The sequence below is a fragment of the Pleurodeles waltl genome, chromosome 8, assembly GCF_031143425.1.
Source record: "Pleurodeles waltl isolate 20211129_DDA chromosome 8, aPleWal1.hap1.20221129, whole genome shotgun sequence".
NCBI classification, from domain to species: Eukaryota; Metazoa; Chordata; class Amphibia; order Caudata; family Salamandridae; genus Pleurodeles; species Pleurodeles waltl.
In genome coordinates this window covers 749,240,276-749,384,454 of record NC_090447.1, presented here as the reverse complement: position 1 = coordinate 749,384,454, position 144,179 = coordinate 749,240,276, and the positions used below count along the sequence as shown (strand labels likewise).

Here is a 144,179-nt window from a genome sequence, read left to right as displayed (position 1 = left end):
TGGAACGACCTACGGGAGAAGGTGCGTTCAGTGGTATCCAGGCACAACATTGCGGTTCAGTGGACTGGCGGCGGACCCCCACCTCCTCCCCCACAACTAACAACATGGGAGGAGCAAGTCTTGACCATCATGCATCCCGAGGGCCTCGGAGGAGTCGGTGGAGGAATGGACACTGGCAAGTCAAATCTTAACTATCATATCCCCCACCCTACCTGCATGCCATCACACACCTCCACCCTCACCCCCTCCCCTATCACTCCAACTCCTCACTAATGTACTAATAACACAAACCACCCATCCCAACACCAAGCCCTGCATGACACAACTAAGCATGGTCACCCAGCACTAAAGCATGCTCACTGCACATACCCATAACACCCCCCAACCATCATCAAACTAACCCACACACAGGAATGCTTGCACTGGGGTACACACACACCCACCCATTGCACACCATTACACCCACACATGCAATAATCATGATCTTATGTCCCTGCAGGACCACTAAGGAACGTCACCACACCGGAGGGTCCAGACAACTCCACTCCACCCACAGAAGAGGCCCACAGTGACGATAGCAGCACTGCCCTACTGGATCCTGATGACCAGCCTGGACCATCGTGGGCCTCGGGACAGTCAGTTCCCCTTGCACAGGCACAGCCCAACACTGACCTTCCACCCTCTGGTAACACCAGCACAGCACCCACCCAGCGGGCCCATACCGCCGTACCCAGGACACGTCAATCAGCGGTGTGTCCACCACTACAGGGAACCCAGGATAACCCACCACCCTAAGAAAATCAGGGACCTGGGGGCGGTGGTAGTGGGCACACGGTCCAGGGGACGGAGGCACAGGAACACAGGGGAACTGGGAGGGCTGCTGTGCGACAGGGGGCGGACAGGCCAAGGGAACCCACTCTCCACAAGGCCCTATCCTCCATCATGGGAGCATACCACCACTCCCAGGAGACGATGGTGACTGTACTGGCCAAGTTTAAGGAGACCCAGTGCCTGCAGGAAGAGCAGTATTTGGGGTTCAGGGAGGAACTCAGGACCATCAGCTCCGCCCTGGGCACCATCGTAGGGGTGCTGAAGGACATATAGCATACCATGAGGGACACCGTGGCACTCCAAGGGGCCCCTGACACTAGCATGGATGATGAACTGCCCACCACCTCCGTCGGCGCTAGTGGACAGGACGCCCTGCCACAGGACCACCACACCAGCACCCCACCCCCTGCAGACGGAGAACCACCCCGCAAGCGGTCCCTGAGATCCAGGAACAGGACAGAGCAAGATGGCAAGACCCCCGCCAGGAAATGAGACTACCCTGATTGTCCTCCCACTGTCCCACTTTGTTACCCTGTCCATACTTAAACTGCCCCAGCTCCACTTCCTATGCCCATATGGGCAGTGCACCTGTGTGACCAATGGACTGGACTCTGCCATGGACATTCCTCCACCGTCCCCCATCACCATATTACAACCCCCCTCCATTTTGGAGCACTTCAATAAACACCCTTGAACCACAAAAAAATTCTGGAGTCAGTCTGTGATTTTGAAAATATGTATTATCAATGACGTGTCATAATGCGTTTCCAATTGTAAAGCCAACATACCAATGTCACACATCACAAGTCCTTGAAGGATGCAAGCAGATGACACACGTTGGTAACCACACCTGTGAAACCGTAATAGAAAGGTACAACTCAGTGACCAAATACTGCTATTAAATGACAGACAGGATAGAGGTAGACGTGTGAAAGTTAATGTAATGGTTAAAATGAATATGTTCTCACCTGTGTGTCACTGGAAATATTGCTGTATGACTGACTCCCTGTTGTCGATGTCTTCTTCCTCAGCTTCTTCCTCATCACTGTCCACAGGCTCCACAGCTGCCACAACACCGCCATCTGGACCATCCTCCTGCAGAAAAGGCACCTGGCGTCGCAAAGCAAGATTGTGAAGCATCGAGTAGGCGATGATGATCTGGCACACTTTCTTCGGTGAGGAGAATAGGTAACCACCTGTCATATGGAGGCACCTGAACCTGGCCTTCAGGAGGCCGAAGGTGCGTTCGATCACCCTCCTAGTCCGCCCATGGGCCTCATTGTAGCATTCCTCTGCCCTGGTCCTGGGATTCCTCACTGGGGTCAGTAGCCAGGACAGGTTGGGGTAACCAGAGTCCCCTAATAGCCACACCTGGTGCCTCTGGAGTTGACCCATCATATAAGGGATGCTGCTATTCCGCAGGATGTAGGCGTCATGCACTGAGCCAGGGGACATGGCATTTACCTGCGAGATGTACTGGTCTGCCAAACATACCATCTGTACATTCATAGAATGATAACTCTTCCGGTTCCTGTACACCCGTTCACTCCTGTGGGGGGGGACCAGAGCTACATGGGTCTCATCAATGGCACCTATGATGTTAGGGATATGTCCAAGGGCATAGAAGTCACCTTTCACTGTAGCCAAATCCTCCACCTCAGGGAAAACGATGTATCTCCTTACGTGTTTCAGTAGGGCAGCCAACACTCTGGACAACACGTTGGAAAACATAGGCCGGGACATCCCTGATGCCATGGCCACTATTGTCTGAAAAGACCCACTAGCAAGGAAATGGAGCACTGACAGCACCTCCACGTCAGGGGGGATTCCAGTGGGATGGCGGATTGGTGACATCAGGTCTGGCTCCAACTGGGTACATAGTTTCTGGATAGTGGCACGGTCAAACCTGTAGGTGACGATTAAATGTCGCTCCTCCATTGTCAACAGGTCCACCAGCGGTCTGTACACCGGAGGATTCCACCATCTTCTCAAATGTCCCAGCTGACGGTGCCTAGGAAGGACAACAGCGACCACAGAGTCAACAAATTCCCAGGTATGTACCCACAGATACACAGAACTGAACACAAAACACTTCCTGTATGTGTGTTGAGTGTAGGCCTAGCTATGTGTGACGCAGTAGTAAATGAAGCCATGTGGGCCCCTGAAATGGCGGCTGCCTGACCTCTAAACTGGGACAATGGGAATGTGAGGTAACTGCGCTGGCGTTGTACACCGTCGCGGTAGGCGGTCGTAGACCGCGGCGCAATGCTGCATTGGTTAACATTGGACCCTATGGGTCCCAGGAGCCAATGACGAAGTGCGCCGGCGGTGATGATACGCACCGCCGCGGACGTCACCGCCGTGGACGTGACCGCCATTTTCTATCTGTTCAATCACTCGATACCTGATCTTCGACAGGAGAGGACCTACACTGCAAGTGCTGCTGTGACCTCGGTCTGGAAGAGACAATGGCTGCTGCATCTGGGGAAAGGGCCCCTGCCTTCACTGCTCAGGAGTTGGAGAAGCTAGTAGACGGGGTCCTCCCACAGTACACGCTACTCTACGGTCCTCCAGACCAACAGGTAAGTACACAGGGAGCACGTTGTATGGGCTATGCCTAGGTGGAGAGGGCTGGTTGTAAGAGGGAAGGGGGCAGAGTTCAGGGAACATGAAGGACTGTGAATGCATGTGCCACATGGCAAGGGTAGGGATGGGGGCCACTCTCATGGGCGGTGCAGTTGGTAATGACTTCTCTTCTTCCCTTGTGCATGTCATGTAGGTCAGCGCCCACCAGAAGAAGGACATTTGGCGTGCCATCGCCAAGGACGTCCGGACCCTGGGGGTCCACCAGAGACGGGGCACCCACTGCCGGAAAAGATCGGAGGACATTCTCCGCTGGAGGAAGAAGACGGCGGAGGCTCAGCTGGGGCTGGCCTCCCAACGTGGGAGGGGTGCCCGTCGCCCCATGACCCCCCTGAAGTTCCGGATCCTGGCGGTGACCTACCCGGAGTTGGATGGGCGCTTGAGGGCATCACAGCAGACACAAGGGGGTGAGTACACTATCATTCTGGGGATTTGGCGCGCAGTTGAGGGGTCTGGGTGGGGGAGGATGGCTGTGGGTATACCTAGGCAAGGCAGAAATACGTAGGCTAGGCCCCTCGGTAATGCAGGCCATGTGGCACTCCACCCCACCTCAGTAGTGGGCAAAGTACAGGGATAGGTGCCCCTGTGGCATCCATGTGTGCAGATGTCCACCATAGCCATGTAGGCCATATCCCAGCAATTGCATCAGTAGAGGCCAAGAGCACGGCGTAGTGCAGGGGACTGCTGTGTCTGTATTGTCCGCCAACGGTAGCAGTAAGCCATGCACTAAACCTGTCTTTCTTCTGTCGTCCAGTCCCCCTTTTTCTGCTCTCCCTGTTCTTTTGTGCATCAGCATCATCAGGCGGAGGTACAGTGGCACCGGGGCACGAGGGAGCTGCATCCCACATGGCCATGGAGGGCCACACCACGGACTCAGAATGCACCAGTGGGACGGAGGTCGAGGGGAGCTACATGTCGGTCACCGGATCACCAACCAGCGACACAGACTCGTCCGCCGATGGGAGCTCCCTCGTGGTGGCGGCACCATCTGTGCCCCCCACTTCTACAGGTACAGCCGCCACCTCCCCTACCAGCACCGCCCTCCCAGCAGCCCCTCAGCGTTCGCCCCGTGCCCGCTCACCCAGGAGGGTGGGCATTACCTTCGCCCCAGGCACCTCAGCCCCTGCCCCTGTCACCCCTGCTGCCCTCAGTGAGGAGGCCATTGACCTCCTCAGGTCACTCACTGTTGGGCAGTCTACCATTGTGAATGCCATCCAGGGTGTAGAAAGGCAGTTGCAACACACTAATGCATTCCTGGAGGGCATTCATTCTGGTCAGGCTGCCCATCATCGAACTCTGCAATCTCTGGCCTCAGCACTGATGGCAGCCATTGTCCCTGTCTCTAGCCTCCCCCTTCCAACTTCCTCCACCCAGACCCAATCCCCTGTAACCCAGCCTGTCCCAAGCACCCCATCAAACAAGCATGCATACACCTCAACACCCAAAAGTAGCTCAGGCAAACATAGGCACCACACAACCCACAGGCACTCACACAAGCATCACCCACATGCAGACACAACAACATCCACTGCCTCCACTGTGTCCCCCTCCTCGTGGTCTCCCTCCTCCCTCCCAGTATCGTCTACACTCTCACCTGCATGTACTACATCTACAGGCACTAGGACTCGCACCAGAACACCCAGCACCACACCCGCTCACCTGCACTCACCACCCCCACTCCCATTTACACGTCCCCTGTGTCCTCTCCCAGTGTGTCTGTTACGCCCCCTCCCAAAGTACACAAACGCGTGCACCCACACACCCAACATCCATCCACCTCACGACAGCCTCCAGTACCTGCACCTGCACCCAAAACACCTAAAGTGACACCTCCTACAACCACCACCTCTTCCTCCACTCCCAGACCCCCTCCAGCTACCCATCCCAGTGTTCATCAGAAACTCTCCCTCAGCAACGTTGACCTCTTTAAACCCACCCCCACCCCTCCAAGTCATCAGTCCTGTCGTAGCGCCTCAGCCAAAAAGACTCCAGTACCAGTGGTGCATGTTACAGGTGTGTGGAGTGCACCGGCCACCAGGGCAGGCAGTGTGACACGGAGCCAAGGAACTGCCAGTCCACCCCCTGTAAAGCATCTCAAGTTGGAAAGTGGCCGACGGGACCGGGTGAAGACTCCTGGAGGAAAAACTACTCACAAGGGTCCCAGGGGGATTGCAGAGTCAGCTGTGACTCCTCCAAAGGTCGGGAAGGGCCAGAAGAAGTCTGCACAGCCTGGTGTGAGCAGCACGGCGGAGAAGGGCAGCATCCTTCCCGGCGGGCAGGTCTCCACTGCCGGCACCCTCGTCAGGAAACCACCGCCAACGCCGGAGTCATTGCCCAGGAGGGCACAAGTATCGTCACTGGTCAGGAGACCACCGCCACCGCCGGAGTCAGTGCCCAGGAGGGCCCAAGTATCATCACTGGTCAGGAGAACACCGCCGGAGTCAGTGCCCAAGAGGGCCCAAGTATCGTCACTGGTCAGGAGACTACCGCCACCACCGGAGTCATTGCCCAGGAAGGCACAAGTATCGTCACTGGTCAGGAGACCACCGCCGGAGTCAGTGCCCAGGAGGGCCCAAGTATCGTCACTGGTCAGGAGACCACCGCCGGAGTCAGTGCCCAGGAGGGCCCAAGTATCGTCACTGGTCAGGAGACCACCGCCGGAGTCATTGCCCAGGAGGGCCCAAGTATTGTCACTGGTCAGGAGACCACCGCCGGAGTCAGTGCCCAGGGGAGAGTGATGCACTCTGGGCACCAGTCCCCCTCCAGAACCAGTGGAGAAAGGCATCCACTCAGTCTGTCCTGCACAGGATGAAGCACTCTGGTCACCAGTCCCCCTCCAGAACCAGTGGAGACTGTTCTCAACTTGAGAGACTGTGGCTTTGCACTCCCCAGGATGTAACAGTGGGCAACCAACCCACTGTATAGACTTGAGAGACTGTGGCTTTGCACTCCCCAGGATGGTAAAGTGGGCAACCCACCCACTGTATAGACTTGAGAGACTGTGGCTTTGCACTCCCCAGGATGTAACAGTGGGCAACCCACCCACTGTATAGACTTGAGAGACTGTGGCTTTGCACTCCCCAGGATGTAACAGTGGGCAACCCACCCACTGTATAGACTTGAGAGACTGTGGCTTTGCACTCCCCAGGATGTAACAGCGGGCAACTGACCCACTGTATAGACTTGAGAGACTGTGGCTTTGCACTCCCCAGGATGTAACAGCGGGCAACTGACCCACTGTATAGACTTGAGAGACTGTGGCTTTGCACTCCCCAGGATGGTAAAGTGGGCAACCCACCCACTGTATAGACTTGAGAGACTGTGGCTTTGCACTCCCCAGGATGTAACAGTGGGCAACCCACCCACTGTATAGACTTGAGAGACTGTGGCTTTGCACTCCCCAGGATGGTAAAGTGGGCAACCCACCCACTGTATAGACTTGAGAGACTGTGGCTTTGCACTCCCCAGGATACATCAGTTGGCATGGAGCCCCGTCGTGGATTTGGCGTGGTGCTGTAATCTGGCTGAGGTGCCCCCCCTTCCCTTCCCCCTGAGGTGCCTTTTGTATTTCGATCTGATGCCCCGGCAGTGTTCGCTCTTGTGTGGGCCTCGCCCATGCATTTTTGGACCAGTGGTGCACGGACATTGAGATGTGCATATCTGCACTACTTCTCGTAATGTCTATACTTTTGGATATATCTGTAGATATTTGAAACATGTATTTTGATACATTACAATGTTTGGACTGATTTCCTTTTGTGTTTGCATTCTTCCGGGGGGGTTGTGGGTTGTTACTGTGATGTTTGGAAATGCCTTGGTGTGTGTGTTGTAATGTGCGAGGGTGGGGGTGTTGCATGTGTGTACCCCTGACTTTTGCTTCCCCCCTCCCCTATGTCGTAGGTGCAGTACTCACTGTTGTCTTCGCCGCCGCAGGCGCTGGTGTTCGTAGATGAGTAGGAAGACAAGGGCAGGTAGGATTTGTACATCCGGCTCCATGGTGGCCTCCTTCCTCGTGGGATGTGTTAAGGTGAGCGTTTTCCCATTGAAATGTCTGTTTCTGCCGTGTTTTTATCCACAATGAATCTGCCCCGGAAAAGGTGGCGGATTGGTGGGTTGTGATACTGTGGGTGGTACATTGTCCTCCGTCTGTCTGTTGGCGGTGACCGCGGCGCTGCTTGTCTGTACCGCCGTGGCGGTCGGAGTGTTAAAGTAGCTGTCTTTGTTGGCGGTTTCCGCCACAGTCATAATTCCCTTTTTTTGTCCGCCGGCCTGTTTGCGGTATTACGGCACCTTTAACACAGTCCGCCAGGGTTGTAATGACCCCCTTAATTTGTTGGCAAGCGAAGCCAATCGATGAGGTGTTGCAGTTTGCGAAATACTGTAGTGATGAGATTAAATTGAAAGAAAAAAAACTGAATGAGAAAGCGATGTTGATGCAAATCAAGGCAGCTCAGACAGGAGTGCAAGGAGCTTTAGTGCAACAGATGCCGCAGCAGCAGGGAACTGTCATGTTCCAACCTCAGAGGAGAGGTACGAGTCGTGGAGTCAACATGAATGGTGGTCCAGATTTGAGTGCTGTAGTGGTTCAAAATGATGTGCAAGGGGTGAAAAAGATGTTACCATGTCATCTATGCGGAAACGTGGGACACTGGAAGCGGGAGTGTCAGATTATGGTGCTAGATGGTGTTGTTCAGCAAGGTGGTGATGTCAATACATTTCATACTGTGAAAGTCCCTAAAATGAGAGGACTAAATCCGAACGTTCGGAATCAATTTAGCCCAGGATAGAATTATGACGCCTTAAAATAGGCTTGCTTTAGACATTCTTTTAGCAAAAGATGGCGGAGTCTGTAAGATGATAAGGCTAGGCATTGTTGTTCCTATATTCCTAATAATGATAAGGAGATAAGAGACTTAGGCGGTCATTACAACATTGGTGGTAAAAGGCGCTTACTGCCGTGCAGAAGACCGCCAACACACTGCCGCGGCCGCGGAATCCCGCCACAGCTATTATGACCCACATCTCGAAATCCGACAAAATTCAGACACCCACACAAGTCCGCCACACCAAAGGTCAGTGATAAACTGGCGAAAACAAAACCTCCACCGTCACGCCAACAGAAATACGCCCACACTATCACGACCCACGAATCCACGCGGCGGTCTTTCAACCGCGGTATTCCATTGGCGATACACACCGCCACACTCAAAATACACACATATCTCCAAAACACCACCACATTGGACAATTCCAAATACACACACCTGACACACATACACACACCACTCCCACACACCCATTACAATATAAAACACACACCCACATTACCCACAAACCCCTACGACAAAAAATTCCGAAAGAAGGCCAGAGAGAGACACCACCATCCACAAACTGGCATCCACAGGCACTCAACACCATCACCCACACAACTTCCACGCACAAAACACCACACACCACTACATATCACCACACTTATCACCACACACACCACCCCACACATCACCTACACCACCCCATGGCATGGCAAAGACACCCCAGGTTTTCGGAGGAGGAGCTCAGGGTCATGGTGGAGGAAATCGTCCGGGTAGAGCCACAGCTATTTGGAGCACAGGTGCAGCACACCTCAATTGCAAGGAAGATGGAGCTATGGCGAAGAATAGTCGACAGGGTCAACGCAGTGGGACAACACCCAAGAAATCGGGATGACATCAGGAAGAGGTGGAACAACCTACGGGGGAAGGTGCGTTCCGTGGTCTCAAGACGCCACCAGGCGGTTCAGCGGACTGGCGGCGGACCCCCACCTCCTCACCCACAACTAACAACATGGGAGGAGCAGGTCTTGGCGATTCTGCCTCCTGAGAGCCTCGCAGGAGTCGGTGGAGGAATGGACTCCGGTAAGTCAAAACTTTAACTACCATATCCCCCACCCTACCTGCATGCTATCACATACCCCCACCCTCGCCCCCTCGCCTATCACTCCAACTCCTCACAAATGTACCAATATCACAAACCACACATCCCAACACCAAGCCCTGCATGCAACACCAACGCATGCACACCCATCACTAAAGCATGCCCACTGCACATACCCATACACCCCCCTAAACCATCATCACACAAGCCCCCACACAGGAATGCAGGCACTGGGGTACACGCTCACCCACCCATTGCACACCATGACACACATAGATGCAATAATCATGCTTTTCCACCCCTGCAGGACCACTACCCAACGTCATTAGACAGGAGGGTCCACACATCTCCACCCCACCCACAGAAGAGGCCCACAGTGATGACAGCAGCTCTGTCCAACTGGATCTAGATGACCAGCCCGGACCATCGGGGGCCTCAGGACAGTCGGTTCCCCTCACACAGGCACAGGCCACCACAGACCTTCCACCCTCTGGTAACACCAGCACAGCACCCACCCAGCGGGCCCATACCTCCGTCCCCAGGATATGTCAATCAGTTGTGTGTCCACCCCTACAGGGAACCCAGGATAACCCACCACTCCAACAACAACAGGGACCTGGGGGCAGTGGTAGTGGGCACACGGTCCAGGGGACGGAAGCCCAGGAACACAGGGGAACTGGGAGGGCTGCTGTGCGACAGGGAGTGGACAGGCCAAGGGAACCCACTGTCCACGAGGCCCTCTCTTCAATCATGGGAGTATATCACCACTCCCAGGAGAAGATGGCAACGGTCCTGGCCAAGTTTCAGGAGACCCAGCGCATGCAGGAGGAACAGTATTTGGGGTTCAGGGAGGAACTCAGAACTATAAGCTCCGCCCTGGGCTCCATCGTAGGGGTGCTGATGGAAATACTCAACACCAGGAGGGACACTGTGGCACTCCAAGGGGCCCCTGACACTAGCATGGACGATGAACTGCCCACCACCTCCGCCGGCGCTAGTGGACAGGAGGCACCGCCACAGGACCACCACACCAGCACCCCACCCCCTGCAGATGGAGAACCACCCCGCAAGCGGTCCCTGAGATCCAGGAACAAGACAGAGCACGATGCCAAGACCCCTGCCAAGAAATGAGACCAGCCTGATTGTCAACCCACTGTCCCACTTTGTCACCCTGTCCATATTGAAACTGCCCCAGCTCCACTTCCTATGCCCATATGGGCAATGCAACTATGAGACAAATAGACTGGACTCTGCCATGGACACTCCTCCCCCATCACCTCTCACCATTTAACTTCCCCCTCCAATATTTTGTATGTAAATAAACACACCTAAAGCACCAAAAGATCTGGAGTCTGTCTGTGATTTTGAAATAATGTATTTGCAATTACAGTGACAAAATTTCCAGGAAATAGTAATGTCAACATACCTATGTCACACAGCTCTAGTCCCTGAGGAATCTAAGCAGATGACACACATTGGGACCCACACCTGTGAAACCGTAAGGGAAAGTGACAACTCAGTGACCATACACTGGGTGAAATCGACAGACATGATAGAGGTAGAAGTGTAAAAGTACTTGTAGTAGGCAGGAATGTATTCTCATCAAAAACTAAGGGGATTCGGAGGATTTAAAGGTCCAGTGTATACCCTCCAATAACAGTTACTAATAATGTAATACACTGTTCCTAAAGAGCAGGAGGAAGACAGGGTGAGTACTAGGGGGTCCTATTTAGTAGGAGCAAGAGTCCTCACACACCCAAATGGGTGTCATGCTTCATCATCGGACCAGCTCCTCGTCAGACTGGCGCTGCAATGTCTGACGGGCACCACCCTTTCGGGGGGCTCTTTGCCGGAGTTCTTTTTGATGATGCCACCCTTTCCCGCAGGTAAGTAGGGAGAGAGGGAGAAAGGAGAGAGCAAAAAGAAATAGAGAGATAAAATTGGCTCAGCGACCCTTGCTAAGAGCTATCTTTATTAAAGCGGGGTCCAGGCCAAGATTAAAACTGTAACCAGGAGAGTGGGATCGAAGTAATGTTCGACCACTCTTAAACTGTATTGCACGTAGCAAGGTGGTCAAGAAACTACAAGACCCACCTCAAAAATGGGTCGACATGTTTCGCGTCTATATGGTCCAAAAGGATCCAACGACGCTTCTTCAGGACCTAATGAAATAGCGCTTCTCCAAATACAAACTTAAATGGCTCTTGTCTATACCAACTGACAATCAACAGAAAGGGAGTTTAGTGTCGTCAGTCACTTACATGAGTCCTTTATGACCCAGTATGTCGTTCCTATTCGTCGCCCTGGAAATGTATGAAAATAACAACATTGGTTAATGCTCTAGTCAATGTATCTTGAATTGTATTTAAATGAATGTGCATTCAATATGTGTGGCACACGGTGATCGTGATAAAGGTAACACACCCATGCCAGTATAACAAACAAAATGTGCTTACCCTCCCACTTTGAGATAGGGCTTCATGGGATCACGCGGACTATAGACCTGGTCCCCATAACACACTAATTGTCATATGAGAAAACACAAAATAACAGAATAAACATGAGAGTCATCATAACACACTTCAACACCCTAAAGTTGGTGCAGATAAGTCAGGTTCCCAGCATATATAGGTAAACAATCAAACAAAGAGAGTTGCTCCACATTTTTGAGTACTCTCTCATCATTCTGTAGTGAGTGTCTCAATTGAAATGGATGATAACAGACTAAGGGGCAATAGTCATAAGCATAACTGATGTCGGTCTATTACTAGTAGTTTACGTCCCTAATAGTCAAGTAAAACATCCACCTTATTAGAGGAGACAAAAAGAAAAAAGAAAGAAAGAGAACTGTCTGGTTGGTGAATTAATTGGCTTATACAATCCCAGTGGCTACCCTAAGTTGCCTCGTAATTAGCCAAAGGTCAAAGTTATTGTGCGGTAGTCCAAATAATGCCCATTCAGCCAAGTAAGAAAAACAGCCTCGCAGTGCGGCTGATACTCGAAAATCTATTCCCCTGTCAAACAATGGTAAAAACAGGCATTCAGAGCACTTACATAATCAGGACCGGCAGACGGTACTTCCACCTACCCAGGGTCGCGCTCCCGTAATGACAAGGGAGACGCGGTCGCGGGAAAATAAATGGAGTCAGACCCGGAAGTCGGCTCATATGCGCGTTGCTATGCATCGGGTGCGCGTCTCGGGAAGTGAGCTCATCGTCAATTATACATGAGCGGCGGGCTCTATTGGTAACGTTGGTCAGTAACACGGCGGCCATGATGAAACATCTACATTTGTGTTATGGCTAATGGGGGAAAGGACGCGTCCAGTAAAGTATCAATTCTCAAAAAATCTGACTTCATAGTATAATGAAGTGGAGCTGGCAGATCCAGTCATAAATCTTGGACATTCCAATGTTTAGGTTAATAGCTGTTCATCAACAGCATAAGTTGGTTTAAGTGCACTCCTTCTGTTGTCTAGTAAAGATCGGTTCAGGTCACCTAGGGGCCCAAGGTCGCGCTGGATATCAGGAAACAGCTATTAAATATCCAGTATATTTCTTTAGAGGGTGTGAGACCAAAAGATGGCATCTATACTCATATGAGTAAAACGGAATGTATTCTCACCTGTGTTTCACTGGAAATATTGCTGGATGACTGAGTCCCTGTTGTCAATGTCTTCTTCCTCTGCTTCCTCCTCATCACTGTCCACAGGCTCCACAGCTGCCACAACACCGCCATCTGGACCATCCTCCTGCAGAAAAGGCACCTGTCGTCGTAAAGCCAAAATATGAAGCATACAGCAGGCCACAATGATCTGGCACACCTTCTTTGGTGAGTAGAATAGGGATCCACCTGTCATATGGAGGCAGCGGAACCTGGCCTTCAGGAGGCTGAAGGTCCGCTCGATCACCCTCCTAGGACCCCCATGGGCCTCATTGTAGCGTTCCTCTGCCCTTGTCCTGGGATTCCTCACTGGGGTCAGTAGCCATGACAGGTTGGGGTAACCAGAGTCACCTAATAGCCACACACGGTGCCTCTGGAGTTGACCCATCACATAAGGGATGCTGCTATTCCGCAGGATGTAGGAGTCATGCACTGAGCCAGGGAACATGGCATTCACATGGGAGATGTACTGGTCTGCCAAACATACCATCTGTACATTCATGGAATGATAACTCTTCCGGTTCCTGTACACCTGTTCACTCCTGTGGGGGGGGACCAAAGCCACATGGGTCCCATCAATGGCACCTATGATGTTGGGGATATGTCCAAGGGCATAGAAGTCATCTTTCACTGTAGGCAAATCCTCCACCTGAGGGAAAACGATGTAGCTCCGCATGTGTTTCAGCAGGGCAGACAACACTCTGGACAATACGTTGCAAACATAGGCTGGGACATCCCTGATGCCATGGCCACAGTTGTTTGAAAAGACCCACTTGCAAGGAAATGGAGCACTGATAACACCTGCACTTGAGGGTGGATTCCTGTGGGATGGCGGATTGCTGACATCAGGTCTGGCTCCAACTGGGTACACAGTTCCTGGATTGTGGCACGATCAAACCTGTAGGTGATTATCAGATTTCTTTCCTCCATTGTCGACAGGTCCACCAGTGGTCGGTACACCATCTCCTCACATGTCCCATTGGACGGTGCCTATGAAGGACAACAGCAACCAGAGAGTCAAACAAGTCAGAGGTATGTACCCACAGTCTACACAGAACACAATTCATACACAAAATCTGGCCTGCATGTGTGTTGAGAGTAGGCCTAGGTATGTGTGACGCAGTTGGTAATTAGGCCATGTGGGCCCCTGAAATGGCGGCTGCCTGACTTCTAAAGTGGGACAATGGGATGTGAGGTAACTGCGCTGGCGTTGTACACCGTCGCGGTAGGCGGTTGGAGACTGCGGCGCGATGCTGCATTGGTTAACATTGGACCCTATGGGTCCCAGGAGCCAATGACGATGTACGCCTGCGGTGATGGTACGCACCGCTGCAGACATGACCGCCGCGGACGTGACCGCCATTTTCTAGCTGTTGAATCACTCGATACCTGATCTTCGACAGGAGAGGACCTACACTGCAAGTGCTGCTGTGACCTCGGTCTGGAAGAGACAAGGGCTCGTGCATCTGGGGAAAGGGCCCCTGCCTTCACATCGGAGGAGTTGGAGAAGCTTGTCGACGGGGTCCTCCCCCAGTACACACTACTCTACGGTCCTCCAGACCAACAAGTGAGTACACAGGGGGCATGTTGTATGGGCTATGCCTGTGTGGAGAGGGCTGGTTGTAAGAAGGAAGGGGGCAGAGTTCTGAGTGCATGAAAGACGGTGGGTGCATGTGCCACATGGCAAGGGTAGGGATGGGGGCCACTCACTTTGACGGCGCAGTTGGTAATGACTTCACTTCTTCCCCTGTACATTTCATGTAGGTCAGCACCCACCAGAAGAAGGATATTTGACGTGCCATCGCCAAGGACGTCCGGACCCTGGGGGTCCACCACAGACGGAGCACCCACTGCCGGAAGAGATGGGAGGACAATCGCTGCTGGAGCAAGAAGATGGCGGAGGCCCAGCTGGGGATGGCCTCCCAATGTGGGAGGGGTGCCCGTCGAACCATGACCCCCCTGGTGTTCCGGATCCTGGCAGTGGCCTACCCGGAGTTGGATGGGCGCTTGAGGGCATCACAGCAGACACAAGGGGGTGAGTACACTCTCATTCAGCTGACTTTGCGTGCAGTGGAGGGGTCTGGGTGGGGGAGGAGGGCTCTGGGTTTCCCTAGGCCAGGGCGAGTTCCGTAGGCTAGGCCCCTTCGTAAGGCATGGCCCTGTGGCCCCCCACCCCATCTCTGTAGAGTGCCAAGTACAGGTATTTATGCACCTGTGTCATCCATGTGTGCAGATGTCGTCCATAGCCTTATAGGCCATTTCCCTGGAATTGCACTGTAGAGCCCAACAGCGCGACGTAGTGCAGGGGGCTGCTGTGTCTGTCTTGTCTGCCAACGGTAGCGGTAAGCCATGCACTCAACCTGTCTTTCTTCTGTTCCCTCCCCCCTTTTTTGCGGTCTCCCTGTTCTTGTGTGCATTAGCATCATCAGGCGGAGGAGCAGTGGCACCGGAGCACGAGGGAGCTGCATCCCACATGGCCATGGAGGGCCACACTACGGACTCTGAATACACCAGTGGGACGGAGGGCGAGGGGAGCACCACGGCAGTGACAGGTGCTGAAACCAGCGACACGGACTCGTCCTCCGATGGGAGCTCCCTTGTGGTGGTGGCAACATCTGTGCCCCCCACTACTACAGGTACAGCCGCCACCCCCCCTACCAGCACCGCCCTCCCAGAAGCCCCTCAGCGTGTGCCCCGTGCCCGCTCACCCAGGACGGTGGGCATCACCTTCGCCCCAGGCACCTCAGCCCCTGCCCCTGTCACCTCTGCTGCCCTCAGTGAGGAGGCCATTGACCTCCTCAGGTCACTCACTGTTGGGCAGTCTACCATTTTGAATGCCATCCAGGGTGTAGAAAGGGAGTTGCAACAAACAAATGCATTCCTGGAGGGCATTCATTCTGGTCAGGCTGTCCTTCATCGAACCTTTCAAACTCTGGCCTCAGCACTGATGGCAGCCATTGTCCCTGTATCTAGCCTCCCCCTCCAACTTCCTCCACCCAGACCCAATCCCCTGTAACCCAGCCTATCCCAAGCACACCATCAGACCAGCATGCACACACGTCAACACACAAGGGAAGCTCAGGCAAACATAAGCACCACACATCCCACAGGCACTCACGCAAGCATCACACACATACACACACAGCAACATCCACTGCCTCCACTGTGTCCCCCTCCTCCTCGTCTCCCTCCTCCCTCGCAGTGTCGTCTACACTCTCACCTGCATGCACTACCACTACAGCCACTACGTCCCGCACCAGCACACCCACCACCACACCACGCTCACGTGCACTCACCACCCCAACTACCATTTACACGTCCCCTGTGTCCTCTCCCAGTGTGTATGTGATGCCCCCTCCCAAGATACACAAACGCAGGCACACACCCACCCAACAGCCATCCACCTCACGACAGCCTCCAGGGCATGCACCTTCATCCAAAGTCACCAAACGTACACCTCCCACAACCACTACCTCTTCCTCCACTCCCAAACCCCCTCCAGCTACCCATCCCAGTGTTCCTAAGAAACTTTTCCTGACCAAGCTTGACCTGTTTCCCACCCCTCCCTCCAAATCATAGGTCCCGTACTAGCACCTCAGCCAAAAAATCTCCGGGACCAGTGGTGCCTGTTGTTACAGGTATGTGGAGTGCACCGGCCACCAGGACAGCCAGTGTGACACGGAGCCACAGCACAGCCAGTCCCCCCCCTGTGAAGCACCAGCAGTTGGACAGTGCCCGGCGGGAGAGGGTGAAGACTCCAGGCAGCAAAGCCGCTCACAAGGGTCCCGGGGGGATTGTCGACTCAGCTGTGACTCCTCCCAAGGTGGGGAAGGGTCAGAAGAAATCTCCAAAGTCTGGGAGGAGCAGCACGGCGGAGAAGTCCGTCATCATCCCCGTTGCCCAGGAGGCCACCGCCAGCCCAATCGTCACTGGCCAGGAGGCCACCGCCAGAGTCAGTGCCCAGGAGGGCAGCCCGATCGTCACTGGCCAGGAGGCCACCGCCAGAGTCAGTGCCCAGGAGGGCAGCCCGATCGTCACTGGCCAGGAGGCCACCGGCAGAGTCTGTGCCCAGGAGGGCAGCCCGATCATCACTGGCCAGGAGGCCGCCGCCAGAGTAAGTGCCCAGGAGGCCACCGCCAGCCACAGCCCAGCTGCCCAGGAGGGCCCCAGCAGCCACAGCCCAGCTGCCCAATGAAGGACCGCCAGCCCCAGCCCAGATGCGCAATGAAGGACCGCCATGGCAAGCTCTGTTGAACAGGGCAAGCACCGCTGAACAGGTCAGAAACTGCAAACTCAAGCACCGCTGAACAGGGCAAGGACCGCTGAACAGGTCAGAAACTGCAAACTCAAGCACCGCTGAACAGGGCAAAGACTGCCATGGCAAGCACCGCTGAACAGGGCAAGCACCGCTGAACAGGTCAGAAACTGCAAACTCAAGTACCGCTGAACAGGGCAAAGACCGCCATGGCAAGCACCGCTGAACAGGGCAAGCACCACTGAACAGGGCAATGACCGCCATGGCAAGCACCGCTGAACAGGGCAAGCACCGCTGAACAGGGCAAGCACTGCCATGGAAAGCTCCGCTGAACAGGGCAAAGACCGCTGAACAGGTCAGAAACTGCAAACTCAAGCACCGCTGAACAGGGCAAAGACCGCCATGGCAAGCTCCGCTGAACAGGGCAAGCATCGCTGAACAGGTCAGAAACTGCAAACTCAAGCACCGCTGAACAGGGCAAAGACCACCATGGCAAGCACCGCAGAACAGGGCAAGCACCGCTGAACAGGGCAAAGACCGCCAACGCAAGCACCGCTAGCCCATGGGCGGCAGGGGCAGTGACGCAACTGGGACTGTCACGGGGTGAGCGATGCACTCTGGGCACCAGTCCCCCTCCAGAACCAATGGAGACATGCATTCACTCCATCTGTCCTTTACAGGATGAAGCACTCTGGGCACCAGTCCCCCACAATAACCAGTGGAGACATGCATCCACTCCGTCTGTCCTTAACAGGATGAAGCACTCTGGGCACCAGTCCCCCTCCAGAACCAGTGGAGACATGCATCCACTTGAGAGACTGTGGCTTTGCACTCCCCAGGATGGTACAGTGGGCAACCCACCCACTGTAGAGACCTGAGAGACTGTGGCTTTGCACTCCCCAGGATGGTACAGTGGGCAACCCACTCACTGTAGAGACTTGAGAGACTGTGGCTTTGCACTCCCCAGGATGGTACAGTGGGCAACCCACCCACTGTAGAGACTTGAGAGACTGTGGCTTTGCACTACCCAGGATGGTACAGTGGGCAAACCACCCACTGTAGAGACTTGAGAGACTGTGGCTTTGCACTCCGCAGGATGGTACAGTGGGCAACCCACCCACTGTAGAGACTTGAGAGACTGTGGCTTTGCACTCCCCAGGATACATCAATGGGCATGGAGCCCCCTTGTGGATCTGGCGTGGTGCACTCATCCGGCTGAGGTGTCCCCCCTTCCCTTCCCCCTGAGGTGCCTGTTGTATTTCTATCTGATGCCCCGGCAGTGTTCTCTCCGTTTTGATCAGGTATCTGGTGTGGGCCTCGCCCATGCATTTTGGGCCTAGTGGTCCACGGACAATGAATGGTGCATTACCTGCACTACTAATCGTGATGTATATTTTGTTTAATGTGTATATATATATCTGTATATATTTTGTTACTGTATTTTGATATATTACAATGGGTCCACTCATTTCCTTTTGTCTTTGCATTCTTCCGGGGGGTTGGGGGTTGTTACTGTAATGTTTGGATATGCATTGGTGTGTGTGTTGTAGTGGGTGAGGGTCGGGGTGGGGGTTGGGAAGTTGGTTGTGTGTGCCCCTGTCTTTTGCCTCCCCCTCTCCTATGTCGTAGGTGCAGTACTCACCGTTGTCTTCGCCGCCGGCGTTGATGATCGTCATATAGGAGCAGGAAGACTAGTGCAGGAAGAATATGGAGTTCCGGCTCCATGGTGCCCTAGTTCCTCGTGGAGTGTGTAGAGGTGAGTGTTTTCCCTTTGAAATGGCTGTTTCCGCCGTGTTTTTATCCGCTGTGAATCTGCCCCGGAAAAGGTGGCGGATTGGTAGGTTGTGATACTGTGGGCGGTACATTGTCTCCCGCCGGTCTGTTGGCGGTGACCGCCGCGCTGTTTGTCTGTACCCTCGTGGCGGTCGGAGTGTTAAAGTGGTTGTCTTTGTTGGCGGTTTCCGCCACGGTCATAATTCCCATTTTTTTACCGCCGGCCTGTTGGCGGTCTTACCGCCGCTTTAACACCGTCCGCCAGGGTTGTAATGACCACCTAAATTACAAGTTGAAGTTGATAAGATTGAGAAAAGTATTGAAAGCATGAACCTAAAAGATGCTATTAAAAAGAACTATGAGATCTTGGACAAAATAATGAAAGAACATCAATTATATCTGCGTGATAAGAAATTACGCAAAATCAAACGGGATGATATGGATTACAAAGAAAAGAGGATTTTTTACTTTTGAACGCAAATACGAGAATCTGAGAACTCCTTCTGTTAACAAAAGAACACGCATGGAAATTACTGATACTGACTCAGCTAGCTCAAGCTCCATGTGCTCCCTTGAGAGTGCAGTATCAAATGAAGCATCAACATCAGTGCCTGCAGCCCGGAACCCATCACCTTTTTTAGTGGAAATGGAAAGGTTGAGATTGGGGAACAAATTGGTGCGAAAAGAAAGATCAGAAGGGGGGGTAAAAGATGGAGGCAAAAACATAGGATCAGATCCCCAAGGGATACAAACACGTTCCAAGAAAAACTAGCAACATATGAACTGGTGAATGTCATTACATCTATAGCATCACCAGTCACTGACCTTACAATACAGCAAGAAAAATTGGTTATTGTTAATCTGTCTAACCGTTCGCTTAATAAAGATGAATGCAAAATTCTAAGTAAAGGATTGGGTTTCTGTTCCACACAAATGAATGATCCTATTGATGTTTTTGTTGATTTGTTTAAATTCACACACATAATTAAATTGAAGGATCATTTTAATTCCATACACACACCAGCTGTTCCGTCAGTTGAGTTGTCTCCTGCAGTGTCTCACTCTGTTTCCGATCTTTATGATCTGCAACTAGTCATGTCACTAACTGAGAATGACCATGTTGAAATTGATGATTTAAGAAAGGATCTTGCTATTGAGGAGAACACATATGTGAATAGTGGTCTAAGATCTGGTTCGAAATTTGTGCCACATGGAACACACCATAATATTGATCTTTTCTGCATGAGAGTCACTAATGACTTGTATAAATTCATGGAAAGGCTTTACATTTCCAAATTTAGAAATGATAATTTGACCAAAACAGAGAGAATCGCATTACAATCTTTGCAAACAGACCCTACGATAGTGATCAGGAAGGCAGATAAGGGTGGAAATGTAGTGGTTATGAACAAACCTGAATATATCCAGGAAATAGACAGGCAATTGTCAGACAGTGCCTGCTATGAACGTATTACGGAACATCCGATTAAACCCCTCAGTGAGTTCATTAATATGCGCCTAGTGGATTGGCGTGAAAGTGACCTCATATCGGATGGTGAATACACTTACTTAAGGGTTCATGATCCACACTTTCCGTGTATATATGTACTACCTAAAATACGTAAAGGGGCAAGTTTCCTCCAGGTAGACCAAACTTCTCAGGCAATTCCTCTCCTACTGAGAGGTTGTCGGAATATGTGGATGTGTTCCTACAACCCTTTGTACACAATTTACCTGCTTACATACAAGACAGTAAAGATATACTCAATAAATTTGATGATTTTGACTGGTCGGATGATCTCATGTTTGTGACCATGGATGTCACTAGTCTCTACTTGCATACATAAACAATTTGGGACCAGAGCAGTTGAATCATTCTTATGCACTAGAACTGCAGACCATTGGCAGCATAATAACGTGTTCATGGAGATGATTGATATTATTCTATCAAATAATTTCTTTTTGCATGATGGTCAGTGGTTTCATCAGATACAGGGGATTGCAATGGGTTCCAGGTTTGCTCCCTCGTATGCCTGCCTATTCATGGGCTGGTATGAGAGAGAACATGCCTGGGGAAGATATGCCTCCCAGTGGACTGACCTATTAGTCTTTTGGGGTAGGTATATAGATGATATTATTCTTCTGTGGAAAGGGTCTGCAGAGCAGCTATTGGCATACCATCATTTCCTCAATGATAATCCATACAATGTCAAACTGAGTTTACAATACAGTAAGGAACAGATAGATTTTCTCGATATAAAATTTTATGTTGAAAACAACAAGATACAAAGTACCCTGTTCAGCAAGCCTACATCATGTAATAGTGTTCTTCATGCTAGTAGCGCCCATCCGAAATAGGTGATTAACAACATTCCTTTTAGGGAAATGGTGCGCATAAGGTGCAACTGTAGCACTAGTAACACATTCACTGCCCACGTTGACAAAGCCAAACAGTGATTCAGAAATCGAGGATACAGTGAAGATGTTTTAACAAAAGCGGAAAAACAAATTGGTACAGTAATAAGAAGTACAACACTCATAACCAACAACAAGAAAAGAAAAGATAAGTCAAGCCATTTGGCGTTTGTCACTCAATTCTCTACAATTAGTAAGGACATCTATAAGATCCTCCGAAGGCCCTGGCACCTATTAGTGGAAGTACCTAGTATCAGCAGCTCTATTTCCAATAAGCCAAAGGTGACCTATCGCAGGGGCTGGACCCTTAGGGACCACTTATGTCCAAGTTATATTACCATGAACAAGACGCATATGTGGTTACCCACAGGTCCGAAGGGATTTTTGATATGCCATGAATGTAACATTTGCAGTCTGGGTGTGGATAAGATCAGGAGTTTCTGCTACAATACTGGCAAAAGCTATGAAATCAGGGACATTATCAACTGCAAAACAAGATATGCCGTCTATATTTTAGACTGCAGCTGTGATAAAATCTACGTTGGCAGTACAATAAGGCCCCTTAAACTCTGTATACAGGAACACATCCGTGCAATTAAAAACAAAGATATAAGGGGGGTCATTACAACCCTGATGGATGGTGTTAAAGCGGCGGTAAGACCGCCAACAGGCCGGCGGTAAAAAAATTGGAATTATGACCGTGGTGGAAACCGCCAACAAAGACAGCCACTTTAACACTCCGACCACCACGGCAGTACAGTCAAACAGCGCGGCGGTCACCGCCAACAGACAGGCGGAAGACAATGTACCGCCCACAGTATCACAACCTACCAATCTGCCACCTTTTCCGGGGCGGATTCACCGCGGATAAAAACACGGCGGAAACAGCCATTTCAAAGGGAAAACGCTCACCTCTACACACTACATGAGGAACGACGACACCATGGAGCCGGAACTCCATATTCTTCCTGCACTAGTTTTCCTGCTCCTATATGAGGATCATCAACGCCAGCGGCGAAGACAACGGTGAGTACTGCACCTACGACATAGGGGAGGGGGAGGCAAAATACAGGGACACACACAACCAACATCCCAACCTCCACCCCGACCCTCACCCACTACAACACACACACCAATGCATATCCAAACATTACAGTAACACCCCCCAACCCCCCCGGAAGAATGCAAAGACCAAAGGAAACAAGTGGAACCATTGTAATATATCAAAATACAGTAACCAAATAAATACATATATATATATATATACATATATATATATATATACACATTAAACAAAATATACACCACGATTAGTAGTGCAGGTAATGCACCATTCATTGTCCGTGGACCACTGGGCCCAAAATGCATGGGCGAGGCCCACACTAGATACCTGATCAAAACGGAGAGAACACTGCTGGGGCATCAGATCGAAATACAACAGGCACCTCAGGGGGAAGGGAAGGGGGGGCACCTCAGCCGGATGAGTGCACCATGCCAGATCCACGAGGGAGCTCCATGCCCATTGATGTATCCTGGGGAGTGCAAAGCCACAGTCTGTCAAGTCTCTACAGTGGGTGGTTTTCCCACTGTACCATCCTGGGGAGTGCAAAGCCACAGTCTCTCAACTCACTACAGTGGGTGGGTTGCCCACTGTACCATCCTGGGGAGTGCAAAGCCACAGTCTCTCAAGTCTCTACAGTGGGTGGTTTGCCCCCTGTACCATCCTGGGGAGTGCAAAGCCACAGTCTCTCAAGTCTCTACAGTGGGTGGCTTGCCCACTGTACCATCCTGGGGAGTGCAAAGCCACAGTCTCTCAAGTGGATGCATGTCTCCACTCTTTCTGGAGGGGGACTAGTGCCCAGAGTGCTTCATCCTGTTAAGGACAGACAGAGTGGATGCATGTCTCCACTGGTTCTGGAGGGGGACTTGTGCCCAGAGTGCTTCATCCTGTTAAGGACAGACGGAGTGGATGCATGTCTCCACTGGTTTTGGAGGGGGACTGGTGCCCAGAGTGATTCATCCTGTGAAGGACAGACGGAGTGGATGCATGTCTCCACTGGTTCTGGAGGGGGACTGGTTCCCAGAGTGCTTTATCCTGTTAAGAACAGACGGAGTGGATGCATGTCTCCACTGGTTCTGGAGGGGGACTGGTGCCCAGAGTGCATCACTCACCCCGTGACGGTCCCAGTTGCGTCAGTGCCCCTGCCGCTCATGGGCTGGCGGTGCTTGATTTGGCGGTGCCCTGTTCAGCGGTGCTTGATTTGGTGGTGCCCTGTTCAGCGGTGCTTGAGTTGGCGGTGCCCTGTTCAGCGGTGCGTAAGTTGGTGGTGCCCTGTTCAGCGGTGCTTGAGTTGGGGGTGCCCTGTTCAGCAGTGCTTGCCCTGTTCAGCGGTGCTTGCCCTGTTCAGCAGTGCTTGAGTTGGCGGTGCCCTGTTCAGCGGTGCTTGCCCTGTTCAGCGGTGCTTGAGTTGGCGGTGCCCTGTTAAGCGGTGCTTGCCCTGTTCATCGGTGCTTGAGTTGGCGGTGCCCTGTTCAGCGGTGCTTGCCCTGTTCAGCGGTGCTTGATTTGGCGGTGCCCTGTTCAGCGGTGCTTGATTTGGCGGTGCCCTGTTCAGCGGTGCTTGAGTTGGCGGTGCCCTGTTCAGCGGTGCTTGCCCTGTTCAGCGGTGCTTGAGTTGGTGGTGCCCTGTTCAGCGGTGCTTGCCTTGTTCAGAGGTGCTTGAGTTGGCGGTGCCCTGTTCAGCGGGCTTGTGCTGGCAGTCCTTCATGGCCCAGCGGGGCTTGTGCTGGCGGTCCTTCATGGCCCAACGGGGCTTGTGCTGGCGGTCCTTCATGGCCCAACGGGGCTTGTGCTGGCGGTCCTTCATGGCCCAACGGGGCCAGTGCTGGCGGTCCTTCATGGCCAAACGGGGCCTGTGCTGGCAGTCCTTCATGGCCCAATGGGGCTTGTGCTGGTGGTCCTTCATGGCCCAACGGAGCTTGTGCTGGCGGTTCTTCATGGCCCAACTGGGCTGGGGCTGGTGGTGGCCTCCTGGGCAGCTGGGCTGGGGCTGGCGGTGGCCTCCTGGGCAGCTGGGTTGGGGCTGGCGGTGGTCTCCTGGGCAGCTGGGCTGGGGCTGACAGTGTCCTCCTGGGCAGCTGGGCTGGGGCTGGCGGTGGCCTCCTGGGCAGCTGGGCTGGGGCTGGCGGTGGCCTCCTGGGCAGCTGGGCTGGGGCTGGCGGTGGCCTCCTGGGCAGCGGGGATGATGGCAGTCTTCTCCGCTGTGCTGCTCTTCCCAGACTTGGCGTGTTTCTTGTGGCCCTTCACCACCTTGGGAGTTGTCACAGCTGAGTCCACACTCCCACCGGGAGCCCTGGGAGCGGCTTTGGTGGCTGGAGCTTCCCTCTCTCCCGCCGGGCACTGGCCAACTTCTAATGCTTCACGGGGGAATGGTTGTGCTGTGGCTCCGTGCCACACTGGCTGTCCTGGTGCCCGTTGCACTCCACATACCTGTGACTACAGGCACCACTGGTCCCGGAGATGTTGTGGCTGAGGTGCTAGTTTGGGACCTATGAGATGGACGGGGTGGGGGAGGTGTGGGAAAAAGGTCAAGGCTGGACATGAAAAGTTTTTTGGACACACTGGGACGGGTAGCTGGAGGGGGTTTGGGAGTGGAGGAAGAGGTGGTGGTAGTAGGAGGTGTACGTTTGGTGACTTTGGGTGCAGGTGCATGCGCTGGAGGCTGTTGTGAGGTGGATGGCTGTTGGGTGGGTGTGTGGCTGCGTTTGTGTATCTTGGGAGGGCGCGTCACAGACACACTGGGAGAGGACACAGGGGACGTGTGAATGGTAGTGGGGGTGGTGAATGCACGTGAGCGGGGTGTGCTGGTGGGTGTGCTGGTGAGGGACGTAGTGGCTGAAGAGGTAGTGCATGCAGGTGTGTGTGTAGACGAGACTGGGAGGGAGGAGGGAGACGAGGAGTAGGGGTACACAGTGGAGGCAGTGGATGTTGGTGTGTCGGCATGTGAGTGATGCTTGCGTGAGTGCCTGTGGGATGTGTGGTGCATATGTTTGCCTGAGCTTCCCTTGTGTGGTGAGGTGTGTGCAGGCTGGTCTGATGGTGTGCTTGGGATAGGCAGAGGTACAGGGGATTGGGTCTGGGTGGAGGAAGTAGGAGGGGGGAGGCTAGACACAGGGACAATGGCTGCCATCAGTGCTGAGGCCAGAGTTAGAAAGGCTCAGTGAAGGGCCGCCTGACCAGAATGAATGCCCTCCAGGAATGCATTAGTTTGTTGCAACTGCCTTTCTACACCCTGGATGGCATTCAAAATGGTAGACTGCCCAACAGTGAGGGACCTGAGGAGGTCAATGGCCTCCTCACTGAGGGCAGCAGGGGTGACAGGGGCAGGGCCTGAGGTGCCTGGGGCGAAGGTGATGCCCACCCTCCTGGGTGAGCGGGCACAGGGCAAGGCTGAGGGGCTGCTGGGAGGGCGGTGCTGGTAGGGGGGGTGGTGGCTGTACCTGTAGATGCGGGGGGCACAGATGTTGCCGCCACCACAAGGGAGCTCCCATCAGAGGACGAGTCCGTGTCGCTGGTGTCAGCTCCTGTCCCCGCCGTGGAGCTCCCCTCGCCCTCCGTCCCACCGGTGAAATCAGAGTCCGTAGTGTGGCCCTCCATGGCCATGTGGGATGCAGCTCCCTTGTGCTCCGGTGCCACTGCTCCTCCGCCTGATGATACTAATGCACACAAAAACAGGGAAACCACAAAAAGGGGGGGGAACAGAATAAAGACATGTTGAGTGCATGGATTACCGCTACCGTTGGCGGACAAGACAGACACAGAAGCCCCCTGCACTACGCCGCGCACTTGGGCTCTACAGTGCAATTCCTGGGAATTGGCCTACAAGGCTATGGATGACATCTGCACACATAGATGACACAGGTGCATGAATAGCTGTACTTGGCACTCTACAGAGGTGGGGTGGGGGCCACAGGGCCATGCCTTACGGAGGGGCCTAGCCTACGGAACTCGCCCTGGCCTAGGGAAACCCACAGCCCTCCTCCCCCACCCAGACAACTCCACTGCGCGCAATGTCAGCTGAATGAGAGTGTACTCACCCCCTTGTGTCTGCTGTGATGCCCTCAAGCGCCCATCCAACTCCGGGTAGGTCACCGCCAGGATCCTGAACATCAGGGGGGTCATGGTTCGACGGGCACCCCTCCCCCGTTGGGAGGCCATCCCCAGCTGAGCCTCCGCCGTCTTCTTGCTCCAGCAGCGAATGTCCTCCCATCTTTTCCGGCAGTGGGTGCTCCGTCTGTGGTAGAACCCCAGGGTCCGGATGTCCTTGGCGATGGCATGCCAAATATCCTTCTTCTGGTGGGCGCTGACCTACATGAAATGTACAGGGGAAGAAGAGAAGTCATTACCAACTGCACCGTCAAAGTGAGTGGCCCCCATCCCTACCCTTGCCATGTGGCACATGCACTCACCGTCTTACATGCACGCAGCACTCAGCCCCTTCCTTCTAACATCCAGCCCTCTCCACACAGGCATAGCCCATACAACATGCTCCCTGTGTACTTACCTGTTGGTCTGGAGGACCGTAGAGTAGCGTGTACTGGGTGAGGACCCCATCAACGAGCTTCTCCAACTCCTCTGATGTGAAGGCAGGGGCCCTTTCCCCAGACGCACGAGCCATTGTCTCTTCCAGACTGAGGTCACAGCAGCACTTGCAGTGGAGGTCCTCTCCTGTCGAAGATCAGGTATCGAGTGATTGAAGTGATAGAAAATGGCGGTCACGTCCGCGGATGTCATGTCCACGGCGGTGCGTACCATCACCACCGGCGTACATCGTCATTGGCTCCTGGGACCCATAGGGTCCAATGTTAACCAATGCAGCATTACGCCGCGGTCTCCGACCGCCTACCGCGACGGTGTACAACGCCAGCGCAGTTACCTCACATCCCATTGTCCCACTTTAGAGGTCAGGCAGCCACCATTTCAGGGGCCCACATGGCCTCATTTTCAACTGCGTCACACATACCTAGGCCTAGTCTCAAAACACATACAGGCCACTTTTCGGATTATGATTCGTGTTCTGTGTAAGCTATGGGTACGTACCTCTGAGTTGTTTGACTCTGTGCATGCTGTTGTCCTTCATAGGCACCGTCCGCTGGGACATGTGAGGAGATGGCGGAATCCTCCGGTGTACAGACCGTTGGTGGACCTGTCGACAATGGAGGAAAGAAATTTGATAATCACCTACAGGTTTGACCGTGCCACAATCCAGGAACTGTGTACCCAGTTGGAGCCAGACCTGATGTCAGCAATCCTCCATCCCACAGGAATCCCCCCTCAAGTGCAGGTGCTATCAGTGCTCCATTTCCATGCAAGTGGGTCATTTCAAACAACTGTGGCCATGGCATCAGGGATGTCCCAGCCTATGTTTTCCAACGTATTGTCCAGAGTGTTGTCTGCCTTTCTGAAACACATGCGGAGCTACATCGTTTTCCCTCAGGTGGAGGATTTGCCTACAGTGAAAGGTGACTTCTATGCCCTTGGACATATCCCTAACATCATTGGTGCTATTGATGGGACCCATGTGGCTTTGGTCCCCCCCCACAGGAGTGAAGAGGTGTACAGAAACCGGAAGAGTTATCATTCCATGAATGTGCAGATGGTATGTTGGGCAGACCAGTACATCTCCCATGTGAATGCCATGTTCCCTGGCTCAGTGCATGATGCCTACATCCTGCGGAATAGCAGCATCCCTTATGTGATGGGTCAACTCCAGAGGCACCGGGTGTGGCTATTAGGTGAGCCACTGGAAGCAAGACAGTTGGAATGGTTGTCTGGGGTTATCCCTACAGGTTAGTGTGTGTCTAACAGTTGTCCCTCGCCATTTGCAGGTGACTCTGGTTACCCCAACCTGTCATGGCTACTGACCCCAGTGAGGAATCCCAGGACCAGGGCAGAGGAACGCTACAATGAGGCACATGGGCGAACTAGGAGGGTGATCGAGCGGACCTTCGGCCTCCTGAAGGCCAGGTTCAGGTGCCTGCATATGACAGGTCGATCCCTATTCTATCAGATCATCGTGGCCTGCTGTATGCTTCACAACTTGGCTTTGCGACGACAGGTGCCTTTTCTGCAGGAAGATGGTCCAGATGGCGGTGTTGTTGCAGCTGTGGAGCCTGTGGACAGTGATGAGGATGAAGCAGAGGAAGAAGACACGCAGAACAGGGACTCAGTGATCCAGCAATATTTCCAGTGAAACACAGGTGAGAATACATTCCTGCCTACTACATGTACTTTTACAATGCTACCTCTCTACTGTCTGTCGTTTTCACCCAGTGTATGGTCACTGAGTTGTCACTTTCCCTTACGGTTTCACAGATGTGGGTCCCAACGTGTGTCATCTGCTTAGATTCCTCATGGACTAGAGCTGTGTGACATAGGTATATTGACATTACTATTTCAAGAACATTTTGTCACTGTAATTGCAAATACACTATTTCGAAATCACAGACAGACTGCAGATTGTTTTGTGCTTTAAGTGTGTTTAACTAAGTGCTCAATATTGGAGGGGGAAGTTAAATAGTGAGGGGTGATGGCAGAGGAGTGTCCATGGCAGAGTCCAGTCTATTAGTCTCAGAGGTGCATTGCCCATATGGGCATAGGAAGTGGAGCTGGGGCAGTTTAATTATGGACAGGGTGACAAAGTGGGATGACAATCAGGGTGGTCTCATTTCTTGGCGGGGGTCTTGGCATCGTGCTCTGTCTTGTTCCTGGATCTCAGGGACCGTTTGCGGGGTGGTTCTCCCTCTGCAGGGGGTGGGGTGCTGGTGTGGTGGTCCTGTGGCGGGGAGTCCTGTCCACTAGCGCCGGCAGAGGTGGAGGGTAGTTAATCGTCCATGCTAGTGTCAGGGGCCCCTTGGAGTGCCACAGTGTCCCTCCTGGTGTTGAGTACTTCCTTCAGCACCCCTACGATGGTACCCAGGGTGGAGCTGATGGTTCTGAGTTCCTCCCTGAAGCCCATATACTGTTCCTCCTGCAGGCGCTGGGTCTCCTGAAACTTGGCCAGTACCGTTGCCATCGTCTCCTGGGAGTGGTGGTATGCTCCCAGGATGGAGGAGAGGGCCTCGTGGAGAGTGGGTTCCCTTGGCCTGTCCCACCCCCAGTCGCACAGCAGCCCTCCCAGTTCCCCTGTGTTCCTGGGCCTCCGTCCCCTGGACCGTGTTACCACTGCCACTGCCCCCAGGTCCCTGTTGTTGTTGGGGTGGTGGGTTATCCTGGGTTCCCTGTAGTGGTGGACACACTGCTGATTGATGTGTCCTGGGGACAGAGGTATGGGTCCGCTGGGTGGGTGCTGGTGTTTCCAGAGGGGGGAAGGTCTGTGGTGGCCTGTGCCTGTGTGAGGGGAATCGACTGTCCCGAGGCCCCCGATGGTCCGGGCTGGTCATCTAGATCCAGTTGGACAGAGGTGCTGTCATCACTGTGGGCCTCTTCTGTGGGTGGAGTGGGCATGTCTGGACCCTCCTGTCTGGTGACGTTGGGTAGTGTTCCTGCAGGGGTGGAAAGGCATGATTATTGCATCTGTGTGTGGCATGGTGTGCAATGGGTGGGTGACCGTGCACCCCACTGCTGGCATTCCTGTGTGGGAGCTTGTGTGATGATGGTTTAGGGGGGTGTATGGGTATGTGCAGTGGGCATGCTTTAGTGATGGGTGTCCATGCTTTGTTGTTGCATGCAGGGCTTGGTGTTGGTATGTGTGGTTTGTGATATTGGGACATTTGTGAGGAGTTGGAGTGATAGGGGTGAGGGCGAGGGTTGGGGTATGTGATAGCATGCAGGTAGGGTGGGTGATGTAATAGTTAAGATTTGACTTACCAGAGTCCATTCCTCCACTAACTCCTGTGAGGCCCTCAGGATGCAGAATCGCCAAGACCTGCTCCTCCCATGTTGTTAGTTGTGGGTGAGGAGGTGGGGGTCTGCCACCAGTCCGCTGAACCACCTGGTGGTGTCTTGAGACCACGGAACGCACCTTCCCCCGTAGGTCGTTCCACCTTTTCCTGATGTCGTCCCGATTTCTTGGGTGTTGTCCCACTGCGTTGACCCTGTCGACTATTCTTCACCATAGCTCCATCTTCCTTGCAATTGACGTGTGCTGCACCTGTGCTCCAAATAGCTGTGGTTCTACCCGGACTATTTCCTCCACCATGACCCTGAGCTCCTCCTCTGAGAACCTGGGCTGTCTTTGCCGTGCCATGGGGTGGTGTAGGTGATGTGTGGGGTGGTGTGTGTGGTGATAAGTGTGGTGATATGTAGTGTTGTGTTGTGTGAGGTGCATGGAAGTTGTGGGGGTGATGGTGTTATGTGCCTGTGGATGCTGTTGTACTTGCTGGTGGTGTCTCTCTCTGTGCTTTGTTCTTGATTTTTGGTAGTAGGGGTTTGTGTGTGATGTGGGTGTGTGTTTTATATTGTATTGGGTGTGTGGGAGTGGTGTGTGTATGTGTATCAGGTGTGTGTATTTGGAATTGTCCAATGTGGCTGTGTTTTGTAAGAGTGTGTGTATTTTGAGCGCGGCGGTGTGTACCGCCAATGGAATACCGCGGTTGAAAGACCGCCGTATGGATTCGTGTGTCGTGATAGTGTGGGCGTATTTCTTTGGCGTGACGGTGTCGGTTTTGTTTTCGCCAGTTTATCGCTGACCTTTGGTGTGGCGGACTTGTGTGGGTGTCTGAATTTTGGCGGGTTCCTAGATGTGGGTCATAATAGCTGTGGCGGAATTCCGCGGCTGTGGCGGTGTGTTGGCGGTCTTCTGCACGGCGGTAAGTGGCTTTTACCACCAATGTTGTAATGACCCCCTATATATTTGACATATTTCATTCATGAATTGTTTGTCAAGCACAAATATACCCTTTTAATATTACAAAATGGTCGCTTTGGCATGCTGGTTTAATCTATTTTTATACATGCCACACCGTTATGGTAATAACTCATAGCTTTCATGCTACCCCGAGCTGGAATGGTGATTATTCATATACTTTAACTTTTCCAGTTTCTTCCTTGACCTTCTAATTATTCATGTACAGTTATGGTAATTATTTATAGCTTTCATGCTACCCCAATCTGGAATGGGGATTATTCATATACTTTAACTTTTCCAGTTTCTTCCTTGACTTTCTAATTATTCACGTAAATTTTTTGAAAAACACTTCTTTCCTTTTCTTTTTCCTTTGGTCCAGCATTTAGGCCATACTAATAGAGGTTTAACTTCACCACTTCTTTCAAGTGGCTAGTTCTGCCTTTCTATTTTTCTCGTCATAACTTGTTGGAGTGTCATTGTCCCAGGCTACCTGCTCCAGGCTTATGCCTTATTACTATCACTCTAAGATGGCCGACACATTTACGGCACTTCAGATCGGCTTTTATGCTGATCTGTTGTCATAGAAACACGCATTTACCAGGGATTCCTGGGTAAATGGGGCTTTCGGTTCTGTTCATAAACGAGCACCGGGGTGTGCTCGGTTTAGACTGATCCTCCATAGTACGGGCAGCAATGCGGCAACAAGAGGCGCAATTGCCTCATGATAAAGAAGGTAAGCGGTTCTAATAACCTTCCACTCTGTTCATTTTGGTCCTCATTTTGTTAAACGGGCTTAATGGGATATTATTTTCTATGGTCTGGGCGCATTACACCCGGCAGGCTATGATGAAATTTGTCTTTCCTAGTGAACTACACTTGTCTTTCACATTAATGAACTATTTATAATTTTATGGCAAAGAGCCAATTATGTTCTGATCTTTAGGTAGCACATATTCCTCTTTTCTTCTCTTATTTTCTCAGTGCTATTCACCTCCAGTGTACTAGGTTTGGTTGCCATTAGAGTGCTATTAATATTTTTTATCCATGGGTATTAATCTTTTAAAGCGTAATTTCATTAGTGCTCTTAATGCAACATATATTTCTTGTCCTTCTTGTTTTTTAAACCTTCTCTTATAGGCCACATCTGTTACCATGTTGTAATACACTCTTACTTTGATAAAATGAGCTTATTTTTTGTCAGCAGTTAACGGGGTTTATAATGACATACCATCGCTTGATTTCATAGGGTTCCCTATTAACCATTTGCGTTTCTTTGCACAATTTTCCAACTTTGGATAATACTTGCCACTTACAATTTGGCACACCAGGTTTGATTTGGTGTCTTCTCTTTTTTTTATCAGTAGTGTGCTACTTTCAGATCACGTTCTGTGGGCATCGACAACCTGAATAGCCAGTATGAGAATTGACATTGAGCACTATGTTGCACATAAGGTATGAGTCTTTGATTCATTTAATCGGTTCAATCTTTTATCTTAAGGCAGGATCAATCAAATTAGTGGTCTTCAACTGTACGAGAATCTAATTACTTCCTTAATAAAAATCAACAGTTGACTTTTCAGTTTTGTATATATGTATTGTCCTTTAGTATATTGTCATTGTCAATGTTACATATGTATATATTGGTTGGTCATTTCTGGTTACCTTTGTTCGGCTCTCCCCTTTTTTTCTTTTTGGTTTTCTTCTGTTAACTTACCATTTTGCTTTATTGGTTGTTAATATATATTCTCTATGTGTATTTCTGTTCAAAATTCTAGTTTAATAATATGTCGTTTATACTTTTCATATACTTTTGTTTCTTTAAACTAAGCACATTGTTTTGATGGTTGTCCCTTGTCTGTATGCTTTGTAAATAGATCAAACTTATTTGTCATTGTTTTAGTACATGTTTCATGCATCCAATTAGTATTTATGTCATGTATGAGTCTGTTTAATATATTTAGGACACTTTTTCTATCATATTACAGCCCGAAGAAGTCCTTTGTTGAGGACAAAACGTGTTGGCTGATGTTTTTATGCTCAAGAAAAGCAAAATAAAATGAAGATGATAATGAGACGACATGGAGTAACTGGACTTTGCTGATTTACTTAAAGTGGTGCACTATCAAAATATCGATTATCTATTGCTCCCTTGGGATAGCACCTTGGTGGCAGGTGCTGTGATTAGTGCACTCATAGAGTCATAAATACTTTTTTCTTGTTTCTTTACAAGCTCATATATCTTTATAGGGGATAGGGGCAGGTGCATTCTCTTTCTAAACCTGCCGCCAATTCTTTTAGTAAAGAATTTATAGGGAAGATTTGAGGAGACAAAATACAGCTGAAACAGAACTATGAAATGATGGGGAAAGAAAGGTGTGATGACATATTTTGTCATCAGAGGAGGGACTGTTGACGCAGATATGCTAATTAGAAATGATTAATAAATGCATATATGTTATGATTTATAAGAGTTCCTAGGAAAATTAATCGTAGAGAAAACTAATGTGCATGTTTTGGAAAATGTGCCCACAGGGTATGTCAGCCACATATACGAACTTGTACTAAAAGAACAAAAAATGCGTGAAATAATGAAAATGTGTAATAATGATGTAGTAATATGCCATAATGAGATATATAACCTCTGTTTTGTATTATATTGTAGAAGCTAAATTAGCCGAAGCCGTGGTCTACTTGCCAGGCCTCATGCAGAAGTAGAATTAATAAATGTACGCTGTAGAAGTTGCTAGTGCCTGTGAACCGACCATGAACAGTGTGCTTAGCTAAAACTTTTGCAATGTACCGACGGACAGGAGATGATGAAGTCAATTTGATACAATTATGTGTGGAGTAGGCTGAATGTACTTTTGCAGGACTTGAACAATAGAGGCACTGACTTTAGAGGAACATGCAACATTTTCGATACGTGGAGAGCCCAATGATGAGGACATCGTACAGTGGACCAATCCATGAACTGCGAAAGACGAAATACTAGAACTCATAGACATGTAGAATAAAAAGTATTGGGTAGCGTCACCTATGGAGGATTGATTGACCAATTAGTAATTAGAGGGATGGACTGAAAAACTCTAATAAAAAGTCATGACAAGGGGCTAAAAGTTCAGAATTTAGGCCGATGCAATGGCAAATTCGAGATGCGAGGGGAGAATTGATGACATCAAGAGACGCGGTTCAAGATTCTGTCATTGGGCTCATGTTCCTGAGAGCCTGATGCATTGCTGTTCGATTGATGACCTGAGGACGAAGACTGACTTGTTGCTGATCCATTCCGTGGATAGGTAGTTATGCCAATGTGGCTGATTTTAAAATTATTCTCTTAGCTAGATCTTTTCTAAATTCATGTTTTCTAAATTGTTTTGCATGATGTCCCACATGCTAATGCCAGTCTGGGTTAGGTAAGGGTCCTTTGGGTGACTTGACAGTGACAAATGATTGACGGACTGATTCGCTGAACTCTGCTATTAATGCTGTTATATTCATCCTTGTTGGTTTATGCTGAAGGAATCGAGCATATGTTTTCTCAAGTTCTGATTAGATTATGTTATTGATGGTCATTAGTGAATTAATTCTGAGTTGATTAAATAAAGTTTGATCCAACCTGATGATCTAGTATTGTAACTAACAGGGACGTATAACTGAGATGTGGTTATTCATGAAATGTTGACTTATTGTCTCATGCTTAATGATTCTCTAGTGGTTGTTGATCGATTACATTGATAATTGATGTTCATCGATTACTACATAGCTAGGATACTTCATGCGATCCAAAAGGTTCATCGGCCTATATGCATCCCCTTGTAAGTTTACTTACTAAGGACCAGGTGTGCTTGCATCATCATAAAAACGGGTTAACATAAGAGTATGCCATGTCCATATCAGGAACATTATAGATCATATGACTTTTAAAAGTACCTGTGGTATGATGAGGCACCTCCAGTGCCATGAGAATGAAAAGGCACTGGACGGCGCTCCTCTGTGCCAAACGGGGGCCTTCTGATAGTTCTGGGGTTGAGGGGGGCAGCATGCACCCCTTCCTGCTTTATAACAGGCCCCTCTGGGGGCCTGTGATCACTGGGTGCCCCCGCCCGGGCCTCTACTGGCCCATCTACAAGGGGGGGGCACAACAATCCCCCAAAAGAACAGTAGGGGGTGTGGCGGCATGGGGAGCCTCCGATGAGGCCTCCACCCTGCCTGCTGCCTGCTGCCAAGGTATCTGTAATGGGCCCCTCCTGGGGCCTGTGATCGCTGGGGGCCCTGGACCTCGACCGACCCTCCAAAGGGCGGGGGCCAAAGTCAGCAATCTGGACGGGTAACCCACTCCTAACTCGGGAGCCGTCCCATTATCTTTAGTCCTGGACTGGGCGGGGGCCTCCGATGAGGCTCCCTCCCGTCTGGAGATGCACACACAGTGCGCGGTCCCTTGGCGTCCTCTGGAGATCGCATTTCGTTCCTGAAGGCTTGGGCCCCTGTGGACCTGGGCTTCCTGGTCCTAGGACCTGCCCCACTCCTCCGCCAGCTCTTAGGGGACACACTAGATGCACCCAACATGGTGCACGGTTACTCCGCTGTCCCGTGCTACGGCGGTGAGGTTTTTTCTCCTAGCAGTTCCTTCTTGTGCCCCGGGGGCACCACCAAAAGCTCTCCTGAACCCCGGAGCACCAATCCCAGCGCACTTTGGATGCACTTCACAAAACGCAATCTGCCCAGGTCCAACGTGATCTCAGGCATATCTCATAAAAGCAATCTGCCCGGGTTGCGGCAGTGATCTTCGGTGGCGCTCAGATGAAGCGCTTCCCAGAGGGCTCAAAAAGAGGAAACGAAAGCACTTTCAAGGCGTTTGGATATAACTACAACAGAGCGCTCCCCAAGTGCTATGCAATGAAGGTGAAGCACTCCTCCTGCACTTCGGCAGCTATTAGCAGGGGACTGGAGCCACAGCACCCAGCCTCTGGAGGACACACAGGATGGAGCACAGGGTTTCAGGGCCCAGCAGCAGGCCAGCACAAGGGATGGAGTCAGTGGCAGTTCCTCCTAGTGACCCAGCAGGTCACAGGTCATCACAGCAGCAGCAGTCCACGGCGGTTCCTGGGGACTCCCTCCAGCAGTCTGTGCCCAGTTCCAGGTAAGTTCCAAAATGTCACCCAATTGTGGGGAAATGTCCCCTGTACTTATCCTCATTTTTACAGTGTGTCCACAAAGGAGGGGAGAGGACAATCACCACGCCTCATTGATTGTGCCTGTTCGATATGCATGTTGTTTCATTCAGTTCATTCATCTCTGTCATTGGATGCAGGCTTGATTTCTGGTGGCAACAGTACTCAGGGGCTTGGCAGTGTTAAAGCTAGTAATGGCAGCATTGACATTAGCAAAGCAAGAGTGTAGCGAAGCTTCCAGGGAGGTGTGAAACAACAAACTCAGCTGCTTCACGGCACCAGCCCTATTCCCCTAGCCTGACTGCCCCAATGACCTGTTGCGCAGTGACTAGAATCCTGCAGGCCAGGAGACTAGGGAGCTTGAAAGCAGAGCCCAGCCTCAATGCTGCTTCTCTGGATGCTGCTGCAGGCAGGGTGAATGTGAGGCTGCAGAAGAAGAGCCACCGGGATGTGAGGTGCAGGGTGCAGTGTGCAGGCGGAGTACCTGCAAGTGGGTGGGTTAGGTAGGCTCGGGTACACGGGGCGAATGGCTGGGATGTTCGGTTGGCAGGTGGTCACAAGACTGTGATGCAATAGTTAGCCTATCTCCTACCTTCAGGAGTCGCACTTCAAGCTATGAGTCACCACCTCAGTCCTCTGCTCCTGTCGCTCCTGTTTTGTTACTCCAGTGCTCCTACTCCAGTGCTGTGGTGTTCCAGCTCTGCTTCCGCTCCTGCCTTATGTGCACTCTCTTGTCACCTCACCTTGTTCCCACGTACTTTGATGGGAAATGAATGAGTGCATAGATGAAAGCATCCATATATCTACCTGTTAACTCATTTTTTTTATCAATCCCTCACCCATTCACAAAGCAACACAGAACAATTTGTCAGTCAGTCATTGAAGAGGATCTGTCAGTTATGGCAACAAATATTGGCTTTTCAAGTGCTTGTTTGTTAACTATATTCATAGTGCGTGGAATGTTTGCGATGAAGACACTACATTGCTGCATTGTGTTTCAAGGTTCTCAGTGGCTATCCACCCTAGTATCAGAAAAAACAAGTTAGGTCTCTGAGACAAGGTCATAATCGGCGGCATTCCTCAACATTTTGAATAGCACCGAAGCTGGGATTGGGGTTGTGCATTCACAAATTTTTCAAAGAGGTTGCCAACTGTGTATCTGTCTAGATGTACTTATTTAAACTGTGGCTAAGCTGGTCCAAGCACAATGACCTATTTGGTTGGAGCTACTTCTCAATATATGGAAAACTAAAGACTCAACAGCAGGTATTTGTGTGATATCACATGACTTTCAGGATGCTGATGTAGAATATTGCCTAGATGAGAATGGTGCCTGAACTTGCATATGCATGGATTCATCCACATATTCCCATTGTGTTAAACATCCATTCTAGAGCTGTGTCTATAACCTAAGTGTCATTCATACTTTTACTGTACATTTTATGTGAGTGATCCTGGATCTGTCTACAAGGAACTGGAGAAAATACTTGCTGTTTTCTGTGAAGAAGCAAAGCATGCACTATTTCTGCCGAAGGTGTATCTGTTCTATGAAAAAATGGTGTTTCCATTTCTGTTGCCCCGTCTTCTGAAAACATCAAAGTATTGTGAGTGCCCGTAAATAACATGCCCTTGTGAACGAGGAACTGTTTCACAATATTTGACGTAAGACACTCATAGTCCTGAACCTGTCTTTGAGCACTGAAAAAGGTTGATAGAAAGGAGGAGAAGAAGGGGCCATTGTTTGACCCTCCTGTTTTTAATCTTGTGGCAGGGAGACATCAGTAACATTTTGAGCTCCTCTGTGCACAATTTTAATATAGGTCAGACAGTTAACAGGAGAACATAAATGTCAACATAAGGAACATAACCTCACCCAAATTACCAAACCCCTTACAAGGAGACTGTATAACCAGTGAACAGTGGTTCTTTAAGATGCTTCCCAGTGCTAGATGTGGACGACAATGAAGAATAATACTATGCTAGGTGGGTCAGGGTTCATCAACCTATATAAGTACATAATTGTATGGTAATTCAATAACATGTTTGGCTGTTTCTTAGAGGAGCTTCATACATATATGTTTATGCCTTTTTAGAGAGATCATACAACCGCCCTTCAATTCTCCCTTCTCCCTCGTAAGTTTGTTGGTTATCTGTATTATACCATCCAATATGTGTGAGAGAATCATGCAATGTTACCTTTGCTACTGTTATCACCCCTTTACTTATTCTTTGTGTCAGGAAAGGTCACACTGCTGTTGTCCATGTTGTGTCCATTATCATGTTGTGATGCTTGGTATAAACCTTTCCAATACCCAAAAGACAAAATATTTTGCAATGCTGGTTATAAAGTATGATGTCAAAGACTGAGCCTCACAGAGCATCGGAGCAGATGTTCTGTTTGTATGTGAAAAAAGCAGATTTTTAAACAGACAAGGTGACTTTGTAAAACTTTAAAACAAAGGTGATCAGTATCTTCAAGTCGAGCATGACACCTTTTGCTAATTCTTACATTTCCACTAAAAACACCTTGCATGCTGGGAATGTGAGCCCATAATGAAATTGTTAAAAGCAAAACTAAACTCCCTACAAAGCAACATGCTGTTGGCTGAAAAGCCAGAACAGCTATTGGTATCATATGTTTTAGTGACATTGGGAGACTTGTAAAAAGCAAAACAAAAACTTGTTTCTGACTTTCTGTCTTTTTTCTTGTAGGCAGTCACGAATTAAACAGCACAGTTGGTGAGGGGATAGAGGTAGTTATTAAGTTCTCCATCAGAATGACCAATTGAATAGGTGAGTTTATAAATATCTTTTTTAACTTAAATTCCTGCTTACACTGAAGGAAGCCTGACCAATAGTTCTCCGTCTTTCTTCAACCGCCATCCGTCTCTCCCTATAGAATCTTAGTGTCCTCAAGGAAAGCCATGACCACCCCAAGATTCCACATTCCACCTTGGATACCACACATTCCCCTTCCTTAACAAATGTATGCAAATGATAATTAATATCTTTAAATAAGAATCAAATTACATGAAACATTTTATATCTTGCATGTAAATATTTACACATATATATCACCAAATATTATTAAAAAACTGAATTTTGTTCCTAATGATAATGTTACATATTTACACACATGCAACCGTTATACACTAAATTTTTCCTATTTCATGTAATAATCTTTCTACCATTTTGGGTTACATCTTTTGCGTTGAGAAGGTCGATGTAAAACCTTCCGCCTAAACTGCTTTATCGTTGCATCATTTACTGACATCTTGTCTTCTTACTTGAAATCTTTTTATCAACAGAATTAACATCAATTTCTATTCTGTTGTTCCTCATTACCTGCTGATAGGATTTACCATTATCCATGTAATCTGCAATTGTTTGTGAAACTTTAACCATGTTACTCATATTCCAAACATTTCTATCTGATAATTCTACTACCTGATTGCCAATTCTCATGTTCTTCATAGTTTCTGAACACCTTGATTCTCCAGCTTCAACAATTCTACCTTTCTTTACTCGTACACTATCTCCAATTTTCAGCTAATTTATTCTTTGCATTCTTTTTCTTCTTGATGCTGATTTTTCTCATTTTCACAAAATCTTTTTATCAACAATCTCTCTATTCACTACACTTTGACTCATTGTTTTAGGTCCAACATCCAATATTGTCTTAAGTTGCATATAGGTGGTCTATTTCCATTTTTGTGATAAGGTGTTCTTTCCCCAGGTAGCCTGGGTGTAGTATGATAACTCAATAATAAATCATTAATGGTAGACAAATAACATTTCCCATTAGCTATGGCCAGTTGTACCCTTTCCCACAACACCTTACTCCATCTCTCTACAATACCATTGTTCAGTGGATGACAAACAGAAGTCCTGATATATTCTATACCATGTCTAAATAAAAATACTATCATTTTTCTAGAGGTAAGTTGAACACTGCTATCTATTACCAAACATTTGGGAAATCCTTCTCTTTCAAAAATGTCCTTTATAATATCAGTTACACACTTAGATGTTTTACAATCTTCACCTCAGACCACTGAGGCTTCGGATCTATTAACACAATGCAGTATACTGAACACTTGGTCAAACACATGAGACCCGCAATATCTAATGAAATCCTTTCTGAAATGCTATTAGGCCTAGTTACAAGTTTTTCTTTTACATAAGCAACTTTATTTTGTGTTTTTCACTTCTGAAACATTCTATGCAAGACCTCACCTTATCCTCAATACACCTATCCACACCCGGCCACCAATAATCAGTTCTGATTTTCCTCTTCATGCAAGTCATCCCCGGATGGCCTTCATGAGCCATATTTAAAACCTCCTATCTCAATCTCTGTGGTACCACCGTCTGTTCACCACAAAACAAAATACCTTTCTATTCCGATAATTCTTCAGCTACATTAAAATATAACATACTTCTAATTCCTTCCTACTAGGCCAAATAAATTATATGCACTCACAAATCTCTTGAATTTCTTAATCTTCCAAACACACATTCTACCATTGATCTTGACATGAAATTTCACAAATGGATATTACTTTCTCCAAATCATTATCTTTGATACTTGTTTCATTTGAATTACTCGAGAGTAAATGAGATAAACAATCTGCTAAAATATTTCTGGAACCTGGCACAATCTCAATATGGAGATGAAATTCTTGAAGTTTAGATTGCCAACCAGAACTCTAGGGGTAGCTCTTTTACATCCTTTGGTTGTAAATAAATCCACTAATGGATGATCTGACATAACTTTGAATGGTACACCATACACATATTTCCTAAAGTAATCTATTTCCGACCAACGCCAAGATTTCCTTTTCTAACGTAGAAGATTTTAATTCTGCAATTCTTAATGGTCTCGAAGCATATGCCACAACTGCTAACTTTCCATTATGTTCTGGTAAAAGAAGTGCTCCAATACCAATATTTTTTGCATCTGTCATAATAACAGAATTTAATTTCTTAACAAATGATGCAAGAGCAGGGATATTAGCAATAGTTTTTTCTTTAAACATTAAAATCTGTTTTGCAATTTTCTTCCTAAATCAATTTCTGATTATTTTTCATGAGTTCTCTCATATGCTTTGTCTTGTCAGAAAATAAAGGAATAACCTTTGCATAATATTTGGTAAATCCCCAAAATTATCTGAATTGATCATTGTCAATTGGATGGGGAGCATCCTCTATAGCTTTAACTAAACTTTGTTTAGGCGCTTTCCCATCTTTACTGATGTTATGACCCAAATAACCTACCAAATTTATTTCAAATTTAAACTTGTCTAATCCTAAAGTCAAACCATTCCTTTCCAGAATTGATAGAACTTTGTGTAATGTTTCAATATGTTATTTCTTTGTTTTTCCCAAAACTAAAACCTTTTTCTTCCTTAAACAGCTTATGAATTACTCTTTCAAACCTGCAGATGCCAAAATTAATCCAAATGGCATTGTTTTGTACCGATATGCACCCTCAGGGATTGTAAATGTTGTATAATGCCTGCTGTCATTATGCAAAGCTATTTGATTATAAGCATTTGATAAATCTAATGTGGAAAAGACTGTTACACCACTCAAAAAAGAGAACATTTCATTAATATTGGATAAGGGGTACACAATCATGAAAGTTCCTTAAATAGACACAAAGCCTTATTTTACCATTCACTTTGTGCACAACCACAACTGGTGATAACCAATCAGATTCTTAAATTTCTTCTATAATATCCAGATCAGACATCCTCATCAATTTCGTCTTCAACGCATTCAGCATTGATAATGGACATTACAAACTTTATGAACATTGTAATTATGTTTTCTTTTAAAATCATTTTAGGAACACAATTTTGTTTGTAATCCCAAATCAGAAGAAAAAACATTTGGAAATAATTCTGCTCAATTAAATGATTTTTGATAAATTACTTGTGACATAATATTATTATACCTCAATATCTGATTAGGGTGATTGGGGTCCAATGTTATCATTAAATCTCTCGTTTGTGGCCATCCCAAAGACAAGATCCTCCTTTAGATACATAAATCTTAGTCTCAACACATTTTTCCTTTGTTACTGAGCGTTGACTTAAAATATCCTAACACATTAATTGGTTTGTTGCCATAGTCCACTAAGCTTATATCTGGTGATCGTAAATAAATTTTATGAAATAATGGACGCAAATCATCAACAATCAATGTGTTCCTGGCACCTGAATCAGCCATTACCTTAATATTCTTGTCTCCAAACAATACTTCACAGAATGGAGCATCTTTGCGCACTTGGCCTATTTCATACACACCCAAAATAAATTCTTCTGAGTCATCATTATCACTTTCAGTTCTGATTTCACTAATTAGGTCATTATCTACTTTAATTGACGTATTATGATTTGTTACTACTCTTTTACACTCTCTGACAAAATGTCCTTTATATTTACAATTTCCACAAATTTGTCCTATAGCAGGACACATCTTGTCATTGGCAAAATGCCTGGACAATGCACACCTGAAACAAATATAATTCTTCGTATTTACTGTATATTGCCAAATGATACCTTGATTTTGTCTGTAGACCCCTACTTTTTTTTTCAATTTCTTTCTTTCTCACTACTTGTTCTACCTCTTAGATATTAAGGTTTAACTGTTTCATACCTCGCTTCAACTCATCATATTGATGAGCAATATCAATAGCTTTTTCTAAAGTTAAATCATCTATTAAAAGTAACTTTTCTTGTAATTTTGAGTCTAATGTCTGGTGTACCATCTGGTCCCAAATCATTTGATCCCTGAATGACCCATAGTTACATTTAGTAGATAAACTTCTTAGATCATTAATAAATGAATCAGTCGTCTCATTAGGTGATTGACTTCTACTTAAAAATGTATACTGTGCTACTACCTCGTTATTTTTTTTGTAAATTTGTTTTTTATAGTCTCTTCAGATACATCAATTTCGTCTTCTTCTTCTCCCTCAGTTATCAGTGGCAGGCAGTTTTTTAAAATGTGCCTACCTTCTGCACATAAACAGTGTTTTAAAATTGCAAACTTGCAAACTTTGTCCATATATTTAGCACCACCAATAGCATCAGTATAAGCTTCAAAACCATCCTTCCAAAGAAACCAGTCCAAAACCGATTCTCCACATTCCATTAAAAATGCAGGCGGCGTTGAAATACCATCCATCTTGATTTATCTTGAATAACATGCTTTGCCAAAATAACTACTAAATACTATGCATTTAAATATTATTATATAAATAATTGGTGTGCAAATCACTGTGTTACTACAGGGTGAGCAGATCATTGTTGTTATATTGAACTCTTGAATATGTTTGTGGTGCGCAAATCACTGAGATACTCTGCCCTGACTTAATTAAGTTGAGTGGATCAACATCACAGCAGTACTCAGAAAATAGTATTAGCTAGTATCGTCTTTGTCTTTTAATAATTAATGTTCAATAATGGGTGTGCGAATCACTGTGCTACTGAATCGAATGTTTTAAGATTTAAAAAATCGATGTGCGAATCACCAAGATGGTCTGCACGTATTAAGTTGAGCAGATCACCGATTCCGCAGTACTTACAAAATGGTCTCCAAAATTTCCACAGGCAGCTGAGTGTTAGCACACATGAATGAGCCAGCAGAAAGCTCCCAGTCAGCTGTTTGTTAGCTTACGCGATGAATCGTCCACAGGTGGGTATGAATATGTGTGCCTGGCCATCACTGCCGAACTCATCCTTTCCGGCCGTTTGAGGAAAAACTTGTGCATGGTAGGGACCATGGAGGGAGCAACAATCCCTCTGGCGGCAGCAACAAATCATCTGCCAAGGAAGATGGCAGATGACAGCTCCTGTGAATGGAGAGCCACTACAGCAGCATTGGGAAGAGCAGCTCTGGCAACTACAGTGGCTTGTCCTCTGCAGCTCCTGAGGCTAATGCACAGTCTGGGACAATTCAAACAAACAGTATTCAATTCTGTTTCACCTCACCTTCCAGTTCTTCTTTTCATTGGCACAGGCTTTGCTTCAGCACCATCCTTGTCACCAGTATTAAGTTCTCCTTCAAGGTAACCAATTAACACGAGTAGGTGAGTTTATAAATATCTTCTTTCATCTACTTTAATTCCTCCTTACACTGCAGCAAGACTGGCCAACCGTTCTCCATCTTGCTTCAACCGCCGTCTGTCTCTCCCTATGGAATCTCAGTGTCCTCATGGAAAGCCATGAGAACCCGAAGATTCCAAATTCCACCACGGATACCACATGCAGATATGAGCACCTCATTGCTACTGGGCTAATATTACCACTCCTTGGAAAACTGGCCTCCTAAAAAGCCATTATTATGCAGAACAATGTGAGCACCAGTGGTAACATGTATTTCAAGAGACATAGAGAATGGAAATACCCCTTTTTCTGATCCTCCACTTGCTCTAGAGGTTTGTGTGGAGAGCCTGCAACATCACTGTGGTATACCCTGTGTAACCCTGCGTTGAACAGGTGCAGGAGCAGCATGTGCTGCAGCTGTTGCCCTGCAAGGGCTTCCAGAGGATATTCTCATAGGAACCTTTACTGATGAAAACTCCTGTGTAACTTAAAAAGTAAAGCACAATATCTTTCTATTAGTGCTAACAAACCACTGCTTGTCAAGGCCACAAGAAGCTGTAACCACTATCTCTTTCCACCTTGTTGTGAAAATGCTGTGGTAGCTGTTTCATAACCAGAGTGTTCTTTGGAACCATGGGATTTATATCTGGATATTGAAAACAAGAATATCATTCTACAAAAATATTGTATCCAGGATATTCACTATCACTGCGTCTTGAAAATATGCATGTATCTGTTAGTACAGATTTACTGTTCTTAACTCCACAATACACATTAAAGACATATATCTTCAAGCTACACATATCTGGAAGACAATATTACAGACATTCTGATAGTACACCTAACCATGACCTCTCCTAGCCCCTTGGCTCCTGAAATAACAATTTCTGAAAAAAGAATGCAAGAAACTGAGTTCTGTAGTGTTTGTTTAATTAGGCAAGCCTTCCTAAGCAGACAAGTCAGTAGCCCTTTGGCAGGTGGACCACCAGTAAATGTTATCATACGACGGATCCGGCTGAAGCTCTACCATCAGATATCCAGCTGCTCCAACTTCTATAAATGAGGCAGTGGAACCTTGAGGGAGAACAGGACATTCCCAGCTTTTATGTGTGTCTTGCATCTGCCACATAAATAGCCCTTTAGGTTTAAAGAGGGCCTTAAAAGATCAGTCTAACTCAGGTCTATAACATCACTGTGCTTGCAAAGCACATTAGGTTACTCTCCACGATGATGCACAGGACTTTAGATCCCACAGCAGTTCACCTACATTCATCCCACCCAGGTGGATCAGAGAACAGGAGACGCTTTACATTCAAAAAGGACCTACAGTGACACCCCACCAGCCATCCCTTATCAGTTCCTCCACCACCCATCAGAAATTGAGAGTGCTGTACAGTCTCTGTGAGTATGGGGCAGTGGGGATGAAGTGTAGGCTATATTTCCGAAAAAGGCCACCATAAAATATTTCCTTCTCTACATCAAGATTCATGTCTCTCTAGGAAGCTACAGGATTAGAAAAGAAATACTCTGATCTCCCACTACTGATCCTCTGCTGATGAGCCGCTTCGCCTATCCTCCCACAATATGGCACAGAATATCAGAAAGGCTGGCCCTCATAAGGATCAATGAAAGTGGCTATACAGAGCTATGAATGGCCTAAAAGAAATTGCACTGCAGTTGGAGAACATGTGATAGAAGCTGGATGTGCAATCCCACAGAACCACAGGGGGTAGCAAGGGGAGTATGCCACATCTGAGCAAATGTTGGCCCAGGGTGGTATGTCCGCTGGGAGGCAAGGAATCAGGAGGCATAGGAAAGTGAGCCCACTTTTGCTGAAGGAAGGAGGTAGGGAATGGGGAAGCATTGAAGATCAAGCACATCACCAAGAGGAGCTTCACTGGCATTTGGTTGTAGGGAGCCACACTTGAAAATGGAACAGAACAATCACATGGTGAGCAGTTATGTGGCAGAGGTAGTGCACAATGATCCATCTGAAGGGGAAGTTGCTAGAGATTCAGACCACCACCAAAAAGACCAGATGGGCAGAAGATTGAGACTGTAGAGTAATCTGATTATGTGTTAAACCATAATACATGAACTGAATGGGTACAACTCTCATCATCACCTTCTCATAACACATTGGGAGCTGGAGAGAATAATAGAGACTGAATCCAATAGATGAGCGATGATCAGACAACAGAGACAATGGTAAAGTGAACAGAGATGCAAGAGTAGCAGGCCCTTACATAATAGATACACAAAAGAGACAATACATTAGAGAACTACTTTTCGTTCGTGGAGACAGTGTTTGGATTCCACATCCTGACTCTGTTTCCCCAGTATAGATCAAGCCTAGCAGGAAGCACCACAAGTAGGTAATGTTTATAGCTTCCCAAAACCAAGCTATATTTCAAGTGACTTTGAATGGGGCCTTTGTGAAAAACAGAGTAGCCTAGATATGGAATGAAAGAAAAAGGTCTCATTCTATGGGTTGCTGAAGCCCAGGAAGCCAAGGGATCCAGCCTTAGGAGTTTGGTACTCTAGACATCTGCTGGAAGCCATATGTAAACGTTCAATAAGTACTGGCAGCAGGAGTAATTGTGTATCCACAGGTACACACAGCTGTCACGCTGTTCCAGTTGTACTCCTACTCACTGATCCCTCTGGAGACTGGGAAACCAAACCTGGGAACTAGTGTTTTTGCTGAGGACTTCAAGTTCAATAAAACCTCTGTCTCTCAGGTGAAGAGGAGGAGAAGGAGAAGAGGAACCAGTCCCTTCTCTGCAACATGGCTATAAAGTGCTGCTTTTTGTCCCGCTGGGCACAGAACTCTAGTTTTTGTTGTGGACTCCAAGTCCCACAAAGCCACCGCCAGCCAGCTGAAGAGGAGGAAAAGCATGTCCTCCTTTGCACCATGATCTAAAGCGCAGCCTCTTCTCTCGCTCTGTGGGATGTACGTGGGCTGTGCCATAGGGAAGCCCAGGCCGTGGGCAAACTCATCTTCATCTGTCATCGCCCTTAATTGACCATAGGAAACTGGGCTCTCCATCTTGGCTTTTCAACATAATCCAGGTACTGTTCCCACTTTTGCACAAACCTTACAATGAGTCTACTCCTTCCTGTGGGTTAACTCCTTTGTGACATTGTAGTGTGTTCAACCTTTATTTTTTATACATTAACAGACAAACAAAGGGCAAGTGAAAAATCCAGAGCTCCAAACAAAATTTTGAGCCAAACAAAATTTTGAGCCAGCACTTTGGCTTCTTTTTCGGACAGGCTGCAGGGGTTATCTGAAAGTAGATCACACTTACAGAGAAACACTTATCATTGAACATCAATGACCGTTTTTTAACTTCACCAGTGGGAAAGGCAGTGAATTAAACTTGTTGGGAAACCATGTTACTAGCCTGCCTTCCCAGAGTGATTTAGAGTACCTGGACTGCTTACAATTTAGTGATTCAGGCCCTCCAGCCAAGAGAAAAAAGGACCAAGGGGCACATTTACAAGAAATGACGCACAACTGAGCTATTGCAGTTGTGCTTCAAAAAATGTAATGTTGACTATTGTCAATTCTTACTGCCATGCTTAGGCCATATTTACAAAACAGTGCAGCATGGCGGTAAGTAAAGGCTAATGCTTGTGTCATGTTGCAAAAAAATTACGGTAGTGCCTCAAAAGTGGCGCTAGCCTGATTTGCGACACATTTTTGACGCTAATTGTGTTAGTGTCACTTTTGGGCTTAAAAGCATCAAAAGCCCCCACAAAACACCAAAAAGAAACTACAAGGTAAATAAATGGAGGAATCAGGACAGGCGGGATCCCAAAGACCCCAATCAACCCACTACAAGCCAGGATGTCCAGACAGACTTCAGGAGAAGGGGAAAAGTAAGAGGAAAAGTAGGTTCAGTGAGAAGGAGAATCAGATCCTGATCACAGAGGTGACGGAGCACCAACACCAGCTCTTCGTCACCTCTAAATTGACAATACGTAGGAAGGAGGCTATATGGAGATCTATAGTTGATAAAGTCAACAGGGTGGCAGATGTGAAGAGGACTGTGATGGATTATAAGAAGCTCAGGCACAATTGTAAGCACAGAACAAAAGAGAAACTGGCCAGCAACCAAAAGGCAGCGCTGCAGACCGAGAGTGGAAGTCCTGCACCTTAGGAGGAGCTGGACAAACTGGAGGAGATGGTGGCATCGGTTATCCTGGGGGAGTTGGTGACCACAGTCTAGGGCCGGGACACTGCAGGATATGATGAGCGGCAACAAACACAAGGTAAGTTGCAGCGGGGACAATGTTGTAAATAACTAGTGGCACAAGGGGAGGCACATAGGAGGCACTCTATGCATGTGAAAAGAGTTGCATGGGGGCACAATAATGGCTAAACACCAAACACATGTTATGTGCACTGACACCACCACCATATGCACAGACCACTTCACATCTATCACACCACTACCTTCACCGTATCAACGGAACCATCTGGGAATGTTTAACTCTCATTGGCCTTCATGTACCAGGCATGTTGTGCAGGGTGGACCAGCGAGAGCAGGGATACTCCTTCCTGCACCACTGGGAAAGGGCACTAATGTAACATGCACACAACATACAGGCATTTCTGTCATTACTGTCTCTGCTTGTGCACGATTTGCTGCCATGTGCTTACACAGACACACCTGCACCATGCTGCAAGGGTGCCTGTGTATTGGTGACGACTGATGTTGTGCATGAAGGAACACCTTTCTGCACAACATCAGGCAGAAGTGCTGTTTCCGTCTTAATATGTGTGATACACAATGCAGCACATAGAGTAACATGACATTATTGGAATAAACAAAGATGTCATGTCACATCTTCGAAAGCCCTTAGGCAGTGTCTGAAACTACAGCATTTAAAGATGTTAATATTTGGGAAGGCCTCGGAAGTTGGGTGAGTTATATGTGTGTTCTGTGGGAACACCCCAGCAACATGCATGGAATGACACCTACATGCAGTGTGAGGCCTGAAAGGGACAAATAATACCAGGCCATTAAAAAGCACACAAGGTGCCTTCCTTGGCTAGGAACTATGGCCTGGCACTCTGCCCCACTGGAGTGTAACATAAAAAGTATGCTCTGGTAGGGCACTGTGCAGTCAGTGTCTGGGAAATGTTGCCCATTGTTAACCATGCATGATGAAATTATGTAGTGCAGTATCATCTTGAATGTACTGGGGTGTGTCGCTGTTACTAACATGCAGTGCACCCCTTTACTACCCTTGGTGATGGGACACTAACTGCTGCCTAACACCAACACCTGCACACATTGAGCATGTGTAGGGGTGCCTATGTTGAGGGTCTTATTACACATATGCAGGAAGGGACACATCCTGCAACATCAACAATCAAGAATGCTGTCTGCCACTTTCATTGCCTGTTGTCAATTACAACACACATTGAAAGATGCAAAAAATGGGCCCACAACAATGTCAGTCATATGTAGCACTGCAACAATCCCACCCCTGAGGCAATGCAGCAACCTGATGCATTCACACATTGACATGTTTGGCAATGTGTCAGCTCCTTATGCCAAACTATGTGTGTAGTAAGAGTGATGCAGGGAGGAGAACTGCCCCAAAGCATTCTCCTTGTCACTTCTTATCACCTCTTATCATGTGTGCTGTATCCTGAACCACCCATCGTGAGATACAACCACCTTCCTTGTATGGGAATGTATGGGAAAGTGTCCCTTCATGCACAACACTACTCAGCCTTGCAACACAGGAACCTGCTGCAAGGAGGCCTGTGTTGCAGAGATGAGTGTTGTCATGCAGGAAGGAACACCTTTCCGTATAATCCATGCACATCCAGAATGTCACATACATTGCTGAAAGACGTCTGGAGTTGCTGATGTGACACCATTGCCAACCTGACAGGAAATTGACCATAGGGGATATATGTAGTCACATATGTAAACTAACTACTTCTTGCAAAGGCATGTGCCTAACATGACCTGTGCATACATGCTACCACCTTCACAGTAAATCAGGATGGAGGCTATGGGGGTCATTACAACATTGGCGGTAAAAGCCGCTTACCGTCGTGCAGAAGACCGCCAACACACCGCAGCGGCCGCGGAATTCCGCCACGGTCATTATGACCCACAGGTCGTAATCTGCCAAAATCCAGACACCCACACAAGTCCGCCATACCAAAGGTCAGTGATAAACTGGCGATAACAAAACCTCTACCGTCACGCCAACAGGAATACGCCCACACTATCACGACCCACGAAGCCACGTGGTGGTCTTTCAACCGCGGTATTCCATTAGCGGTACACACCGCCGCACTCAAAATACACACACTCTTACAAAACGCTACCACATTGGACATTTCGAAAGACACACACCTGATAAACATACACACATCACTCCCACACACCCAATACAATATAAAACACATACCCACATCACCCACAAACCCTTACGTCAACAATTGCGACTGAGGGCCAGAGAGAGACACCACCATCTACAAACTAGTATCCACAGACACTCCACACCATCACTCACACAACATCCAAGCACCTCACTCAACACACCTCTAAATATCACCCCACACATCACAACACACACCACCCCACACATCACCCACACCACCCCATGGCCCCGTAAAGACACCCCAGGTTCTCGGAGGAGGAGCTCATGGTCATGGTGGAGGAAATCATCCGGGTAGAACCACAGCTATTCGGATCACAGGTGCAGCACATCACCATAGCTAGGAAGATGGAGCTATGGCGCAGAATCGTGGACAGGGTCAATGCAGTGGGACAGCACCCAAGAACTAGGGATGACATCAGGGAGAGGTTGAACGACCTACAGGGGAAGGTGCGTTCCGTGGTCTCAAGACACCACCTTGCGGTTCAGAGGACTGGCGGCGGACTCCCACCTCCTCCCCCAGAACTAACAACATGGGAGGAGCAGGTCTTGGCTATACTGCATCCGGAGGGCCTTGCTGGAGTAGCAGGAGGAATGGACTCTGGTAAGTCAAACCTTTAACTACTTCATCCCCCACCCACCTGCATGCTATCACATGCCCCCACCCTCGCCCTCACCCCCATCACTACAACTCCTCACATATGTCCCAATATCACAAACCACACATCCCAAACTCAAGCCTTGCATGTAACACCAAAGCATGGACAACCATCACCAAAGCATGGCCACTACACATTCCCATACACCCCCCTAAACCATTATCACACAAGGTCCTACATAGGAATGCAAGCACTGAGGTACACGGTCACCCACCCATTGCACACCATGGCACACACAGATGCAATATTCATGCCTTTACACCCCTGCAGGACCCCTACCCAACGTCACCAGACAGGAGGGTCCAGATATGTCCACTCCACCCACAGAAGAGGCCCACAGTGATGACAGCAGCTCTGTCCAACTGGATCAAGATGACCAGCCCGACCCATCTGGGACTTCGGGACAGTCGGTTCCCCTCACACTGGCACAGGCCACTACATAGCTTGCCCCCTCTGGAACCACAAGCGCAGCACCCACCCAGCGGGCCCATACCTCTGTCCCCAGGACACGTCAATCAGCAGTGTGTCCACCCCTACAGGGAACCCAGGCTAACCCACCACCCCAACAACACCAGGGACCTGGGGCAGTGGTAGTGGGCACACAGTTCAGGGGACAGTGGCCCAGGGAAACAGGGGAACTAGGAGGGCTGCTGTGCGACAGGGGTAGGACAGGCCAAGGGAACCCACTCTCCACGAGGCCCTCTCCGACATCATGGGAGCCTACCACCATTCCCAGGAGATGATGGCAACGGTACTGGCCAAGTTTCAGGAGACCCAGCGGCTGCAGGAGGAACAGTATTTGGGGTTCAGGGAGCAACTAAAATCCATCAATTCCACCCTGGGCACCGTTGTAGGGGGTGCTGAAGGAACTCGTCAACACCAGGAGGGACACTGTGGCACAACAAGGGGCCCCTGACACTAGCCTGGACGATGAATTGCCCACCACCTCTGCCTGCGCTAGTGGACAGGAGGCACCGCCACAGGACCACCACACCAGCACCCCACCCCCTGCAGATGGAGAACCACTCTGCAAACGGTCCCCGAGATCCAGGAAAAAGACAGAGAAGAATGCCAAGACCCCCGCCAAGAAATGAGACCACCCTGATTGTCATCCTTTTGTCCCACTTTGTCACCCTGTCCAGCCATCAACTGCCCCAGCTCCACTTCCTATGCCCCTTTGGACAATGCACCTGTGAGACTAATAGACTGGACTCTGCCATGGACATTCCTCCACCATCACCCCTGACCATTTTACAACCCACTCCAATATTGAGCACTTAAATAAACACCCTTAAATCACAAAACAATCTGGAGTCAGTCTGTGCTTTCGAAAAATGTGTATTTGCAATAACAGTGGCAAAATGCTATATCAAATGTAATGTCAACATACCTATGTCACACAGCTCTAGTCCATGCGGAAACAAAGCAGATGTCACATCTGTGAAATCGTAAGGGAAAGTGACAACTCAGTGACCATACACTGGGTGAAAATGACAGACAGATGAGAGGTAGTAGAATTAAATCAGATTTAGCAGGCAGTGTTGTATTCTTACCTGTGTCTCACTGGAAGTATTGCAGGATCACCGTGTTCCTGTTGCTATGTCCTCTTCTTCTGCTTCCTCTTCTTCACTGTCCACAGGCTCCACAGCTGCCACAACACCTCCATCTGGACCATCCTCCTGCAGAAATGGCACCTTTCATCGCAAAGCCAAGTTGTGAAGCATACAGCAGGCCATGATGATCTGGCATACCTTCTTTGGTGAGTAGAATAGGGAACCACCTGTCATATGGAGGCACCGGAACCTGGCCTTCAGGAGGCCGAAGGTCCGCTCTATAATCCTCCTAGTTCGCCCATGGGCCACATTGTACCGTTCTTCTGCCCTTGTCCTGGGATTCCTCACTGGGGTCAGTAGCCATGACAGGTTGGGGTAGCCAGAGTCACCTGCAAATGTCGAGGGAAATCTGTTAGACACACTAACTCTTAGGGATATCCCCAGACCCAGACACCTAGTCACACTATATAGGCTCCATGTCCTCACCTAATAGCCACACACGGTGTCTCTGGAGTTGCCCCATCACATAAGGGATGCTGCTATTCCTCAGAATGTAAGCGTCATGCACTAAGCCAGGAAACTTGGCGTTCACATGGGAGATGTACTGGTATGCCAAACACACCATCTGCACATTCATCGAATGGTAACTCTTCCGGTTTCTGTACACCTGTTCACTCCTGCGGGGGGACCAAGGCCACATGTGTCCCATTAATGGCACCTATCATGTTGGGGGCATAGAAATCACCTTTCACTGTAGGCAAATCCTCCACCTGAGGGAAGATGATGTAGCTCTGCATGTGTTTCAGCAGGGCAGACAACACTCTGGACAACACGTTGGAAAACATAGGCTGGGACATCCCTGATGCTACGGCCACTGTCGTTTGAAAAGACCCACTTGCTAGGAAATGGAGTACTGACAGCACCTGCACTTGAGGGGGGATTCCTGTGGGATGGCGGATAGCTGATATCAGGTCTGGCTCCAACTGGGCACACAGTTCCTGGATTGTGGCACGGTCAAGCCTGTAGGTGATGACCACATGTCGCTCTTCCATTGTCGACAGGTCCCCCAGCGGTCTGTACACTGGAGGATGCCGCCATCTCCTCACATGCCCCAGCGGACAGTGCCTTTGGAGGAGAATAGCGAGCAGAGAGTCAACCAACTCTGAGGAATGTAAACATAGCTTAATCGCAAAATATTAGCAAATCGACATATGCCTGTTTGTGTTTAAGCAAGGCCTAGATTTGTGTGACGCAGTCCAAAATAATGCCACGTGGGCCCATGAAATGGTGGCTGCCTGACCTGTAATTTGGGACAAGGGGATATGGGGTAACCGCGCTGGTGTTGTACACCGTTGCGGTAGGCGGTCGAAGACCGCTACGCAATTCTGCATTGGTTAACATTGGACCCTATGGGTCCCAGGAGCCAATGACGATGTACGCCGGCGGTGATGGTACGCACCGCCGCGGACGTGACCACATTTTCTCTCTGTTCACTCACTTGATACCTGATCTTCGACAGGAGAGGATCTACACTGCAAGTGCTGCTGTGACCTCAGTCTGGAAGAGACATTGGCTCGTGTGTCTGGGGAAAGGGCCCCTGCCTTCAGCACAGAGGAGTTGGAGAGACTAGTGGATGGGGTCCTCCCCCAGTACACGCTACTCTACGGTCCTCCAGACAAACAGGTGAGTACACTGTGAGCATGCTGTATGGGCAATGCCAGTGTGGAGTGGTGTGGATGAAAGATGGGGGGGGTGAGAATGAGGCGTGCATGAAACGACGGTGAGTGCATGTGCGTCATGGCAAGGGTAGGGATGCGGGCCACTGATTGTGACGGTGCGGTTGATAATATCTTCTCCTTTTCCTCTGTACCATTCCTGTAGGTCAGCGCCCACCAGAAGAAGGACATTTGGCGTGCCATCTCCAAGGAAGTCCGGACCCTGGGGGTCTACCACAGACGGAGCACCCACTGCCGGAAAAGATGGGAGGACATTCGCCACTGGAGCAAGAAGACGGCGGAGGCCCAGCTGGGGATGGCCTCCCAACGTGGGAGGGGTGCCCGTAGCACCATGACCCCCCTGATGTTCAGGATGCTGGCTGTGGCGTACCCGGAGTTGGATGGGCGCTTGAGGGCATCACAGCAGCCACAAGGGGGTGAGTACACTCTCATTCTGCTGATTCAGCGCGCATTGTAGGTGTCTGGGTGGGGGAGGTGGGCTGTGGGTTCCCCTAGGCCAGGGCGAGTTTAGTGGGCAAAGTCCATTCTTAAGGCAGGCCCTGTGGCACCCCACCCCACCTGTGTACAGTGCCAACTACACCTAGTCAGGCTCCTGTGACATCCATGTGTGCAGCAATCGGGCATAGCTTTGTAACCCATGTCCCTGGGATTGATTAGGGAACTCCAAGTGCACGGCGTAGTGCAGGCGGCTTCTGTGTCTGTAGTGTCCGCCAACGGTAGGGGTATTGCATGCACTGAACATGTCTTTCTTCTTTCTTCTCCCCCTTTTTGTGGTCTCCCTGTTCTTGTGTGCATTAGCATCATCAGGCGGAGGAGCAGTGGCACCGGAGCAGGAGGGAGCTGCATCCCACATGGCCCTGGAGGGCGACACTATGGAGTCTGAATTTACCAGTGGGACGGAGAGTGAGGGGAGCTCCACGGCGGGGACAGGAGCTGAGACCAGCGACACGGACTCCTCTGATGGGAGCTCCCTTGCGGTGGCGGGCCCCTCTGTGCCCCCCGCATCAACAGGTACAGCCGCTACCGCCCCTACCAGCACCGCCCTTCCAGCAGCCCCTCAGCGTTTTCCCCGTGGCCGCTCACCCAGGAGGGTGGGCATCTCCTTCGCCCCAGGCACCTCAGCCGCTGCCCCTGTCACCCCTGCTGCCCTCAGTGAGGAGGCCATTGACCTCCTCAGGTCCCTCACTGTTGGGAACATTCTGAATGCCATCCAGAGTGTAGAGAGGCAGTTGCAACAAACTAATGCATACCTGGAGGACATTCATTCTGGTCAGGCAGCCCATCAGCGAGCTTTTCAGACTCTGGCCTCAGCACTGATGGCAGCCATTGTCCCTGTCTCTAGCCTCCCCCCTCCAACTTCCTCCACCCAGACCCAAACCCCTGTACCTCAGCCTATCCCAAGCACACCATCAGACCAGCATGCACACACCACCTCAACACACAAGGGAAGCTCTGGCAAACATAAGCACCACACATCCCACAGGCACTCACGCAAGCATCACACACATGCAGACACAACAACATCCACTGCCTCCACTGCGTCCCCCTCCTCCTCGTCTCCCTCCTCCCTACCTGTCTCGTCTCCACTCACACCTGCATGCACTACATCCTCAGCCACTACGTCAATCACCAGCACACCCAACACCACACCCGCTCACATGCAGTCACCACCCCCACTACCATTCACAGTGTGTCTGTGAGGCCACCTCCCAAGGTACACAAATGCAGCCACACACCCATCCAACAGCCATCCACCTCACGACAGCCTCCAGGCCATGCACCTTCACCCAAAGTCACCGAACGTACACCTCCTACAACCACTACCTCTTCCTCAACTCCCAAACCCCCTCCATCTACCCATCCCAGTGTTCCTAAGAAACTTTTCCTGTCCAACCTTGACCTCTTTCCCTCACCTCCCCCACCGCTTCAGTCTCCTAGGGCCCGACTCTCCAGGTCCCAACCCAGCACCTCAGCCACAACATCTGCGGGACCAGTGGTGCCAGTAGTAACCGGCTTCTGGAGTGCGCCAGGCAGCAGGGCAGCCAGTGTGGCAAGGAGCCAGAGCACGGACAGTCCCCCACCAGTAAAGCATAAAAAGTTGGACAGTGCCCGGCGGGAGAGGGGAAAGAAATCAGCCACCAAAGCTGCTCCCAGGGGTACAGTTGGGAGTGTGGAGACAGCTGCATCACCATCCAAGGTGGGGAAGGGGCACCGGAAAACCGGCAAGTCTAGGAAGATCTGCACGGCGGACAAGACCGCCAGCAGCACCGCTGCCCAGGACACCGCCGCCAGCAGCACCGCTGCCCTGGACACCGCCGCCAGCAACACCGCTGCCCAGGACACCGCCGCCAGCAACACCGCTGCCCAGGACACCGCCACCACTAGCCCCGCTGCGCAGGACACCACCGCCGGCAGCACCGCAGGCCAGTGAGCGCCAATGATTCTGACGCTACTGAGGCCGCCACGGGCAGGATGAAGCACTCTGGGCACAAAGCCCCCTCCAGAACCAGTGGAGTAAGGCATCCACTACCTCAGTCCTTGGCAGGATGAAGCACTCTGGGCACAAAGCCCCCTACAGAACCAGTGGAGTAAGGCATCCACTACCTCAGTCCTTGGCAGGATGAAGCACTCTGGGCACAAAGCCCCCTCCAGAAACCAGTGGAGAATGTTATCCACTTGAGAGACTGTGGCTTTGCACTCCCCAGGATTGAACAGTGGGCAAACCACCCACTGTAGAGACTTGAGAGACTGTGGCTTTGCACTCCCCAGGATTGAATAGTGGGCAAACCACCCACTGTAGAGACTTGTGAGACTGTGGCTTTGCACTCCCCAGGATTGAACAGTGGGCATGGAGCCCCCTCGTGGATCTGGCGTTGTGCACTCATCCTTCCCTTCCCCCTGAGGTGCCTGTTTTATTTCTATCTGATGCCCCAGCAGTGTGCTCTCCATCTTGTTCGGGTATTGAGTGTGTGCCTCGCCCATGGCTTATGGGCCCAGTGGTCCAGGGACTATGATAGCGGAATACCTTTGACTTGTATTCTTGGTGTATATATTTGTTTATAGTGTTAATATCTTAATATATGTATATATTTTGATTACTGTCTTTGAATATATTACAATCATTCGACTCATTTCCTTTTGTCCTTTCATTCTTCCAGGGGGTGCTGGGGGGTGTAACTGTGATATATCATGATGTATTAGTGTGTGTGTTGTGGTGTGGGAGGGTGGGGGTGGGAGAGTTACGTGCTGCGTCTGGGTGTCACTGTTTTTTCCCTCCCCCCTCCCCTGTGTCGTAGGTGCAGTACTCACCGTGGTCTTCGCCGCCGGCGTTCGTGCTCCTGGTAGAGGAGCAGGAAGTTCCGGTTCCATGGCGTCCTGGTTCCTCGTGGGATGTGTAGAGGTGAGCGATTTCCCTTCCAAGTCCTGTTTCCGCCGTGTTTTTGTTCGTGGTGAATCCACACCGGAAAAGGTGGCGGATTGGCCTGTTGTGATAGGGTGGGCAGTACATTGTCTTCCGCCTGTCTGTTGGCGGTTACCGCCGCGGTGTTTGTACCGCCTTGGCGGTCAGAGTGTTAAAGTGGCTGTCTATGTTGGCGGTTTCCGCCACGGTCGTAATTCCATTTTGTTTTCCGCCGGCCTGTTGGCGATTTTACCGCCGCTTTAACACCGACCGCAAGGGTTGTAATGACCACCTACATATTAGAAAAAGAAACAAGATTTAATTCAATTATAAAACTCTAAAGTAACTACACTACCTACACCAATCTATACTACTCTTTCTTAGCCTAACTTAATCCTAAAGCTAGCTTATCTTATCTCTACTTATTCTAAACATATAGCACCACCTGATAAACATCAACCTCCCACAACCTTAATATACATCTGTTGACAAGGACAACAGTAACTAAAGCTAAACCTTGACTAACTAGACATATGACATAAACAGTTATATATATATATATATATATATATATATATATATATATATATATATATATATATATATATATATTTTTTTTTATTTTATTTTATTTATTTATTTATTTTCATTACATTTGTATACTTTTCTTTTTTTTTAATAAACACATACCCTAAATATCACCCCCTCCCCAACCAAAAAAATAAAAGAGATACACTAAACTCCCTACCCCTAAGAAAACGCTGCTACTAAGTCCTACAACTAATATATACTATGCTATCTTAACAAACCCTTACTAACTACCCCAACTATATGCATTCACTTTTACAAAGGGAAGGGATATATAGTGTCCCTTAAAAAGTGTCCCCTCAGCACTTCATGATGTGATCCTTTTTATTCACGGAACAACAATAAAATCTGTCCATTTTGTTGCTGCAACCAGGCAATCCTATATTTTTGGTACACCAGTTCTGTTCTGAATTCCTGCACATATGGGGTTTAACGTAGGTTGGTGCAGCCATAGTAGAGGTCTGGGAACTTGTAGCTGGTGCAGAGGTAGAAGGTCTTGCCCCAGGAGAAATGGCACTGCCTGTAGCCAGAGGTCTTGCTGCTGCATGGGTGGTGGAGGGTTCTTTGGCTGCACCCCGGAGCGGAAGGCTTTGCATGCCCTAAATGCATGCACCTGGTCATATTGGCACTGTATAGTCCAGTACCCCTTGGCAACCTCTGGGATGAGGTCATGTTTGCAGCTGCAACATGAATTGGACATGTCAGCCAATTGTATTTTTTGTCAAATGAACAACAAGCATGCAATGAATACACCATCTGCAGTTGTAACACGTTGGCCAGCACAAATCATAATAACATTCTGAAGGGCTGGGGGGACATACATCCGCACACCAACCATCATCTCCACAGTGCCCATGTCCATGGTACAGAGGCTAGCTATTGTTGCACAATAACATTAAACCATCTGGGAAAATCATTAAGGGACCATGTCACCATTGACTAAGATTGTCATACACATCAGTCATGTGTCCATGCAACGTCACACTCATCATGCTGGATTGCTCATCAATGCCCCTAATGCTTGCGCAAGTGACCTCAGATCTGTTGCCACGTAACAAACTCATCTGAGCAAGGACTGCAAGTAAAATGTGGTCTCACAACAGAGCTACATATGGCAAGGACAGATGTCAGGACACATTGCTATATTCAAAACTGGATGTGACAGGCATCATATGTGAAATTGTAGGGTGGTGCACTCACTCATGCCACACAGAGGATGATGGCACTACTCTCATATTGACACAGGTCAGTACCTAGTGAGCTGTGCCATGACTTGATGCATAGTGCCAGTGTAGCTTATTTCCTCACACTAGGTTGCCCATTGGTTGTATATGTGTTCTAAATTATGCTCATCATGTTGCATAACAGCACCCAGGACCATCATCTCATATGTGGGTGCATGCATGTCCTACACCTCATCTGCACAGGGATCTTTGAACAGCCCTGGCTAATGCTGCACATTATGTGTCATTTTTTTTACATCACATCATGGACACTATCTGGATCACCACGGGGTGATGAGTCTGTGGTTTATGGCATGTCATATGTCAATGTAGTGTGGGCGTTCCTCTGGACGAACGTACATGACAAGATATGTGGGGATGACATGGGTTCGAAATGCTTCAAACTATGACACAGATAATGAGGCATCACACCACAATGTGGTCAAGGTTGGCATCTCAAGTATGGTATTTTGACGACTGTCCTGCTAATCGTAGGTAACTATTCACATGGTTATGCATCACACCATAGCCTGAGTTACTTAGTGCTGAGTGTGGCACACAGATCAGTGACATGTATAGTGAACAAAATCTTGCAACCCTGCACACATGTTAGACCCTTAACTACTGTCACACGTCCATACTGTCATCACTGTTATAGGACTCATGTACCATGACCAACATTTCCAAGGTTCTTGCAACACATGTTGCCACCAGTGCATTAATTTCATGGGATGAACATCCTCCACACAACTACAACTATAAAATCCATATTGATGTTTCGCCTACTATATTTTTAGTACCATACATGTACTTGGTACATGGCATTACATACAACAGCATACACAACACTTGCACAACACATTACACATACAGATTGTGAATCACTGGTTGCATCAGGGTCATCGAAGGTTGTCACCTCACCAATAGTGTATGGTTGGGGTCTACCAGCAAGAGGGAACATGAGACATGCTAATGTGAATGTTGCACAATGAACACTATGAACCACTATTGGACATCAGACATCTTTTGCCAATGACCCTAGCATACCTATGTTGATGAATACTCCATTGGGCCATTATACATGTCTCAGTGACATGTACACATGTGTGCTGGAACCTGACATACATGTCACCACTACACACTGAAACATTTTTCAGGCATTGCTAATTGTAATGTCACTCTGCACAAACATGACTCACACGACACACTCAGCCATGACTCCCTTTACTCCAGTGTAGTTTTGTAAGCCAAATGTACATGCATATACAACATACACCAGTAGTTAGGAACTTAGTGGACATTGACACTTGTTCCTGGTAACCATGTACCATTCCACCATGACTCAGTTGTGTTGGCATTGATGTACATCAGATTTTGGTCGCAAAACCCACAAAACCCAGGGGGACAAGGATAGGAATAAGTCTTTTGTCTCCTTAACGGTGCAGTCCTGCCATTATCATGGATGCTTTTTTGTGCCAACACAATAATCACAACCCTGCCCTTTGCCTCAATTTAGTAAAGGAGGCCCTATCGCCAATTGACATGTACCTACAATTGTTAAACAGGAGTCAGCCAATTAGATTGTGTACTCACCTACAGTTTCCTGACCTCAATCCCAATGGGGTCAGGAACGTCCTGTTCTCAGCTCACAATGTCTGCCCATCGATGCTTGAGTTGCAGGGCACTCCGCTCAGTCTTGAAGATCCTTGTCATTTGTGAGAAGACCTTCCCCCACTGTACCTTCCTTGCCTCTGTACAGTAGCCCTACAGTACTCGGCCACCCATGGCCACCATGTTGGGCAGGTAATGGAGTAACAGCCACAGGAATCCACCTAATTCCTCAACTCTAAGGTGGTGTGCCCTTCCTGTCCCTGACATCATGGTACACGCACTCACCATACCCTGAAGAAAAAAAGAAATACACACAAACAACCCCCAGCTACCTCAACCTACAATACTACCCCAATATTACAATTGGACAGAAGACAGCACAAAAGGCACCTCAAACACCACTCAAAAACACAGCTCGCAAATACTCCTCCTCTCATCAAGACAGACAAAAAGACTGTGACTGTAAGAGAGAGTGAAAGTAATTTAGCAGTTTTTGGTGTGCAGCATGGCAGATCCTTTACCTCACTTCCTGTGATGCATCATGTTTTTGCCGATGTGTATTTTTTTGACGCTACGTGTCTGTGCGTGATTTTTTGTCACATGGCAACACAACATTAGCCAGTTCCAACACGTCACATGGTATATGTCATTTTTGGCAGATGCAATGCCATCAGAAAACAAGCATAGCGGCAACGCATCATTTTTTTTTTTACGCGAGGCATGTAACATGTCAAAAATGTATGGTGTTTCAAGGAAAATCTCTTTTACATGTATTCCATCATGTGTAGTGTTGTGTTACCTGGGGATATTTCAGATCAACATACTCCTCTCTTTCCATGTGTTAAAGTGTATGGCCCTCATTACAACCCTGGCAGTCAAAGACCGCCCAGGCTGTTCTGACAATTGCACCGCCAACAGGCTGGCGGTGCAATCCTGCTAATTACGACCGCGGCGGAAGCGACGCCATCGCCCCGGCGGGACCATCGGTTTACCGCCACGTTGGTCCCAGCGGTTGTAATCCCCCAGGTCAGCGCTGCCCAGGGGATTACGAGTCCCCCTCCCGCCATCCTTTTCATGGCGGAAAAGGCTGGCGGAATGGGGAGTCGCGGGGCCCCCTGCCACAGCCCCATGGAGCTTTTCACTGTCTGCATAGCAGACAGTGAAAAGCGCGACGGGTGCAACTGCACCCGTTGCACCACCGCAACACCGCCGGGTCCATTTGGAGTCGGCTCCTGTGTTGCGGCCGACATTCCCGCTGGGCCGGTGGGGATCTCATAATGGCCACCGCGGGAGTGCGGCCGCATTGGCGGCTGCACACCGGTTACAACTTGGCAGGCGGCGATTGCCGGCCGCCAATGTTGTAATGAGGGCCTATGTCTTTTAAGTCTACATGTGTGATGGTACATGCCTTATTAGGACCAGGCAATGCACAGGCCACATTTCCCATGAGTCTTGTCAACGGCAAGTTCAAAGAGTGGCCTAATGGGACACATTTACAAACCCCTTCCGCACCTTTATGCCTCTGTAGCTATATTCATTTTTAAGCTACAGTGGCACTAAACAAGCCCTAACCATGCACCATATATACAAAGTGGCGCAATGCTATCATCATACCACTTTCTAAATACATTGTGACACATCATACCTGCTCAAGGTATGATGTGTGCAAGGTGGGCATGCCCCCACAGGGAGGCCCAAGATTAATTGCACTAGGGAAGTCACAAGATGTAATTGCACCAAATAAAATAATTTTTCAACAGCTGCCCATGGCAGGCTTTAGACTGATGCTAGTGCTTTGTACAATGGGCCTCCCTGAGCTTTATTGGCCTAGTGCAACTGTTTTTGGCACCAGTCCAGCAAAGCACCACCACTGCACCCAAATTCTATGCACAGTTGTGCTAACGAGTGCCATGATTCACTGTATTGTGGATGCAGCGCCACCATGATGTCATTAGTGGAGTGCAGGGCAATCCAAGGAAACAAGAGCATCATAACCAGTGCATCGGTTTCTTCTAAAAAGGCCCCTATGTGTGGTCACCTCAGTCCATTGATCAGTTTACACCCAGGGATGCCATGGACTAGCCATGGAATGTGGCCCATACACCCAAATGTAGGATTGTGCATGTCAGACAATATGTGCTTTGTCCCAAAGTACAGGCAGAAGCTCTCACACAAGGGTGGTGGTGTTTAAAATGTATGGTGCTTGCAAGCGTGGTTCTCTCATTTACAAGGTGCTTGCTCAACAAGAACTTCATCATTTACTACCTTCCTGTCTTCCCAAGTGTACAGTATGTTTACTGTAAGTGTACGTATGTGCAGGTACATGCATTATTAGGATCTGACTCCACAGCTGGCACATTTCTACAGTTTGTGTAGCCAAACAGCTTAGGATAGATTACCTATGTGCTTGAAATGTTCATTCACATGATACCCTTGCTAATGGTATATCTTGGGATGCTTTATAATTTCCCTAGATTGTGGCTAGTTAACCGACCCCCATTACAGTGCATTTGTGGGTCAATCTATTGTATGTCCAAAGGAGTAGACATAAGGCCGTCATGCAACATGGGTAACTTATGGTTCCCGATAGAGGCAAGTGTTGGGATGTTCTGGACAGACATGTGCCATGGATGTGTTTGGCATGCCATGCATTTGTGGTTGGTTTGTGTTTTTCATGTGTGATTCCTTCTGCCTACCACAGTGGTATGTCTGGGATAGCAGTACAAATATCTACATGATCCAATCATGGGTCAGAGTGCACTTTCAGTAGAATGTCTTTGGTCATGTCAGTGACTGACATTTTACCCTCTGTAGGTACATCACTACTGTTTTGTAAGTGTTAGGAGGTGTTTTACCAAAACACAATTGGCTATGATGATTCTTTTCCATTAGTTCATGCTCACAATGGTGTGCCACCCAGAGCCTGGAGCACCTAGGGGATGCGTTAAGTTTGCATTTTGTGAAAATATTTTCTGAAGGAAAACATTGACAGTACAATTCTTCATCACATAGTTTTGCACATAATTCCCTTCTAGCACACACTGTGCATGGCAGGGATGGTAGGATACACATCCGTGCACACTGAAGTGCAGGTTTCCAAATGTACATCTACACTCCCCTTTTATCTACCAGGGACTTACAGGTTGTTGATGTCAGCCTTGTCCTATTATCTACTAGGGACTTACAGGATGAGGTCAGCCTTGCCCTATTATCTACTAGGGACTTATAGGGGGATTTTTGTCAGCCTTGCCCTATTGTCTGATAGGGACTTACAGGTTCTTGATGTCAGCCTTGCCCTATTATCTACTAGGGACTTACAGGGCATTTCTGTCAGCCTTGCCCGATTATCTACTGGGAATTACAGGAGTATTTGATTTACAATGGTATATGAGCCTTTCTTGCATTTGCACTCCATCGGTAGTTAGTGGGACACAGACATGTCTGTAGACCCAGAGTACGGATATTGTCAGTTTACACATGCAGCACTCATACTTGTTTGATCTGGGCAAACACACAGGTGGACTTGCTGACAGAGTGACTGGGATGTTAAGTATCTTACACAGTGTGTGGTCTTCTATATATGTACAATGCTGTATTGTGGATTGATGTATTGAGATTGTGTAGACATTGCCACCTGTAGAAGCCAGATAAGGTACTGTAGGCCTCATTTGCCACCTGTCTGGCACTGTTTGGACAATTGGTACTTGCTCTTCATCTTCATCATCCTCACTGTCCAGTCCTTCATGCATGTCACTGTATTTTGTGCATGTGATAATTGTCAACGAACCTTGAGTTTTCTACAAGGCAAGCAATATTTACCATAACATTTTCATTGTATACAGGATGAGTGACTGACATCCACACATCTCCGCAGCACTTGTATAGTCTGTGAGTCACCTCCATGAAGTGGCTGTGCCAGTTTAGTCCTGGGGTGTCTCAGCTGTCCTTCAATATGTGTGTTTAATGTGGGTACTCACACACATCTGCTGCCAACATCGTTTGTCAGATGCACAATGAGTGTGGGTGGATTGTATGTACACTCCTGACAGCTATGGTACACACATGCATACATTTGTCTGTGTCCTCATATACACGTGGATTTTGCCAAAGGAGTGAGAGATGCAATAACATTGTTTGACATACATGGGAGATGAGTACTTATTTGAGTGGGACAGGCCTAGACATGCTTGTGCAGAATTCTCTGCATCTCACACACTATTTGTTATGCATGTGGGTGTCACTGAGGGATATGTTCTGATTTTTCACCTGTGATTGAGACATGAAGACATTGTGGTGTCACATAGATGACACTGACCTACTGTTGTCGGTCCTGATGGCTCTCGTCCTAGCAAGGGCTGACATCTGGATAACATGCCTCACATGGAGTAACAATATGACTACTGTCAGATTTCAACCCAATAGACCTGTGTGATATATATTTTGCTATGTAACATGTATGTTAAACTGGCAATGCAAACATTTCACCCGCACATTCCATTCTCATTGCTTTGTGTGTGTTTGGTGTTCCTGAGTATGTTCCTACATGTTTTCCCACTGTTTTGGCCTAGTCTTGCTTTCCTAGCTGTGTATGAGTTGCTGTTGCATTTGCATGTGACAGATAGCCAAGACACTTGTGTGATTCAGTGATTTGTTTACACGTTTATACCAGTGACATATTAATTGCAAGATTCGAGTGAAGACATTTTCAACAATGTGTGCACGTCAGCATGTCCCAGCAGTAGTAATGTGTCCTTCCCATTCCTGAGGTGGTGTGTCACTGTACTCATCCTCCTCCCTGGGGTCCTCCACCTGTTCACTCCAGGGGACATTAGTCCTCACACAGATGTTGTGCAAAATTGCACTCACAATGATCATTTTACATACAAGTGGAGGTGAGTGTAGCAGTTTCCCCCCTGATACATCTAGGCATTAGAATTGCAACTTAAGGTAGCTGAATGCCGCTCCACTACCTTCCGGGTACAGATGAAAACCACATTGTAGGCCTTCTCGGCATCGTTCTGTGGATTGACATAGGATGTCATCATCCAAGGCTGGGTGCCATATCCTTGGTCAGCTGCAATGGAAGAGGGGAGACAGTGTCAGACTTTCCCTTGTGTTTCTTAACAAGTGGCCTTGCACAGTATTTGTTTATGAAGTAGAGATTTGGATTTGCATCTGGCATTGTGTAGTTTCCTGTTTGCATGCATGACTGTAGTTGTGTGTGATGGGGTACCTTCCAGTCAAGGGTACAGCCTTAGGGGCTCGATAATTGTGTGAATAGTGTGGTATGACAATTCACTCATGCGAGATGTGTGTGATCTTGCAGATTATTGCACATGTGTGTAGTAACATGGGACCTGAGACATGCTGCGTGAGTTTTCTCTCGGTTTGTGTTGTGTGTGCCATGAGACAGGGATGGTGCCCTGTGTGTTGCATGTGTTCCCCCCACCATGGACATGGTAGACCTCCCTTGCACACAGAGCTGTAATCAATATTTCTTGGCAGGCACGTATGTGTAGACATCATGTAAAGTGTGGCTTAGCGGCTTAAGATCTTTTGCCATGTCTGTAGCTGATTTTACAAGCCACTGTGGCACATTGCCGAAAAGTGTTGCTGCGCCACCCTGCAACATTGTGAAAGGTCAGTAATGTTCCATGTCCACTAGATAAAGTGTATTTCTGTCCTTTTTACCTGCACTGGCACTAAGGGGGTCATTCCGACCCTGGCGGTCCATGACCGCCAGGGCCGGGGACCACGGAAGCACCGCCAACAGGCTGGCGGTGCTTCCAGTGCCATTCTGACCGCCGCGGTCAGAAAAGGGGAACCGGCGGTTTCCCGCCGGTTTTCCCCTGGCCCAGGGAATCCTCCATCAGCGCCGCCATGGGGATTCCGACCCCCTTCCCGCCACCTTGTTTCTGGCGGTTTTCACCGCCAGAAACAGGATGGCGGGAACGGGTGTCGTGGGGCCCCTGGGGGCCCCTGCACTGCCCATGCTACTGGCATGGGCAGTGCAGGGGCCCCCTAACAGGGCCCCAAAAAGATTTTCACTGTCTGCTTTGCAGACAGTGAAATTCGCTACGGGTGCCACTGCACCCGTCGCACCCCTGCAACTCCGGCGGCTCCATTCGGAGCTGGCTTCCTTGTTGCAGGGTCTTTCCCGCTGGGCCAGCGGGCGCCCTTTTGTCGGTCGCCCGCCGGCCTAGCGGGAAAGTCGGAATGACCCTCGCGGTCTTCCGACGGGGTTACTTTGGCGGGCGGCGGAGGAAGTCGGAATGACCCCCTAAGTCAGCTGCCAAGCTCAAACAAGGGCACCATTGCACCGGGGTGCTCAAATGCCCGTGTTGTGGGTTGAATTGATGATGTGCAGAAAGATGTCCCTTCCTGCACATGACCATTTAATGATGAGATTTACTATTTCGAAGTGTTCTGCAGAATGCATCACACATAGGAAAATGGAAAATACTTTGGCGTTAAAGTTTTTGGTGCTGCATTAGGTTACCATTTTTCTGTACATATAGGGCTGCACCAAAATGCAATGGATTTTGTGGTGGAGCACCCACAGCAACACCTGTTGCACACACCTTGTTAACAAAAAGTGGCACGTTAGTCCTGATGCACCAGTCCTCTTGCATCCTCCTTGCCCAACCATGGTTGTGATATATTTACTATCTGGCACACCATGATTGTCATTACCACAACACAGTCAGAATTGTTGGCGCTGTAATGAGGCTTTGCTGGACTAGTGTAAAAAAAAGTTTGATGTTAGTGCAGCAAAGGTCATGGAGACCCATAGATTATGACGGGGTATCACTTTTAAACCTGCTCTGAGCAGGCATTAGAAATAGTAGAAAATAAATTGCACAGTGAAATCTTGTAATAATTCACTATGCCATTTTTTCTGGCATCCCTGCATGAGAACATCCTCCCTTGCATACACCATGCCTGACGCAGCCATGATATGGCTCAAGGGTTTGCCAAGTGGCACAATGCATGCATATCGCCACTTAGTTATATGACATGGGTGAATGTCCACCTTAACGCCACTTTAGCATCATAGAAGTGGTGCTAAGACAGCATAGGCGGCACACCAATATGCCCATACGTGATGTGTGTGGCGGTGCGGCATTCACAAGACGGCGTTAAGACACAAAAAGTGGTTTTAAACCACCTTGTAAATTCAGAGTGAGCATTGCTCCACCAGAGTATCATTAAATGCTCTAGTGGTGCAAGGGTCTTCTACATAAAGCCCAATGTGACGGGTGATGTGCATTGGATTTGTGGACTGATGCATGTTGCATATGTGTTGATGAGCAGTCACCCATGAGTCCCTATCCATGTGTGCAGAGTGTGGTGTCTGCATTGTTTGGCCCATATGTCTTATTTCTTGTATGTGTTATGTAGTGTCTGCTAGATTACCTACAAGTAAGCCATTTCCATATTGTCCATCCTGAAAATGTTGATTAATGATTGACTGCCTGAAGATGAAGCCATCATGACCGCTGCCAGGATATTTAGCAAGGACATTTGTGAAGAGCCCCCGATGGTCCACAATGGCCGGCACGTTGATTGAATGTGTGTGCTTCCTGTTGCAGTACAGGTGTTCATTTGCAGCAGGAGGTACGAGTGGCACATGCATGCAACCCATGGCACTCAACGTGTGTGGAAACCCAGCGATGGTGTAGAAACCTTCTTTTGTCTCCTGCTGCAGTTGCTGGGTGTTAGGCAAGAGGATGTGATGGGAAGTGAGATGGATGATGGCATCCAGTACGGTTGGCAGGAATGCAGAGAAGGAGGGGGTGGATATTCCACCCACTTGTATTGTAGTTGTTTTTAAGGAGTCAGAGGTCAGCAACTGCAGCACAACCAGTAAGTTTGTCCGGGGTGGTATGTTGGCTTGCCTGCCTGCTCTTGCCGTGATAGCGGGTGCTATTTGTTGGAGCAGCTGGATGATGGACTCCCACTTCAAACGATAATATTGTATGATGTCATCTTCTCTGATGCCACTAATTGTTGTTCTTTGGTGATAGAGGCGCTCCCTCCTCCTATGCTGTCTTTGTGGTTGCTATGGTAGTGATGGTGGGGACGCGGTGGTGATGTTAGTGCTTTATGATGTCACTGTCATCAACTGCGGGTGCCTAATTGGCGCAGTAACAGGTCTATTGTGTCCTGTGGGTTGCCAGAGTGTTTTGTGTGTGTTTTCCTTGTACACCTGTGCCTGTGTGTCATTTTAACATCAGGTCTGACCAGGCACTAAAATTTTGATGTGAATGAGAGCTAGTGTCATTTTCCCTTAGCACACATCTTTTTTCGACAAGTTTGTAAATATGACACAAACGGGCTAGCATAATTTTTGGGGCGGGAATGTCTACCCTGCATATCATTGTCGCTAAACGATCCAAGGTGAGGCGAGCACCTAAAAAAGACTCACATCCAGACATGTCTAGCGCCACTTTGTAAATATGGTGGTGGGTTAGTGCCACTGTTGCAATAAAAAAAATGGATTAGGATTTTAGCTTCCCTTTCCTGTGGAAGCCACCACTGTAGGGACCCACATTCTTGCTTCAATCTCCATTCTAAAGCCTGCCCTTATGTGGTATTTATGGCTAATGTACCAGATCTACCCCAGAAAGCAATGGAAACAGCCAATCAGCTTAAAAATATGGCATGTCACTAGTTTAGTAAGCAAGTGGATTTTAAAATTGCAGAATACAACATTTCAGCTGCGAGAAGGGTGGCATGGGTTGCACCCTCTTGTAAAAACATCAAAGGGGATTGTTTGGTTCTAAACTCTAAATATCAATTATTTTCACTATCCAGTTCATTGTCCAAAATATTGCATTGGTTTATTACCCCTTGTTTTTTTTCTATAGACATATGCAGCATTGGCCTTTATCACTTTACTGTGAGCAGTGAGCTATGCCTTACCTCCCCCCACTAAATGGGGATTCACTGCTGGTTAAAAATCACTTCCTCCCACAGTTAGACCTAAGTGAACTGGAATGACAGAGGCTGTGTGGTAAGATACATCTGGGACTGGCCCAACTATATGTAGAAATTGGTGCTCCCATCACCAATGACCTTCCCTGAGAACACTGAATAATTGATATGTATAAATACAAGCTGCTGAAATGTTTCTCGTATTTTCTCCAAACTACATGGTGAGCAATGGGCTACTTATGGGTGGCTTAGTGACTCTATTTCAGGCCTCTTTGGACCTAAAGATTGTTTTGGCTCTATTTTTCTACTCAGAATCTAAATCTTTTGGGTTAGTTGATCCGGCTATTTTAACTTTTTTCTCATTAATTTCTACAATCCTGTACACACGTGGGAGAAATATTGCAGTATTAAGACCTTATTTTCTGCAATAGAAACTGTAAGGAACAGATCCAACTCAATTTTTAAATATCTTAGGGGGTGATTTTAATGCTCAGATAGGGTCTAGTTCCATCTTTTTTAACCCTTTTGTGTATAGGAAGGAGGGCAGTTTAACTCTTATATGAATGGCATGGAGCTTCACAAAAATTTGTCAGAATTTTATCTAATTGTAACAGGATGGAAATATTAGAAATCCTAGAATGTCAAGCTGCTACCTCTAATGGATGGAGACGAGGAACCGTTGTTCACTATATTTTTGTTTTGGGGTCTTTGCATACCTTTGTCCTGTCAGGAGGAACCAGAAAAATTGTTATAATGACCACCACCCAATTGAACTGACACTGTTGCTACATGCAAACACCAAACTTGAACCTTCGAATGGGTAAACTGATCCAGTCCATAAGATGAGGGGCTTAGGCTTAGGTGGAAGGTGGCTTACGTTTCAACCCTTTTTTTTACTGCCATAAGAACTAACTTAGCTTTACTTAATGTGTGCTTATCAGCTGAAAATAATACTAACTTGTTAATTAGCTAAGCTTTTGTTGCTTTGGGTCAATCCATCAGAAAAGTAAAAAAAGTCAGACCAGCCAAGCAAGTTCAACAGGGCATGTAGGAAAACAAATAAATACCTGCTTGTGGCCTTCAATGCAGCATCTAGAGTTCACAATGACATAGCCTGATGCAACACTGGTTATAAACTGGCAATAAGGAAAAGGAAATTAGCCCTAAGAGAAGAGATTTGGGACACATTGGTTTGTTCATGTACAAATAAAGATAGACACCAGAGACTTATTGAAAATAGTTAATGCCGACTTGCTCATCAGATGCTATTTCTTCAAAATATTATGGTTAAGGTTAAGCTTCATGAGGTTGTCACCTCTGATACCTAAAATTCCTCTCTAAGGCCCCAGGACCTATGAACCTCTACGAAGCAAATGTTGAGTTTCAGGGACCTCTTTTAACAAATGCGTTAAATTCAGCAGTTATCACTAAAATACTAAGGCCCTCATTACAACCCTGGCGGTCAGTGATAAAGCGGCGGTAATACTGCCAACAGGCCGGCGGTAAAAAAAGTGGAACTATGACCACGGCGGAAACCGCCAACACAGACAGCCACTTTAACACTTCGACCGCCACAGCGGTAGCAACAAGCACTGCGGTGGTAACCGCCAACAGCCAGGCGGAAGACAATGTAATGCCCACAGTATTACAACAGGCCAATCCGCCAGCTTTTCTGGGGCGGTGCCATCAAAAGCACAGTGGGAACAGTACACTGAAGGGAAATGACTCACCTCTTGACACTCAAGGAAGAACCACGACGCCATGGAGCCCGAGCTGCACATTTTTCCAGTGCTGGTGTACCGCCTCATACACCAGGAACACGAACGCCGGTGAAGACGACCACGGTGAGTACTGCACCTAGCACACAATGGAGGGAGGGAGGAAAAAGAGAGTGACACACACATGCAACACGCAACACACCCACCCCCACCCTCACCCCCAACACCATACGCACAAACAGATGCAACAACATTACATATACACCCCGTAACCTTCAGGAATAACGCAAGGATAAAAGGAATGGATTAAAATGAGTGTAATAGTACAATTTCAGATTAATACGTCCTTAAATCAATAAACAGTATGTACAATATATAAAAAAGGAGGGACAATGCCCACTCCAAAATGTCTGTGGCCCACAGGGCTATAACACAAAGGCCAAGGCCACACTTGACTCGTGCCTCAATACAGAGAGCACACTGCTGGGGCATAAGGTTGAAAACAAACAGGCCCCTCGGGGACGGGGGATGGGGGGGCACCTCAGCCGGAGGATGGTACAACGCCTATGCTCCTGGAGGGGGCTACACGCCCACTTCCTGGTCCTGGGGAGTGCAAAGGCACAGTCTCTCTAGTGGGTGGGTTGCCCAATGCTTGGTCCTGGGGAGTGCAAGCCACAGTCTCTCTAGTGGGTGGGTTGCCCACAGCTTGGTCCTGGGTAGTACAACGCCACAGTCTCTGGAGAGGATGGCTTCTCCACTGGTTCTGGAGGGGGCTTTGTGCCCAATCTGCTTCATCCTGCCAAGGAGGGGGTGAGTGGATGCCTTCTTCTACTGGTTCTGGAGGGGGCTTCGTGCCCAGTCTGCTTCATCCTGCAAAGGAGGGGGTGAGTGGATGCCTTCTTCCACTGGTTCTGGATGGGGCTTTGTGCCCAGTCTGCTTCATCCTGGATGGTGCAAGGTCACAGTCTCTCACCTGGATGTCACACCTACAGGTGTTGCAGGGGCCAGGACGCACTGCAGACCATGTAGTCACAACTACACACTGCTCGCCGGTGGTGATGGATGCTCAGTGGATGTCAGTTGCGGTGCAGGTGGCGGTGCTGTCAGTGGTGGGGGGAGGCTCCAGTCCTTCCCCTGCAGCCTCAGACGGCTGCCCTCTGGGGCTGCTGCTGCTGGCAGTGGTGCTGACAGTGGTGCTGGTGGTGGTGCAGGTGGCGGTGATGGCGGCGGAGCAGGTGGCGGTGCAGGTGGCGGTGCGGTCAGTGGTGGGGGGAGGCTCCAGCCCTTCCCCTGCAGCCTCGGACGGCTGCAGTGCCATGGCTGGTGTTGTGTGCCCCTTCCTGCCCTTGGCAGATGGTGGTGCTTCCTTGCTTCTGCCAGCTGGAGTTTCCAAGCATGCCCTTGCTGGCTGGTGGTGCCTCCTTCCCCTTGCTGGTTGGTGTCCCCTTCTTGCCCTTGCTAGGTGGCAGCCCCTTCTTGCCCTTGGCAGGTGGTGCAGGCACACTGGCTATGCTGACGGGTACCTCCTTGGAGCCTCTCACACCTACAGTAGCTGCAGAAAGTACAGTGGCCGTGGACTGGGTGGCTGAAGTGCTGGCTGGGTTCTGTACTCCCTGGCCCGAAGTGAAGGACGGGGGGGAGGGGTAGAGAATAGGTCAAGGGTGGCAAGGAAAAGCTTCTTAGGGACACGGGGGTGGGAAGACGGTGAAGGTTTGGGAATGGAGGAAGAGGGAGTGGTTGTAGAAGGTGTCTATCTACTGTGTTTGGACGCAGGTACATGGGCTGGATGCTGTTATGAGGTGGATGGCTGTTGGTGCCTGAGTGCTTGCGTTTGTGTACTTTGGGAGGAGGGGTCACAGACACAGTGGGAGAGGACACAGGGGACGTGTGCATGGAAGTGGGGGTGGGGACTGCCAGTGAGGGGCGTTTAGTGATAGGTGTTCTGGTGATGGAGGTAGTGGATGAGGATGTAGTGCATGCAGGTGTGAGTGGAGACGCTACTGGGAGGGAGGTGGGAGATGAGGAGGAGGGGACACAGTGGAGGCAGTAGATGTTGGTGTGTCTGCATGTGGATGGTGCTTGTGTGAGTGCCTGTGGGATAAAGTGTGGCGCTTTTGTTTGCCTGAGCCACTTCTGTGTGTTGATTTGGGTGAATGCAGGTCTGAAGGTGTGCTTGGGATAGGCTTGGGTTGAGGGAATTGGGACTGGATAGAGGAAGTTGGAGGGTGGAGGCTGGAGACAGGGATAATGGCTGCCATCAGTGAGTTGGCCAGAGCCTGGAATGCTCTCTGTTGGGACGCCACACCAGAGTGAATGCCCTCCAGGTAGGCATTTGTTTGTTGCAAATGTCCTGCTAGACCCTGGATGGCATTCAGTATGGTTGACTGCCCAACAGAGAGGGCTCTCAGGAGGTCAATAGCCTCCTCACTGAGGGCAGCAGGGCTGACTGGGGCAGGGCCTGAGGTGCCTGGGGTGAAGGAGATGCCCACCGTCCTGGGTGAGCGGGCACGGGAAACACGCTGAGGGGCTGCTGGGAGGGCGGTGCTGGTATGGGGTGGCGGCTATACCTGTAGTTGGGGTGGGCACAGAGGTGTCTGCCACTGCCAGGGAGCTTCCATCGGAGGAGGAGTCGCTGTCGGTACTGTCCCCTCCTGTCTCTGTCGTGGTGCTCCCCTCGCCCTCCATCCCACTGGTGCCCTCACCGTCGGTGGATTCGGCCTCCAGGCCCATGTGGGATGCAGCTCCCTCCGTCGCCGGTGCCTTTGTTCCTCCGCCAGATGATGCTGATGCACACAAGGACAGGGTGACAAAACAAAAAGGGGGGAAGAGCCAGAGGATACACTTGGTCAATGCCAGCAACAACACCACCGTTGGAGTACACAACACACAGGGAACAGCCCTATGCACTAGGCCATGCACTACCAGTTACAATGCTAGTCACTAGCCCATGGGGTACATTGCCTAACGCCATTAGCTGCACACCTGAAACCCACAGGACCCTGCCCAGTAGTAGATGCCAACTAACATTATTGGGGTTGGAGCGCATCTGAGCTTGCCCATCATGGAACCTACCCTGTCATGTTCGCCCTGACCTAGGGGCGCCCACATCCCCACCCAAGTAACACCTTAACGAGCGCAAAGTAATGAATCTGAATCTGTACTCACCCCCTTGTGGCTGCTGTGATGCCTTCAAGTGCCCATCCAACTCTAGATAGGCCACCGCCAGGATGCGGAACAATGCCAGCGGAATTACCTCATTTCCACTTGTCCCTCCTCACAGGTCAGGCGGCCTCTATTTCAGGGGGCACAGGCCATGACACCTAACTGCGTCACAACAGACATAAGCACATCAACTGACTTACAAGTTCACATACTGTTTCTGTAAAACAAACATAGCATATTAATCTGAGTATATGTTTGAATATGACCTTCTGCTCACCATTTTTCACCCTAGAGTTCAACCACTGAGGATGAATAGGAGATGGAGACATACCCCCGTGGACAGACCCCTGGTGGACCTGGTGACAATGGAGGACAGGCACATTATCCTAACCTACAGACTTGATAGGGCCACAATCCAAGAGATGTGCACCCAATTGGAGCCAGACCTTTTTTCAGCTATCCGCCACCCAACAGGTATCCCCCCTCCAGTGCAGGTCCTGTCTATGCTCCATTTCTTGGCAAGTGGTTCCTTCCAAACGACAGTGGCCATGGCATCAGGGCTGTCACAGCCAATGTTCTCAAAGGTGCTGACCAGAGTGTTGTCTGCCCTGATGAAACACATGCGCAGCTACATCGTATTCCCCCAGGTGGAGGATTTGGCCACAGTGAAGGCTGATTTCTATACAATGGGAAATATCCCCAACATCATTGGTGCTATTGATGGTACACATATTACCTTTGTCCCACCCCAGAGAAATGAACAGGTGTTCAGAAATCGAAAGAGCTTTCACTCTCTGAATGTGCAAATGGTGTGTTTGGCGGACCAGTACATCACCCATGTCAATGCAAAGTATCCTGGCTCTGTGCATGATGCCTTTATCTTGAGGAATAGCAGCATCCCATATGTGATGTCTCAACTCCAGAGGCACAGGGTGTGGCTAATAGGTGAACCCATGGTCCCCACTCAGTTGATGTAGGTTTCTGGGTGTGGGGTTGTCCCTAAGGATGAGTGTCTGGCTAACAGGTATCCCTTGATATTTTCAGGTGACTCTGGTTACCCCAACCTCTCATGGCTACTGACCCCAGTGAGGAATCCCAGGACAAGGGCAGAGGAACGTTACAATGAGGAATCCCAGGACAAGGGCAGAGGAACATTACAATGAGGCACACGGGCACACAAGGAGGATCATTGAGCGAACCTTTGGCCTCCTGAAGGCCAGGTTCCCGTGCCTCCATCTGACAGGTGGATCCCTGTACTTCTCACCCAAGAACGTGTGCGAGATCATCGTTGCATGTTGCATGTTGCACAACTTGGCCTTGAGACGCCAGGTGCCTTTTCTGCTGGAGGATGAGGCTGGAGACGGTCGTATGGCAGCGGTGGAGCCTGTGGACAGTGATGAAGAGGAGGCAGAGGATGTGGATACCAGAACTACTATAATTCAACTGTACTTCCAGTGACACACAGGTAAGACACTGTAACTTCAACTTCCATTGCAGTTTTGTGTTGGACATTGTACATGGCAGCCTGATTTCCCTATTTCTATGGCCACTTACTGTACCTTTTGCCATCTCTATTTTTGGATATCTGTGCCCAACTCTGGCTCCTGGTGTGTTTACTGCTGCCCACTACAGGTCATACCTATGTAAATATAACTGTACATTTGAATTGCAATGTTTACAGCTTGTTAAACTAATACATATTTCAATCAATTGACAGACTTCATACTTGTATTAGTTCCAAGGGTGCTTATTTCTGTGATAATAAGTGTAGCGGGTATTGCAATGGGCTGGGTTGATGGTGGAGAAATGTCCAGGATAGAGTCCAGTCTATTGGTATCACAGATGTATTGTCCAAGGGGGGATAGGAAGTGGAGCAATGCCAGTTCAAGGTGGACAGGGTGACATTCAGGGAAGTCTTATTTCCTGGCGGGGGTCTTGGCAATGTTCTCTGGCTTCTGCCTGGATCGCAGGGACCTTTTGCGTGGTGGTTACCCTTCTGCGGTGGGAGGGGTGCTGGTAGCCTGTTGTTCCTGTGGCGGGGCCTCCTGTCCACTAGCGTCGGCGGAGGTGGAGGGCTGTTCTTCTGTGTGGCTGATGTCAGGGCCCCGTTGGTGTGCCACTGCCTCCCTCATGGTGTTGGCCATGTCTGCCAGCACCCCTGCAATGGTTACCAGGGTGGTGTGGATGTCTCTCAGGTCCTCCCTGATCCCCAGGTACTGTCTCTCCTGCAGCCGCTGTGTCTCCTGCAACTTGGCCAGTATCTGGCCCATGGTCTCCTGGGAATGGTGGCATGCTCCCAGGATGTTGGTGAGTGCCTTGTGGAGAGTTGGTTCCCTGGGCCTGTCCTCCCCCGGTCGCACAGCAGTCCTACCAGCTTCCTTGCTGTCCTGTGCCTCTGTCCCCTGAACTGTGTGCCCACTGCCACTGACCCCAGGTCCTTGATCGTTCTGTGTTTGTGGGGTTGCCCGGGATCACTATAGTGGTGGATACACTGCTGATTGACGTGTCCTGGGGACAGAAGGATGGGCTGCTGGGTGGGTGCTGTGGTGGTGTTTCCTGAGGGGGGAGGCTCTGTGGTGGTTTGGGAATGTGGCTGGGTCACTGACTGTCCAGAGGTCCCTCATGGGCCAGGTTGGTCATCCTGATCCAGGCGTGCAGAGCTGTTGTCATCACTGTGGAGCTCTTCTGGGGGGGGGGACTGGATGTTGCTGGCACCTCTTCCCCAGTGACGTTGTGTGGGTGTCCTGTGGGGCTGTAAATGCAGTGTTATTGTTTCTGCGTGTGACATCTTGTGCATGGGTATGTTTCCCTCTATGGTTGTTATTAGCAAGGCAGCTTTGGCTTGTGTGATTTGTGATTTGGTTTGCTAAGTGATTGTCACTAGTGTGCATGTTGTGGTGATGGGTGTCCATGCAGGTCTGTAATGGGGGTCCATGCATTGGTGTAGCATGCAGGGCTTGGTATTGGGATGGGTGGGTTGTGATGGTGGGGTATATGTGAGGTGGTGGAGTGATGGGGTGAGGGTAGGGGTAGGAGTTTGTGATGGAATGCAGGTAGGGGGGGATAAAGTAGTAAAGATTTGACTTACCAGAGTCCAGTCCTCCTGCTACTCCTGCCAGGCCCTCAGGATGCATGATCGCCAAGACATGCTCCTCCCATGTTGTTAGTCGTCCCTTATTCTTGGATGCTGTCCTACGGCGTTCACCCTGTCCACGATTCTCTGTCATAGCTCCATCTTCCTTGCAATGGATACCTGCTGTGCCAAACAGCTGTGGCTCTTCCCTGACTATTTCCTCCACCATGACACGCAACTCCTCATCTGTGAAACAGGGGTGCCTTTGTGGGGCGATGGGTTTTGTGTGGTGTGTGTAAGTGTGTGGGTGTTGGGTAGTGTGATTGGATGTGCAAAGTGGAGTGCGTGAGGGATGTAGGGGTGTGTATGTAGTTATTGCAGTTGTATTGATGTCTGTCTAGTGGCAACTATTTGTATTCGTACAGGGTTGTGGGTAATGTGGGTGTGTGTTTTATATTGGTGTAAGTCGCTGGGTGTGGTGTGTGTGGTGTGTATGGATGTCAGGTGTGTGTTTTTTGAATTGGCCAATGTTGTGTAGTTTAGTATTTGGCTGACCATTCTGAGCATGGCGGTGTGTATCGCCGATGGTTTACTGCCATTGAATGTCTGCTGTTGTGATTCGTAGGTCATGATGTGGTGGGCGTTGTTCTGTTGGCGTAACGGTATGGTTGTTGGTACCAACAGTTTACCACTGACCTTTGAGCTAGCGGATTTGTGTATGTGGCTGTATTCTTGTCGGTTTGGTGTGTGTGTCATAATATGCCCAACGGATATTCACCACCACAGCGGTATGTTGGCGACCATCAGCGTGGCGGTAAGTGGTTTTTACCGCCAATGACTAAAAGTCCACCTATAACCCTGTTGTGATAGGAGATACAGCAATGCAAAATAAAAGTGTCTTTAAAAAGTCCTTCAAAGTTGGACTTATCTGTACTGCCTAGCCATGAGGAAGCAACCAGTGGCAACAGATCAATAGTACACATTTTATTGACCACAAAATGACAAAGATATGTGTAAGGAATTGCCTCTTTTTGCATGGTCAGCCCTATTTTTGGTGACAGGTGTTGCAGTTTTGTCAACTCTGCACACTAGGGCACTGCTCTCCAGGCACCAGTGAATGTGCTCTAAACCTTAAAAAATGCTAACATTGGCTAAATCCTAATAGGGCTTTTTACTTTTCCAGTAAGGCAATAGTGTACAGTATAGGAAAATTAGGGGGTATTGCAAGGTTAAATGCCACCTGTGACTGCAGTACATGTGGCATCCACTAGAGTGACAAAAGAAACCTGGCTTCAGGCCCACCTTTGTAGCCTGACTCCTGCAGCTTTTTAAACCTGAAGGTGAGCCTGTCAAAATAAACGTTTTGACAGCAAAGAACCCCCTTTCAAATAAGTTACCCTTCAATAGGCATTGTAGCCCATAAGATGGGGTGACTACTATTAAAAATTTAAATGCATGAATTTAGTGTTGCCATATATTTACAGTGACAAGCCCCCAAAAGCCATTTCATTGTGAATGCATGTAGATGTCCTATGAGATAATCTAAAGTTCAAAATAAAATCACAAATCTGCTATTTTTGGTTAGGAACAAACCCTGGAATAATGGAAACACCATTTTTAATATTTATTAACCGGTTCTGTGCCTTGGACGAGATGATCTTGTCCAAGGCTACAGTTCCCCTGTGCCTTGGACGAGATCATCTCGTCCATGGCACAGGGGAACTTGGGGGCGAGCTAGCGCGCCCCCCGTGCACCCCCCTTCCCCCCCCCAAGTCGGGATGGAAGGGGAAGACCTTCCCCTTCCACCCCCGACCCCCCCCCCCCCACCCCCCCCTGTGACTCCCTTTGAAGTCCCTCCGAGGGTTTCAAAAGCCGGATTGCTTGCAATCCGGCTTTTGAAACCCCACTAGACACCAGGGATTTTTTTTTTTTTATTGAAACTGACAAAAGGGAGCGACCCCTTGGGCAAGGGTCGCTCCCAGGGGGGGCATTTTTTTGAGAAGGCCTTTTCTGCCCCCCCTGGGGGCAGAAACCTCTAGGCACCAGGGACCATTTTTTTTTTTTTACATTTTTTTATGTTTCATTTCTTTTTTTTTTGGTGGGGAGCGACCCCTTAGGCAAGGGTCGCTCCCCTTGGGGGAAAATTATATTTTGGCCATTTCTGCCCCCCTTGGGGGCAGATTGGCCTATTTTGATGAGGCCAATCTGCCCCCAAGGGGGGTAGAAACCACTAGACACCAGGGATTTTTAATTTTTTTATTGTTATTGACAAAAGGGAGCGTCCCCTTGGGCAAGGGTCGCTCCCGGGGGAGGGGTTGGGTTGGGGGGGGCAAATTTATTTTAGGCCATTTCTGCCCCTGGTGATTGATGTTTTTTTCACCTCAATTTCAATATGTTTCTTTTTCAGCTGTTATTTTCTGTAGGAAACCCTTGTAGGATCTACACAAATAACCCCTTGCTGAATTCAGAATTTTGTCTACTTTTCAGAAATGGTTAGGTTTCTGGGATCCAGCATTGGTTTCATGCCCATTCCTGTCACTGACTGGAAGGAGGCTGAAAGCACAAAAAATTGCAAAAATGGGGTATGCCCCAGTAAAATGCCAAAATTGTGTTGAAAAATTGGGTTTTCTGATTCAAGTCTGCCTGTTCCTGAAAGCTAGGAAGCTGCTGAGTTTAGCACTGCCAACCCTTTGTTGATGCCATTTTCAGGGGGAAATCCACAAGCCTTCTTCTGCAGCCACTTTTTCCAATTTTTTTGAAAAAAACGAAATTTTCACTTTATTTTGGCCAATTTCTTGGCCTCCTTCAAGGGAACCCACAAAGTCTGGGTACCTCTAGAATCCCTAGGATGTTGGAAAAAAAGGACGCAAATTTGGCTTGGTTAGCTTATGTGGACAAAAAGTTATGAGGGCCTAAGCGCGAACTGCCCCAAATAGGCAAAAAAAGGCCTGGCACAGGAGGGGGAAAAGGCCTGGCAGCGAAGGGGTTAAAACTCCTACTTAGTGGTGAAGTTGGACTGTTTATAAATATTTAGGAAAGTTGTTTTTCAAAAGTTTTATTTTGTCTGCATGAACACCCAGTAGGCTAATTAGCACTAATTGGCATTAGCCTGCCAACTACTGGCCTGTCAGTATTTCCCCTTAATCCCTTTAGACGCACTACCTCCCTGGTGTGGGTCACGACCAGTGGCCGACACCAGGGAGGGGTTCGAAAATAATGTTCTCTTTTTTTTAAAGCCCTGGTAGGCATGGAAGAGCTTCCGTGTCTCCCCCGCCCCCACCCGCCCCTTTGTGATGTCAGCACACCGCGAGGCATGCTGACGTCACAGTGTTGTTTTCCACATCGGAGCAGGAAGCGGTCGTAGGGCCGCTTACTGCTCCAATGGGGAAAACGGCCCCAAATGGCCTTCCCCACGTTCGGGAAGGCCTTGTATGAAAGGGAAGACTCTCCCCTTTCATACAAGGCCTTCCTGAACGCGTTTCCTGGCCCTCGATAGCAGCATAGGCACCAGGAATTTCACTTGGGTGGTCGGGCCCCCTCGGAAAACGGGCTGGCCCCCTCCCCCGGGCCATATTTTTTAATTTCAAGGTTTGGACCCCCTGGGGGGGGCGCAAGCGCGTGCGATCGCACCACCCCCAGGGGCTAATGTTTTTTTTTTTTAAATAAAGAAATACACAGGGGGTCGTCCATGGGCAGGGCGATCCCCTGTGGCCCCCAAGGAAACCCTACAAATACCCCCAAAAAAATACAGATCTATATATATATATATATATTCAAGAGAACTGGTGCATTATAATCGCACACCAAGGGCTGCACATCATCCAAAGACAGGCTCGTAAAAATAGTGAAAGACCACTAACGAGTAATTTCATCGGCTGCTATTTATTGAAAAGAATTTAAATGCAGGTAAAGTCGACCCGCAAAAAGTGGTACACAGGCACAAAAAGAAAATCAATAATGTGCCCACCATAAACAAACAAACACACGCTGTCCCAACCAAATGTCTACGCGTTTCGGCCGAAGCCTTCAACAGGACATTGGCAACCATTTTTACACTCAACTATTTAAACCATATGGTCCTTCTTTGTTGTTAACTGCATGACTCAAGAGAAGTACAAACAGAGCGGCCATTTTGTAACGTGGCAATTCTAAGTTTGAAAATAAAAGACTGCTAATCCTGTGCTCTGATTGGGATAAAGACTTCAAATATGACATTATATATTTCTTTCATATTGTACTGCAATATCACATATATGGTCTGGTTGCCTATTAATATATGAAAAGTAATTATAATCACAATTGATGATTGTTAAATACAAGGAAAGGAATATCCTATATATGAGTTTTTTTCTCTTTTTCTCTTCCTTTTTCCTTTTTACTCTTAATATCAACATATTATCCATTTATTACATTTTTTACCTAATAGTTTTAAAAGCCTGATATATAAATAAATAAATATATAAATATATATACTGTCAATTAATTACAATATATTCAATCCATATACAAGCTATAAATAGGTGACTAAATAGATAGAATACATTCAATCAATTCTAAGAGGGAGATACCAATAAAAATCATGTCCAGGACAGATAAATATATAGATAGATATTAATAACCAAAATTCTGTACAATTTATATAAATATCTCCATTACTTTTAATAACAATATCAAATTTAATTTTAAATAGATCATAATACAATTCATTAAATTAATCCTAATCCTCTGAATATTAATATATTCTAAAATGGAAAAAAGTTAATATATCCATATCATAGGCAAACCTATTATTAATTAAAAAATTGCAAACAAACCCAACAAATTCAGCAACAGGAAAATATATATACACACCGCTAGCCTCCCCCAGGGGCATATATTACAGTATAAAGATAAATTAGATGAGTGTAACACCCGAAAGTGAATTAAAATATAAAAATTAAAATAACAAAATAAACTAAATTACAGTCCGGAAATGTCATAGACCAATAAAGGATCCTAAAAAGCAATATTTTAAAAATCAAATGAATTTCATATTTTCTACTAGAAAAAAAATATATATATAAAAAGAGATCAAAAGCCACAGATGGACATGAAGCTCTGCATCCAAATTGTGACCCCAGGGGTGTTCTGTGTCTAGAAGTAAAATCATTTTTGACTCAATTTGTCTCAAATGCGCAGTTCTGTTCCCTCCCCGGGGATGGGCAGCAATGGTTTTAACACCATAGAATATTAAAGAGCTGCAATTACCTTCATGTACATCCCAAAAATGTTTAGCTAAGGGGTAAGATGGATCATGATTCTTAATAGCTCTAAGATGTTGTAAGAACCTGACTTTCAATTTGTGAATGGTACTGCCTACATATTTTTTGTGACAACCACATTCTATGACATATACGACGTATTCAGTTTCGCATGTGATACGATCTATTATATCACAGATTTTCCCTTCAAAGGTAGTATATGTGTGGGTGTTTTGTGCATATAAACAGGATTTACAATGTCCACATTTCCAAAAGCCCAGACTTTTCTTAGCTAGCCAAGCCACATTAGCTTTGGGACTCTGAAATAAGCTTCTGGTGAGATGGTCACCCAATGATTGAGTTTTACGATATGTAATATGTGGATGAGGACCTATACTGTCCCTTATGGCAGAATCATGTCTCAAAACATGCCAATTTTTCTGTATGATGTTATTTAAATGTGAATGTTGGGAATTGAATTCCAGAAACAATCTAGGTGACGATCCCTCATTTTGATCTTGATTATTGATACTACCAGATTTAAAGAGCAGTTTTTCTCTGGACATACTCAAGACCCTCAAATGGGCATCTTTGAGAATCTTCAAGGGGTACCCTCTCTCCAGAAATCTCTGAGTCATAGTGACAATTTCAGTATTGAAGCATTCATCGTTAGAACAAATTCTACGAGCCCGTAGGAATTGACTATATGGAATGCTCCATTTCAAAGCTTTTGGATGGCCGCTATTACCATGCAGGATGGAGTTGCAGGCTGTAGGTTTGCGGAAGATGGTTGTCTGTAAACCATCCTTTTGTACAGAAATCTGGACATCATGAAATTCTATAGTTTGGGCACTATATTTTAAATCTAAATGAATGTTAAACTCATTGTTGTTCAAAATGCTGACATATTGTTTGAGGGAACCTTCATCACCATCCCAAATAAGAAAAAGATCATCAATATATCTGACCCATAGTATCACTTGTTCCATATATTTACTATTGGAGTCAGACCAAGCTATCTCCTTCTCCCACCAGCCCATATAAAGGTTAGCGTACGTGGGAGCAAATGAAGCTCCCATTGCAGTCCCTTGTTTTTGCAGATAATATTGATTATCAAATAAAAAGGCATTGTGGGTGAGACAAAATCTTAACATGCTAACTAGCATGTTGGTGTGTTGAAGGAATTCAATTTTACGAGTACCTAAAAAATGACAACATGCTTGAATACCATACTCATGTTTGATGGAGGTATAGAGTGCAGTCACATCCATGGTTACCAATAAATAATTGGATTGCCATGGAACATTGTGAATCTTAGCTAGAAAATCATTGGTGTCTCGAAGATAAGAGGGTAATTCAGTGACAAAAGGACATAGGAAGAGGTCCAAAAAGCGGGAAGTATTTTCTAATAGAGATGAATTCATGCTAACTATAGGTCGACCAGGGGGATGTTTTACATTTTTATGAATTTTTGGTAGAAAATAAATACAGGGAGTTCTAGGAAACATGACTTTGAGATAAAGGTATTCACTTTGGTCAATTAAATCATCAGTGTGCCAGCTATCAAGCATCTCCCAGTAGATGGTTTGATATTCATTGGTAGGATTTGTAGTTAGTTTTTGATGCTGTTTGTTGGACAGTTGATGGTTAGCCTCCTTCATATAGCTATTAATATCCATAATTACATTATTCCCTCCTTTATCGGAGGGTTTGATGACAATTGTATTATTGGATTTGAGCTCATTTAGATCTTTCCAATCTGAGGCTAAGAAATTAACTCTCTGAGCTTTTTTCGTTTTCATACTTTTCCAATTATTCCGAAAATGATCAATATCATCAACAACCAATTCATAGAACATATCAATCATATTACCCGTCGGTAATTGAGGATTGAATCTACTGGAGGGTTTTAACATACTGGCAATAGTCTGATTTGTAACCAATCCCATATCAGTTAAAATGTTATAGTCTTCACCTGTATCATTACTAACATCATCTGGACAACTCAACTTCCCAATTTCTACTAAATCAGGCACTTCATTAATATGAAACCCAGAAGGAGTGTCTACACTTGTGTTGGAACCAGATGTAATAACCTTTGTTTTCTTAGAAAAATGTTTCAACAACCGCAAGTTGCGTGTATATTTATACAGTTCTATTCTGGTATCAACATAATCCCAATGGTTATCAGGACAAAAACTTAACCCTAAATTTAAAATACGTTCTTGATTCAAGGTTAGTTGTACTTTGGAAATATTCACAATGATATTGGGATTGTCAGATCGAAAAGTCCCCTCTAGTCTTGATATTTGTGATTTCTGCCTCTTCCCCCTCCGCGTCTTGAACCTCCTCGACTTCGTCCTCTGCCCCTGTTTGGTTGTGGCGTGATTGATTGCAATAGTCTCATTTCCCCATGAAAATCCAGTTTATTTGCAGAAGCTTCATCAGTTGATGAGCTTAAGTCAGAACTGTCTTCTACTAAATTAGTTGTTACATTGGGACACACATGCACTGACAAAAGTGATCTATATATATATATAAATAAATATATATATATATACATCTCTATATAGATATATCAATCCATGTAGATAGATATATCTATCTACATGGATATATCTATAGATAGATTTATATATATATATATATAGATCTTTCTATAGATATATCCATGTAGATAGATATATCTATATAGAGATGTATATATATATATTTATATATATATATAGATCACTTTTGTCAGTGCATGTGTGGTTTCCCTGGGGGTGCAATCGGCCCCCAGGAAAACCAGACCCACATATAAAAGTGATCTATATATATATTACTCTATTTATAATTAAACTATCAAGTAGTTGGGCAACAAGTCTGCCGCAGGGTATGAATCACCTGATACAAGAACAACAATTACAAATACATTGCTCCAGAGTTTCAAGTATTGAAATCAACAAGAACGGTAATCGTTTGTGTTACATGATATGATGTAATAGAAGACAAGGTTTTTAGAGAAGTGCACAGAATATTTCCCCAGCACAGAATTCAAGGACTGGTTTATCTCTGCAGCAATAATTGTATCAAGTTTCAAATTTGGGACACAGAAACAAGTGGGTGTTCAAGTAATACAAATTACTTTCCAGTAGTGGTTACAAGATGTAAGAAAAGTGAGATCTTGCAAACCACACAGGATTTTTTCAAAACAAATATTAAATTAGATAAGACCCCACAAAGAGATTGAATCTCTGAATATTCTACCTGTGATACACAAACTTTTGTTAATTAGAAGTGAATTCATCTGGCAACAATATGGAAGAAAGACTAGCCAAACGCATCCAGAGAGCAGAAACAGTCTTTGAGATTACTAGCAACAGTCAAACCCATGGGCAACCGCCAATAAGCGCAGGAACAGCTCCTAGGAATAATGTCAAATACTTATTCTTGCAATTAGAACGTCTTATGAAAAAGGAAATTTCGAAAAGCTGGGAAATAATGACATTGCACAAATATATACAAGTGGGGAGAGTCCCAACAGGATTGAGAATTTTTATATTACCAAATCATTTAGATACGAGTCCTGAAATGCTTGAGGAATGGGGTATGAACACCATAGAATGTTCCAAACGTATGATGGAGATCTTAATCAAATATGCTTTAAAAAAAATATTGAGAAACTGAGACAGAATATTAAAGAACTGGAGGAACAGATTATGATGCTCACGAAGAAGAGAAGGAGAAATGTAAAAAAAATGAATATTTTCCTTGACAAATATGAAAACCAAATAGAGGAACGGAAAAAAAATAAGTTTTTGAGGGATGCTCAAGATTATGAATCAGGACGTATCCTAACCTTTGCAAAAATATTTGATATCTTGAAACAACAGTTTTATTCAGGACATATTGATTGGATCAAACAAAGAATACGGAAACAAGTGGATCTGAAGCAGATCTGATCGAAGGTGAAGGTACAAGTAAGAACATAAGAAAAACAACTTTTTTAGATGAAATGAAATTGGTGTATCTGGATCAAACAACACTGAGAAACAGAGGAAGGGGAGGGAGAGGCAGGGGCCAGGGCTTTCGGGACCCCACAGGAAGAGGAAGACGAGTAGGGGAAAAAGGAAAAGACTACGGGGGTTATTCTAACTTTGGAGGAGGTGTTAATCCGTCCCAAAAGTGACGGAAAAGTGACGGATTTACCACCAGCCGTATTACGAGTCCATTATATCCTATGGAACTCGTAATACGGCTGGTGGTATATCCGTCACTTTACCGTCACTTTTGGGACGGATTAACACTCCTCCAAAGTTAGAATAACCCCCTACATGTTACGCAGTCGGAAGGAACGATGAATCTCAAGACATCAGTGGGGCAATCAGAAAATTTTATTGTAAATTTATCGAATTATGAACTGAATAAGGTGGAAACATTGGTCTTACAGAAGGGTCTAAGTTTCTGTCCGGAGAAACATCAGGACTTTGTTCAAACAAGAATTGACATATAAATTCGTGAGAAAATTAAAATTGGCAAAATAATTTTCTAAAATAGGGCCCACAGTGGCATCTGGAAAAGACTCGAGCACGTGTAAGTTAAACTTAACTGTTGAACAGAGTACTGATTTGAAAACAATTTATGATTTGACTCATAATTTAAGAGATGAAGATTTGACTGAAACATAAATACTGGCTACACTGAGTATTGAGACTGATCAAAAGGTGAGAACAAAATTCAAACCCAAATCCAAATTCTGCCCATCTCTCTCCCCAGGAAATAAAATAGATATATTCCATGATCTCGTTGTCAGTGATCTAGAAAAATTGCAGCCCTCTCAAAAACAAGAGAAAGAAAACTTGACGAAAGATCAACGGGAAGCATTGAAGGGTTTGATGGATAATCAGTCAATAGTGATCAAACCTGCGGATAAAGGAGGCAACATTGTAATTTGGAACAAGGATGATTATATAGAGGAAGCATATAGACAATTAAATATGAATGTGAATTATTGTAAACGGACGTAGAATCCCATTAATGATCTAATATGGGATCTAAATGAAAGATTGGAAAAGTGGTATTCAGAAGGATTGATCAGTTGTGATGAAAAACTATTTATGATGAATGATAATCCAATTATGCCAACAATATATTTCTTGCCGAAGAACCACAAAACCTTAGATAAACCTCCAGGCAGGCCAATAATATCAAGCTGTGGCTCATTATATGATGGTGTTTCAAATTATGTAGATCATTATTTGGCCCCAATGTTAAAGATCTGAATTCATACATACAAGATGCTGGAGATTTTTTATGATCATTGGATGGTGTAGTATGGCAGTATGATTACTTGTTGGTAACAATAGATGTGGTTTCACTGTATACCTCAATTTCACACCAAGTGGGGATGAATGCAGTGAAATTCTTTTTGGGGCAAAAAAGTATTCATTATTTGAAACACTCTGAGATGTTATTGGAGATGATAGAACTCTGTCTCAATAATAATATTTTCATGTTTAACCATCAGATTTACAAACAAATCTGTGGGACAGCAATGGGAGTGCCCTTTTCTCAAAGCTATGCAAATCTCATGATGCATAGCTTGGGGTCAAGAGAATGATAAATTCATGGACAAAGTGGTGATGTGGTTGCAGTATATAGATGACTTGTTCTTGATTTGGCATGGAACTAAGGAAGAATTTGAGGAATTTTTCAGCAGATTGAGTAGAAATGATGTTGGATTACAATTTACCTATAAGACAAGTAAGAGTTCGATTGAATTTTTAGATGTATTAGTGTACATTGAAGCAGGAGAATTACAAACTACATTACATAGGAAACTTACAGCAACCAATAGTATCCTACATGAAACTAGTTTTCATCCCAGATCACTGATTAAAAGTATTCCTTGTGGGGAGTTTATTTGCATCAAAAGAAATTGTTCAAATGAACGAGACATGAATGAGAAATTTGATGAGACTAGACAGAGATTCATGAATAGGGGATACAAATTTAAATCAATAAAACATGGTGAGATGAAGGCAAGGGAAAAGACACGAGAACAGGTGTTGGTCAAGAATAGAAATGTATCAGAACAATCAATCATGGAAATGTATGAGATTAGATTGATCTTGGATTATAGTAAAGAGAACCAACAAATGGTGAAAATATTGAACAAATAATGGCACCTGATTCAAAAAGATAGTGACATTGGACAAAGAGTGGGCTCTCGCCCCTCAATTACATATCGGAAAGTACCATCTTTGAAAGATATGTTAGTAAAAAGTCACTTAGAGACGTCTAAAATTCCTAATTAGTTATCGGAGGGGAACAAAGGTTTCTTTTGCTGTAGAAAATGTTCAGCATGTAAGATTGGATGTAACAAAAAGGCCATAACAGACTTTAGAGGAAGAGAAATTGTGATTAGAGAAAAAATCACATGTGAAACATCTTTTGTTGTATATGTGTTGGAATGTCGATGTGACCTTAGATACGTAGGTAGTACTATATGCCCCCTGAAAAAGCGTATTTTAGAACATACAGTATAAGGGCGGTGCAAAGTGAGGACACCACGTATGCTATGACCAAATATTTGAAAACTCACTCAGAACTGGATTGGTTGTCCATGAAATACTATGGTATTGCGACAATACAAAATATGAACGGGGAGGTGATAGGGTGCAGTGATTGAGGCGTTTGGAGTCTAGATATATCATTAGATTAAAGACCAAGATGCCATTTGGAATTAACTATGACGAAGAATTATATTGTCATCTGTAAGTATGGTTGTACAAGAGGAATTAGATTATACTATTGATGCAAAAACCAATGTAGTATATTAATTGAAGAAATGGAATAGTTATAATTTAGAATAATTGAGGTACCAAACCCTATAGGCAAATGATTAAATATGAGTTGAGATATTGTAAGGGTGGAACTAAAATATTGAGGACAGTGTAATATCATAACAAGTTGAAATAATGGGTAGAGTATATGTTGTTATGTTTATTTTATGTTACTTTGTTTTATTATTCTGTTTACATGGAGTTGTTTGCTGGTTTTCTTTATTATTAGCATACACTGGGGTAAAAAGGTTATTGGTTTGGTGTTAATATAAGCACATATTATGAAGACTACATATCCCAGAATGCCACATAAGGGCATGGCTTATAGGATCAGTATAAATAGTGCACGTAATGGACTGTATAATTACCGTGATCAAGACTGGGAAGGTCGAAACGCGTTGGTGTCAGTTTGTTTGGGGTCTTTTCATGTAATAAAAGAAGATTTATGTAATCCTGTGAGTGCCGCATCCTTGACATTATTGTCAAACTGGTGTGAAGATTATTGATGGGATTAAGTCCTTCCCTGGTGCAGGCACCAACACGAAGTGAGCGGCCTTTTTTGGACCTTTTGGAGCTGATATATATATATGTGTATATATATATATATATATATATATATATATATATATATATATATTTGCCACCAGTTCTCTTGCAGTTGCAGCTTGCGTCTTCAAAGCAGTGCACATACTTCAACTGACGCATTTCAACTGTAGCTTTTAGGCAGCAATAAAAAAGTCAAGTAAGTCTTGTGATTATGTTTCTGCTACAAAAGGATCAGACTTTGTCTAGTGGCAGTTTTAGTGCCATAAAGAAGCGCAGAAGGTTTATATGACTACTGCAAAGAGCAAATCTGTATTTTATGTAAATAGCTGAGTACATTAGTAAAGTCAGCCACTACCTGCACTATAATACAAATGAAATGTATGTGCGTGGTGGCTATGGAGAGATGAAGAGCACGTTTGCTGGGTGGTAATGAGGGAATCCGAGGAGGAGGATATGGGAGTGGGAGCACCATTAATGATTGTTGGACTGGGCGCAGGAGGTGCTAAAGACTGTGATGAATGGTATGTGACAAGGTGTTTGAGTATCTTGAAAGAATGTGCTGATTGAGGGAAGAAGTGCAGGTAAGGTGGCCTCTACTGTTGCACGTATCACACACACACACACACCAGCAATTTTGTGACTGTCTATGTAGGCTAGTGTTTTAGAGCAACAGTTTAGCCAATAGCAGAGATGGCATCTTGATGGATGACTGCTGCTGACGTCACTCAGGTTATAGATGACAGCTCTGACATAGGATCAGAGACTGAGACAGCAGATACTGAGACAGCATCTGAGGGATAGGACAATGGCGCAGACTCTGGGAGTGATTTTTCAGTTGGAGGAGTCCCATTGGATAACTCCTTCCAGTAAATTGTGAGCAAGGTGATGAGGGCAGTCCTCTTGTCCCTTCACAAGCACAGTCTGTGCAACAGGGCAATAGTGGGTTAGCCCAACACAGAGAGCAGGTGAAGGCGGGGGCAAGCACAGAGAGGGTGCTCTCTTGGGAGCTCCCCAATTTAGTTCAGCCCCAAATTCCACTGCCCAAATTGTATTCTGGAAACATCAAAATTATCAATCACAAAACGAACTGGTTTTGTAAGGCAGGCACCTGTGTTTTTGGTCCTGGGTTCGGCGGCTACATAAGGAAACATACTAAACCCAAACATTTCTGTAAACTAGACATCCGGGGGAGTCCACAGAGGGATTCCCCAAAGTTTTCTTACCCAGAATACCCTGCAAAGCTGAAATGTTGAATAAAAACTCTATTTTTCTTGCATTTCTGTCACACAAACTACAGGAATATGCTGCGACCCACAAAATTCCTACTACCCAGTGATTCCTCACCTGTCCTGATAAAACACTACCCCACTTGAGTGCCTATACCTAATGCCTGCATAAGGAATGGATCACCCCAGGGTCAACAGTTGCCTCATGTAAGTACCAACATTGACCATTGTGTGATCTGTTCCTGTCGCGGGCACTTGGCCTACCCACACAAGTGAGGTACCATTTTTATCGGGAGACTTGGGGGAACGCTGGGTGGAGGGAAATTTGTGGCTCCTCTCAGATTCCAGAACTTTCTGTCACTGAAATGTGAGGAAAAGGTGTTTTTTTTTTGGCCGCATTTTGAGGTTTGCAAAGGATTCTGGGTAACAGAACCTGATCAGAGCCCCACAAGTCACCCCATCTTGGATTCCCCTAGGTGTCTAGTTTACAAAACTGTGCAGGTTTGCTAGGTTTCCCTAGGTGCCAGCTGAGCTAGAGGCCAAAATCCACAGCTAGACACTTTGCAAAAAACAGCTATGTTTTCTTTGTGAAAATGTGATATGCCCACGTTGTGTTTTGGGGCATTTCCTGTCACGGGCACTAGGCCTACCCACACAAGTGAGGTATCATTTTTATCGGGAGACTTGGGGGAACGCTGGGTGGAAGGAAATTTGTGGCTCCTCTCAGATTCCAGAACTTTCTGGCACCGAAATATGAGGAAAAAGTGTTTTTTGGCCACATTTTGTGGTTTGCAAAGGATTCTGAGTAACAGAACCTGATCAGAGCCCCACAAGTCACCCCATCTTGGATTCCCCTAGGTGTCTAGTTTACAAAACTGTGCAGGTTTGCTAGGTTTCCCTAGGTGCCAGCTGAGCTAGAGGCCAAAATCCACAGCTAGACACTTTGCAAAAAACAGCTATGTTTTCTTTGTGAAAATATGATATGTCCACGTTGTGTTTTGTGGCATTTCCTGTTGCGTGCACTAGGCCTACCCCCACAAGTGAGGTATCATTTTTATCGGGAGACTTTGGGGAAAGCTGGGTAGAAGGAAATTTGTGGCTCCTCTCAGGTTCCAGAACTTTCTGTCACCGAAATGTGTGGAAAAAGTGTTTTTTTGGCCACATTTTGAGGTTTGCAAAGGATTCTGGGTAACATAATCTGATCAGAGCCCCACAAGTCAGCCCATCCTTGATTCCCCTAGGTGCCTAGTTTTAAAAAATGTGCAGGTTTGGTAGGTTTCCCTAGGTGCCGGCTGAGCTAGAGGCCAAAATCCACAGCTAGGCACTTTGCAAAAAACAGCTCTGTTTTCTTTGTGAAAATATGATGTGTCCACGTTATGTTTTGGGGCATTTCCTGCCGCGGGCACTAGGTCTACCCACACAAGTGAGGTATCATTTTTATCGGCAGGGTTGGGGGAATGCTGGGTGGAATGAAATTTGTGGCTCCTCTCAGATTCCAGAACTTTCTGTCACCGAAATGTGAGGAAAAAAGTGTTTTTTGGCCACATTTTGAGGTTTGCAAATGATTCTGGGTAACAGAACCTGATCACAGCCCCACAAGTCACCCCATCTTGGATTCCCCTAGGTGTCTAATTTTCAAAACTGTGCAGGTTTGGTAGGTTTCCCTAGGTTCCGGCTGAGGTAGAGGCCAAAATCCACAGCTAGGCACTTTGCAAAAAAAAGCTCTGTTTTCTTTGTGAAAATGTGATGTGTCCACATTGTGTTTTGGGGCATTTCCTGTCGTAGGCACTAGGCCTACTCACAAAAGTGAGGTATCATTTTTAATGGGAGGCTTGGGGGAATGCTGGGTGGAAGGAAATTTGTGGCTCCTCTCAGATTCCAGAACTTTCTGACACCGAAATGTGAGGAAAAGGTGTTTTTTTGGCCACATTTTGAGCTTTGTAAAGGATTCTGGGTAACAGAACCTGATCAGAGCCCCACAACTCAGCCCATCCTTGATTTCCCTAGGTGTCTAGTTTTCAAAAATGTGCAGGTTTGGTAGGTTTCCCTAGGTGCTGGCTGAGCTAGAGGCCAAAATCCACAGCTAGGCACTTTGCAAAAAACAGCTCTGTTTTCTTTGTGAAAATGTGATGTGTCCATGTTGTGTTTTGGGGCATTTCCTGTCACGGGCACCAGGCCTACCCACACAAGTGAGGTATCATTTTTATCAGGAGGTTTGGGGGAATGCTGGGTGGAAGGAAATTTGTGGCTCCTCTCAGATTCCAGAACTTTCTGTCACTGAAATGTGAGGAAAAGGTGTTTTTTGGCCACATTTTGAGGTTTGCAAAGGATTCTGGGTAACAGAACCTGATCAGAGCCCCACAAGTCACCCCATCTTGGATTCCCCTAGGTGTATAGTCTTCCAAACTGGGCAGGTTTGCTTGGTTTCCCTAGGTGCCGGCTGAGGTAGAGGCCTAAATCCACAGCTAGGCACTTTGCAAAAAACAGCTCTGTTTTCTTTGTGAAAATTTGATGTGTCCACGTTGTGTTTTGGGGCATTTCCTGTCGTAGGCACTAGGCCTATCCACACAAGTGAGGTCTAATTTTAAAGGGGAGGTTTGGGGGAATGCTGGGTTGAAGGAAATTTGTGGCTCCTCTCAGATTCCAGAACTTTCTGTCACCGAAGTGTGAGGAAAAAGTGTTTGTTTTGGCCACATTTTGAGGTTTGCAAAGGATTCTGGGTAACAGAATCTGATCAGAGCCCCACAAGTCAGCCCATCCTTGATTCCCCTAGGTGTCTACTTTGAAAAAATGTGAAGGTTTGGTAGGTTTCCCTAGGTGCCGGCTGAGCTAGAGGCCAAAATCCACAGCCAGGCACTCTGCAAAAAACAGCTCTGTTTTCTTTGTGAAAATGTGATGTGTCCACGTTGTGTTTTGGGGCATTTCCTGTCGCGGGCGCCAGGCCTACCCACACAAGTGAGGTATCATTTTTATCGGGAGGCTTGGGGGAACGCTGGATGGGAGGACATTTGTGGCTCCTATCAGACTCCAGAACTTTCTGTCACCGAAATGTGAGGAAAAAGTGTTTTTTGGCCACATTTTGAGGTTTGCAAAGGATTCTGGGTAACAGAACCTAATCAGAGCCCCACAAGTCAGCCCATCGTGGATTCCCCTAGGTGTCTAGTTTTCAAAAATGTGCAGGTTTGGTAGGTTTCCCTAGGTGCCAGCTGAGCTAGAGGCCAAAATCCATAGCTAGGCACTTTGCAAAAAAACACATCAGATTTCAATGTAAAAATGTGATGTGTCCATGTTGCCTTTCCTGTCGCGAGCCTTAGGCCTACCCACGCAAGTGAGGTACCATTTTTATTGGGAGACTTGGGGGAACACGGAATAGCACAACAAGTGTTATTGCCCCTTGTCTTTCTCTACATTTTTTCCTTCCAAATGTAAGACGGTGTGTATAAAAGCTGTCTATTTGAGAAATGGCCTGTAATTCACATGCTGGTATGGGCACCCCGGAATTCAGAGATGGGCAAATAATCACTGCTGATCAATACCTTATCTTATGCCCATTTTGGAAATACAAAGGTTTTCTTGATACCTATGTTTCACTCTTTATATTTCAGCAAATGAATTGCTCTATACCCGGATAGAATGAAAACCCATTGCAAGGTGCAGCTCATTTATTGGCTCTGGGTACCTAGGGATCTTGATGAACCTACAAGCTCTATATATCCCTGCAACCAGAAGAGTCCAGCACACGTAACGGTATATTGCTTTAAAAAATCAGACATTGCAGGAAAATGTTAGAGTAAATCGCGGAGAAAAATGGCTGTTTTTTTCAGCTCAATTTCAATATATTTTTTGAGCTGTTATTTTCTGTAGGAAAACCTTGTAGGATCTACACAAATGACCCCTTGCTGAATTCAGAATGTTGTCTACTCTTCAGAAATACTTAGCTTTTCAGGATCCAGTGTTGGTTTCACACCCATTCCTGTCACCAACTGGAAGGCGGATGAAAGCACCAAAAATAGTAAAAATGAAGTATGTCCCAGTAAAATGCCACAATTGTGTTGAAAAATGTGGTTTTCTGATTCAGCTCTGCCTGTTCCTGAAAGCTGGGAAGATGGTGATTGTAGCACCGCAAACCCTTTGTTGATGCCATTTTCAGGGTAAAAACCACAAGCCTTCTTCGGCAGACCTTTTTTTCCCATTTTCTTTTAAAAAAACAAGATTTTAGGTGTGTTTTGGCTAATTTCTTGGTCTCTTCCAGGGGAACGCAGAAACTCTGGGTACCTTTAGAATTCCTAGGATGTTGGAAAAAAAAAGGATGCAAATTTGGCGTGGATAGCTTATGTGGACAAAAAGTTATGAAGGCCTAAGCGCAAACTATCCCAAATAGCCAAAAAAGGGCTCAGCACTGGGGGGGAAGGCCCAGCAGCTAAGAGGTTAATGAAGTGTAAAAACTACTCCCAAAGCAGAAGCAATGGCTTAAATCTTTTGCAGTAATACCTGGGTATGGGGTATGTGGCACATAACAGCTCAGGATGGTAAGCTGGGTAAGGTTCAGGAAATTCATTAACTTGAAAAGGACCAAAATGAGACCTGCCCATTCATAGTAATATTTAAAGGGAGACATGGGGAAGAGAAGCATTTGTTTCCTGGGCTCTCTGTAATCGGCTTGGCACCAGCCAGTGGAGGTGGGAGCTGGTCCCAGAACCAGTTTAGTGCAGAGGGTATTACTCATTTCCCTAAAAACACTCCTGGCTGGCATTCTAGCCACCTCTAAGGGCAGAAAGGCTGCAGCATCTTGCATGTTACTTAGAATAGAGTACTGTGGGATATTTGTGGTTAGGAAAACAGAATATGCTACAAAAGACAGACAGTCTACCCTTGTGAACTTTTTCCTTATTACTAAGAAAGTTTTGAGGAGTCATCCCTACCCACTGGCTAGTGAATTCTATTAAAGTAGAACCTCTCCTCAGCTCATGAGAACATCTAGACCTGAGGAAGGCTGGGTTTGCTGTCTGTGACCTTTGTGGAAACCTGAAGATCTGGACCTGCTTCCACTTGTACCTATAACTGAGAAGTGGTCACTTTGCTGACTTCTGTGTGTCTACAGGGAGGCAAGCAGCAAGAAGCCTTTTACATGAGGTTCCCAACTGACCAGTTGCAATTGGACCTTGACTGCATCCTGCTGGTGACCTCTGCTGAAGTGAGTTCTGCCCCCTACTTGCTCTCCCGCAGAACCTTAGAAGTGACCAAACAGAGCTATCACACAAACTTAGAAAAGATGGGAATTAGAAGATTTATGGATTTCCAAGACCTCCAGACCATCAGTGGGACCTTGCGGTAACACTGGCTGATTTTGAGTGGACTTTGTCTGGTATACCTCCAGGGTTCCCCTCTGGTTTCCCCGTGGAGGTTTTTGAGCTCTATATAAAACGACTAAGTCCAAAGGCATAAACTTTGACAGGCGGAGACATGAAAAAAATCTGGCCAATGAGAGCACTTTGGTGGCTGGGAAATTTGAATTTCTCACACTCTGAGCCTAAAACCAAAGGTTTCAATGGAACCTTGTCCAACTGCTATCTGGCTTCAAAAGGGCTTTGGCAGATATATCCTTCAACCTTGTCCTGATGAAGGATTTTGACTTCCATTTCAAAAACTAAATTAGAAAGAAAAATCTTTGAGCAGGACAACCCACTTGGCGTATCTGACCTTCACTCAATTGTGGTTGACCTGAAATTGTGCCCAGGTCCTTGTAAACCGTGACCAGAGACAACCGATTGGTGCTTTAGTTTTTCTTGGCATTTTTTTCCTCAAATTTTAAATATTCACATCTCCAGCCCCCCACTCCCCTGTTGAGTTTCTCATGTTGTTTTTATTTCACTCGTTAGTTTTTCTGTATTTTTATATTGGTTGTGGGATTTTTTTGTGTGCTGTCTTTAGACTTTAACAGTTTTGTTACTGCTAAATACTTTATGCATTTTCCTAAGTTAAGCCTGTTTGCCTTGTGCCAAAGCTACTAGGGGCTTAGCCTTAGTTTAAATTATTGATGTTATGTTTTAGCCTGGCAAGTTTGTGGGCTTCTTCCTAGTAGTGGACTCTCATTCACCCATATTAATAACCCACTTTCTTACAAAATGTATAGTGCTTTCCTAGAAGAATGAAACTGGAAATCTTGTGGAATACTGTAAATTTAACAAAACTCAGTTTTTTTTTTTTTTACAAATTTAGTGAATAAAACCTTTTTGCCAGTTTGTGACATTGTTGCAACTAAATGTGCTAATTTCACTTTGTGTAAAAAGGTTCATCCCAGCCTGCTCACTAAGGTACCCTGGGATGTGCATATGCATGATCTAGAAAGGAGGCATCTTCAAACACACACTGAGCCGCCAAAATCTTCCCATAACTAAAAAGGTAGTTTTCTTCATGAATGAGGATATGGTGGCTGAATTCTGATGGCCTTTCCATTGGACTACTGAGTCGTCTGACAAATCAAATAGCCATTTCCCCTAACCATTGGTCAAGTAAAAAGAAAAAGGCAATTATTCCAAAGATCTTAAAAAGTGAAAAGAACAACATGAGACTGGCATCTCATCGCTGTAGCTAAGAGGTAATCTACAGCGTTGATAGTAGACTGAACCATGCGAGCACTGTGGAAAAATTCACTATTGTAACAGAGCAGTGGTTCCCAACCTGTGGTCCTGGGATCCCTGGGGGTCCGCCAAGCCTTCTAAGGGGGTCCACGACTGCTTAGAAAATAAAAAAATATTAACAGATTAGGCCCCCAGCTTTCAATAATGACTCAGTGGAGGGTCCCTGGATTCCATTAATGATCCACTGGGGGTCCCCGGGTTCCAGTAATGATAAAGTAGGAGTCCACAGCAGTCAAAAGGTTGTGAACCACTGTAATAGAGAACTCATGAGTGACCAGAGAGCAGCTGCACTGCTACGTCAAGTGATCTCTCTACTTTGAGTCATCAATATGTCGTTCAGGGTTTCCCACAGGTGTCATTACAAAGGGCCAACATTATTAAGTGAATCTAATATAATGATTCCTGGTTCGGCCTTCTCAGGCAATGAGGGCCACTGAGACAGAAACACTACTTTTGCTGGAAAAAGTCAGTCTTCACTTGTACATAACCATGTCAACCGCTACCCAGTTCACCTCTCAGTTCTTGCACAAGGAATGAAATGTGGCCTAATGGCCAGACAGGATTGAGTCACGTCCTCAGCTTGTCATCCTGTGATTCTGGGCAAATCATTTAATGTGACCATGCCAAAAGAATGTGTCATGTAATCTGGTGCACATGTAAAATGTGGTTCAAACACAAGGGGGAGGTAAGAGGTATTATAGAAGAGGGTTCAACCTATAAACCAAAAAATTGGAGCCCTGCTCATATACATGGGCCAATTTCCCTCAAGGTAAAAAAGGAAAAAGCTTTTTATAGTGTAACCCTGAGCCACCTTGGTTGCCCCTTGGTGACATGCCTCATCATAGGGTTTTTTGCGTTTGGCTATGGAATGGAAATACTGTGTTGGATTTGATCCACCTGAATGATGGAAGCTAGGAGTTGGAGTGTTTGTTTTTTAAGGTTGAAATTAAAAATACCTGACTGATAGGAAAAACCTGTTTTATTCAGACCTCCCAGCAGTATGATTAAAATTTGGTAAGACAAAGGGTAGAAAGTAAAAGACATGGGTTTAATGACCCTACTTTCTTTCTAAATCGGTCAACATGTTTCTGCCACCCTTCCCTGTGGCTTTCATCAGGACCATTCATCTCACTCCCTGAGAGCACTCCTAATTATAAGTGCAAAGTGTTATTACTTCTCAAGCTCTGCATGCACACTAAGAAACTATACACCTGCTTGGTGTGTTTAGTTCTGTAATATCTGAAAGATAAAGAAGGAGAAATTAGCTTGCCCGAGTGAAGGGTACATTGTAAGGGATTTGTGCTCCGCAACATTAGTGAGGCTCGATTGTCTAAAAAATTACACTCTATTGTGATTTTGCCCATGCATTTCAAAGGTTCTTCAAAATTACGTGACTGCGGGAACCAGGTGAGCATATCTAGAACATACATTGATCATAACCCCTGTGGGTTAACGTACACAAAGAACATACACACTGGACAATACAAAGAAATGTAAAAATGACATTGTATACATATGAAAGCACATTGTGTGTTTCAAAGGTATGTCGGTGATGAGGCCAGCCTGTAGTCACACCCTGCATAGAAAGAGAGGCAGAAATAATTGATAAGCATCAATAAGCACCATGCTGCATGGACACCTTGACGACATAAGTGCGGACTAGCTGATAGAATCCTCCATGCAGGACTTTTTAACCCATTGGTCACAGCATGGCCCATTCCGCAGCGGAACAGGAAGAAGGTTATGATCAAGCATGCCACCAAGGAGCAACCCTGGTGGATGAGGGTTACACTATCAATTTTTTTAAAACTTTTTTATCCTGAGGGAAACTAGCCACGTGTATGAGCAGGACCTCCGTTTTCTGGTGCACATGTAAAGAGATCTACTGCCCTTCGGCCAACTTTGCGCTGTACATAAAGGACATTAAGAAAAATAAACTAGAAATCAACTGTATTGCAAAAAGTGCTAATTTTTTAAAGGATTCACACTATGATAGAATGATTGTAAGCTCAATGTGAGCTGGCCAAACGTCCCACACATTTTGCAGTTTTGTTCTGCAGTCAGTCCTCCTATCATGCTCCCCGCACAGAGGCACTGCTGTACACCCATTGCCCTGCATTTTGGATCTCAGACACTTTTAACTCTCCAAAAGGACAAACAACTCTCACTCTTTCAGTCCTTTATGAGCTGCATGAGAGATGCCGGTCAATGACTGGGATAGATGAGCTGCATCACTGAAGGGGTCCTGAACAATGCATTTTCAGGAGCAGGTATTGCTATTGAGATGTAAATCCCACCATTTGCCGGTAAACAACTGTGAAAGCGAGAATGAAAAACATGCTGGGGACTGCTCCCAGGAGTATTCCACTGGTATTTATTTCTTCTTTAACCCTTTTTGAAAGTGCTAACTTATTGTGGGCTGAAGAACAGAGAGTATGAATTGAATTGCCCTGGATCAAAAAATGTGTTTGAAAATGATTTGCCCAGAATCATACTGTTTGTTAAAGTAATAGACCCAAGACCGCAGCACGCTGCTATTTTCTGCAGAGTCTGTATATTGAAGACCATGTTGGATTTTGGTCAAAATACCATGACACTGGACAATTCTCCCTTCCTGAAGGTAATATTCAGTCCATTTTTAACTACATGCTTCCTAGACGTTTTTACATTGATTCTAATTACTCCCAGTCTTGCCAGTAATGGAAGCAAAGGGAAATGCTAAAAAAATGATTGCCCAAGAGCACACACACAATCTGTCCGAATGAGAAGGCAATAGTAAACACCATTTGTCCTCATTCCATGTTTCGTACTAGTCCACTAGACCACAAATGGGCTGCAGTGATTCTGATAAATGTCACTGTAGTGGCCCTGCTCAGCTGTAGCGCGCAGTGTATACGTCCACTATTTTAGGTGCATTAGTCATTTTGAGATTGGACATCAAGTACCCTTGTTTCATGGATAAACACATCCACTGGACCAGGTCCTGTGGCTGTAGATGGTTACTGAGCAGTAGGTTTGGTAGATAGTGATATTTTCCATGTGTGTGTCAAAGCTTAAGCCTGTCTAATTTCATGTGGATCCCAGAGTTGTTTACTTTCTAAACTTGTCTCTCAAAAATTTGCAATAGTTAGTAGTCAAAGTTTACTTCAGGAGGTAGGATTAGAACTGAAAAACAATACAAATAGAGTAGTATTAAGAATGAAACCCCCAAAATGAACTTTGTGACTCATAGTGAAGCCAATCCCCAACAATCATCTTCTGGTGTCTCTGAATGCACAATGTGTCTCAACGTACAGTGTATCGACATGCATGCCAAATATCCTGCAAAATAATGAGAGAAAGTTTGGCACAATAATTCCAGCTCATTGCTTCACTGCCTTTTCCGGGCCAAGTATGCCATTCAGCATGTCTATCAAGCACAGGTGGTAATCACAAACAAAAACATAAACCTGCTACTCATCACAGAAACGAGCTTCACTAATACCTCTATCCCTACCATCGAACACATTGCAACCCACGACCCAACTCACTACATTGAGACCGGGCCACTGGAAAGTGCTGAGAAGCAAATAGCATCTATTCTGCATGTAAGGGTTAATTTATCCTGCTTCCTGCTTATTTATTTCACCTATGCAGCAGGCGAAAAGATTTATCGTGTTCACACCCCAGCCCATGTTCTCTAAGTAATTTTTTTGCATGTATATTGGCTAGGGGCTTTTCTACCTGCCGCCCACCAAACACAGGGTTAAGCGAGAAAATAATGCCCTGTCACATTAAATTTTACTGTCACCAATTTGTACTGGGAAAACTGCCAAAATCCGTGTCAGCTGCAAACACATTTCAGTCATCTGATTTCAGATTATGAAGCGGCAGAAGGCTATTTAGAGACCACTGGAGACCTTTGTGATTGATCTACGAAGTGCTGTCAACATGCTGTGCAGAGACGAGAAGCTCAATCTGCAAGACATCTAAGGGAAACATTTTACATGATTACGAATACATTGCAGGAGTGCTAGTATGTCCCCTTTCTGAAAGGACAGATAAGCGAAAGCTGTCAAGGACGCGCGGAAAGATCAAACAGCGATGAGGCTCGTGTGTCTCCTAGGTCTCCTGCCAGATTTAATTGGTCGTAGACCTCTGGTCAATCCTCGCTCTGACTTTTGAATGCTCTTCGCTTACTTTGGGGCCAGCAAAATATGAAGCTGGTTAATGGCTAACTTTGTATTGTGTAGTAGAAACTTTAGTGCTATCCCTCATGCCACAAAAGTGATGTATGTGACAGTTTATGTATTATGTTAATCAAGGTACTAATGGTTTGAATGTTGATGCACTGAGAGATCAATTTAGATGTGCATTAATTTAGACTAATATTAAAAAACAATGGTGGTATTAAGACTAAAGTAAATGTGTGAAGGATTAAAATGATATGTTATAATCTAGATTCGCGACTGATAGAATATATTGAAACAAATTTGAATTTCTAATGATTAATGATTTAAATACGTGTGCACAAATAAAGAAATGTAGTTCCACGTAATACTGACAAATGTATTGACAGAGTCTTTTTCGTTTAAAGCTACTGTAATATGAATATTAGTGAAGAATTAATAGTTCATGTTAAAAAGCATTTATTTGATGTATTAATGTACTCTATTAATTTAGTTTCATTAGTGAGGGCTGTTAGGCCCTGGTTTCGTGAGTATGCAGAGAATGCATATTCATTTATTTAATGTGAACTATTCTTTCAAACTTCGTTCCCATGGAAAGACTAGCTTTGGTGAGAGACTCCTATTGTTTTAGACATAGAGAGAAATGAAACAATGTCCTTGAATGTATAACATCCTGAACTGTGGACTGACATTATATACAATTGTTGAAAACTCATGTGGAGCTACTTGGATGGATGAAGTTCTCATAACAATTTAAACTTAGAGTCGTGTGATTGATTTCTATTGGATGATGCCCCTCAATGTAATGTGGACAGCCACCTAGAGCAAATCAGATTGCCGTATGAACTGTGATGTTGTAGTTGACCAGTTTGAAATTGGTCAGATTTGCCTTTGATCTCAACCTGTGCAGATGAGGAACCCCACATGCTGAGCTCCTTGAAGAGGTAACTTACTTTCTTTTTTCGTTTCAGATGCCCCACTGAGACTTCAAAATCTTACCTTTACCCGCTGAAGAAGACTCTTGACTGAGCTTCTGACATGCTGATGTTTTCCCTTTTTATCAATCTTTTGCCTACCTTCATAGCCCGAGATTACCTTTTTCCAAATTCTTTTTGCCTTTTTTGTACTTCTGACTTTTGCCCGCATGTGTTCTCCCCACACATGTTCTTCCCTGATTTGGCTGAATGTAGAGTTTCCCTATGCTCAGCCAAATTACAACTCTGCTGATTTAAATTGCTTACCAAGCCTTAATTTCTGTATCTCAAATAATCCTGTTGATGTTTTGTACTCCTCTTCTTGAATGCTTAGTTTTATTAATGTTAGTTCGCCTTAACTTATTTAATCGCCTTGAACAACCATTGGTGATTCTATATCTTTATAACTTTATTTGTGACTTGTAAACATGACTCTGAGTTTAAGTTTGTAATAAAACCCCTTAACTTTATTCCTTACTGAAGTTTTCCTTGTATTGCCACATTAGTAATACTGGGTAATACAATTGGGATTGTATTGAAATTGTGTTAATGGTTCTACCACATCCTCAATGAGCATTGCTTCCTGCTAAGGATGAAAATGCTCCAGCAGATCTGGTAGCAGAGGAATGGTTTAGTCCCACTAAGAGGGGGAAACCATTCCATTGTGGTGTTAGGGAGCTAAGGCCAATCCCCATGTGATTGGCCAGTCCAAATGTTGCCCTCCCTACAATTTTGTCCCATGGTCCGTTCCACAGAATGATGAAGTTCTAGCCTCATGTCTACAAGTACCAGATGTGTGAGTATTAATAGGTTTTCAACTTGCATTACTTTTGGCCTGAAGATTAGAGTAAAGTGAAATGTGTGAAATGTTTTACAGTTTTGTCGTACTCATTTGATTGTGCGCTTCTTCCCAGAATAATGCACAGCTTTAGAACACACTAGTTTATTTATTGTCTGCAGTGAAGCACTTGTCATGAGATGTCGCTGACAGTGTCGATAGTTATCCTTGACTGAGTGTGAGTTGTGGTTGGTATTAAGTGAATCTCAAGTGCATATGGAGGATCTGCGTCAACCACAGTGAGTATTGCTGGTCAAGTTTCACTTGTTGTTTAATTGTGAAAGCTACAGCCAGAAAGTATATCTCCATACAGCTTTGAAGTGTCCAAGCTGAGTTCCTAACCTGTAGTGTGCAGACAAGTAGTTGCTTTTTGCTCGCTATATTTTGCATGAGGTGTGTGTGAGCGATTATGTGAGAAAATTGCAAAGTGACTGCAGCTGCTGAAAGAAGTGAGTATGATGTCATTTTTTGCAGCGCTGGTATATGTCAGTTGGTGTGAAGCTTCACTGGTATTGGTGAACAGTGCCACTTTGCAATTCGTAAGAACATAGAGAGTAAAAGATTGTGGGCTTGAAGTTACTTCCTGATTAGATCAAAAGATATTGTGATTAATTGAGTTGAATGAAAATGAATTTCTTTAAAGCTTTAAAGAGTGCATTTAGAGGAGATGAGTTTATTCAAGTTAGAGAGGATATATAGATCCACCCCCAGGAAACTTCAGGTTATTATGTGTCATCTATAAAAGGGTTTCATGCATGTTAGTGGCTTGAACAATAGTGCAAGATCACTGAAAAAGAAGGTGCTTTAGCATTTCCCCATTACGGAACTTTTAATCTGAGAATGATGGACAATTTTAGGGGAATACTGTTTGAGATGAAACCAACTCTGAAACCTGCACAATTTGAAGTTGTAGTATTTGGGAACTCATAGCATGCCAGAAAATGACAGACACATATGAAAACTGAATGCAGGAAGCAATTGAAATAATTGCAGAGGCTGTATGGGGTGCAGAGCCGAAAATGTGAAGAGCAGATATAATTGAGGGAGCCAGAAGGTTTCCAGCTATTTCAAATGAAGAAGGTCAAAGAACTAACCCTAAGACTTAGAAAGGGACAGCACAATAACAGATACTGAAGAGAAGAAGACAGTAACATGAAAGTGATTCAGATGATGAGTTTATAAATCAGATCCTGATAAATCGCCCGCCTTCTTATAATTTAGTTGAGATGGGAGCATGAACTGAAGCTCCCCAAAATGTAACCACAAATGTGCCAACAGCTTCAGTTGCACAGACACCGAATCAGATAGTTCCCATTACACTTACAAATTCAGTGACACAAATTTCTGAAGTAAAACAATCTATTCAGTGTGTTAATACATTTCAGCTCATTTTAAGTTCTGTTGTGAACCAGGTTTGCCAAATCCTAATGTGAAGCAGACAGTGCAGTCCCCTTGTGTGAATCCGTCTGTGCAAAATTACATTCAGAATCAACCTGCCCAAATGTTTAGTCCAGTTCACTCATGGCAAATGTTATCCCGAGCCAAACAGGACAAAGTTTTAATAGTGTCTTCATATGATGGAGTGTAGGAATGACAATTCCACGGATTCAGACAAATCATATGGGTCCCGATACATTAACTGCTCCAATGACTGTAGGTCGAGTTGTTCCATTGTATGCTCCAGGTACGTCTGGAAGCAATACACATTCAATAAATGCCCTGACAGTTCCTGATACACCAATTACATTCACTGGGATATCACCAATTGGCATGCAGAGATCAGTATATTGTAACAATTCAGAGTAGCTGTTCTCTTGTTAGACCACTGACCCCTACACAAGTTTCAGATCCAAACTCAGGGCCTCATTTTGACCCTGGAGGTCCGAAGTCCGTCCGGGCCTCGGTGGCAGTCTCACTGCCGACGAGCTGGCAGTGAAGACCGCCACATTAAGAGCGTGGTGGTTTGACTTCTGCCAGGGTGGTAGGACAGCCGGGCCGCAGGACAGCACCTTTGAGCCGGCTGTCCACTGAAGAACGCTGGTGGTATTAGGAGTCGCCTGTCCACCAGGGTTTCGGCTGTGATAGCACCTCCATGAAAACCCTGCAGGAAAGGCTGGCGACGACAGGAAATTCATTTCCTGTCTCTTGCAGATGACTCTCCCTACCCCCCTTCTAAGACATCACCCCCCACCCTCCCTTCCAAAACAGCATCCCTCTCCCCCAGCCCCCTTCCAAGACAGCACAACCTCCAACCGTCTCCCCTTTCCAAGACCACCCCCCTTCCCCACTCTCCTTCCCCGACAGCACCACCCTCACCCAGCATACACGCACACACACCCACATGCACCCCGCATACACCAACACGCATACATATACCCATTCACTCGCACCAACAGACACGCATTCACACAAACATACCAACATGCACTCACTTCAACAATCACACATGCATACACACATGCATACATACTTACATCCGCACACGCATACACACCTACATTCACACACAGCATCCCCCACCCTTCCCCCTCCTCCCCTGTCGGACGATCGACTTACCTTGACCAGCGGGGAGGTCGTCCGCCAAGAAACGGGAACAGGCACTTCCACCGCCGGCAGTGCCCCCCATCAGGACACTGCCATGCTGTATTGCTGCTCGTAATACAGCAGGTGGAGTCCTCATGGTGGGGAGGTGATGGCTGTGGAACCGCCTCTGCGTTGCTGACCGCCAGCACAACTGCTGAAGGATTTCCACCCAAATTTTGGCAGAAATCCTTCAGTACTCGTAATATGGCGCCTGCGGCTTCGGCAGTCTTTGTAAAGACCGCCGAAGTCAAAATGACCACCTCATTGTCAAGAATGTATCCCTGATGGGAGGTTTCCTCAAGGAACCTCACCTTATTTTGTGCCTAGACCTGATCAGATCCTGAATGCACATTGCAGCACGGAGGAGTACTCTTTAACACAGAGTCACTATGCATGCAATGGTAAGAGAATTGCATGGTACACAAATCATAGCAGCCATCAGAAAAAAGTGTCTTTGTGCCAAACTGAATCTCCCACTCCCCACTCACTAATTCATACAATAGTAAAAATTATTAAAAAATAAAACTAAAATAGCAGCCATCAGAGAGAGTGCCAACATGCTTTATTAAATCACCCACCAATAGTAAATAGCAAGACAGTTACAGAGTTCACAAAATTATAGCAGCCATCAGAGAAAGTATTGTTGTGCCAGATTGAACCCCCACTCCCCGATCATTAATTAATTCATACAGTAATACAAACTATTGGAGAATACAGTTAAAGTAGCAGCCATACGAAAAAGTGCGCTTGTGCCTTATTGAACCCCCCCCCCATTAAAATAACCAGAATCCCACCACAAAAACTGGAAGAGTAGGTATTACAGTTGTGGTGATGTTGCAATAGGGGCCGCTTCAGCTATTGCACCCATAAACTGGCATAAGACATTCAACCACCTACCTGCCTTACATACACCTCTTCAAACATTTTTACAGTGAGTTTTTCATTATACAACTCTTGATATATTGGAACCCTGGATATTTTCAGTTCTGTAGTATCAATGAGCAAGCAATTAGAGAAGCTATCGCTATAAACACCCAACCTCACTTGTCATTCCCATGACACTGATTCTTTCTAATAAGCACAAAAAGTGCCACATAGGCCCCTGGCTCAATCTTTCTCTGGAGGCTGACACAAATAGTAAAAAAACATTTCCCAGAAGTGTGCCACCATTTGGCAGGTGAAAAGCAGATGCAACCAGCCTCCCATACCCTGTTGCTGACAATGTAACAGCAATTTCCCACTCTTGGCTACATGTTGTACAGAGCCACGGGAGTGTAAGCCCAATACTGAAGATGAAATACAATTCATATGCAAAGATGGTACAGAACGTGCAGGACAGGATTAGGAGGGATTAGCTGAAGTAGCCAAGAAGTATGATGTGGAGAAGTTATCATTTGGAGTTTAGCACAAAAGGTGTAGCCAACAGAGCTCTTCTAGAATGAAGCTGCACATATAGAAATGAATCACAAACATTCAGAAATGGGGAGCTATAGACGTGGGAAGGCAGATGGGCAAAGAAAAGAGATCAGAAGAAAGCCAAACCAAATATGCCTTCAGCTGGAGCAAATCAAGCTGAGGACAATGTGAAAATGCTGCACATGAGAGCAATACTAGGTGGAGGCTATATTCATGCACCTTGGAGTAGGAGCGATATACTGTAATTCACAAATGATTATCCGACCTTGAGAGAGAAACCTGTGGAATGGTACAAGCAAACAGAGAGATTTGTAAAACGTTCAAAATGCCGGTGGGAGGATTTGAATACATTATTTGACAGTGTGTTTCCAACTGATTTATGGACTGAATGCAAGGTGACTGTTGATTGGCCTGATAGTGAAGCTCGAAAAGATCCAATAATAGGTGCCCCATCTGAAGAAGTTTTGAAAAAGTATTACAAGGTGATTGAATTTTTGAAAAACAAGGTGTCCCCAAAATATATTGATTGGCCGAAGAGTCACAATAAAGCTCAGGAGTCTGAGATTTGATTCATGCTTATTACGAAAGATCATTGCAGGCTTTCAAACAGCATAGGTACAGGGACAATAGAAGCTAAAGCTATAGGTCATTTTGTGTTTAGATTTGGGCAAGTGGTATGCAAAATACTTCAGTGATGAATTTGTATTGAAACAGAAAAACTTGAAAGAAAAGGTAATGGTCATGCAATTGAAAGCTGCGTAGAAAGCAAGTCACAGTCCCCAGATAATGGCCAACACTGGAGGTATGCAAGGAGTACCACAGTAGGTGACGAATGTTATTCAACCTAGAGGTAGAGAATGTGGTTTTCAGGTAGATCAGAGTGGAGGTGTTCTTGATGTTCAGGCATTAAAGAGAATTAATGCATGTCATGTGTATGGAAAATAAGGTCATTGGCATCAAGACAACGTGAATAATCAAGTGGAGAATGTTGGAGTTGCACAAATGCAAGGCAATAATCAAGTTCAAGGTCAAAGATTTCAAAGGCCAAAGTGCAAAATGTAAATTTGTCCCCAGGACAGCAGATGCAGATACCACAAGCCCGATGACTCAACTGCAAATGGTTGTCCCCAACAGAATCCAAATCAGGTAGCAAATGTGAACCAGATAGCATCACAGTTTCCCTTAATGGACCTTAATGATGAAGAATTTTCATCATTAAGGGCCCTTCAGAGTGATAGCTCTGATGATGAGGATTGCATGCTAGATGCATCGTTAAAAGTAGATCAAGTGTTCCCTATGTAAATGCCAAAATTATACGCCAAATGCCATGTCATTTCTAGTTGACACTGGATCTACACGTTTCGCTGTCAAAACAGTTGAGGTGTCAACTTTGCCTCTTTGAAGGAAAAGAATCCATGTGGTAGAAGTCGCAAATAAGTGACTGACCACCCCTGTCACAGAATATGTCCCCATCAAAATAGGTTAATTTGAAGATGAGCACCAATTTGTGGTTAGCGATCTGAGTCCTGTAAGATTTCTTGGACACAACCTACTGGTCAAATTAAACTGTTCTATTAGCTGCACACCATGAGGAATAGCTATTCAAACAAATGAACAAGATGTGCCCTGTAAAATTGTAGAGCAGTACCCAAGTGTCATATTGTACCCAATGATGACATGTAATGATTTGCCCTAAGACTTAAAAGACACACTGACACCTGAAGGTTGGGATTATAAATAGGACTAAGGAGTTGAACCTATTAAAATAACACTGAAGCCAAATGGAGTGTATCCAAAAACTCCCCCATATAATATGTTCTCAGAGATGATTTCTGGAATTACCCCTTTAATAATTTGTCTGATTGAGCAAGGAATCCTGAAAAAGATAATAGGAAGTCCATGCAACTCACCTATCTTAGGACAATGGAAGCCCTTAAAATGCCCTATCATTTAGTCTTGGTGCAGTACATAGATGATTTATTGGTCGCATCAAACACCCGGGAAGCATGCAGGAAAAAACCAATTGCTCTGTTGAATCATGTAGGAGAGAATGAACATAAAGTTTCCCCAGCAAAATCAAAATATTGCAAGAAAGAAGTCCTGTTCTTAGGTCACCACATTGAGAAAGGTGTGTGGAAAGTGTGGCAATAAAGAATTTCAACAATAATAAAAATGATTCCCCCTGCCACACAGGAAGAAGTCCAATGTTTCTGGGAATGGTTGGCTACTGTCTCCAGTGGATTCCAGATGTTTCCCTTTTGGCTAAGCCTTTACAGAGGTTGACACACAATGATTAGTCTGATCCGGTACCATTGGATGACAACTGCTTCGGTGCCTTCGCAGAGCTGAGAAAAAGCCTATGCAAAGCTCCAGCCCAGGGAATGCCTGATTGTAACAAATGTTTTTCTTTGTTTGCTGTGATGCGGATGTGCTGTCTCAGTTTTGGCTCAGCTGCATGGAAATGCAAAAAAACCTGTGGCTTATTTTTCTGCAACTCTTGTTTTTGTGGCCTCATCACTGCCTGGGTGTTTCAAGTTGGTTGCTGCTTTGAGCGGCAGCATATAATAGTGCAAAGGCATTTTTATGTGTCATCCCATGAACATTTTTATTCCCCACAAAGACTCAATACTTAACATGTGCACGTTTGACCCACTATAAGCAAGTTATCCTTGCACCCCACAACGTTAATCATAAAAGGATGTACCATTCTGGATCCTGCTATGTTATTGCCAAATCCCATTGAAAGGTAAATTACTGTGAGAATGAGGTTGAGCGTGACTATCTTGATGTGACTGAATTGTGCATCAAACCAAGACCTGGCATTCAAGATGTTCCCTTAAATGAAATCACTGCATGTTTGTGGATGGCTCCTGTTTAAGAGAGAGAGATTTTACCCCAAGAGCTGTGCATGCAGTTTCCATGGTCTCCGGTCCGATTGAAGCCTCCTGTCTTTGATGAGTCTTTTTTCCCAAGTAGCTAAATTGTTTGCTCTTACCAGAGCCTGCTCTGTTTCTGAGCAGCTTAAAGTGACATGTTTCACTGATAATATTGTTTTGGTGTCGTTCATGACTTTGGACGGTTGTTGTCCCAGAGAGGGTTCATGACCTCCTCTGGATCCCCTTTCGGAATGGTGATAAGATTTTCAATCTGTTGAATGTATTGCAGCTGCCAGCAAAAATTGCTGTCATCAAGTGTGCTGCACGATGAAAACCTACTGGTTATGTAACATTAGGAAATACATATGCCGATGAGGCAGCAAGATACTGTGCCCTTAGTTATACTTCCTTTAATGGAGAGTTGATAATGAGACAAGTCAAAATTTCCTGTTGACTGCTGTTGATATATGAGAAGTTAAGAGATTGCAGGTAGAAGTGACTGAAGAAGAGCAGCAAAGTTGGGTTAGAGCAGGATGTGTTAAGAGAAATGAAGATGATGCTTGGGTGGCAAGTGATGGAAGAGCAGTGTTGCCAAATAGCTTATTGTAACCCACGACTAGACATTATCTTGCACAGGCACATATAGGTAGGGATGCAATGATTAGAGCTTTCAGACAGGCATGGTTTAACCCCAGATTCAGAGTGATTGCTGGAAGACATATGCCACCAATGTGTCACATGCCAACAGATGAATGTAGGAAGACGTACAGTTGTCATGGTGAGCCACATAGGTAGATCAGGAGGAGCATTCAATACAATGCAGCTGGACTTCATGAGCTGCCTGTGTGCATTGGACTGACGTGTGTCTTTGTCATTTTGCGCATTTTTACACGCTGGGTTGAAAGCCTACCCCACTAGGAGAATCAATAGTCTCACAGTAGCAAATCTGTTACTTAGGGAGCTGATGCCCGATTCGGATTCCCGACTTCTCTGGAGTCCGACCAAGGATCCCATTTCAACAGTTACAAGTTGAGCCAAGATTGAATTATAGTTATTGACCTGAAGCTTTAGGACTTACAGAAGAGCTTAATGGAACTTTGAATTCCAGACTGGTGAAAGTACATGCATCTACCACGTTAAAATGGCCAGGTGTGTTGGCTTTTGTCTTGATGAGTATGTGCAGTACACCGACAAAAAGAGTGGGTTATCCTCTCATGAATTTATTATGGGGAAAGCCATGAGATTACCAGCAGTGCCTGCAAATGTACTTGTGAACATTACAGATGACTTGGTACTGGATTATTGCAAAGGACTGGCTGATGTGGTTTATTCTTTATCTCATCAGGTTGGAGAAGTCTACAGCACCTCCGCAGCAGGACCTTTGTCATGACCTATGTCCAAGCCACTGGGTCATGATTAAGAAACATCTAAAACCTGCTTGAAACCTCATTGGAAAGGCCCTCACCTAGTGGTTTTGATAACCACTACAGCTGTGAAGTGTGCTGGTCTCCTGAACTGGGTGCATGTGACCCATACTCACAAAGATCCAGGTCCCCTAGATTATATAGCATCTGTTCCAGAAAGGACGGCTACAGTGTTGCATTGGCTCTCATTATCCTAAATGAGACTACTGGATTTTGGGGTATCAGGGTTGTTCTTTGTGTGGGGGACTAAGTCTAACCCACGGAGAAGGATCCCTGTCACCCTCAATCCGGTTTTGCTCTGGCTAACTAGCAGTGCCTCATCTCTCCCAAGGGGAAGGGATGATTGGGCAGCCGAGCGCATGACATCATAGAGCTTCTCAGGAAAGTCGTGGTCACTCAGATCCCAACCAGCTCTCTCATACACAGTGTGGTCTCATATACAAATGACAAAGGCAGTTTAAGTTTTATAGATTGATTTAATAAAACGACTGCATTTTAGATAATAAGGCGTGAGCGGCAATAACCAGAACCATACAACACAGTAGGATTGAAACATAAGAATAACGTTATCATAGTGTTAACAGATTACGTTCTCTCTTATTAAGTTCTATTTTGAGCACAGCATGTTAAGCTCTAAGCTTGCCTGTCAGATTCCCCGGGAGGACATCAACCCTCATACCTGAGCAAAGGCCTGTGATCTGGATCAGCATCTGCAACAGGGCAGTCAGCGTCTAGTTGTGGTTCCCTGGTCGGAATCTCCCTCTTACTTGTATTAGGACTAGGAAGTGTTTTTATAACTAACATGTCGATGTGCTAACAAACGTCCCTACGTAAGAATGTGTATCATCTACAAACTCAAAAGACTAAACTCCTACCACGTCTATCGGCAATATACCAGACTGTATCCTTGACTGAAGCACAGAGTAAGCAAGAATGTATTATTTGAGAACTCCGGTGCTGAAGTAGGCTAAACAGTGTGATATAAGCAAATAAAACAAGACCGTGAAACTGGCTATTGAAAAATAACAGTACGAAGCTGAATAAAACGCATCTAGAGCAAAGTTCACAGAGGCCCAATGCTTTAAGCAAACAAATAAAATGCATCTAAGACAAAGTGCACAAAGGCCCTAATGCTTTAATCAAACGCGTAATGGCTACATAAAAATGGCTACACTACAACAGCGAGCGAGAGAGGTCAGGTGGGAATTGGACAAGTGGCTGCAACAGCAAGGTTTGATGGAATACTGAGTGAGTCAACAACAGTGGATAGTACAGGAGGGTTGAGACAGAATCAGTAGACTCATGCAAGCTTGTATGCTGATGAAGGACAAGTTGCTGTAGATAAAAGAGTTGCACCAGGAGACAAACTTTACAAGCTGTACAAGTTTCTCCGACTATTGCTGAAGAAACTGAAGAGTCGAGTCAAAGTGACAATGGTACAGAGAGTTGACTAAACAGAAGGTCAAAAAGAAAGAAAGTACCATGCTGAAAGTACTCGGCACCTAAATGGACATATTTTGCTGCCAATGACTGGGAGAAGGAGTTTGCAAACTTTTTTTTAACAGTTTGAATCCAGTTCAGTATTCTTGAGTTTAAAATTGCAGTGGAGTTGAACTTTGAAGTCTCATTGCTGATAGATGAACAAAGACATTACTTTTGGTAGGGATTATTAGTGTTTATGAGCTGGGCCATTATTAGAGACTTTTGAACTTTTATTAAAAGCCTTTTTGAACATTTGCAAGTATAGAAAACACTCAAATATTTTGTGAACGATTTTAACTTGAAGAAACTATTTTTGATTTTTGCTTTGCTCATAAATAATAGAGAAATGAAAAGAGACAGTAATACGCTGAAGCCACTTTGCATTTTTGCATTTTTGATTTATGATTTTTTAGTTCAAACTTTTGGTATGAAATTAGAGAACTCATGGAGTTTAATCAAAATAGAGGTAGTAAATGTAAATACATATGTATAGGTAAAATGGTAATGAAAGTTATTATGATTGTTTTATTGCTCATTGTTTTGAATTTGCCCACATTAATTGGTCATAAAGTTACATTCACAAGTGCCCCGAATTTTGCAAATTCTATTGCAAATCATGATGCCTTATAGAATGATGAGAAATTTTTACACACTGATGGTTCTACAGGTGATTCATGATCTAATGTATATTACAAATTATTCTACAAGTATGTTGACACCATAGAAGTTAGAGATTGCTCCATTTGCACACATTTGCCTTCATCAGTGAGAGAGGGAATCATGTATCATAGTTTGCCCATAACCTAAGGAATTTCCTATAGCCTGTTATGAACATTGTCATACCAGCAAGAATATTAGCAATTCTTCTATTCAAATTATGATCTAGTGTTTTCAATTGTCCCCAATATAAAACACTTAAGCATGACTGCAAATATGAAGAACATTGACACAGTGGGAGGTTTCTTTGAGCCTACTTTGACATTTGGAACAGTTTACACTCATAAAAACAATTTAAATGCATTCTTAGACCAGTAGAAAAATAATTAATTGGACAAGTTGAGGACAGGAGACAAGTTATGAAAGCAAAGATAGAAAAAGGACTAGTTTTACAAAATTGGGAAAGAGATGAAGCTCAAACAGTTGCTGGAAATCAAGGATTCTTGGCCATATATGGGCCAGATGCAGGGAAGTTATGTATATATAGAATTAGATCAAAGTCTGACACACATTTTATAGGAACTAGTGAATGTAGACATGTTTTTTGTTTAGGTGTGTTTGGACATTTATGTTATCTGGACAAGACCCTGCCATACCAAGAGTTTATTTCATATGTGGGAAAAATGTGTTTACAAGCTGCCAAAAGACTTTGGTGGTCATTGCAACCTCGGCGGTCTTTTTACAAGACTGCCGAGGGACCGCCGTGCGGAAAACCGCCAGTAGTGGCGGTTTGCCGCTCAGCGTATTATGACTGTTGGCTGCTCTCCGTCCTTTTTCCGACAGAGAGCTGCCAACAGCCATACTGGCGGGCGGCGGGGAAGTGAAGGTTGCTCCACCTTTACCGCCACACCAACAGAACACTCCCACCTAATCACGTCCTGTGATTCGGCGTGGCGGTGTTCTGTTGGCGGTGTGGTGCCGGCGGAGCAGACCCCATGGCTCCCGTCCCCTCCCGGAGGATCGACGGAACAGGTAAGTCGATCGTCCATTAGGGGAGGGGGGAGGGGGGTGGGGGGTGTTGTGTGGGTGCATGTGGGTGTGCGTCTGTGTATGTAGAGGGGGTGTGTGAGTGCGTGTATGCTTGTGGGGGTGTTGCGTGTTTTGGGAAAGAGTGCGTGTATGTCTGTGGGTATGTCTGTATGGATGTGTGCGTGTATGTTTGTATGTGGGTGTGCATGTCTGACTATGTCTGTGGATGTAGGCATGTATGTCGGTGTGTGTGTGTGTGTGTGTTGGTGGTGCCTGCGTGCCTGTCGTGTGTGTGTGAGTTCTGTGATGTTGGGGGTCGGGGTGGGGAGGGGGGCCCTGCCACCTTTGGGGGGTAGCAGGGGTGGTGGGGGGTGTAGGGGAGGGAGTCGGGGTGGGGGTGGGGGAGACCCCTATCAGTGCCAGGGAAGGAATTCCCTGGCACTGATAGTGCTTACCGCCATGGATTTCATGGCGGTTCAAACCGCAGGAAATCCACGGCGGTAAGCCAGGTCAAAATACCGCTGGCGGTATAGTGACGGCCGCCGGGCTGGAGACCCAGGTCTCCAGCCCGGCGGGCGGAACGGAGAAGCGGCGGATGACCATGGCAGTAACCGCCATGGTCATAATACAAAAAAAAAGACCGCCAGCCTGTTGGCGGTCTTACCGCCGCTTCTCCGCCTTCCGCCAGGGTCCTAATGACCCCCTTTATGGTATAGGTTATCTGGGAGTAGTTTTACCAAAGATATATCATGTGGACCACTTTAATTACCCAGTCTGGAATGAGAAATCAAATACCAGAGTTAAACAAGGAGCTAATGCTTCAGAGATTATAGGAGATATTTTTGGTGCCATGATTCCATCAATGAGTGTTATCTTGAATGAACTCATGATTAGATAGTTGTCAACAATAGTAGATACATTTGTCTACAGAGACTACAGGTGCCATATTATTAATGGACATAGAAAATGGTTGCTGTGAAATCAATGGTTTTACAAAATTACCCTGTATTAGACATTGTTCTTGCAAAGGAAGGTGGAGTTTACAAAATGTTACATGCACAAACATGTTGCACTTACATACCTGACAATAGTAAAGAGATCAGAAAGTGCCATTCAAACATGACTGACTTGAAGGAGTTAACAGCAACAGGTGCATGGAAAGCGATATGCAGTAGCCTTTCATCTTCTGGAAGGTGGTTTGGAAAAGAATAAGAAGAGGAGTTGTGAGAAACATTTTGAGACCCCCTATTGATTATGGTTTTATGTGCCCTTGTTGCAGTTGGATTTTAAAAACTGTACAAGCTGAAAGAGAGAAGAGCCCAGCATAGACAGAGAAAAGAGGAGTTTGAAATGGAGACTAGGAGGACCATATACTAGCGTAACACTTCACCTTACACTTACCTGAATAAGTCTCTGAAATTTTGAGCTGTCTTATTGGAAATGAGAGTTGGAATATTTTGTGAGGGCTTGAGTCTCCATCAAAGGGGGGATTGATGTAGCAGAAAATGTAGTGCTGTCCCTCGCATCACAAAAGGTATCTATATGTGACAGTTTATGTATTATGTTAATCAAGGTACTAATGGTTTGAATGTAGATGATTCACTGAGAGGTCAATTTCGATGTGCATTCGTTTAGACTAATGTTAGAAACCATGGTGGTATTAAGACTAAAGTAAATGTATGAAGTATTAAAATGATATTATATTATAATCTATTTTCTGGACTATTAGAATGTATTGAACCAATACTGAATTTCTAATGATTAATGTTTTAAATATGTGTGCAAAAACAGAGAGATGTAGTTTCACGTTATATTGACTGAAATGTACACATAATCTTTTTTGTTTAAAACTACTGTAACATGAATATTAATAAAGAAATATTAGTGGGTATTGAAATGTGTTGATTTGATGTATTAATGTACTGTATTATTTACTTGCGTTAGCCCAAGTGAGCCTGCTAGCCCCTGGTTCTCATGACTGTGCAGAGAATGCAGAATCATTTATTTAACATTAAACTTTGTTCCCATAGGAAGGCTAGCTTTGGTAATAAACCCCTATTGTTTTAGACATAGAGAGAAGTGAAACAATGTCCTTGAATGTATAACATCTTGAACTGTGAACTGACATTATATACAGTTGTTTCAAACTTGTGTGGAGCTACTTGGATGGATGATGTTCCCATGACAGACATGGGAAGTTGTGTTGGTATTTCAACTTGGAGTCATGTGATCGATTTCTATTGGATGATGCCTCCTCAATGTAATATGGACTGTCACTTAGAGCAAATCAGATTGCCATATGAACTTTGATATATCATTGACCAGTTGGACTTGTCAGGCTTGCCTTTGATTAGAACCCGTGCAGATGAAGAGCCCTGCATGCTGTAGCCCTTAGAGAGGTATCTTCCTTGCTACTTTACCCTTTTAGATGCCCCGCTGAGACTTAGAAATCTTTCTCCTACCCAAGAAAGAAGACTTTTGACTGAGCTTCCGACATGTTGATCCCTTTTACCCATCTTTTGCCCACATTAGTTAGTAATTTGTTGCCCGATATTACTCTTTTCCAAATTCTTTTTGCCCTTTTTTGTAGTTTTGTCTTTCGCCTTCCTGTGTTCTGCCCAACAAACGTTCTTTCCTGATTTGGCTGATTGTGGGGTTTCCTCGTGCCTAGCTAACTTACAACTGTGCTAATTTAAATTGACTTGATGCTTGAGCAATGCTTGGTTTCTGTATCTCAAATAATCCTGTTAATCTTGTGTACTCATTGAATGCTTAGTTTCATTAATGTTAGTTCGCCTGAACTTATTTAGTTGCCTTGAACAACCCTGGTGATTCTATATCTTTATAAATTTGTTCTGCAAATTGTCTACAAAACAAGTATGTAATAAGACCCCTTAACTTTATCTCTAACTGGAGTTTTACTTGTATGGCCACATTGGGCATACTGTGTAACAAAATTGGGATTTTACTGACATTTTGTTAATGGTTCTACCACATCCTATGCAGGGGCCAAACAATTGTTGACCTCGATGAGCATTGACTCCTGCAAAGGATGAAAAAGGTCCACCAGTGCTGTACACATACATCACAATCTTAGCTCACAGTACCTTCAATTGGATAATCTACACATTAAGGACAATAAGTCAAGACGTGTTATATACACCGAAAACAGCAGGGATAGCCATGTAATTTCTCAATATTTCAAAGGGGGACGGAAGGAGTTCCTAATTTCATTGAAGTGCACAGAAAACATTTTTATTATTTCAGTTATGAAGCATGACATGGTAGGTCTTGGCAGTAGGGCCAGACTTATGCTTGTCTAATGACCAGCAATGCTGATTAAATGCATGCAAGGTGCCTTCATCTCTGCCTTAGTAATAACTAAACACACAGCTAGACGTTGGAAATTGGGATATGAATTGTTTCTAACTGTTAAACTACCAGAATTGCACAGGAGACAAACTGTGTGCACAGGCAGACACATTATGAGGTATGAAACTTAAGAAGGCACAAGGAGATCGAATAGCAGCCTACGATTTAAGAAAAAACAGGAGAAACTTTGATAGTCATCAAGTATATGGCAAAGTGCTGAAACATTAGGAGGATCATGGAGGCATATATGCACATGGTATTTCTATAGAGTGAATCTAGTCAAAAAAACGCAGTACCCTGTATAGAGTCACAAATAAGCATAAAGTCAACAAGTGATAGCAGTGGATTTGTTGACTCAATGTATTGTGTGTTGTTTTTCTGTAAAGAGATACATCTTCAGCTCTTTCCTGACTTTGAGCAGTGTTGGGCTGGTCTTAATGGATATAGCATCATTAGTTTACGGGAACAGTTTGTTGGAGTTTTTTGTGTGCATTGCTTATTATAAATCAGAGGTTGCCAGTGGCGGACACCAACAGTTATTTTTGGGAACCAGAACTTATGTTTCCCCAGCAAACCTTGATCAAGACCAAGACAGAAAAACACAAAAAGAATAAAGAAGGAAGAAAAAGACAGAAAAACATAAAAGAACATGAAAGAGTGAGATAAAGGGGCAGGGAGTGTCTGGTGGTGATTTAAAGAGGCATGGGGTGAAAGAAAATCAGCACGGCCTCGGTATGCTGCACCCCATACTCCGATAGCTTGGATCACAGGCTTCATCACACAACTTTGGGCTTATTCTTTTACAAGTTAAGCACTGCTTGTGTGAGTTAGACCTCAGGCCTCAACCAAGGTGTGTCTGTCTTCCTGGAAGAAGGAATAGGGTACTATTCTTCTGATGCATGATCCAATCCATTAAGTTAGAAGGTATAGGTAAGAGGAGACATGCGCAAGTGGTAAATTGTATATTTTAACCCATTGCAATAAGTAACGTATTAATACCTAGGGGGGTCATTCCAATGTTGGCGGGCGGCGGAGGCCGCCCGCCAGAATTCCCCCCTCCGAAATACCGCGACGCGGTCAAAAGACAGCGGCGGGTATTACAAGTTTTCCGCTGGGCTGGCGGGTGGTTGCTGAAAAACCGCCCGCCAGCCCAGGGGAAAACGACCTTCCCACGAGGATGCCGGCTCGTAATCGAGCCGGCGGAGTGGGAAGGTGCGACGGGTGCAGTGGCACCCGTCGCGTATTTCAGTGTCTGCAAGGCAGACACTGAAATACTTTGCGGGGCCCTCTTACGGGGGCCCCTGCCGTGCCCATGCCATTGGCATGGGCACGGCAGGGGCCCCCAGGGGCCCCTCGACCCCCCCTACTGCCATCCTGTTCATGGCGGCTTTCCCGCCATGAACAGGATGGCGGTAGGGGGGGTCGGAATCCTCATGGCTGGGGAGCGCGCTCCGCAGCCATGGAGGATTCACACGAGCAGCGGAAAGTCGGCGGGAGACCGCTGACTTTCCGCTTCTGACCGCGGCTGAACCGCCGCGGTCAGAATGCTCGTTGGAGCACCGCCAGCCTGTTGGCGGTGCTCCCGTGGTCGGTGGCCCTGGCGGCCACCGGCCGCCAGGGTCAGAATGACCCTCCTAGTTACAAATGTAGTAATACTGCTCTGGTTATGCAGTGACAACACAATGCAGCAACAATCTAGTGATAATTCTGCTCACAGAAATGCAAAGCAAACTTGGAGTACTAACATTAAATTAAGGTTTTCTACACTCATATGCAAAACACCTGAAATACAGCAGCTACCAAGTGCAGTAACCGTACTACTGCGTTGTGTATTAACATCATTTTTTTTACATGGATAAGCCTGTTGAGAAACTCTGGCAGTTACGGAAATTGAATGTTTTTAAAGCTGGAAGAAAAGTTCTTTTTTAACAAATGTTAAGTGGGATGCAACTCATTTCCAATGAGGCCTTCAAACTGTGGAGGCAAATCTCAAGTTGAGAAAGCACTTTATACCCTGTTAAATATGTGCATCAGCTTTTATGCTTAAAATTTTATTGTAAAATAACCCATAAAGGGGTGGAGCTGTTTACGCATATTCACTGAATTAAATATTAGTGGGATTCTAAAGGAATGACTGGAAGAGGACAACCAAAAATCTACCGATGGTCTCCTTGTTCTCTGCCGATCAGAATTGATTGAAACCCCAAAAATCATCATTGTAGGTTACAAGTGGTTGAGACTAGTATAAAAGTCACATTTTAAATCTGAAAGCAGAAGCTATGAAAATGGTACTTCTTCCACTGTGTCAATGTGATTATTCCACTATGAAATCAAGAACATTTTCATTTTGTGATTCTGACCACAATCAGTGCTGGTGGGACAATGCTTCCCAAAAGAATGCAGAAATTGGCATACAATATTTTAAAGAGTTTTGCTATACTGTATGAATAAGTTTGCTCTGTCGTGATGATGAGGTAAAACTCTAGTGTCAAATAAAGGCTATAAAGAAAATGAGAGAAATATTGTATATATCCTCCTTTGGTTGAGCCTGCAGCTTGAGGAAGACGTTGCTTATGGCAAAGAAAAGCAGAAAATTCATAAAGACAAGTTTAGTAAAGCAAGTTTAAGTAAAGAAAAATGGGAGGCCAGTGTAATATAACAGCAAAAACAGCAGAAGGACAAGAAACCTTCACCTCTTACAGAGCTTGTGATTTGTGGTTAATGTTTATAATAAAATGAATGCTAGTGCCCAATGTTCTCCGAAATACACGGCTGCTGCATTTAAACATGCAAGCACAGAATACCGAGGGTGCCTAATCCTCGGACCTCTTTAATCCATTTGCAGCTACTTCCTGCCCCTTCAGTTCACTCTTGCAGATTTCTGCTTTCTCCCTTTGTGACTCTTTTCCGTCATTCTTTGCTTCGTCTTGCCCATATGTGTCTTTTTGCTCACAGTAATTGCCTGATGCTGGAAAATAAGTGCCGGCCCTCAAAAATAAGTGCTGGTGCCCCCACTGGCTCAAATTAAGCACTGCTTGTGACGTATAATGGGAATGGCATTCATTTAGTGGAAGGACACAGGAAAAGTATAGCAGTATCTAGCATGCAGAACACAGACATGTGAATGCAGCACACTTGCAGATGATGGCACCACACTCCCATATGAAACAGTCTTCAAATCCAAGCCTGGTACTGCTGTTAATAATAGTCATTAAATGGCATCTAATTGAAGAACCTTGGAATATATTGGCAGATCACTGGCATAGGATGGCAATCACCATAATAAAGGACGGAAGAGTCTGGCATGTCAGTACCACAGAGACACATGGTAAGTACACATTAAAGGTATAAGGCAGCAGCACTAGGGTGACCGATCTGGTATTTTCATGGACTGTCTGTTTTGTCAGGGTGAAGGCCGTTGTCCGTTATGGTCTCCCATTCGGACGTAGTCAATGAGCGTTGGCAAGGGCTGCAACAGCCAGTCTCAATGTGTCTGTGTGTACCTGCAGATCTCGACTAGCGAGAAACGAGCAGCCAGGAGGAGCCACACAGCTTAGAGAAGAAAGTGCAGTGAGACCGTCTGATGCTGCTCCCCTCTAAGTGTCCTGCATCATGTACTCCAGTGTTTCTGCTCCTGGGCCATTGAGCATAGTCTTGTCTTTGATCTTCTGCACGAAAGTCAGGATTCATTCATAAGCTTTATGTGTCAAGAATCACATTACACACATATCGAAGGCGGCAGTTGAAGTGCATCAAACATAGTATGGGAACTGTGATCCTGAGTGAACGACGGTGAGTCAGAGATGTGGCAAAACATTCTGTAACAATTTTGTTAGGCTTTCACCTTCACGTTATGAAAGCTCAGTGGCGGCGGCTGCAAATCTCAAGGGAAGGGGTAGAGGGGAGGGGACAGAGATGGAGGGGGGAAATTAAAAAATAAAATAAACTGCTGTCTCCATCTCCTGCCGTCTCGCTTCTCTTCCTTCCATGTGGTGTCCTGGCATCCACTGGGACACAAGCGCAGGCAACCTAGCAATCCTGGCACTTCTTTCAAGCTAAACATAGTATGAAAGCAGCATCAGGATTAGTCTGAGCAGCAGTCACTGCCGTTCAGACACAGCCCTGGGGTCTGTACAGTTACTAGACGGCCGTCCATATACACATACACACTTAGGTGCACTTTCTCCTCCTCCCTCCTCCCCCTCCCATTACCCTGCCCCTCCCTGTACTGCTGGCTAAGTCTGCAAATGAAAACAATCATTTTATTTTGCATCTCCTGGCTCTGGGCCAGGTGGCGACGCTCCTTCACCATAGCGAAGGAGCCACCCCTGTGAAAGCTAAACTGGCTAATGCAATCAATGCAGCTATCTTTATGAGGCAGTGAACTACGCCCTGGCATTAGTGAATATTGAAATGTATTTCTAGTGCTACTAGGTTCTGGTACACACCAGAAAGCACACTACACATGTAAGTCATTATTTACATTTTTTATTTTGGAAACACACAGCAGGAGACAGATTCCACAAAATGTGGAAAAAGAGTGTTTAAGAAAAACTAGTGCTTTCAAAATATGTATATTTTTAGTAAATGTCTCTATCTAGTGTAAATCTTTCCTGAACTCAGCAGAACTCAGATGGTAACACCCTTACAGTACCTCTCAAAAATAATAAATCTTTTCCACTGTGACAAATCACTCCATAAACTAGAGCCTAAAATAGCTAGAAGTTGAAAAGAAGGAGCTTATCCAGAGTGCAGCCAAAGGTCTGACTTGACCCTAGGGGCCTCTGCATGAGCAAAGCCATGAAAATGTTTGGCAAGTAAATCAGGCAACAATCATCAGGTAAGAATATGACAGTCTGCTCAAAATTAAAAAAAGTGTATTTCTTTGATATGCTCTAGTATGTCACCATAGTACATCAGTTGTTATCGCTTAATTCAGAGGCATATTAAAAGGGATAGTTTTTAAACATGAATCTAGAAAATTCCATACCCCTCTGCCCTTATCAAAATGTCATTAGTGAACTAAAAGAGAATTCAGTAGGTTCTTAGCCCCGATTAGGAGTTAGACATAGTGGCACTTAACGCATGTAGGAGTAAATAATGCATGAGATTGATCAATCGTCTGATTACGGGTTAAAAAATGCATTTGTTAATTAGCACATGTGCGCTATTAAACACTTGCGCTATTTACCAGATGCCAACATTTTTACATGTGTAGGTAACACCCAATTACAAGTATGAGTGGTCATTAAAAACCAGTGGCAAATACCACCTTAAAATACCACCAGACAAAAGAAGGTGGTAAAAATCATGAAAGTGTAGGGAATGAAAAAAAGATTTAAAACAATAAAAACATTCAAAGACCTATGCAATAATGAAAAATCACAGCACATGTCATGTTGGAATTTAAAATACACAGAAGACCTGACATTACTATGCACTACATTACATTGCACTACATCAATAGTAAGGGGCAGTTAAAGTTCTCACAATTAAATTGCAGCACCTCACACATATTCTACAACACACCACAATGAATGCAGCACTGTTATGCCACTATGTCATGTTATGTCAGATCCATGTTCTCCTACAACAAACCATGCACCATGAGAACAAAAAAAGGCCACCAATTAATGAACCCTAATGGTGCAGCAACACAGGATAATATCCTACATTGACAGAGTAAGGCTGGAACTCATAAATATGAGTCAGCTTGAGATCCAGGGGATACACAGGCTTTATATGGCACCATACAAACTTATTTTGATTGTTACTGATACCTTGGAGCCAAACATTGACATCTACTGCCATTCCAACTTGCTGAAAAGCATTAGAATTATTTGCAATAGGCACCAAACAGCAGGCCGTAGGTTTGGCTTATGGCATTTATCAGTCAACCTTTATCATGGATGCTTTGTAGAGTGTGAGTGAGCAGCATGTACAGTTCTCCTTGTACCCCCACACAGCGAATGACAGCAAATCAAATGCTTTGGTGACCGCAGGTAGACAGGAACAAGTGGGCTGAAACTGTAAAATTAAACACACTATTTTATGTGCAAATGCTGTGTGATGTGGATCTATATATACTGAACTGGTGTGTTAGGTGTTCTGGACAAAAATACAATGTGATGAATCTGAAGCAACATTAGTCATACTGTGATAACACATCACCATTAGCATACTGGACAGAGAAATCAACACTTCATCATCAAGATTATAGTACATTATAATTGTTGTAGTACAATTTCAATGCGTGTGAGCAGTATCAGTGGGGACTTGTTCCCTATAACATATAAGTGGATCAGTGTGAATATGTGTATTCAATTATACCAGACACTCTTCACAATGATGATTATTCTCAGCAAAGTCAACTTTTTATTAACCACATGTACTTCTGTTACAACTCTCATATCTCTTACCTTAGATTTCACTGACCTCAAGACCTTTCAAGTCTTTCACTCCAGACATGATGTGAGGAAACAGCCTTTTTCAGGTTTGCCCCCACGTTTTGCCCCCATTTTGACACTAGGCACCAGAGTAATGACTCTCTCATGGCTCTGACCCTTAAGAAGGTGCATGTTTAATTGGCGTATCTCCAGTTGGCGTAACCTGACTCACTTTGAAGGTCTCTAGTATATAGGGGGTCATTTTGACCTTGGCGGACGGCGGAGGCCGTCCGCCAAGGTACCGGCGCTGAATGACCGCACCGCGGTCAAAAGACTGCGGCAGCCATTCAGACATTTCCTCTGGGCCGGCGGGCGCTCTCCAAAAGAGCGCCCGCCGGCCCAGAGGAAATGCCCCTGCAACGAGGACGCCGGCTCAGAATTGAGCCGGCGTAGTTGCAGGGGTGCGACGGGTGCAGTTGCACCTGTCGCGTATTTCAGTGTCTGCTTAGCAGACACTGAAATACTTTGCGGGGCCCTCTTACGGGGGCCCCTGCAGTGCCCATGCCATGGGCATGGGCACTGCAGGGGCCCCCAGGGGCCCCGCGGCACCCCCTACCGCCATCCTGTTCCTGGCGGGAGACCCGCCAGGAACAGGATGGCGGTAGGGGGTGTCAGAATCCCCATGGCTGCGGAGCGCGCTCCGCAGCCATGGAGGATTCACAAGGGCAGTGGTAAACCGGCGGGAGACCGCCGGTTTACCCTTTATGGCCGCGGCTGAACCGCCGCGGTCAGAATGCCCTCGGGAGCACCGCCAGCCTGTTGGCGGTGCTCCCGTGGTCGGTGACCCTGGCGGTCACCGGCCGCCAGGGTCAGAATGACCCCCATAGTCCTGAGGGTACTTAGAGCCTGTAAGTTAAAATGTCTCTCAAGGACTGCAGCACTAACTGTGCCACCAAAAGTGTTACAAAGCAAAAACATGACTCCAAGCTTGTCATTGGTGGCCGTCAGAGCAGTTTTAAACTGTTATCTCAACTTTGCCATTTCAAGGAATGGCAAAGCTCAGTCCTTCCTTTTTAATATATGTAAGTTACCCCTATGGCAGGACTACTGAGCCCTAAAGGCAGGATGAATGCATCAAAAGGATAGACCTATTTTTGCATGCTTTAAAGGTCCTAACAGTAGAAACCAACATTGTCATTTTTACTGTTGAAAGGCTAGTATCCCGATTGGTGAGTGCAGAGTAACAGGTTGGTATCCCAGACCCGCTAACATCTGAATGGAACTACTGCTACTAAATTTGGCACTTCAAGGTATCTAAAGAATCAGTGCATTAAATCCAAATTAATGGATAAATCAAATTTAATGTCACTAGTGAGCATAGTGCTAATTTAATAAGTTGCCACTTTATTGTTCAAGGTTTTCCAGTGCCCCTTTACGGTTGCACACAAAGGTCTGACCTAAAAATAGCTGGTTTCCTTTGGGAAAGTGTGAGCAACTCTCAGGAATCCCTACAAAGGGCGTCCTGCAGGAAAAGTCACTCAAGGCATGAGCCCAAAAGGCGAGTTTCAAATGGGATGATGCCTTCGAAGAACAAATGGCAAGCACACATGAAGTGGGGCTGACCCTTTGTTTGGGTAGATAAGAGAATGTCCAGGACAGCTAGGGGAGCACACTGGCCCGACCAGTTTTCCAGTGGGCATGGAGCCCAGAGGTAGCCATACCCCTACGATGGGCTACCAAGCTCCACACACTGAGTGAATGGTTCAGCTGTCCTAGGAGTGGACAGAATAGAGCACTTTGGGATAGCTTCACAAGACGTTGCCATTAGGTGGGAGGGATCCAAGTAGCCCATTGGCTAGTGACCACAACATCCCCTGAGGGCACTTTATGTACTTAAAGAAGGCACCCCTGGTGCCCAGACCTCAGAACTAGACTCTCCAGGAGTAGAGAACCGAAGAAAGACTGCCCTGCTTTCCTTGGATCTGGCAAAGAGAGGCTGCACTGAAGTTGGAATGCATCTGCTTCTCCATGTGCTAGCAAAGAGAGGACTGTACCTTTGGTGTCCTGCTCATGAAGAGGTAGTCGCCTGAGCCCAGACAAAAGCAGACACATGAATAGACAGGTGGCTGACTTCTGTTCAGCAAAAGGCGAAAAAACCTGCTGAGGTCTGCCTGGGCATGTTGATAGCCCAGATCAAAGGATCATCACTTATCCTTACAGTGCAGCAGGGGAGATGGAATCCCAGTGCTCAAAAGTTCCACCTGAGTCTGTAACACCGTAGAGAGCTATAGGAGTTCAGTTTAATCACCCAAAATTAGAGTTATCACCAAAGCGGGAAACACTGGTTTCACTTCATATAGGGGACCAGTAGTTCAGTGGCCACTGGACATTTTCTGGGCCAAAGAGGACTTGGATGGACATTGACCCCCATGGCCAAAGTCACCCCACCAGGACCATGGACCAAGGAGTAGCCCCAGTAAATTCCCTGCCGATTGCAGAGCATCCTTAGAATCCTACAGCATCTTTAGCGTCCTGTATCCCATGCATCAGGACTACTCAATAGAAGTCAAAGGCAAGTTGCTAATAATACTGGAACTGGACTCGAGACTGTTTCCTTTTTGAGGTCACTGTTCTTTGGGACTTTGTTAGTCCTGCTGACTTGCTCTCTGCCAGTGTTGGTCACCTAAAGTAACTGGAAATGTCTACATTGAAATTTGATAAAAAGCTTTGGAGAGTCAAATATGTAAAATCTGCCAATGCTTATTCATGGTTGAATGGAAAGTTGTTTCTTTAAGTATTTATATTTCTTGAACCCACTAGTGGATCTTGTTCATTTTGGTGTCTATACATTTGTAAAAACACAGTCCATTTTTATAAATTGATGTTGTATTTCTCTAGAGTTGTGTTTCTTTCTTGTCAAATTGTTTTAGTGCTGTAAAAATGCTTTACACTTGTTCCTTTGTCAAAGCCACTCTGCTTGAAGCCATAGCTACCCCAGGGTTCAACTAAGGTTTGACAAATGAACCTGACTGGACCCAAAATGACATTGTGAGTGTATTACATGACAAGGTCTCACAAACACAACATATAATGCACCACATTTCCTCACAGATGTTAAAAATGGTTATATTTTTTTTCTTCCAACAGTTTTATGGTGGGTCTGAGGTGGAGAACTACCACCAGTCACCATTATTTCATGCTTGTGCTCAGCAACTCACTTAGGTACCTAGAATTTTAAGATTTGGAGCCTGTTTTTAATGTTCTTAACGGCATGTGGATATGTTGATTTAGTATTGATTTTATCTATTATCTCCTTCTACAAGAAAGCTTTTGTTGGTTTTTGGTGGCATCTTCATCATACATGGCACTTTAGATAGTCATGGTGTCTTGCCATCTCTTTGGCCAAGACCTCCAGTTAAATTCCATACGCTTGTACATCCTTTTCCTGCCTGGGTTCAGTGTGCAAGAGTTTGGCAGTTTTCTGTTTGTGATGACTGAGTGACGTTAGAGGATGGCAGTGGATTTTGTCTGTCTTGTTTCAATGTGTTTTTTCCACACAACATTAATGCCTGCATTCCCCCACACAGGAAGAAGATATTGGTGTACATTTGGGGTGTCCTAAAAACATTTTCTGTAATGGTCTGGCTGTTTCTGTTGCTAGGGATTAAATTCTTCACTCTAGTAACTTCTAAATCATGAAAATTGCCACTTACTAATGTTTTGTGCATGTGCTAGTTTTCAGGTATGGTATTTACCACATGTGCTAAATAACACAATTAGACCCTCATTATCAATTGGGCTGATTCAACACCTCCAATAATTATCTGATACCCACAATCGTTAAAATTTGCCAGGTCAAACCTGCTGAAATTTAACAGAGAAAAACTACATTGGATTTACTGTGTACTGAAGATTATGGTGTGTTAACCACTAAAATATGCATGTTATTCCCCAACAGCTTATAATAAGTGGTAATTATTACACTCAATAAATAACATACCCGTGGTATTGTTATTTATCATGCCACATACACTCGTAATGAGGGCATAGGTCCTGATTATGAGTTAGGCGTAGTGGTAATAATTGCACGTGGGGTAGATAATGCATGGCTTTAATGAATCATGTTAAAAACTGCAGGTGTTATATTGTAGTTGGTGTCTCGATCCTTAACGAGACTGCTGGTTTAGGGGTGAAAGTACTTATGTTTGTAGGTGAGTGCTTTAACAAGTCGCAACTGTCGGCCCAACCCTCCCGGCTCCTAAGCAGTACCTCACTAAACTTGGACAGTAATGGTGATTTCTGGCAGACTTACACATGGACTCTAGATGGAACTTTTCAGGGGAGTCTTGGTGGAATGGAAGTTACCCTTTTCTCTTGTTAGCAATAAGTCTCATACACACATAGGCAATGAAGTAGATGCAGGAGAGTTTTCAATATATTTCTTGAAAAGACTGCATTCTTCAATAAAGTGCATGAATTGCAATGCTTAGGATAGTGAGCAATAACAGAAGCAAAATTGTGAAAATGAAATGTGTGAATATGAAAACCCCCGCCATAGGAATGCCTAATCTCTACCCTATAAAGAGCTAAGTGTGATAAACCCTAATCTGCCAGTACCATATCCATGAAAAGTGACCCCACCCCTCGTTACCTTGGAATGAGATCTGCAGGTCAGACTCCATGAAGACACAATGGATGAGTTCTGCAGCTAGAGTGACATGCAGCATAGATGACATCTGGCAGGACCCCCTCCAATGACCTTGTCATGTGAGGTGTATTTATACGGCTCATTTACGATCCCTGATGCAGATATGTACCGAAACAACTGATAATGTAGCAGACCTGTGTCTGCAATTATATAAACAGTCCCTAACAAGAGCGCACAATGGGCTATTTACCATATGTGAAAAATAATGCATGTGGTAAATAACATCCAATTATAAGTTGGAGAGGTCATTAAAAACCTGTGGAAAACACCACCTCAAAATACCACAAGTCAAATGCAGGTGGTAAAAATTAATGGAAGTGTCGGAAATGAAAGAAAAGCTGTAAAACTATAAAAAAAAAACTCAAAAACCAACACAATAATGCAAAAAAACAGTGTTTGCACTAGTTGAGCTGCAAATAATAGAATCTCACACTCACACCTGCACACAGGGCCAGACCTACATTTACAGTCAGGGAAAGGTGCAGGTCAATCTCTCACAGGTTGATTGTGTTATTTACAAAATCCAGTGGTATCGGTATTTACTCAATGTGCAACTTTGGTGGTGTTTATTACCACACTCATAATCCAGAAATAACAACCGACGAATAGACGAATAGCACATGCATAAAACATCAGGAAGTGGCCATTTTCAGGCATTGGAAGTTCCTATTCAGTGTAAGTTACTCCCTAGAGAACAGAAACAGCCTGAACAATACAAAAAAGGACCCTACGACAACCTAAAAGTACACCAACTACTCATTCCTTCGTGGGAGTGTGCAGACATTTATTTTGTGTGGACAAAGCACCTTGAAACACAACAAACAGAATGCACTGTCATCTTCTGATATCATTCTGTCATCACTCAGTAGAAACCTGCCAGGCAGGAAAAAGAACCCAGCCAGGAAAAAGAAGTACAAGTTTACAAATCCTGAGCTGGAGGTCATGGCCAAAGAGATAGTAAGCCTCTATTCCCATCTAAAGTGCCCTTTCATGCTGATGATGCCACCAAAACCATGCATGTAGATTATGGCCAAAATCAATACTAAATGAGCATGTCCACATGATGTTGAGAACATTAAAAAGAGGATCTAAACCTTGAAATTTTAGGGACTTAAGTGAGTTGCAAGAACAAGCACTGAAGCATGGCTTGGCATGGCAACCGGTGGTAGTTCTGCACCTCAGCTCACCTCAAGCTGTGGGAACATAATTCTAACAATCCTCAATGTCTGGAGTGAAAGACATGAAATGATGTTGCAAGGTCAAAGGAATCTAAAGTAACAGTCATGAGAGTTTTAATGGAAATATTGTGGTTGTTAAAAAGCTGACTTGGCTGAGAGTCAACATCATTTTATGAGTGCCTGATGTAATTTGTTACACATTCACACTGATCCATGTATATGTTATAGGAACTAACAACTCCCCAATGATACTGTTGACATGTAATGAAATTGAACAATCATAATGTATTGTAATCTTGATGGGGAAGGATTGCTGTGTCCTTCCAGTAGCGTAAAGGTAATGTGTTACCACAGTATGACTAATGTTGCTTCTCATTAGCATCATCCCAGTGTGGGTTCATACTGAAATCCTAATGCACCAGTTCAGTATACACAGATCCACATCAAATAGCATTTGCACATAAATAGTGTTTTGTTTTACGGTTTCGGCACCCTTGTCTTATTCCTGTCTACCTGAAGTCACAATGTATACATGAGTGCAGCCACGTAACCCTAGGTTATGAGGAAATCCTGCTGTAGCACAGATGTGTGCTTTGCTGGCAATTACCACTACACCTAACTCATAATCATGGTCATTAAGTTTTCAACACATGCACTAAATAACGATTCTGCCATACACAGTACAACCCCATAATCCATGTTATTTAACATGTTATTTAGCAAACCCTGTGGAATCGGTATTTGACCTAACTGAAACTTTGGTGGTATTTACCACCAAACTCTTAATTGAGGCCGTAGTCTATTGAATCAAACAAAAAAAGGTTTTTGAACAGCATCCTGAATTTGCATATTTCAAGATGGTTTCAAATGTGATAATGAAGGAAAAGGAAGCCTACTGAGATAAAATATTTGTGTAGGATTGCACAGTTTTGACAAGTGGGAAAGCCAGAGTTTTAAAAGTCTTTTTAAACAAGTACTCCACTGTATTCATGTATCCTGGACATGATGTTAAATTATTTATTAATAATTTATCAATTTTCTGTTGTTCTTGTTTTGGGTAGATAGATTGATGAATGGATGACTGGTCGAATAAATAGACTGATGGATGGATGGGTATGTAGTTGGGTGAATGGATTGGCGGATGTATGGGTATTATTGGGATGAATGGAGAGAGTGCAGATGGGTGAAGTGATGGATGTATGGATCAGGGTGGAACTTTGGCTGTTGGCTGGTGCTTGAATGGATAGGTGTTTGGTGTTGGGACGGGAACATCTACTGCAAGGTATTCAGGCATCTTCACACGCCCAAAATGCTCGACATAGTGTCTATCTGGTATTTCGACTTTTATATCGGGGAAAGCATCCTGCTGACCTTAATGCGTGCACAAGGCCTCCCCCTGCCACATGAGGTCCTGGACCTGTTCTGTGACCTGGATTGGTGTCCCAACCATGCCCCTCTCATTGAGCAGAGGTCTGCTGTCCCAGTGATGACACAAAAGGGGCAACCTGAAATCCCTAGAAACCTAGGTAATGTATTATTATTTCTAAACAATGATTCCCTCTGATTGTAAATTAAGAGGGTCTAAGCAATGGTTTGAAACATATCCACATGCATCAATCAATGGAACAAGACATCCTACAATTTGGTATAATATATACTTGTGAATTGCATCTGCATTAGAAGTCTTTTTGAATATTCTTGCCATTCCTTATCATTAATTTGACATTCTATAGTGGCTAACATGATGAAAGCAACACATTGACCGTCTTGAAATTCTTTATGAATCATGAAGTGTTCCAGAAACATTAAAAGATGCTCACCTATGCATGTGCATGCTTGGGCAGGCATCTTTGAATGGTAAAATAATAATAAAGAATGGAAAACATTTCTAAGCTGGCTGCATTTAAAAGCGATTACCCATCAGGGGGTGTGGAAGTATGGTCAAACGAGCCATGGGTGGGTCGCTATCTCCTTAGCCTTTGTATCATGATCTTCATTAGATATTACAGTCACTTTGATAAGTTGCCCTCAAACAAAACTGCAATGGTTACAAATGTATTGCTGACTCTGTAACAAGATGTAGCTGAATCAAAGGTGGGCTTCCTCTGGGTTTACTGCATGACAGGGGGCCCTCCTTTCCAACACTGTAGAGAACAAAGCTGGTTGTCGCTCCCATCCAACTTTGAAAAGGTGGTGTCACACTGGTGGTATGCTTCCATAAATGCGTCTAATCAAAAGTGCAGAAACCACCCAGACCTTGGTGCTGCTATTTATCCTGAACTAGATGTAATACTGAGACATCTTTGAATTACATACAACTGGACAAAGGCGGATACAATGGGCAAGGTACTGTTTTACTCTTGTATACTTGGAAGGCATAAGTTGTGTCCACCCTTGGTTGATAGTGCAGTTTTGAGTGTTGTTATTGCAGGTCTGTACAAAATGGCTGTTTTATGTCATCATCATACCACCTCGTCATGACTTTCATTCCTGGCTAATACTGTTACTTTGACAGGCTCCATTGGATGAACTGAGACTGCCATGGTGGCAATCCTGTTACACAAGATGTAGAAGTATCAGAGCAGCACTGACTCTGGGTTTACTTCTTGGTTAGGAGCCTTCCATTCCACAGTGCACAAATTTGGCAGTCATTGCCATCCAACTTTGAAAAGGAGGCATTGTACAGGTGCGATATTTCTACCAAAGCATCTAATGAACAGTGGGGAAAGCACCCGACTTTGCTACTAGCATTCCTTCTGAACTGGCCAGTAATTTCTCTGGTGTCTTTGAGTGGTGTCCATCTGGGTGAAGAAGAACACAGTGGGTGAGATACTGTTTTCACCTTGTACTCTTGGAAGGTTTAAGATGTTGTTCCTCCTTAGTTGATGTAGCAGCCTTGAGTATTGACACTGCAGGCCTATACAAAATGACTCGCTTGTCATATGTTGTAGTGGCATTCTTTTAAGTAGGTCAAACCAAATGAATGAGGCTCTGAGTGAGGAGGCTTCGGCCATAAATAAGGGGGAATTAAAGTGGCTGTGGAAAATTTATTTTGCCCCACTTCACAGGATGTTTGCTAAACAACCATGTCTGAAGTTGCTGGCAAGAAGAAACAGCCATCCTTTGATCAACTTCTCAATAAAGCCTCCATAAGAATGTAGATAATGTTGAATAAAGTTGAGTACAGTGTAAATCAAGCTGGAATCCATGCCCTGGCTCACAGAGGTGAAGACATTTATTCAGACTTTGGAGAAAATGAGTGAAATACGTGAAACTTTGGTGGCTAACCAAGATGTGATATATTTCTAAGATTGGGTGGTGACCTCTAGAATGCAATTGGAAGATCAACTGAAGAAGTGAAAGGAAACAGAGGCTAAAATACATTTGTTGGGGTGGCATGCCTTGGTTGGTGACATCTGCCCATCCATGAGTTTTGTTTGTGACAGTGAAGACATTGGTTTAAAAAAAGGTACAGGAGTAGGTGATGAACGGTAAGCATCATGATGCAAACAATTTGAGCATAGTACATTTGACTATGCACAATGAAACACAAGACTATGTTGTGATGGGCAATGAAACAGGTAAGAGTAACAAGTAGAGATCAAAGGCTTTTGCTTTGTCAAGATTTTGGTCCTGCCTCTGTAACTATGAGGGACGAAATGCAGAGGCTCAGGAAAGTTTGTTCTCAAGGTGCTTTGGCTCTGGCTGGTGTCTTGTATACAGGGCAACTAGAATTAAACAATAATTCTTTTTTTCGTAATTTTGGATTTGCAGAATTTGCCACATAACCCATCACCTGCATAATCTGAAGATTTCACTCAAAAAAATTGTTTTGAACTCAAACAGATCAAAATTTACTAAAATGCCACGATGTGGCCGCTCACAGTGGTTGTCCGTCGTAAAAGTTAATTGCTCATTTTTCACTTGCTCATTTCTGTATTTGGTTGTTAAACTGCCACTAATGAGGTGTAATCTTTGCCCAGAAAGTATGATATGTAAAAATTAGAAAATAATAAAATAACCATATTAAAAAAGATGCATAATTTGCCTTTGTTACCACATAATTTAGTTAACCCCGTCACATAATTTGGTGCTCTACTGATGCATAATTCTCATGGTCCTGCTTGTTTCTAGTTCAACTGCTTGTGGTAATCACTGAAAATGTCAGCTTTTGAGAACCTGAGCCTTAGTGACCTGATAAATTGTGATTCTTGCACAAACACCTGTTTGCACAGGAATCAGAACTATAAGTAGTGTGTTTATTGCACTGGGTAATAACTAGATGTGGTAAAGGTCACACCTCATGTTAAATTTCAATAGCTCAAACCTGCTGGAATTTAAAGCAACAAAAATGTGCTTGTTTTGCCCCTTTTCCCAGGCAAAACTTACGCTTGGTGATGAAGCGGGCATGGCCACAACTTTCGGGAGATACTTGCTTAAACCGTGCGTTCTGTTCGGTGACACTCTGTAACTATGCTTCACACTGTCCAGGAGCATGGATTGGGCCTTAATACCAGCTCTCTGCACTGAATGTTTGGGAATTGCCCTGCTCAGGCATGATACTTGCTAATATGATGGCTCCTGGGGAGACAACCTGCCAATGCAAGGATTCCTTTTGTGCAGAAGCCGACTCGCTACCCGGAGCCCGCTACTCCAGATAAATGCACTTAGTAAGATCTCCACTGTACTCTGTCACATATAATGATATTGAATATATTCAGGCATTAATTACTAATGTTGATGATGTTGGGCTCTGCTTGGTAGGATTCCTATCAAGGTTCTGTTATCCATCATACATGTTTTTCAACTATCTCTATTCACAAAACCTGCTGTATTTAGCAAAACTCTATCAAAGGATTGGCTTCCCTATACAATATATTTGTTCTAAAGAGCTTTGCATAAAACATATATTGCACTGTACAGTGATTGGGCTATGTTTTTGGTAGGACCATACCACTAGTGAAGCTTTGTTACTTTATGGTGCTTGTTCATTCTGCAAATAATGTACTGTTTTACTACCACTGTTGTTAATAGGAACCACTCCTGCATATTGGTTCAAAGGTATACTCACAAACACCAACTGCAGCTATGATGTATTATTTCTTCAGTGTACTGCATTAGTGGTGATTTCAACCTAACAACACCTTTCTTCGTCACAGTTTGCTGTTTGCCAGCTATGCCATGGGCTGATTTGGATGACAGTCCATATACTAGCCTGATAACTGCATGCGATAGCCCTTATCACCAATGCTACTATCCTGGAACTTATTATTCCAACCCTAATTCTTCTGCTACCTGAGCCAATAGTATCCAAAGTCAAATGGCTGAGAAAGACCGAAAGGTTAGATCAAAACATAGTAAAGCGAAACCTCCATTTCCGCTTTCTCCTATCAAATCCAAACAATACAACTTATCTTCAATTGCCATGATCCTTAAGAAACTAGAGGATATCCACGAACTGATAAAATCAATTAAAATGAGTACTGACCTGAAGTAATCTGATCTCATCACTATGAAATTGTAGATTTGACAAATAAATAGTGGAATCACTGAAAATGAAAACAGGATCAGTACCTTGAAAGACAAAGAAACCTCTCATACCAAGGAACTCACTGTGATGATTTCCTCAACATTCAGGGGCTCATTCTGACTTCGACGGTCTTTTGCTTAGACCGCCGAAGCCGCTGGCACCAGAGGACCGCCAGAACTGGCGATCCTCCGACTGCCATATTCCGAATACTGAAGGATTTCCTCCTCAATTTGGTTGCAAATCCTCCAGTAGTCGTGCTGGCGGTTGGAGGTGCAGAGGCGGTTTAACCGCCGGTCCCGCCCCGCCAACAGTACTCTGCCAACTGTATTACGACCTGTAATTCGGCCTGCCGGTGTCCTGATGGCGGGGCAGGGCTGGTGGTGGGAGAGCCGGGTCCCGTCTCCTCAGGGAGGAGCACCTCGTCGAATGAGGTAAGTGTCCTCCGCAAGGGGAGGGGGATGGGTGTGTGGATGAGCGTGTGTGAGTGTGTGTATGCATGTCATGAATTGGGGGTTGGAGGGGAGTGTTTCTATGTGCATGTGTGTCTGAGTGTAAATGTAGTGATGCGTGTGTGCGCGTGAGTGTAAGGGTGTTGTGAGTGTGAGTGAGTGTGTGACTGGGTGTGCAAATCTGTGGGTGCGTGTGTGTATGCGGGGGCGGGGTTAAGTATGGGGATCAGGGGTTGGGGGGAGTCACTACTGGGATTGGGGGGCTGGGGGAGTCATCTACCGGCAACAGGAATGCAAACTCCTGTTACCGGTATCCTTTCTGCCAGGGATTTTGTAGCGGTGCTACTGCCACGGAAGCCCTTGAGGAAAGGGGACTCTGACTACTGGTAGCGGTATTGGGTGGCCCGGCGGGTCGGAGATGCTCGTCTCAGGCCCGGCGGGTCCAACCACCCTGGCGGTAGGAATGGGAAAATGGCAGTTTGACACAGGCCAAACCGCACACTCGTTATATGGTGGTACCGCCGCCGGCGTGGTGGTTCGGTTACCGCCATAGTCAGAATGACTTCCTCAGTCTTAAAAAAACAGTGTCTGATTTGGAAGACTGAAACAGGCACAGTAGTTTATGTACCTTTGGTATCCCTGAAGGATCAGAAGGAAAAGACCACAATGTGTGTTTATGTTTTCTCGAAACTTGTGCTAACGCGTCCCTTTATGATATTTTATTACACATCAGGACTCGTTTTAGGCCAATGAATCTTTTGACCCAGTTGAGAGACACGTTAGGACAAGATAGCTAATCAATATGTCAATCAATACATCAATAATGTCATCAATATTTATCACGACAATGCATTTCACTTTAGTCAAAGTCATTAATCAATTTAAAACTCTACCATGACCTTTCAGCCATGAATAACCACACCAGTTTAGTAGAATTTCATGAGTTTTATTCCCTATTGCTTACAATTCTAATACCAGATATGTCAATCTCAAAACCAAGAAACATAATAGCATAGTCACGATATGGTAACTTTGATAAGATTTCATTAAAGCGAGAATCACAAACATCAGAACATAACACGGCGTGAACATAGATCAAGATTAGCAGAGTATCAATAACGCGTCAGTTCAACAAAGCATAGTCTCGGTCATTTGTCTATTTACGTCAGTTTTGTGAGCACGTGTCCTAACCACTGATTAGCATTAGCATGTTGGGCTTCATGCAAAACAATTTAGAACACCAATTTGGAACACATCTACCTAAGGTCTCTGTCAAAAGTAAGCAGTTGGTACCTAGAAAGGAAAAGCAAACAGACAAATCACAATTGCATTGTCATAATTACCCTCCAAAGTTTAGGTCAGCGCACAGGTTCAGTCTTCGTCTTCAGGACATCGGTCCATTCGCCATCAGTCAGGATTCAGCTCTGGGGCAAAAAGGGCACTTCCCTCATAAGGAGGAAAAGTGTAAAAATGGACTAGCTAAGGGCAAGGATGGTTTTTAATAAAGTATCAAGTCACCAAGCAGAGTGACAGAGTTTCTGGATAAAATCAATAGCATTCCCTAACCCACCTCCAATGACTCCCCGTGACATGGGTTTTTATCCCTTTTCGATTATACATTCCCCCTAAATTCTATTGAACATTTGCTATACCCCACTATCTTTAACCTATCATAGAACACATTAGGTAATCTAACTCTTCACCCCATATTATTTTACAAGTCTTTGATTGGTCTTCGTAATTGACGTCTTCAGAGGTGGCACGTCCGGTATGATTTCATCTTTCTGTAATTCTTTGCACATCTTTTGGTCAGCAGTTTCATTGTCTTCACTGGTTTGAATGACCTTGTACTTAACATTAATCTACACTGTTTCAATTTACTTTTAACATTTATTCTGCAAAGGCTGTGTGAACGGATTTAACATGGTTACATTCGTCTTCTAATTTGAAGAAAAAGAACAGGCAGGGTCACGTCCCTTTGTGAGTCAGCATACTGAAAAATAGAAAAATGCATTTAATATGAGAGCCAAGGCAGCTAAGCTTCGGCTCACGCTAACTTAAGGCCTATGAGGATTTCAGCACAAATTCAAATAACGCAATCATTAGTATAAACGTATTTAAACATAATATAAACATTTTGGTCATTATTATTAGTCTACGTATACATTGGTGGCCACTCCCCGTGGTCACAATTCAAGTGCACATCTAAGCAAAATTACTATCATTATAGTTTCTATGCAGCATTATCACACATTGATTCATAAACATTTCATTTTAATATAGATTATATAAGCTACGCTCTCTCAGTCCCTCCTCTGATGACGCTTGTCATCACAAAAACCTTTCCGTTTGACCTTTCACTTGATTTTTCACTTTACGAATAATGCGCATTTCAACATCTTGTCCCTTGTGTGAACTCTCCCAAATTTCATTAAACATTTTCTCCCTTTCACTTTCCTCATTTCTTTGGTTTCTCTTTGTCCAATTCCTTTTAATTTTATCATTAGTTTTGCATGCTCCCCATAATCCTAATAGACAGGCCAGAACAATTAATAAACCCCCTAAAATGTTTGCAAGTACCCCATTCCAAATGTTGCTAAACCAGCTTCCTACTCTGGCAATTCCTTTTCCTATTTTCTCCCACACTCCAGGTTTCTTCAAATCCTTCAAATCTGCACTATCTTTAGTTAGGTTAGTAAGCATACCTCTAATCTTTTCACTATTATCTGGTATATATGAGCAACAATGACGCTCGTTGAGCATCTTGCAGACTCCGCCACTCTTTGCTAAAAGAATGTCTAAAGCAAGCCGATTTTGAAGAGTCATAGCTCTTTCTGCAGCAAGTTCAGTATCCATCAGGAGTATAGCCCCTGTAAAATTTGTCAGCATGTTATCCACAATAGTAGACAACTTTTGAATCTTTATGGAGTTTAAGATAACCCCTACTGAAGGAATTATGGCTCCAAATATGTCACCAACGACAGCAGCAGGTGTCTCTCGTTTTTGTCTAGTATGTTGTAATTCAGACGTTTTAGGTATTTGCTTTAAGTCATCAATCTGGTAAATCTTTGGGAAAACTATTCCCAAATAACATGTCCCATACCATCCCTTAGGAAGACGGTAATAAGCATTTAGTCCACAGATATAATAGATCCCAGGGATTTAACATGAATGTCCATTTACTCTGAAACAAAAACACATGCCTGCATTCACTCGTTCCACCAAATAAAGTGTCATGTTCAGATTTGGGCCTATATATACAAAGCCTTCCTACATGTAATGCATCTATAGCTAGTTTCCCTTGCGTCTTTATTGCAGTGTAAGCATAATCATTTGCATATGTGCGTTTCTCTAACCCTTTTTCTAATCTTTCTTTCAATGGTTTGCGTCTATCATCAGTGTGATCTAAGAATCTTTTCTCTACAGGTGTCAATAAGCAGGCCAGATTGTTGCGGTGGGCACAAGCTGTCCCAAATGTAAGCGTTGGTTTAAAGAAACCTCTGACTAATTTTATACTATGCTCCTTAGCTAGCGTGTTCAGAAACTCAATCACAGGCACAAAAGAAAAGAAAACACTACATCCAAATTTGAATAGAAGTATTGCACATGCTCTTGATTATAGAATCTTGTTAATAGCAAGCTACAACTTATCCCGTAAGTTAGTGGCAAGCTATGGTAAGTGACCCCCTCTTGCACTGATGAAGGAATCTTTGTACACACATAACAATTTTTAGCATCCATGGTCTCAACATACTCATTCAGCAAGAGATAGAAGACATTAGTGGAAAGTTCCCCTTTTGAGTTAGTTCCCTCATGCAAGTGTTTTGCATCCTGCTCAAACTTTTCCCACAGTGTTAGTGTTGCAGTCTCAGGTTTTGAAGCATTGTTAGTCACTTTCTTATCCAACCACGGCATTCCCACAATCACACCTACAATTATTATTGCACACACAACACCTAATATAAGACTCAACCAACCACACACCTTAACCTTTTTGTTACTACCGCTATTATAAGCCATGTCTATAAAGAATCAGATAAAAGAACAATAATCAATTGAGGACGATACAAAAAAAAAATTTTCAATGCAAAAAGTCTCTTTCTCTCTGCGTCTATTTACAGCGTTTCACTCATTCCAGGACCCTTTTGTCAAATCAGGTTAGCAGCTTGTCATAATCAAGTTTTCAAAGTCAATTCAGGTTATTAGTGTCGCATCCGATAATTTATAAGTCTCTTTCTTAATTTTTCCAACTTTCAATTTCTTAGTTCCAACACAGTCTCTTTCCCTGATTGTTTTCAGGTACCGTAGTACTGGCCTGGTACTTCTCGATCAAACAGAATGCTAAGAACTCTTGTTGCCATTCAGATGTTGTTGCATACGCCCATTCAGGACCTGCGTACCTTCTATTTGCAGTTCTTTTCCTTTTCAATCGGCGTTCGCCGTGAAATTCTTCTTCACTCAGATCCTCTGTCCTTGTGGTATCAGTTTCTTCCGTTATTGTTTCACCTGGTACGATCCTGCTTCTCTGGCCAGTTATCTCCCTTCTGCGTCTTTTTCCTGCTTGTTCTTTCAGGACCCTGAACAGCACCCTCCTCTTGTACTATGGTGTTTTCTCTTGATGGACCTGCAACTGGCTCTGGGGATGCCGGTGTACTTTGATCTCTTTCTACTATTTCCCCTTCTTCTGGATCTGTAACGGGTTCAAGCTCTAACCCGTACTCGTCTGCTTCTGGGAGAACCTCTCCTTGATTTAGTTCTCCTGCTGCCTCTACTGAGATAGGCACACTGTCACCTCTCTCGAACTCGTTTACTGTTTGAGGGACTAGGCTGTTCTCAGTGAGCTCTCCTGGAGTCTCAGTTCCTTCTTGGCTATTTTCAGGCCCTGAGACTTTCCTCTCTGGAACTGTTGAGTCTGAAACTTCAAGTTCCTCATCAGTTGGACACGTTACCTTCTTTGTGTGACTGGCATGTATCCAATTCGGAACGCCTGCACATTTCACAGCAGTGGTTGTTGTCAATATTACTTGATATGGCCCCTTCCAGCGCGGCTCCAAACACAACTTTCTCACGTGCTTCTTGACAACCACCCAGTCACCGGCTTGCAGGGTATGACCTGGATCACTGATCGGTGGCAATGTGTTAGCTTTCACCTGGTGAGAAAAAGAGCGAACCACATCAGCCAAACCTTTGCAGTAGTCCAACACCATATCATCCGTGATATTCACAAGAGCATTTGCAGGTACTGCGGGCAGCCTCATAGCTCTACCCATAAGGATCTCGTGGGGTGATAGTCCTGTCTTCTTATAAGGGGTGTTCCTCATCAACATCAGCACTAAGGTTAATGCATCTGGCCATTTCATATTGGTGGCTGTGCACATCTTTGCCATTCTTGATTTCAAAGTACCATTCCTTTGTTCTACTAGTCCTGATGTTTCAGGGCGGTAACTACAATGCAGCTTCTGTTCAATGTCTAATGCGGCACACAAGAGCTTAATCACCTCATTGTCAAAGTGTCTGCCCCTATCTGATTCTATAGAGACCGGAAACCTGAACCTAGGTATTAGTTCCCTAAGCAGCAGCTTTGCAACTGTGAGACTGTAGTTTCTACGGGTGGGGTAGGCTTCAATCCAGTGGCTGAAAACACACACAATCACCAACATGTACTTCAATCCTCCACAAACAGGCATCTCAATGATATCCATTTGCATCTTGCTAAATGGACCACCAGCTCTCCCTATGTGGCTCAAAGTTACCACAGTCCCTTTTCCTGCATTCATCTGTTGACAGAGGATGCATCTGTGACAAGTGACCTCTGCGGCATGTCTGAATTTTGGGTTAAACCAGTCAATCTTGAATGACCTGTTCATTGCATCTCTCCCAAGATGTGCCTGTCCATGGTAGAGCCTCGCAAATTGTGACAGAAGGCTG

The 144,179-nt window shown here is 45.6% G+C and overlaps 1 long non-coding RNA gene across 1 annotated transcript; it reads left to right on the top strand.

Annotated features, from left to right (window-relative positions):
- The first annotated feature begins 31,947 nt into the window (after positions 1-31,947).
- Positions 31,948-104,777, top strand: LOC138250277 (uncharacterized). The gene is made up of 4 exons (XR_011194923.1): positions 31,948-32,074; positions 32,703-32,793; positions 39,225-39,305; positions 104,321-104,777. It is a non-coding gene; the product is annotated as an uncharacterized lncRNA (long non-coding RNA).
- The last annotated feature ends 39,402 nt before the right edge of the window (positions 104,778-144,179 follow it).